Raw genomic sequence first — 101,154 nt, forward strand, 5'->3', positions numbered from 1 at the left:
GTTTCTGACCATTTTTTTGGGGAGATTTGGGTGAGTTTCTGGCCATTTTTAGGGGGAGATTTGGGTGAGTTTCTGACCATTTTTTTGGGGAGATTTGGGTGAGTTTCTGGCCATTTTTTTGGGGAGATTTGGGTGAGTTTCTGACCATTTTTGGGGGGAGATTTGGGTGAGTTTCTGGCCATGTTTTTGGGGAGATTTGGGAGAGTTTCTGGCCATTTTTGGCTGATTTTGTATCATTTTTGGGTCAGTTTTGGGGGGGGTTTTTTGCATTTTTAGGTCAGGTTTTGGGCCAATTTGGAGTTAGTTTTTGAGGTGATTTGGGCCAGTTTTGTGTCAGTTCTGGATCAATTTTTGGAGTGAATTGGATCAGTTTCTGGTCAGTTTTTGGGGAGATTTGGGTGAGTTCTGGGTCATTTTTGGTGAGATTTGAATCAGTTTCTGGTAGTTTTTGGGGAGGCTTGGGTGAGTTCTGGGTCTCTCCTGATTGTAATTTTTTCAGGTTCGTCTCCTGTTTTTAATTTTATTAGTCCCCTCTCCTGATTTTAATTTTTTAGGCTCCTGTCCTGATTTTAATTTTTTCAGGCTCCTCTCCTGATTTTTATTGTGTTAGTCCCCTGTCCTGATTGTAATTTTTTTAGGCTCCTCTCCTGATTTTAATTTTTTCAGGCTCCCCTCCTGATTGTAATTTTTTTAGGCTCCTCTCCTGATTTTAATTTTTTAAGGCTCCTCTCCTGGTTTTTATTGTATTAGTCCCCTGTCCTGATTTTAATTTTTTCAGGCTCCTCTCCTGATTTTAATTTTTTCAGGCTCCTCTTCTGATTGTAATTTTATCAGGCTCCTATCCTGATTTTAATTTTTTTAAGGCTCTTGTCCTGATTTTAATTTTTTTAAGGCTCTTGTCCTGATTTTAATTTTTTGAAGGCTCTTGTCCTGATTTTAATTTTTTGAAGGCTCTTGTTCTGATTTTAATTTTTTGAAGGCTCTTGTCCTGATTGTAATTTTTTGAAGGCTCTTCTCCTGATTTTAATTCTCTTGGTCTCTTGTCCTGATTTTAATTTTTTTAAGGCTCTTCTCCTAAATTTAATTTTTTAAATGCTCTTGTCCTGATTTTAATATTTTGAAGGCTCTTGTCCTGATTTGAATTCTCTTGGGCTCTTCTCCTGATCTAATTTTTTAAAGGCTCTTGTCCTGATTTTAATTCTCTTAGGTTCTTCTCCTGATTTTAATTCTCTTGGGCTCTCCTCCTGATTTTTATATTTTTAGGCTCTTCTCCTGATTTTCATTTTTTTAGGCTCTTCCCCTGATTTTCATTTTTTTTTTAGGCTCTTCTCCTGATTTTAATTCTCTTAGGAGAAGAGCCTAGAGAATTAAAACCAGGAGAAGAGCCTAATTACACAAGTAAATTTTCAAACCACCAGCAATCACAAGCCAATTATCCGATTTCCCAAAAGAACTACACAAACAAATACGGTTATAAAACAAAAAAAAAAATGCCATAAGTAAAAAATCGCATAGCAACAGTGCCCCCTGGTGACAGAGAAAAAGAATTGCACATATATTTGAGATGAAATACTGCCACCTGCTGACGGAAAACAGGAACTGCATTGAAAAAATTTTGAACAGCGCATGCGCAGTCGTTGGCAAAACGCCGGCGATCACGTGGTAAGTAAGGGCAGGCAGGAGAGGGACCGGCGACGCATGCGCAGTGGCTCTCGTGCCGGTGCAGCGCTCCCTGCTCGAGTTAAGGGCCGGTTCCGGCGGCAGGGCGGGACTCGCGGTCTCCCGTCTGTCCCGGGGTGTGCGGGGGGGGAAAAACGTGAAGATTTCTTGGGGTGAAAGCGCAGAAATTAGCGAGGAGGGACGCTAATTTGGGTAAACTCGGTCACCAGAAGTAGTGAGCGACCGGAAGTCCTCCAAGGCCCCGGCCCGGAAGTCCGCCAAGCCCATAGTAAAGATGGCGCCGCCAGGACCGGAACGACCACACTAAAGATGGCGGCCCCGGCCCGGAAGTTCGCCAAGCCCACAGTAAAGATGGCGCCGCCAGGACCGGAACGACCACACTAAAGATGGCGGCCCCGGCCCGGAAGTTCGCCAAGCCCACAGTAAAGATGGCGCCGCCAGGACCGGAACGACCACACTAAAGATGGCGGCCCCGGCCCGGAAGTTCGCCAAGCCCACAGTAAAGATGGCGCCGCCAGGACCGGAACGACCACACTAAAGATGGCGGCGAGAGGCTTCCGCCGCGACCCGGACCCCCACCCCGCGCCCGCAGCGCCGTCTCGCCGCGCTGCTTCCCGCTGCGGGGACAGGGCGGGGCGCTCGGCGGCGCCGGGCGCGGGCGGCAGGTTCGTGGGCGGCGGCAGGCACCGGCGCCGGCAGCCCCCGTCTCGGGGCCGCGGCGCGCGAGGACCGCATGGCGCGCACGTCGCGCCGCCCTCTCGCCCCGCTCCGCTCCCGCTCCCGCCCCTGCCCCCGCTTCTGCCCCGCTCGCTCCCGCCGTGCCCTGGAGATGCTATCGGGGCTGCGCCGCCGCCTTCCCCCCCCGGAAGCGACCCACGGCGGCAGATTCGACGGAGATCGACCCCGGGGTAAGCTGGGCGCGTCCAAAGGCGCCGCGGGTCTCGCCAAGGAGGGGGGGGGGGGGGGGAGGCGCGCGGCTGCAGTACCGCTCCCGGCCGTGTCCGCCAGGCGGCGACTGTGAGGCAGGGCCCGGCGCTCGGCGGCGCTCTTGCAAGCGACGCCCCTGGCAAAGCGGCGCTGCTTGGGCACTGCCGGCCTTCCCCCGGAGTGCCCGGGCTGGCCCAGCACCTGGCCGAACCTCTTAGGGAAGAGGCAAGGAACAACTGCGCTTCTTCTGCCCTTTCTTTAGCCCGGGACTGGAACACAGACAAAATCAAGGGGCTCTTGGACCTGGGCAGGCTCCGAGCAGTTTTCAGCCTTCCTTAGCAGGGCATTCTCACCCTCCGAAAAGCTGAAAGGCTTTAACAGCTGGACACGCGCCTGCAGCTGTGCAGATTAATGTAGTTTCTTTTAGGAAATGAAGGGGAAGTTTTCCTGTTGGGAGCCTAAATACCGAGTCTATTCTGCTTTTTCAATCAGGTGACGAAGCTTAGGGAAGAAAAGACCAAAGGCCTCGAGGTGAGTACATTCTACCGAGTTCTGCTTTTCTGGCATCGGTTTGGGAAAATCACGTGAAATTCTAAAAAGCTTCTCTCCGTGTTTTCTAGTTGTTTTTTCAGCCTTGCTCTAAGTTTCATGTAGAAAAGGGCATAGAATTATTAGAACAGACAAACTAGACTTCCTCGGGAGAGATGGAAGAAAAGTCTGCTGATTCCAGTTCTGCTTTTCTTGTCTTCCCTTCGACTGTCGTTTTCTCTCCCCTGCTGTTCAAATAGGCTGCAGTTAATTGCTCTGCTGAAGAGTTTGCTGTCCTAAGTGTCTGTCAAATTGATGCCTTCAACTCAAGACAGCACCTGCTCCTTAGTTACAAAAAGTTCCTCACAGGAAATGTTCAGGCGTGCCCATAAATCTCCTCGCTGTTTGTTTGGGAGAACAGGCTTTTCTCGTCTGTAACAGAACAGTCGTGTCATCTGCTCTGGAATGCTGGTGGCAATCTAGTCAGAAGAGGACCCCGTGCTTCACTAATTTTCCCTTTTTGTTGTTGGGGGTGACTTCTTCCCAGGCATGTTATTCTTGACCCCCCGGGGCAAACGGAGGTGTCAGCGTCAGGAGCCATCCTAACTGAGGCCCTGGGAGGTCAGTGCTTTTTGTGGGACTGGACGGTGAAGCTGTCTGTGGGAATGACCTGGCTATGGCTCAGGGTAGTCCTAATTAAGGTGTCTTTTACTCCGTGTTCCCAGGCTGCCTCTTTCCCTTCGGTCGCCGTGGGTGTGCCGGACGCCTCTGGCAGGACTAACCCTGTGGCTTTTATGTCCAGCGTGCTGTGCTGTGTGTGCCTGCAGGTAAGAAAAGCTGGGAGTGCAGTCCCTCTGCTTTGGTTGCTGTGTCTCTTTGGGAGTGATTTTGGAGGGGAATCCCAGAGCGATTTGGTTTGAAGGGGACCTTCAAAGGCCAGCCTGTCTTCCGTGGGCAGGGACACCTTCCACTGTCCCCGGTTGCTGCGAGTCCCGTCCAGCCTGGCCTGGAACACTTGCAGGGATCCAGGGGCAGCCTCGGGTTCCCTGTGCAGTGTGCTCTAATAGCTCTCCACTGGCATCGTGAAAAATGTTGTCAGCGTGTTTTGTTGGATGACGGTAAGCAGGACCTGGGTGAAAAGGACATTCTCTGAGGTGCTGGGAGAAGGAGGACTCGTGCGGGCACCTGCAGAGACAGCGGGAACGGGAGCGTGCTGCGGAGGAGGGAAATTCCAGGGGGTGGGTGCCGAGAAATTTGTCCTTCCCTCGCCCTGTGCTCTGCACTTAGCAGTGGGTCAAGTGCAGAAGTTTCCTGGGGACCCTGGGAAATGATGCCGGGTCTGCCAAGAAAAGTGGGGCCAAAGGAGCAGGACCTGGGTCTGCCAGCGTGGGAGAAACAAGGGACGGGTCATCCTCTGCCTCCAGGAGGGAGGGCAGCAGGAAAGGCCACGGACTAAAGCACTGAAGTGCCGTTCCCCAGGGAGCCCCTGCCCAGACCTGAACTTGCTTCTGCACTTGCTGTCCCTTTCCCAGCGGAGCCGAAGCGTCGGGTGCCGCTGCCGGGGGGATGGAGCTGCCAAGGACAAGCTGGGAGGGTGTTTGCGAGGGAAGGGGGTAGAAGGAGCTCTTGATGTGCTTTTTTTACTTCTTCATCCCACAGAATTGCCACGAGAGGAAATACTTCAGAGGGGCTTCCCTCCAGATAAGCCCTGAAGATGCCAGGAGGTTTCAGCCGGGAGGAAAGGAGCTGTGGAAGAAAAGCAGCCTAAAAACAGCCAGTGGGGATCATCAGGTTTTCCAGCCAAGAAGAACAAGGAGAGAGATGAGGGAATCGGGTTCCAATTCCTAATGCTTTGGTGGGTGCAGGAATGATTTCTGTGTGTTTTCCAGTCCCTTTGGATTCCTGAGATGATTTTAAAATGATGGCTTTAGCAATCAACTAAATCGCAGATGTTGTTTTTGAGAGGAAATGATGCCAAAGAAATGCAGAGTTTTGGGTCAGTTTTTGGGATGACTTGGGTCAGTTTTTGGGGTCAGTTTTGGGTCAGCTTTTGGGGTGATTTGGGTCGGTTTTGGGTCAATTTTGGGGAGCACTGGGTGTTACTGAGGGTTGTTGGGGAGCACTGGGAGAGAAAATGGAAAATAAAGAGAATAAAAAATAAACGAAATAAAAAAGGATATATAAAAAACAAAAGAAATCTCAAAAACAAATAAATGAACAAAAAACCCCTTTATATTTGCTTGTACAAGAAGAAGATTGTTCTTCCACTCAACCAGGTTTTGAGAGGACAAATTAATTGTTTCTCTGACAACACTATCCATTGGAGGCTGTTAATGATCCCATAGTCTGTGCTAAAGGTTTTAGCTGATTGTGTTTGTCATCAGCTTTTACTAAAGAAAAAGCAAGCCTTCTCAGCTGCGTGGATATTACAGGAACGAAATGATTCCATTCATGTAGATAATGATAAGAGCCAAAACAAAAATATTGTAAGTGTCCTGTGTGGAACAACATACAGAATTTCAAAAGGGATTGTAGTGGTCCCATATACAGAACTAACATACTTCCTGTTCCTTATTTGCTGATCAGGTCATATTTATCTGCCTGTCAGGACTGTTGGAGCACTGGATGGAGAGCAGGTCATATGAAGAGGATTACGGAGTAAAAGGCAGCTTGTACTTAAGTGCAGGGTAAGTATAAATATTTATATATATTGGCACAGTGCTTGGCCTTAATGCTTAAAATCCTTTGGAGAGCTGTCTGCATATTTACTGTATTAATGATCAATGCAAGGCTGTGTTGGGAAAGGTCTTCCATTTGGAAGTCAGTAGTTGAGACTGTCTTGCCTATGAAAAAGAGGGAGAATTTTCGTTAGAGGATGTAGGATTCTGGCTGGTAATAGTCTTAATTCAAGGTATTTTTAGAGAATTGATTTAATACAAGCAGAACAAATGGCCAGAAGTGTAATGAGAGACAAGTTGAAATTAGAAAGTAGATGTGCATTTTGAATGTATTGTCATAGCAACTGATTAAATTCTCCCTCTCTTGCTGTTCTGGGGACCTTTTAAATGTGCTTTGGCTAAATAAAAAGTATTAGACTATTTCAGAGCCAAAAGGTCAGTTCTTGTTGTCTCTTTTGCACTTTAATTCTAGTACACTGATACTTGCTAACCACTTAAAACCCTAGATGCAGAATGAGAACTTGGGTTATTAACAATAAACAAGTAAACAGCAGAAAGACTTGACCTTTCTTTTGAATTACCCTACAGTGATAAAAAATACCAAACAAACCTCCTTCCCCAAAGAAACACCCCCCAAAATACCTCAACAACTCACCAAACAGAAAATCACCGACAACCAAAAAGCAGAAGTAACAAACATGAACAGCAAGTGGAGGAAGAGTTTGAAAGCGGGCTGGACAGAAGCAGAAGTGTTACTGCCCACTCTTAGGCCACTGTGCTGATTAAATGGCTGTTGTTAGGTTTAGATTAATAGTTTGTTGTTGTTGGGTTTTTCGGTGGTGTTGATTTTTTTGTTGTCGTTGTGGGGGATTGTTTGTTTGTTTGTTTTTATTTTGGTTTTTTTTCTGTATTAAAAATCTGGCTCAGTTACTCTCTAGTTCTGGTGTGTTTTCTTTTCCAGGTGGTTGGTGTTTCTGCAGTGTTTGGCACAGGACTGGGTGAGTTTTTTACCCAGCTTTCTAAAGCTGTAGATGAATAGGAGAGGTAAGGGGATAACTTCTGGTCTGCGACCCAGTGACCACTTCCTGAAGGTCCTGATTCATGAGTCTGCTCCTTTGATTTGGAGGAGTGTACAGTTGCCATAGCCAAGGTAGCTTAGGGTGTCCAGTATCAGCATAAAAAGCAGCAGTAAAAAGGAACAATTCAGAGATGAATTTTTGTGCTGTTCCGTGAAAAAGTAAAAGCTATCTGTGCCAGCAAGTCTGTGAAGTAATTTTTTTCTTGTAATTCCATACCAAGTTTTGAATTGTTGCTGTTTTAATGAAGTATGTTCATTGATTTTGCATCCATTGGTTTCAGAATCCAAATCTGGGGAAAAAAGTACTGTTAGTCTTTCTGAAATGTCTCTCAAACATGAAAGCCTAGAGAAAACTTTTTTTTTTGAGTAAAACGAAGCCTCCAGGATGATCCTTCTGCAATACAAATCATGTGTTTTTCAGACTGAATGCACTCCCTTTGTTCACCTTTTCAGAGAGTATCGGCCAGAATACGAGCGCCTGAGAAGAACACTGGTAAGTGTTTTTAGCTGTTTTACACCTGAACAGTGTGTCTTGGGTCACTTTTATGCACACAATTGCCTTTATGTTGAGAGGGTCTAACATTTCATTTACTAGTCGTACTCACTGTGGGAAAACTCCTGTCCTGAAGGAGTCCACCATTTGCCTTTTTTTTCCTAGATGTGGTGGAGCATATCTTTACAAAAATAAAGATTTTGTAAAACAGATGTTGCTCACTGGTTTAGTGCTAATATTTGAGCTAATTGTGTGAAAATTATTGGGAAATAAGATTGTGTCTTCCATTCAGATGGATAGAGAGTTCTTAAAAATAAATTTCCAAAGGGATTTGTTGAGACTATCCCTGTATCTTCCTGCACCAGTGAAGAGCACTAGTTTGACTTAGTAAGAAAGACTGAATTGCAGTGCCAAAATCAGTAGCTCTGCTCACCTTGAGTTCTGGCTGTCCAAAGGACAGTTCTCTGCAGGCACAGCTACACAGAGTTTGGCTTCCCGGTGCTGCTTAAAATCCCACCTAGATGTCCTAGAAAATGTCCTAGAATCCCACCTGACTGGAGGTTGCTTTCCATGCTTAGTCAGAAGTTCTGTGTAACCTGAGTTGAAATGTAAGACCTGCATAGTGACTTCTGCTCTCTGACTTGGGGACAGGCTGCTGGGTTTGGGTGAGGTTTCTCTTCTCCTGATGTTTTAAATGTTCTCAGAATCCACATGGAAATCTTTGTCTACGGGAGAAAGCTCAAAATAAGCAAAAGAGAGAGCAGCTGGAACACTTGTGGAAGGACATGGGCAGCGTGTGTGTGCAGGGCAGCACACTGGCAGGTACCTCCCCAGGAGGATAAAGGTTACTGCAGAAGTTTTCTGAAGAGTTTGCCTTGTGAAGTAGTACAGTGCTTCTTTATCCTCACAGCAGACGTGTGAAAGCAGCTCCATGTTAGAGGAGTGGGGCTTTAGTTCCTGTGGGATTGGTCACACTCAGCTCTTCTGTGTCAGTCACAGGTTTGGAAGAAACCCCACTGTGTAGCTAAAGCAGTGGACCTACTAGAAATAATGCAATACTTTAGAAAAGGCGAAACAGTCAGATCAGAATGTGAGAAAGCTCTGCTGTTGGCTGCACTGTTCCTTAGATGAGGCGAGTAGGTGCTGATGGAGTCTGTCCTGTGTCTGGGATCCACAAGCAGCTTTCTGTCCCCTTAGAGCAGGTGTTCATTGCTGGGTTTCTGTGCAGACAGAAACCTTACCTTTAGCAAGCTGGTTTGTGTACAGCCGTTTCTGTTCCCTTCAAGGACCTGATGCTTCTGCAATGGGTCCCTCTGAGCTAATACTAACACGAGGAACTCTCGATGAAGAGCAAGAAGAGAGGGAGAGTGACACTGATGGCATTGACCATGAAGGTAAGGGAATGAGGTCTAAAAGCTGCCTCTCAAGAAATCCCCTCTGTATTTCATGACCTGGATGGACTGTAAGGAGAGCCTAGAAAACAAGCAAACATTCAGTCACCTGACGTGTCAGAATGTGTAGCAGAAGCTCAGCTGCAATGGTCAGTGCAGGGATATCACTCTGTAACCTTTGTGAAAGTTCAATTGTAAATTTTCTATTCAAGTAATTAATAGGTGTATAACACACATAAACCAGAGAACTCGTTAGGCTTGGGGCATGCAGTGACCTCTGAACCTGATTGATGCACAGATGTGTCCATCATCTTTTTGGCCTTACAGTTTCTGCCCCTGGCTCTCTTCCCTTTTCCTGTGACTGTGGTCTTGGAGCAATCTTCTAAGTTGTTACAGTGTGATTTTTCTCTTCTATAGCTCACAGACTTAATCTTCATTCTTCCCCTGTTCCACTGATGGGTAGGATCACTTATTTCCTTTGCCCTGTAATGTAGTTGAAGATGGAATAGACTTTCTATGTTGATTTGGCTATCCTGATTCTAGCTTTTTTTCAGAAGCACAAGTAGAACAAGTACTGAAATAGCGCTGAACTTCAGCAGCAGCAGGGACTGCGCAGGAGAAGGAGGGTGGGCAGCGGGCCTGGGGCGGGCAGGGGGATGGGGGTGGGGGCGGGCACTTAAAAGATTTCGGCCAGGGAGCTGATCTCAGCCAGCACCCAGTCGGGGCAGTTTAAGTCCCCGTAGAAGCAGAACTGCTGCGTGGGGAGAGGCGGTCAGAGGCGCACTGCCGCTCTGCGTCCTCCCCGCTCCCCGCCGCCGACTCCCGGCCCACCACGTCGCCGCTGCTCCCCGGTCCCCCATGCCGCACAGTCCGCCTTCGCGACCCGGAACCGCCCCGTGTGCCGGTGGGGGGCTCCCCGAGGGGCTCTGCAGGGGCCTTGGGGCCGGGCCCCCGGGGGTGCAGCCCGACCAAGGGGCGGGGCAGGGGACGGGGTCCCGGGGGCGGGACCCGGGGCGGCCACGGACCCGCGGGAAGGGCCCCTCCGACACGGCCCTCGTCCCTCCGCCCGACCACCCGAGCACCTCCCGCCACCCGGGGCCGCGGCCCCGCGGGCTCCAAGCCCCGCCAATCCGGGCCCGAGGCAGCGTCTGGCCCGCCAATCCCGGCCCGCCTTTCTCGGCGCCGTCCAATCACAGCCCGCCTTTTCAATCCGGCCGCGGTCCCGCAAGCTCTGCCCGCTCAGCCGCGGCGCAGCCCCTCCGCGCGGCACCGTCTCCCCGTTCCCCACAGGCGCTGCTGGGACCACGGAAGGGCGGTGGGAGCTCCGCGGTCACGTCCCGTCCGGGAGCTCTCCCAGGAGAAGGGGAGGGAGGCGGGGAGCGGGCGGGAGGGGCTCCGGGAGCGGGGCCTGCGGGGCCAGCGGCGTTCTCGGGAACGGGCGGGCGGGGATTGGCGGGGCTGGCACGGGGGGGCGGGGCTATGCGGGCCGCGGTCTATAAATAGCGGGGGAGGGGGCGCGGGGGGGGCAGTTCGGCGGCGGAGGTGGAAGCGGCGGCGGAGGTGGAAGCGGCGGCGGAGGTGGAAGCGGCGGCGCAGGTGGAAGCGGCGCTGGAGCGGCGGGAGCCGGGGCGAGATCGGCGGTGAGCTGGGGCGGGACTCCCGCGGCTGCCGCTCCAGGCACGTGGCCTGTCTTGGGCAGAGGGGCCGCTCTCTCCGGGAGGTTGTGGCTCCCGACGTGCAGGTCCGATCCCGGCCCGCCACTCCCAGCCCGCTTTTCTCCGCTCCGTCCAATCGTAGCCCGCCCTTTCAATGAGGCCGCGGTCCCGTAAGCTGTGCCCGCTCAGCCGCGTCGCGGCGCCGCCCCCCTTCCTCACGTTCCCCTCAGGCGCTGTAGATGCCGGCGCCTTTGCTTCCGGAGCCGCGCCTGCGCTGCCGCAGCCCCCGACAGGCCCTGTTGGGACCAGGGAGGGCGGGTGGCACAGCTCCGCGCTCACGTCCCGTCTGGGAGTTCTTCCGGGAGGCGGGGAGGGGGCGGGAGCGACGGCGGCCCTTTCAATGGGGCCGCGGTCGAACAAGCTCTGCCCGCTCAGCCGCGGCGCGGAGCCCCCCCCTCTCCACCTCGCCCCCCGCGTTCCCCTCAGGCGCCGCTCTCGGCGCCTTTGCTTCGGGATCCGGCGGAGCCGCGCCTGCGCTGCCGCGGCACCCGCAGGCGCTGTTGGAAGGGCGGGCGGGAGGTCCGCGGTCCCGTCCCGTCCCGTAGTTCTCCCGGGAGAAGGGGAGGGAGGCGGGCAGCGGGCGGGAGCGGAGCAGCCCCTGGGAGCGGGGCCTGAGGGGACAGCGGCGTTCTTGGGGACGGGCAGGGCGGGAACGGGCAGGCGGGGATTGGCGGGGCCGGACGCTGCCGGACGCTGGGATTGGCTGGGCTGGCACGAGGGGGGCGGGGCTGTGCGGGCCGCGGCTATAAAGGGCGTGGGCGGGGGGCGCTGGGGGCAGTTCGGCGGCGGGGCTGGGGCGGCGCTGGAGCGGCGGGAGCGGCCCGGGAGCGGCGCGGCCGCTGGGCCGAGGAGCGGCGGTGAGCCAGGGTGGGACCCTCGCGGCTGCCGCTCCAGGGAGCGGTGGGGAGCCATGGGGCAGCACCCCCTCGGCTGCCGATCCAGGGGGAGCCGGGGTCGGTCCCCCACAGCTGCCGAGGCAGGGCGTTGGGCAGGCGGTGTCCCGGGCAGCTGTGCCGGCCAGCTTTGGTCAGTGCTCAGTGGGGGAGCGACCCGTGCTCAGGGGTGCTCCCCCGAACCAGAAGGACTAGGATGCAGCCTCTCAGTGCGGCTGGTATTGAAAGTATTATTACAAAGAAAAGTAATAAAAGATGTTTCATTCTATTATAATTTTATTTTACTTTTATTTTCATCTTTGACTACTTGATTGTTTATTCTATTGTTTTGTTGCTCTTCCCGTTGGGATGGGTGGGACAGCTCCTAGAGATATTTAAGTGAACGACAAAGACTGATTTGTGACCTTGTCAACAGCCCCGGGCTGCAGAGACACCCAGGAGAAGATTTAGGCAGAGGCAGCAGAAAGCTGAGGCAGAGGCAGCAGAAAGCTGAGGCAGAGGCAGCAGAAAGCTGAGGCAGAACCTGGAGCTGAGGCAGCAGAACTGGTGGAGACATAAAGACGGTAGGACTGTGGGCAGAACAAGAGTGGGGCTGGCTTAGGGAGCATGGACCTGGCATAAATACTGCAGGGATGGAGCTGGGATAAAAATAGTCAGGCCTGGCCTGGAATGTGGGCTTGAGAGCTGGGGTGGAAAACTCAGACCTTTAACAAAAGAAAGATGCTAGGATTGGAATGTGCGGCAGCTTTACCAGGAGGTGACAGCAGGGCTGGCAGAGAAATAAAGGTTGTGGGTCTGGGTATGGGATAGGGAGAGTGGTGCTCGGAAAGGGACTGTGGAGTACGGAGAGGGACTGAGGCACTGCAGCAGATATCACTGTAGGATTGAGACAGGGACTGGCACCGTCGCTGAAACATCTGTGTGTCTGTGGAATAGGCATTGATGGGTGGAAACGTGCACTAAGGGGAAAGAGCTGAAATCAGTCTAGGGCAGGGATCTGGACTTTAGAGTTGGGATCGGGTTTCTGGGGCTGGAGGAGCACCTGGGGAACTGGGATTGGGAATGTGAAGTTGGAGCTGGAAAATCCCAGAGCTGGAGCCAAGCTGAAGATCCTGCAGCGAGAACCTGGAGCAGCTTCCCGTGGCGGCGCTGGCAAGATGCAGAGCTACTGCTGAGAGAGCAGAGCTGGCAGTGCAATAAAGCTTGTGGGTCTCGAGCTGAAATCACTGAGGGGCTGGGGTAGGGCTGGGTTCTGGGCTCGGGACTGTAACACCTGGGCAGGAATCAGTGTGGGGCAGAGATAGGGCCTGTGGCACCGTCGCTGAAATCCCTGTGTGTCTGTGGAATTGGGATTATAATTGGGAATGTGGAGTGAGAGGCTGGGGCTGAAATCAGTATAGGGCTGGGACTGAGAGTTTGCAGTTGGGCTAGGAGTTCTGGGGTAAGAGGAGTAGCTGGGGGAGTGGGATTGGGAGTGTGAGGGTGGAGCTGGAAAATCCCAGAGCTGGAGCCAAGCTGAAGATCCTGCAGCGAGAACCTGGAGCAGCTTCCCGTGGCGGCGCTGGCAAGATGCAGAGCTACTGCTGAGAGAGCAGAGCTGGCAGTGCAATAAAGCTTGTGGGTCTCGAGCTGAAATCACTGAGGGGCTGGGGTAGGGACAGGGTTTGGGCTTGGGACTGTAACACTTGGGGCAGGAATGACAGCAATCCCTGTGAGATAGGGCCTGTGGCACTGTCGCTGAAATCTGTGTGTGTTTGGACTCGGGATTCTAATTGGGAATGTGGAGTGAGAGGCTGGGGCTGAAATCCATATAGGGCTGGGATTGCGTCTCTGGAGCTGGGAGGGTGTCTGGAGCTCAGATGAGGACTGTGGCAGCGTCACTGAAATCCCTGTGTGTCTGTGGAATAAGGATTGATGAGCAGGAACGTGGGCTGGGTGGGTAGGGCTGAAATGAGTCTAGAGCTGGGGTTTTGACTTTGGAGTTGGGCTAGGAGTTCTGGGGTAGGAGGAGTACCTGGTGGACGGGAATTGGGAGGGTGAGGAATTGGGAAGTGGGAGACTGGGATTGGAATGTGAGGGTGGAGCTGGAAAGTGGCAGAGCTGGAGCCAAGCTGAAGATCCTGCAGCGAGAACCTGGAGCAGCTTCCCGTGGCGGCGCTGGCAAGATGCAGAGCTACTGCTGAGAGAGCAGAGCTGGCAGTGCAATAAAGCTTGTGGGTCTCGAGCTGAAATCACTGAGGGGCTGGGATAGGGACAGGGTTTGGGCTTGGGACTGTAACACTTGGGGCAGGAATGACAGCAATCCCTGTGAGATAGGGCCTGTGGCACTGTCGCTGAAATCTGTGTGTGTTTGGACTCGGGATTCTAATTGGGAATGTGGAGTGAGAGGCTGTGGCTGAAATCCATATAGGGCTGGGATTGCGTCTCTGGAGCTGGGAGGGTGTCTGGAGCTCAGATGAGGACTGTGGCAGCGTCACTGAAATCCCTGTGTGTCTGTGGAATTGGGATTATAATTGGGAATGTGGAGTGAGAGGCTGGGGCTGAAATCAGTATAGGGCTGGGACTGAGAGTTTGCAGTTGGGCTAGGAGTTCTGGGGTAAGAGGAGTAGCTGGGGGAGTGGGATTGGGAGTGTGAGGGTGGAGCTGGAAAATCCCAGAGCTGGAGCCAAGCTGAAGATCCTGCAGCGAGAACCTGGAGCAGCTTCCCGTGGCGGCGCTGGCAAGATGCAGAGCTACTGCTGAGAGAGCAGAGCTGGCAGTGCAATAAAGCTTGTGGGTCTCGAGCTGAAATCACTGAGGGGCTGGGATAGGGACAGGGTTTGGGCTTGGGACTGTAACACTTGGGGCAGGAATGACAGCAATCCCTGTGAGATAGGGCCTGTGGCACTGTCGCTGAAATCTGTGTGTGTTTGGACTCGGGATTCTAATTGGGAATGTGGAGTGAGAGGCTGGGGCTGAAATCCATATAGGGCTGGGATTGCGTCTCTGGAGCTGGGAGGGTGTCTGGAGCTCAGATGACGACTGTGGCAGCGTCACTGAAATCCCTGTGTGTCTGTGGAATTGGGATTATAATTGGGAATGTGGAGTGAGAGGCTGGGGCTGAAATCAGTATAGGGCTGGGATTGAGAGTTTGCAGTTGGGCTAGGAGTTCTGGGGTAAGAGGAGTAGCTGGGGGAGTGGGATTGGGAGTGTGAGGGTGGAGCTGGAAAATCCCAGAGCTGGAGCCAAGCTGAAGATCCTGCAGCGAGAACCTGGAGCAGCTTCCCGTGGCGGCGCTGGCAAGATGCAGAGCTACTGCTGAGAGAGCAGAGCTGGCAGTGCAATAAAGCTTGTGGGTCTCGAGCTGAAATCACTGAGGGGCTGGGGTAGGGACAGGGTTTGGGCTTGGGACTGTAACACTTGGGGCAGGAATGACAGCAATCCCTGTGAGATAGGGCCTGTGGCACTGTCGCTGAAATCTGTGTGTGTTTGGACTCGGGATTCTAATTGGGAATGTGGAGTGAGAGGCTGGGGCTGAAATCCATATAGGGCTGGGATTGCGTCTCTGGAGCTGGGAGGGTGTCTGGAGCTCAGATGAGGACTGTGGCAGCGTCACTGAAATCCCTGTGTGTCTGTGGAATAAGGATTGATGAGCAGGAACGTGGGCTGGGTGGGTAGGGCTGAAATGAGTCTAGAGCTGGGGTTTTGACTTTGGAGTTGGGCTAGGAGTTCTGGGGTAGGAGGAGTACCTGGTGGACGGGAATTGGGAGGGTGAGGAATTGGGAAGTGGGAGACTGGGATTGGAATGTGAGGGTGGAGCTGGAAAGTGGCAGAGCTGGAGCCAAGCTGAAGATCCTGCAGCGAGAACCTGGAGCAGCTTCCCGTGGCGGCGCTGGCAAGATGCAGAGCTACTGCTGAGAGAGCAGAGCTGGCAGTGCAATAAAGCTTGTGGGTCTCGAGCTGAAATCACTGAGGGGCTGGGATAGGGACAGGGTTTGGGCTTGGGACTGTAACACTTGGGGCAGGAATGACAGCAATCCCTGTGAGATAGGGCCTGTGGCACTGTCGCTGAAATCTGTGTGTGTTTGGACTCGGGATTCTAATTGGGAATGTGGAGTGAGAGGCTGTGGCTGAAATCCATATAGGGCTGGGATTGCGTCTCTGGAGCTGGGAGGGTGTCTGGAGCTCAGATGAGGACTGTGGCAGCGTCACTGAAATCCCTGTGTGTCTGTGGAATTGGGATTATAATTGGGAATGTGGAGTGAGAGGCTGGGGCTGAAATCAGTATAGGGCTGGGACTGAGAGTTTGCAGTTGGGCTAGGAGTTCTGGGGTAAGAGGAGTAGCTGGGGGAGTGGGATTGGGAGTGTGAGGGTGGAGCTGGAAAATCCCAGAGCTGGAGCCAAGCTGAAGATCCTGCAGCGAGAACCTGGAGCAGCTTCCCGTGGCGGCGCTGGCAAGATGCAGAGCTACTGCTGAGAGAGCAGAGCTGGCAGTGCAATAAAGCTTGTGGGTCTCGAGCTGAAATCACTGAGGGGCTGGGATAGGGACAGGGTTTGGGCTTGGGACTGTAACACTTGGGGCAGGAATGACAGCAATCCCTGTGAGATAGGGCCTGTGGCACTGTCGCTGAAATCTGTGTGTGTTTGGACTCGGGATTCTAATTGGGAATGTGGAGTGAGAGGCTGGGGCTGAAATCCATATAGGGCTGGGATTGCGTCTCTGGAGCTGGGAGGGTGTCTGGAGCTCAGATGACGACTGTGGCAGCGTCACTGAAATCCCTGTGTGTCTGTGGAATTGGGATTATAATTGGGAATGTGGAGTGAGAGGCTGGGGCTGAAATCAGTATAGGGCTGGGATTGAGAGTTTGCAGTTGGGCTAGGAGTTCTGGGGTAAGAGGAGTAGCTGGGGGAGTGGGATTGGGAGTGTGAGGGTGGAGCTGGAAAATCCCAGAGCTGGAGCCAAGCTGAAGATCCTGCAGCGAGAACCTGGAGCAGCTTCCCGTGGCGGCGCTGGCAAGATGCAGAGCTACTGCTGAGAGAGCAGAGCTGGCAGTGCAATAAAGCTTGTGGGTCTCGAGCTGAAATCACTGAGGGGCTGGGATAGGGACAGGGTTTGGGCTTGGGACTGTAACACTTGGGGCAGGAATGACAGCAATCCCTGTGAGATAGGGCCTGTGGCACTGTCGCTGAAATCTGTGTGTGTTTGGACTCGGGATTCTAATTGGGAATGTGGAGTGAGAGGCTGGGGCTGAAATCCATATAGGGCTGGGATTGCGTCTCTGGAGCTGGGAGGGTGTCTGGAGCTCAGATGAGGACTGTGGCAGCGTCACTGAAATCCCTGTGTGTCTGTGGAATAAGGATTGATGAGCAGGAACGTGGGCTGGGTGGGTAGGGCTGAAATGAGTCTAGAGCTGGGGTTTTGACTTTGGAGTTGGGCTAGGAGTTCTGGGGTAGGAGGAGTACCTGGTGGACGGGAATTGGGAGGGTGAGGAATTGGGAAGTGGGAGACTGGGATTGGAATGTGAGGTGGGAGCTGGAAAGTGGCAGAGCTGGAGCCAAGCTGAAGATCCTGCAGCGAGAACCTGGAGCAGCTTCCCGTGGCGGCGCTGGCAAGATGCAGAGCTACTGCTGAGAGAGCAGAGCTGGCAGTGCAATAAAGCTTGTGGGTCTCGAGCTGAAATCACTGAGGGGCTGGGGTAGGGCTGGGTTCTGGGCTCGGGACTGTAACACCTGGGCAGGAATCAGTGTGGGGCAGAGATAGGGCCTGTGGCACCGTCGCTGAAATCCCTGTGTGTCTGTGGAATTGGGATTCTAATTGGGAATGTGGAGTGAGAGGCTGGGGCTGAAATCAGTATAGGGCTGGGATTGAGAGTTTGCAGTTGGGCTAGGAGTTCTGGGGTAAGAGGAGTAGCTGGGGGAGTGGGATTGGGAGTGTGAGGGTGGAGCTGGAAAATCCCAGAGCTGGAGCCAAGCTGAAGATCCTGCAGCGAGAACCTGGAGCAGCTTCCCGTGGCGGCGCTGGCAAGATGCAGAGCTACTGCTGAGAGAGCAGAGCTGGCAGTGCAATAAAGCTTGTGGGTCTCGAGCTGAAATCACTGAGGGGCTGGGATAGGGACAGGGTTTGGGCTTGGGACTGTAACACTTGGGGCAGGAATGACAGCAATCCCTGTGAGATAGGGCCTGTGGCACTGTCGCTGAAATCTGTGTGTGTTTGGACTCAGGATTCTAATTGGGAATGTGGAGTGAGAGGCTGGGGCTGAAATCCATATAGGGCTGGGATTGCGTCTCTGGAGCTGGGAGGGTGTCTGGAGCTCAGATGAGGACTGTGGCAGCGTCACTGAAATCCCTGTGTGTCTGTGGAATAAGGATTGATGAGCAGGAACGTGGGCTGGGTGGGTAGGGCTGAAATGAGTCTAGAGCTGGGGTTTTGACTTTGGAGTTGGGCTAGGAGTTCTGGGGTAGGAGGAGTACCTGGTGGACGGGAATTGGGAGGGTGAGGAATTGGGAAGTGGGAGACTGGGATTGGAATGTGAGGTGGGAGCTGGAAAGTGGCAGAGCTGGAGCCAAGCTGAAGATCCTGCAGCGAGAACCTGGAGCAGCTTCCCGTGGCGGCGCTGGCAAGATGCAGAGCTACTGCTGAGAGAGCAGAGCTGGCAGTGCAATAAAGCTTGTGGGTCTCGAGCTGAAATCACTGAGGGGCTGGGGTAGGGCTGGGTTCTGGGCTCGGGACTGTAACATCTGGGCAGGAATCAGTGTGGGGCGGAGATAGGGCCTGTGGCACCGTCGCTGAAATCCCTGTGTGTCTGTGGAATTGGGATTCTAATTGGGAATGTGGAGTGAGAGGCTGGGGCTGAAATCAGTATAGGGCTGGGATTGAGAGTTTGCAGTTGGGCTAGGAGTTCTGGGGTAAGAGGAGTAGCTGGGGGAGTGGGATTGGGAGTGTGAGGGTGGAGCTGGAAAATCCCAGAGCTGGAGCCAAGCTGAAGATCCTGCAGCGAGAACCTGGAGCAGCTTCCCGTGGCGGCGCTGGCAAGATGCAGAGCTACTGCTGAGAGAGCAGAGCTGGCAGTGCAATAAAGCTTGTGGGTCTCGAGCTGAAATCACTGAGGGGCTGGGGTAGGGCTGGGTTCTGGGCTCGGGACTGTAACACTTGGGGCAGGAATGACAGCAATCCCTGTGAGATAGGGCCTGTGGCACTGTCGCTGAAATCTGTGTGTGTTTGGACTCGGGATTCTAATTGGGAATGTGGAGTGAGAGGCTGGGGCTGAAATCCATATAGGGCTGGGATTGCGTCTCTGGAGCTGGGAGGGTGTCTGGAGCTCAGATGAGGACTGTGGCAGTGTCACTGAAATCCCTGTGTGTCTGTGGAATAAGGATTGATGAGCAGGAACGTGGGCTGGGTGGGTAGGGCTGAAATGAGTCTAGAGCTGGGGTTTTGACTTTGGAGTTGGGCTAGGAGTTCTGGGGTAGGAGGAGTACCTGGTGGACGGGAATTGGGAGGGTGAGGAATTGGGAAGTGGGAGACTGGGATTGGAATGTGAGGTGGGAGCTGGAAAGTGGCAGAGCTGGAGCCAAGCTGAAGATCCTGCAGCGAGAACCTGGAGCAGCTTCCCGTGGCGGCGCTGGCAAGATGCAGAGCTACTGCTGAGAGAGCAGAGCTGGCAGTGCAATAAAGCTTGTGGGTCTCGAGCTGAAATCACTGAGGGGCTGGGGTAGGGCTGGGTTCTGGGCTCGGGACTGTAACACCTGGGCAGGAATCAGTGTGGGGCAGAGATAGGGCCTGTGGCACCGTCGCTGAAATCCCTGTGTGTCTGTGGAATTGGGATTCTAATTGGGAATGTGGAGTGAGAGGCTGGGGCTGAAATCAGTATAGGGCTGGGATTGAGAGTTTGCAGTTGGGCTAGGAGTTATGGGGTAAGAGGAGTAGCTGGGGGAGTGGGATTGGGAGTGTGAGGGTGGAGCTGGAAAATCCCAGAGCTGGAGCCAAGCTGAAGATCCTGCAGCGAGAACCTGGAGCAGCTTCCCGTGGCGGCGCTGGCAAGATGCAGAGCTACTGCTGAGAGAGCAGAGCTGGCAGTGCAATAAAGCTTGTGGGTCTCGAGCTGAAATCACTGAGGGGCTGGGATAGGGACAGGGTTTGGGCTTGGGACTGTAACACTTGGGGCAGGAATGACAGCAATCCCTGTGAGATAGGGCCTGTGGCACTGTCGCTGAAATCTGTGTGTGTTTGGACTCGGGATTCTAATTGGGAATGTGGAGTGAGAGGCTGTGGCTGAAATCCATATAGGGCTGGGATTGCGTCTCTGGAGCTGGGAGGGTGTCTGGAGCTCAGATGAGGACTGTGGCAGCGTCCCTGAAATCCCTGTGTGTCTGTGGAATAAGGATTGATGAGCAGGAACGTGGGCTGGGTGGGTAGGGCTGAAATGAGTCTAGAGCTGGGGTTTTGACTTTGGAGTTGGGCTAGGAGTTCTGGGGTAGGAGGAGTACCTGGTGGACGGGAATTGGGAGGGTGAGGAATTGGGAAGTGGGAGACTGGGATTGGAATGTGAGGGTGGAGCTGGAAAGTGGCAGAGCTGGAGCCAAGCTGAAGATCCTGCAGCGAGAACCTGGAGCAGCTTCCCGTGGCGGCGCTGGCAAGATGCAGAGCTACTGCTGAGAGAGCAGAGCTGGCAGTGCAATAAAGCTTGTGGGTCTCGAGCTGAAATCACTGAGGGGCTGGGGTAGGGCTGGGTTCTGGGCTCGGGACTGTAACACCTGGGCAGGAATCAGTGTGGGGCGGAGATAGGGCCTGTGGCACCGTCGCTGAAATCCCTGTGTGTCTGTGGAATTGGGATTCTAATTGGGAATGTGGAGTGAGAGGCTGGGGCTGAAATCAGTATAGGGCTGGGATTGAGAGTTTGCAGTTGGGCTAGGAGTTCTGGGGTAAGAGGAGTAGCTGGGGGAGTGGGATTGGGAGTGTGAGGGTGGAGCTGGAAAATCCCAGAGCTGGAGCCAAGCTGAAGATCCTGCAGCGAGAACCTGGAGCAGCTTCCCGTGGCGGCGCTGGCAAGATGCAGAGCTACTGCTGAGAGAGCAGAGCTGGCAGTGCAATAAAGCTTGTGGGTCTCGAGCTGAAATCACTGAGGGGCTGGGGTAGGGCTGGGTTCTGGGCTCGGGACTGTAACATCTGGGCAGGAATCAGTGTGGGGCGGAGATAGGGCCTGTGGCACCGTCGCTGAAATCCCTGTGTGTCTGTGGAATTGGGATTATAATTGGGAATGTGGAGTGAGAGGCTGGGGCTGAAATCAGTATAGGGCTGGGATTGAGAGTTTGCAGTTGGGCTAGGAGTTATGGGGTAAGAGGAGTAGCTGGGGGAGTGGGATTGGGAGTGTGAGGGTGGAGCTGGAAAATCCCAGAGCTGGAGCCAAGCTGAAGATCCTGCAGCGAGAACCTGGAGCAGCTTCCCGTGGCGGCGCTGGCAAGATGCAGAGCTACTGCTGAGAGAGCAGAGCTGGCAGTGCAATAAAGCTTGTGGGTCTCGAGCTGAAATCACTGAGGGGCTGGGATAGGGACAGGGTTTGGGCTTGGGACTGTAACACTTGGGGCAGGAATGACAGCAATCCCTGTGAGATAGGGCCTGTGGCACTGTCGCTGAAATCTGTGTGTGTTTGGACTCGGGATTCTAATTGGGAATGTGGAGTGAGAGGCTGGGGCTGAAATCCATATAGGGCTGGGATTGCGTCTCTGGAGCTGGGAGGGTGTCTGGAGCTCAGATGAGGACTGTGGCAGCGTCACTGAAATCCCTGTGTGTCTGTGGAATAAGGATTGATGAGCAGGAACGTGGGCTGGGTGGGTAGGGCTGAAATGAGTCTAGAGCTGGGGTTTTGACTTTGGAGTTGGGCTAGGAGTTCTGGGGTAGGAGGAGTACCTGGTGGACGGGAATTGGGAGGGTGAGGAATTGGGAAGTGGGAGACTGGGATTGGAATGTGAGGGTGGAGCTGGAAAGTGGCAGAGCTGGAGCCAAGCTGAAGATCCTGCAGCGAGAACCTGGAGCAGCTTCCCGTGGCGGCGCTGGCAAGATGCAGAGCTACTGCTGAGAGAGCAGAGCTGGCAGTGCAATAAAGCTTGTGGGTCTCGAGCTGAAATCACTGAGGGGCTGGGGTAGGGCTGGGTTCTGGGCTCGGGACTGTAACACCTGGGCAGGAATCAGTGTGGGGCAGAGATAGGGGCTGTGGCACCATCGCTGAAATCCCTGTGTGTCTGTGGAATTGGGATTCTAATTGGGAATGTGGAGTGAGAGGCTGGGGCTGAAATCAGTATAGGGCTGGGATTGAGAGTTTGCAGTTGGGCTAGGAGTTCTGGGGTAAGAGGAGTAGCTGGGGGAGTGGGATTGGGAGTGTGAGGGTGGAGCTGGAAAATCCCAGAGCTGGAGCCAAGCTGAAGATCCTGCAGCGAGAACCTGGAGCAGCTTCCCGTGGCGGCGCTGGCAAGATGCAGAGCTACTGCTGAGAGAGCAGAGCTGGCAGTGCAATAAAGCTTGTGGGTCTCGAGCTGAAATCACTGAGGGGCTGGGATAGGGACAGGGTTTGGGCTTGGGACTGTAACACTTGGGGCAGGAATGACAGCAATCCCTGTGAGATAGGGCCTGTGGCACTGTCGCTGAAATCTGTGTGTGTTTGGACTCGGGATTCTAATTGGGAATGTGGAGTGAGAGGCTGGGGCTGAAATCCATATAGGGCTGGGATTGCGTCTCTGGAGCTGGGAGGGTGTCTGGAGCTCAGATGAGGACTGTGGCAGCGTCACTGAAATCCCTGTGTGTCTGTGGAATAAGGATTGATGAGCAGGAACGTGGGCTGGGTGGGTAGGGCTGAAATGAGTCTAGAGCTGGGGTTTTGACTTTGGAGTTGGGCTAGGAGTTCTGGGGTAGGAGGAGTACCTGGTGGACGGGAATTGGGAGGGTGAGGAATTGGGAAGTGGGAGACTGGGATTGGAATGTGAGGTGGGAGCTGGAAAGTGGCAGAGCTGGAGCCAAGCTGAAGATCCTGCAGCGAGAACCTGGAGCAGCTTCCCGTGGCGGCGCTGGCAAGATGCAGAGCTACTGCTGAGAGAGCAGAGCTGGCAGTGCAATAAAGCTTGTGGGTCTCGAGCTGAAATCACTGAGGGGCTGGGGTAGGGCTGGGTTCTGGGCTCGGGACTGTAACATCTGGGCAGGAATCAGTGTGGGGCGGAGATAGGGCCTGTGGCACCGTCGCTGAAATCCCTGTGTGTCTGTGGAATTGGGATTCTAATTGGGAATGTGGAGTGAGAGGCTGGGGCTGAAATCAGTATAGGGCTGGGATTGAGAGTTTGCAGTTGGGCTAGGAGTTCTGGGGTAAGAGGAGTAGCTGGGGGAGTGGGATTGGGAGTGTGAGGGTGGAGCTGGAAAATCCCAGAGCTGGAGCCAAGCTGAAGATCCTGCAGCGAGAACCTGGAGCAGCTTCCCGTGGCGGCGCTGGCAAGATGCAGAGCTACTGCTGAGAGAGCAGAGCTGGCAGTGCAATAAAGCTTGTGGGTCTCGAGCTGAAATCACTGAGGGGCTGGGGTAGGGCTGGGTTCTGGGCTCGGGACTGTAACACTTGGGGCAGGAATGACAGCAATCCCTGTGAGATAGGGCCTGTGGCACTGTCGCTGAAATCTGTGTGTGTTTGGACTCGGGATTCTAATTGGGAATGTGGAGTGAGAGGCTGGGGCTGAAATCCATATAGGGCTGGGATTGCGTCTCTGGAGCTGGGAGGGTGTCTGGAGCTCAGATGAGGACTGTGGCAGTGTCACTGAAATCCCTGTGTGTCTGTGGAATAAGGATTGATGAGCAGGAACGTGGGCTGGGTGGGTAGGGCTGAAATGAGTCTAGAGCTGGGGTTTTGACTTTGGAGTTGGGCTAGGAGTTCTGGGGTAGGAGGAGTACCTGGTGGACGGGAATTGGGAGGGTGAGGAATTGGGAAGTGGGAGACTGGGATTGGAATGTGAGGTGGGAGCTGGAAAGTGGCAGAGCTGGAGCCAAGCTGAAGATCCTGCAGCGAGAACCTGGAGCAGCTTCCCGTGGCGGCGCTGGCAAGATGCAGAGCTACTGCTGAGAGAGCAGAGCTGGCAGTGCAATAAAGCTTGTGGGTCTCGAGCTGAAATCACTGAGGGGCTGGGGTAGGGCTGGGTTCTGGGCTCGGGACTGTAACACCTGGGCAGGAATCAGTGTGGGGCAGAGATAGGGCCTGTGGCACCGTCGCTGAAATCCCTGTGTGTCTGTGGAATTGGGATTCTAATTGGGAATGTGGAGTGAGAGGCTGGGGCTGAAATCAGTATAGGGCTGGGATTGAGAGTTTGCAGTTGGGCTAGGAGTTATGGGGTAAGAGGAGTAGCTGGGGGAGTGGGATTGGGAGTGTGAGGGTGGAGCTGGAAAATCCCAGAGCTGGAGCCAAGCTGAAGATCCTGCAGCGAGAACCTGGAGCAGCTTCCCGTGGCGGCGCTGGCAAGATGCAGAGCTACTGCTGAGAGAGCAGAGCTGGCAGTGCAATAAAGCTTGTGGGTCTCGAGCTGAAATCACTGAGGGGCTGGGATAGGGACAGGGTTTGGGCTTGGGACTGTAACACTTGGGGCAGGAATGACAGCAATCCCTGTGAGATAGGGCCTGTGGCACTGTCGCTGAAATCTGTGTGTGTTTGGACTCAGGATTCTAATTGGGAATGTGGAGTGAGAGGCTGTGGCTGAAATCCATATAGGGCTGGGATTGCGTCTCTGGAGCTGGGAGGGTGTCTGGAGCTCAGATGAGGACTGTGGCAGCGTCCCTGAAATCCCTGTGTGTCTGTGGAATAAGGATTGATGAGCAGGAACGTGGGCTGGGTGGGTAGGGCTGAAATGAGTCTAGAGCTGGGGTTTTGACTTTGGAGTTGGGCTAGGAGTTCTGGGGTAGGAGGAGTACCTGGTGGACGGGAATTGGGAGGGTGAGGAATTGGGAAGTGGGAGACTGGGATTGGAATGTGAGGGTGGAGCTGGAAAGTGGCAGAGCTGGAGCCAAGCTGAAGATCCTGCAGCGAGAACCTGGAGCAGCTTCCCGTGGCGGCGCTGGCAAGATGCAGAGCTACTGCTGAGAGAGCAGAGCTGGCAGTGCAATAAAGCTTGTGGGTCTCGAGCTGAAATCACTGAGGGGCTGGGGTAGGGCTGGGTTCTGGGCTCGGGACTGTAACACCTGGGCAGGAATCAGTGTGGGGCGGAGATAGGGCCTGTGGCACCGTCGCTGAAATCCCTGTGTGTCTGTGGAATTGGGATTCTAATTGGGAATGTGGAGTGAGAGGCTGGGGCTGAAATCAGTATAGGGCTGGGATTGAGAGTTTGCAGTTGGGCTAGGAGTTCTGGGGTAAGAGGAGTAGCTGGGGGAGTGGGATTGGGAGTGTGAGGGTGGAGCTGGAAAATCCCAGAGCTGGAGCCAAGCTGAAGATCCTGCAGCGAGAACCTGGAGCAGCTTCCCGTGGCGGCGCTGGCAAGATGCAGAGCTACTGCTGAGAGAGCAGAGCTGGCAGTGCAATAAAGCTTGTGGGTCTCGAGCTGAAATCACTGAGGGGCTGGGGTAGGGCTGGGTTCTGGGCTCGGGACTGTAACATCTGGGCAGGAATCAGTGTGGGGCGGAGATAGGGCCTGTGGCACCGTCGCTGAAATCCCTGTGTGTCTGTGGAATTGGGATTATAATTGGGAATGTGGAGTGAGAGGCTGGGGCTGAAATCAGTATAGGGCTGGGATTGAGAGTTTGCAGTTGGGCTAGGAGTTATGGGGTAAGAGGAGTAGCTGGGGGAGTGGGATTGGGAGTGTGAGGGTGGAGCTGGAAAATCCCAGAGCTGGAGCCAAGCTGAAGATCCTGCAGCGAGAACCTGGAGCAGCTTCCCGTGGCGGCGCTGGCAAGATGCAGAGCTACTGCTGAGAGAGCAGAGCTGGCAGTGCAATAAAGCTTGTGGGTCTCGAGCTGAAATCACTGAGGGGCTGGGATAGGGACAGGGTTTGGGCTTGGGACTGTAACACTTGGGGCAGGAATGACAGCAATCCCTGTGAGATAGGGCCTGTGGCACTGTCGCTGAAATCTGTGTGTGTTTGGACTCGGGATTCTAATTGGGAATGTGGAGTGAGAGGCTGGGGCTGAAATCCATATAGGGCTGGGATTGCGTCTCTGGAGCTGGGAGGGTGTCTGGAGCTCAGATGAGGACTGTGGCAGCGTCACTGAAATCCCTGTGTGTCTGTGGAATAAGGATTGATGAGCAGGAACGTGGGCTGGGTGGGTAGGGCTGAAATGAGTCTAGAGCTGGGGTTTTGACTTTGGAGTTGGGCTAGGAGTTCTGGGGTAGGAGGAGTACCTGGTGGACGGGAATTGGGAGGGTGAGGAATTGGGAAGTGGGAGACTGGGATTGGAATGTGAGGTGGGAGCTGGAAAGTGGCAGAGCTGGAGCCAAGCTGAAGATCCTGCAGCGAGAACCTGGAGCAGCTTCCCGTGGCGGCGCTGGCAAGATGCAGAGCTACTGCTGAGAGAGCAGAGCTGGCAGTGCAATAAAGCTTGTGGGTCTCGAGCTGAAATCACTGAGGGGCTGGGGTAGGGCTGGGTTCTGGGCTCGGGACTGTAACACCTGGGCAGGAATCAGTGTGGGGCAGAGATAGGGCCTGTGGCACCGTCGCTGAAATCCCTGTGTGTCTGTGGAATTGGGATTATAATTGGGAATGTGGAGTGAGAGGCTGGGGCTGAAATCAGTATAGGGCTGGGATTGAGAGTTTGCAGTTGGGCTAGGAGTTATGGGGTAAGAGGAGTAGCTGGGGGAGTGGGATTGGGAGTGTGAGGGTGGAGCTGGAAAATCCCAGAGCTGGAGCCAAGCTGAAGATCCTGCAGCGAGAACCTGGAGCAGCTTCCCGTGGCGGCGCTGGCAAGATGCAGAGCTACTGCTGAGAGAGCAGAGCTGGCAGTGCAATAAAGCTTGTGGGTCTCGAGCTGAAATCACTGAGGGGCTGGGGTAGGGCTGGGTTCTGGGCTCGGGACTGTAACACCTGGGCAGGAATCAGTGTGGGGCAGAGATAGGGCCTGTGGCACCGTCGCTGAAATCCCTGTGTGTCTGTGGAATTGGGATTCTAATTGGGAATGTGGAGTGAGAGGCTGGGGCTGAAATCAGTATAGGGCTGGGATTGAGAGTTTGCAGTTGGGCTAGGAGTAATGGGGTAAGAGGAGTAGCTGGGGGAGTGGGATTGGGAGTGTGAGGGTGGAGCTGGAAAATCCCAGAGCTGGAGCCAAGCTGAAGATCCTGCAGCGAGAACCTGGAGCAGCTTCCCGTGGCGGCGCTGGCAAGATGCAGAGCTACTGCTGAGAGAGCAGAGCTGGCAGTGCAATAAAGCTTGTGGGTCTCGAGCTGAAATCACTGAGGGGCTGGGATAGGGACAGGGTTTGGGCTTGGGACTGTAACACTTGGGGCAGGAATGACAGCAATCCCTGTGAGATAGGGCCTGTGGCACTGTCGCTGAAATCTGTGTGTGTTTGGACTCGGGATTCTAATTGGGAATGTGGAGTGAGAGGCTGGGGCTGAAATCCATATAGGGCTGGGATTGCGTCTCTGGAGCTGGGAGGGTGTCTGGAGCTCAGATGAGGACTGTGGCAGCGTCACTGAAATCCCTGTGTGTCTGTGGAATAAGGATTGATGGGCAGGAACGTGGGCTGGGTGGGTAGGGCTGAAATGAGTCTAGAGCTGGGGTTTTGACTTTGGAGTTGGGCTAGGAGTTCTGGGGTAGGAGGAGTACCTGGTGGACGGGAATTGGGAGGGTGAGGAATTGGGAAGTGGGAGACTGGGATTGGAATGTGAGGTGGGAGCTGGAAAGTGGCAGAGCTGGAGCCAAGCTGAAGATCCTGCAGCGAGAACCTGGAGCAGCTTCCCGTGGCGGCGCTGGCAAGATGCAGAGCTACTGCTGAGAGAGCAGAGCTGGCAGTGCAATAAAGCTTGTGGGTCTCGAGCTGAAATCACTGAGGGGCTGGGATAGGGATGGGTTCTGGGCTTGGGACTGTAACACTTGGGGCAGGAATGACAGCAATCCCTGTGAGATAGGGCCTGTGGCACTGTCGCTGAAATCTGTGTGTCTGTGGAATTGGGATTATAATTGGGAATGTGGAGTGAGAGGCTGGGGCTGAAATCCATATAGGGCTGGGATTGCGTCTCTGGAGCTGGGAGGGTGTCTGGAGCTCAGATGAGGACTGTGGCAGCGTCACTGAAATCCCTGTGTGTCTGTGGAATAAGGATTGATGAGCAGGAACGTGGGCTGGGTGGGTAGGGCTGAAATGAGTCTAGAGCTGGGGTTTTGACTTTGGAGTTGGGCTAGGAGTTCTGGGGTAGGAGGAGTACCTGGTGGACGGGAATTGGGAGGGTGAGGAATTGGGAAGTGGGAGACTGGGATTGGAATGTGAGGGTGGAGCTGGAAAGTGGCAGAGCTGGAGCCAAGCTGAAGATCCTGCAGCGAGAACCTGGAGCAGCTTCCCGTGGCGGCGCTGGCAAGATGCAGAGCTACTGCTGAGAGAGCAGAGCTGGCAGTGCAATAAAGCTTGTGGGTCTCGAGCTGAAATCACTGAGGGGCTGGGGTAGGGCTGGGTTCTGGGCTCGGGACTGTAACACCTGGGCAGGAATCAGTGTGGGGCGGAGATAGGGCCTGTGGCACCGTCGCTGAAATCCCTGTGTGTCTGTGGAATTGGGATTCTAATTGGGAATGTGGAGTGAGAGGCTGGGGCTGAAATCAGTATAGGGCTGGGATTGAGAGTTTGCAGTTGGGCTAGGAGTTCTGGGGTAAGAGGAGTAGCTGGGGGAGTGGGATTGGGAGTGTGAGGGTGGAGCTGGAAAATCCCAGAGCTGGAGCCAAGCTGAAGATCCTGCAGCGAGAACCTGGAGCAGCTTCCCGTGGCGGCGCTGGCAAGATGCAGAGCTACTGCTGAGAGAGCAGAGCTGGCAGTGCAATAAAGCTTGTGGGTCTCGAGCTGAAATCACTGAGGGGCTGGGGTAGGGCTGGGTTCTGGGCTCGGGACTGTAACATCTGGGCAGGAATCAGTGTGGGGCGGAGATAGGGCCTGTGGCACCGTCGCTGAAATCCCTGTGTGTCTGTGGAATTGGGATTATAATTGGGAATGTGGAGTGAGAGGCTGGGGCTGAAATCAGTATAGGGCTGGGATTGAGAGTTTGCAGTTGGGCTAGGAGTTCTGGGGTAAGAGGAGTAGCTGGGGGAGTGGGATTGGGAGTGTGAGGGTGGAGCTGGAAAATCCCAGAGCTGGAGCCAAGCTGAAGATCCTGCAGCGAGAACCTGGAGCAGCTTCCCGTGGCGGCGCTGGCAAGATGCAGAGCTACTGCTGAGAGAGCAGAGCTGGCAGTGCAATAAAGCTTGTGGGTCTCGAGCTGAAATCACTGAGGGGCTGGGGTAGGGCTGGGTTCTGGGCTCGGGACTGTAACACTTGGGGCAGGAATGACAGCAATCCCTGTGAGATAGGGCCTGTGGCACTGTCGCTGAAATCTGTGTGTGTTTGGACTCGGGATTCTAATTGGGAATGTGGAGTGAGAGGCTGGGGCTGAAATCCATATAGGGCTGGGATTGCGTCTCTGGAGCTGGGAGGGTGTCTGGAGCTCAGATGAGGACTGTGGCAGTGTCACTGAAATCCCTGTGTGTCTGTGGAATAAGGATTGATGAGCAGGAACGTGGGCTGGGTGGGTAGGGCTGAAATGAGTCTAGAGCTGGGGTTTTGACTTTGGAGTTGGGCTAGGAGTTCTGGGGTAGGAGGAGTACCTGGTGGACGGGAATTGGGAGGGTGAGGAATTGGGAAGTGGGAGACTGGGATTGGAATGTGAGGTGGGAGCTGGAAAGTGGCAGAGCTGGAGCCAAGCTGAAGATCCTGCAGCGAGAACCTGGAGCAGCTTCCCGTGGCGGCGCTGGCAAGATGCAGAGCTACTGCTGAGAGAGCAGAGCTGGCAGTGCAATAAAGCTTGTGGGTCTCGAGCTGAAATCACTGAGGGGCTGGGGTAGGGCTGGGTTCTGGGCTCGGGACTGTAACACCTGGGCAGGAATCAGTGTGGGGCAGAGATAGGGCCTGTGGCACCGTCGCTGAAATCCCTGTGTGTCTGTGGAATTGGGATTCTAATTGGGAATGTGGAGTGAGAGGCTGGGGCTGAAATCAGTATAGGGCTGGGATTGAGAGTTTGCAGTTGGGCTAGGAGTAATGGGGTAAGAGGAGTAGCTGGGGGAGTGGGATTGGGAGTGTGAGGGTGGAGCTGGAAAATCCCAGAGCTGGAGCCAAGCTGAAGATCCTGCAGCGAGAACCTGGAGCAGCTTCCCGTGGCGGCGCTGGCAAGATGCAGAGCTACTGCTGAGAGAGCAGAGCTGGCAGTGCAATAAAGCTTGTGGGTCTCGAGCTGAAATCACTGAGGGGCTGGGATAGGGACAGGGTTTGGGCTTGGGACTGTAACACTTGGGGCAGGAATGACAGCAATCCCTGTGAGATAGGGCCTGTGGCACTGTCGCTGAAATCTGTGTGTGTTTGGACTCGGGATTCTAATTGGGAATGTGGAGTGAGAGGCTGGGGCTGAAATCCATATAGGGCTGGGATTGCGTCTCTGGAGCTGGGAGGGTGTCTGGAGCTCAGATGAGGACTGTGGCAGCGTCACTGAAATCCCTGTGTGTCTGTGGAATTGGGATTATAATTGGGAATGTGGAGTGAGAGGCTGGGGCTGAAATCAGTATAGGGCTGGGATTGAGAGTTTGCAGTTGGGCTAGGAGTTCTGGGGTAAGAGGAGTAGCTGGGGGAGTGGGATTGGGAGTGTGAGGGTGGAGCTGGAAAATCCCAGAGCTGGAGCCAAGCTGAAGATCCTGCAGCGAGAACCTGGAGCAGCTTCCCGTGGCGGCGCTGGCAAGATGCAGAGCTACTGCTGAGAGAGCAGAGCTGGCAGTGCAATAAAGCTTGTGGGTCTCGAGCTGAAATCACTGAGGGGCTGGGATAGGGACAGGGTTTGGGCTTGGGACTGTAACACTTGGGGCAGGAATGACAGCAATCCCTGTGAGATAGGGCCTGTGGCACTGTCGCTGAAATCTGTGTGTGTTTGGACTCGGGATTCTAATTGGGAATGTGGAGTGAGAGGCTGGGGCTGAAATCCATATAGGGCTGGGATTGCGTCTCTGGAGCTGGGAGGGTGTCTGGAGCTCAGATGAGGACTGTGGCAGCGTCACTGAAATCCCTGTGTGTCTGTGGAATAAGGATTGATGAGCAGGAACGTGGGCTGGGTGGGTAGGGCTGAAATGAGTCTAGAGCTGGGGTTTTGACTTTGGAGTTGGGCTAGGAGTTCTGGGGTAGGAGGAGTACCTGGTGGACGGGAATTGGGAGGGTGAGGAATTGGGAAGTGGGAGACTGGGATTGGAATGTGAGGGTGGAGCTGGAAAGTGGCAGAGCTGGAGCCAAGCTGAAGATCCTGCAGCGAGAACCTGGAGCAGCTTCCCGTGGCGGCGCTGGCAAGATGCAGAGCTACTGCTGAGAGAGCAGAGCTGGCAGTGCAATAAAGCTTGTGGGTCTCGAGCTGAAATCACTGAGGGGCTGGGGTAGGGCTGGGTTCTGGGCTCGGGACTGTAACACCTGGGCAGGAATCAGTGTGGGGCAGAGATAGGGGCTGTGGCACCATCGCTGAAATCCCTGTGTGTCTGTGGAATTGGGATTCTAATTGGGAATGTGGAGTGAGAGGCTGGGGCTGAAATCAGTATAGGGCTGGGATTGAGAGTTTGCAGTTGGGCTAGGAGTTCTGGGGTAAGAGGAGTAGCTGGGGGAGTGGGATTGGGAGTGTGAGGGTGGAGCTGGAAAATCCCAGAGCTGGAGCCAAGCTGAAGATCCTGCAGCGAGAACCTGGAGCAGCTTCCCGTGGCGGCGCTGGCAAGATGCAGAGCTACTGCTGAGAGAGCAGAGCTGGCAGTGCAATAAAGCTTGTGGGTCTCGAGCTGAAATCACTGAGGGGCTGGGGTAGGGCTGGGTTCTGGGCTCGGGACTGTAACACTTGGGGCAGGAATGACAGCAATCCCTGTGAGATAGGGCCTGTGGCACTGTCGCTGAAATCTGTGTGTGTTTGGACTCGGGATTCTAATTGGGAATGTGGAGTGAGAGGCTGGGGCTGAAATCCATATAGGGCTGGGATTGCGTCTCTGGAGCTGGGAGGGTGTCTGGAGCTCAGATGAGGACTGTGGCAGCGTCACTGAAATCCCTGTGTGTCTGTGGAATAAGGATTGATGAGCAGGAACGTGGGCTGGGTGGGTAGGGCTGAAATGAGTCTAGAGCTGGGGTTTTGACTTTGGAGTTGGGCTAGGAGTTCTGGGGTAGGAGGAGTACCTGGTGGACGGGAATTGGGAGGGTGAGGAATTGGGAAGTGGGAGACTGGGATTGGAATGTGAGGTGGGAGCTGGAAAGTGGCAGAGCTGGAGCCAAGCTGAAGATCCTGCAGCGAGAACCTGGAGCAGCTTCCCGTGGCGGCGCTGGCAAGATGCAGAGCTACTGCTGAGAGAGCAGAGCTGGCAGTGCAATAAAGCTTGTGGGTCTCGAGCTGAAATCACTGAGGGGCTGGGGTAGGGCTGGGTTCTGGGCTCGGGACTGTAACACCTGGGCAGGAATCAGTGTGGGGCAGAGATAGGGCCTGTGGCACCGTCGCTGAAATCCCTGTGTGTCTGTGGAATTGGGATTCTAATTGGGAATGTGGAGTGAGAGGCTGGGGCTGAAATCAGTATAGGGCTGGGATTGAGAGTTTGCAGTTGGGCTAGGAGTTATGGGGTAAGAGGAGTAGCTGGGGGAGTGGGATTGGGAGTGTGAGGGTGGAGCTGGAAAATCCCAGAGCTGGAGCCAAGCTGAAGATCCTGCAGCGAGAACCTGGAGCAGCTTCCCGTGGCGGCGCTGGCAAGATGCAGAGCTACTGCTGAGAGAGCAGAGCTGGCAGTGCAATAAAGCTTGTGGGTCTCGAGCTGAAATCACTGAGGGGCTGGGGTAGGGCTGGGTTCTGGGCTCGGGACTGTAACACCTGGGCAGGAATCAGTGTGGGGCAGAGATAGGGCCTGTGGCACCGTCGCTGAAATCCCTGTGTGTCTGTGGAATTGGGATTATAATTGGGAATGTGGAGTGAGAGGCTGGGGCTGAAATCAGTATAGGGCTGGGATTGAGAGTTTGCAGTTGGGCTAGGAGTAATGGGGTAAGAGGAGTAGCTGGGGGAGTGGGATTGGGAGTGTGAGGGTGGAGCTGGAAAATCCCAGAGCTGGAGCCAAGCTGAAGATCCTGCAGCGAGAACCTGGAGCAGCTTCCCGTGGCGGCGCTGGCAAGATGCAGAGCTACTGCTGAGAGAGCAGAGCTGGCAGTGCAATAAAGCTTGTGGGTCTCGAGCTGAAATCACTGAGGGGCTGGGGTAGGGACAGGGTTTGGGCTTGGGACTGTAACACTTGGGGCAGGAATGACAGCAATCCCTGTGAGATAGGGCCTGTGGCACTGTCGCTGAAATCTGTGTGTGTTTGGACTCGGGATTCTAATTGGGAATGTGGAGTGAGAGGCTGGGGCTGAAATCCATATAGGGCTGGGATTGCGTCTCTGGAGCTGGGAGGGTGTCTGGAGCTCAGATGAGGACTGTGGCAGCGTCACTGAAATCCCTGTGTGTCTGTGGAATAAGGATTGATGGGCAGGAACGTGGGCTGGGTGGGTAGGGCTGAAATGAGTCTAGAGCTGGGGTTTTGACTTTGGAGTTGGGCTAGGAGTTCTGGGGTAGGAGGAGTACCTGGTGGACGGGAATTGGGAGGGTGAGGAATTGGGAAGTGGGAGACTGGGATTGGAATGTGAGGTGGGAGCTGGAAAGTGGCAGAGCTGGAGCCAAGCTGAAGATCCTGCAGCGAGAACCTGGAGCAGCTTCCCGTGGCGGCGCTGGCAAGATGCAGAGCTACTGCTGAGAGAGCAGAGCTGGCAGTGCAATAAAGCTTGTGGGTCTCGAGCTGAAATCACTGAGGGGCTGGGATAGGGATGGGTTCTGGGCTTGGGACTGTAACACTTGGGGCAGGAATGACAGCAATCCCTGTGAGATAGGGCCTGTGGCACTGTCGCTGAAATCTGTGTGTCTGTGGAATTGGGATTATAATTGGGAATGTGGAGTGAGAGGCTGGGGCTGAAATCCATATAGGGCTGGGATTGCGTCTCTGGAGCTGGGAGGGTGTCTGGAGCTCAGATGAGGACTGTGGCAGCGTCACTGAAATCCCTGTGTGTCTGTGGAATAAGGATTGATGAGCAGGAACGTGGGCTGGGTGGGTAGGGCTGAAATGAGTCTAGAGCTGGGGTTTTGACTTTGGAGTTGGGCTAGGAGTTCTGGGGTAGGAGGAGTACCTGGTGGACGGGAATTGGGAGGGTGAGGAATTGGGAAGTGGGAGACTGGGATTGGAATGTGAGGGTGGAGCTGGAAAGTGGCAGAGCTGGAGCCAAGCTGAAGATCCTGCAGCGAGAACCTGGAGCAGCTTCCCGTGGCGGCGCTGGCAAGATGCAGAGCTACTGCTGAGAGAGCAGAGCTGGCAGTGCAATAAAGCTTGTGGGTCTCGAGCTGAAATCACTGAGGGGCTGGGGTAGGGCTGGGTTCTGGGCTCGGGACTGTAACACCTGGGCAGGAATCAGTGTGGGGCGGAGATAGGGCCTGTGGCACCGTCGCTGAAATCCCTGTGTGTCTGTGGAATTGGGATTCTAATTGGGAATGTGGAGTGAGAGGCTGGGGCTGAAATCAGTATAGGGCTGGGATTGAGAGTTTGCAGTTGGGCTAGGAGTTCTGGGGTAAGAGGAGTAGCTGGGGGAGTGGGATTGGGAGTGTGAGGGTGGAGCTGGAAAATCCCAGAGCTGGAGCCAAGCTGAAGATCCTGCAGCGAGAACCTGGAGCAGCTTCCCGTGGCGGCGCTGGCAAGATGCAGAGCTACTGCTGAGAGAGCAGAGCTGGCAGTGCAATAAAGCTTGTGGGTCTCGAGCTGAAATCACTGAGGGGCTGGGGTAGGGCTGGGTTCTGGGCTCGGGACTGTAACATCTGGGCAGGAATCAGTGTGGGGCGGAGATAGGGCCTGTGGCACCGTCGCTGAAATCCCTGTGTGTCTGTGGAATTGGGATTATAATTGGGAATGTGGAGTGAGAGGCTGGGGCTGAAATCAGTATAGGGCTGGGATTGAGAGTTTGCAGTTGGGCTAGGAGTTCTGGGGTAAGAGGAGTAGCTGGGGGAGTGGGATTGGGAGTGTGAGGGTGGAGCTGGAAAATCCCAGAGCTGGAGCCAAGCTGAAGATCCTGCAGCGAGAACCTGGAGCAGCTTCCCGTGGCGGCGCTGGCAAGATGCAGAGCTACTGCTGAGAGAGCAGAGCTGGCAGTGCAATAAAGCTTGTGGGTCTCGAGCTGAAATCACTGAGGGGCTGGGGTAGGGCTGGGTTCTGGGCTCGGGACTGTAACACTTGGGGCAGGAATGACAGCAATCCCTGTGAGATAGGGCCTGTGGCACTGTCGCTGAAATCTGTGTGTGTTTGGACTCGGGATTCTAATTGGGAATGTGGAGTGAGAGGCTGGGGCTGAAATCCATATAGGGCTGGGATTGCGTCTCTGGAGCTGGGAGGGTGTCTGGAGCTCAGATGAGGACTGTGGCAGTGTCACTGAAATCCCTGTGTGTCTGTGGAATAAGGATTGATGAGCAGGAACGTGGGCTGGGTGGGTAGGGCTGAAATGAGTCTAGAGCTGGGGTTTTGACTTTGGAGTTGGGCTAGGAGTTCTGGGGTAGGAGGAGTACCTGGTGGACGGGAATTGGGAGGGTGAGGAATTGGGAAGTGGGAGACTGGGATTGGAATGTGAGGTGGGAGCTGGAAAGTGGCAGAGCTGGAGCCAAGCTGAAGATCCTGCAGCGAGAACCTGGAGCAGCTTCCCGTGGCGGCGCTGGCAAGATGCAGAGCTACTGCTGAGAGAGCAGAGCTGGCAGTGCAATAAAGCTTGTGGGTCTCGAGCTGAAATCACTGAGGGGCTGGGGTAGGGCTGGGTTCTGGGCTCGGGACTGTAACACCTGGGCAGGAATCAGTGTGGGGCAGAGATAGGGCCTGTGGCACCGTCGCTGAAATCCCTGTGTGTCTGTGGAATTGGGATTATAATTGGGAATGTGGAGTGAGAGGCTGGGGCTGAAATCAGTATAGGGCTGGGATTGAGAGTTTGCAGTTGGGCTAGGAGTAATGGGGTAAGAGGAGTAGCTGGGGGAGTGGGATTGGGAGTGTGAGGGTGGAGCTGGAAAATCCCAGAGCTGGAGCCAAGCTGAAGATCCTGCAGCGAGAACCTGGAGCAGCTTCCCGTGGCGGCGCTGGCAAGATGCAGAGCTACTGCTGAGAGAGCAGAGCTGGCAGTGCAATAAAGCTTGTGGGTCTCGAGCTGAAATCACTGAGGGGCTGGGATAGGGACAGGGTTTGGGCTTGGGACTGTAACACTTGGGGCAGGAATGACAGCAATCCCTGTGAGATAGGGCCTGTGGCACTGTCGCTGAAATCTGTGTGTGTTTGGACTCGGGATTCTAATTGGGAATGTGGAGTGAGAGGCTGGGGCTGAAATCCATATAGGGCTGGGATTGCGTCTCTGGAGCTGGGAGGGTGTCTGGAGCTCAGATGAGGACTGTGGCAGCGTCACTGAAATCCCTGTGTGTCTGTGGAATAAGGATTGATGGGCAGGAACGTGGGCTGGGTGGGTAGGGCTGAAATGAGTCTAGAGCTGGGGTTTTGACTTTGGAGTTGGGCTAGGAGTTCTGGGGTAGGAGGAGTACCTGGTGGACGGGAATTGGGAGGGTGAGGAATTGGGAAGTGGGAGACTGGGATTGGAATGTGAGGTGGGAGCTGGAAAGTGGCAGAGCTGGAGCCAAGCTGAAGATCCTGCAGCGAGAACCTGGAGCAGCTTCCCGTGGCGGTGCTGGCAAGATGCAGAGCTACTGCTGAGAGAGCAGAGCTGGCAGTGCAATAAAGCTTGTGGGTCTCGAGCTGAAATCACTGAGGGGCTGGGGTAGGGCTGGGTTCTGGGCTCGGGACTGTAACACCTGGGCAGGAATCAGTGTGGGGCGGAGATAGGGCCTGTGGCACCGTCGCTGAAATCCCTGTGTGTCTGTGGAATTGGGATTCTAATTGGGAATGTGGAGTGAGAGGCTGGGGCTGAAATCAGTATAGGGCTGGGATTGAGAGTTTGCAGTTGGGCTAGGAGTAATGGGGTAAGAGGAGTAGCTGGGGGAGTGGGATTGGGAGTGTGAGGGTGGAGCTGGAAAATCCCAGAGCTGGAGCCAAGCTGAAGATCCTGCAGTGAGAACCTGGAGCAGCTTCCCGTGGCGGCGCTGGCAAGATGCAGAGCTACTGCTGAGAGAGCAGAGCTGGCAGTGCAATAAAGCTTGTGGGTCTCGAGCTGAAATCACTGAGGGGCTGGGATAGGGATGGGTTCTGGGCTTGGGACTGTAACACTTGGGGCAGGAATGACAGCAATCCCTGTGAGATAGGGCCTGTGGCACTGTCGCTGAAATCTGTGTGTCTGTGGAATTGGGATTATAATTGGGAATGTGGAGTGAGAGGCTGGGGCTGAAATACATATAGGGCTGGGATTGCGTCTCTGGAGCTGGGAGGGTGTCTGGAGCTCAGATGAGGACTGTGGCAGCGTCACTGAAATCCCTGTGTGTCTGTGGAATAAGGATTGATGAGCAGGAACGTGGGCTGGGTGGGTAGGGCTGAAATGAGTCTAGAGCTGGGGTTTTGACTTTGGAGTTGGGCTAGGAGTTCTGGGGTAGGAGGAGTACCTGGTGGACGGGAATTGGGAGGGTGAGGAATTGGGAAGTGGGAGACTGGGATTGGAATGTGAGGGTGGAGCTGGAAAGTGGCAGAGCTGGAGCCAAGCTGAAGATCCTGCAGCGAGAACCTGGAGCAGCTTCCCGTGGCGGCGCTGGCAAGATGCAGAGCTACTGCTGAGAGAGCAGAGCTGGCAGTGCAATAAAGCTTGTGGGTCTCGAGCTGAAATCACTGAGGGGCTGGGATAGGGCTGGGTTCTGGGCTTGGGACTGTAACACTTGGGGCAGTAATTATATCAAGTAGTGTGAGATAGGGCCTGTGGCACTGTCGCTGAAATCTCTGTGTGTTTGGAATTGGGATTCTAATTGGGAATGTGGAGTGAGAGTCTGGGGCTGAAATCAGTGTAGGGCTGGGACTGAGAGTTTGGAGTTGCGCTAGGAGTTATGGGGCAGGAGGAGTAGCTGGGGAGTGGGATTGGGCGTGTGAGGGTGGAGCTGGAAAGTGGCAGAGCTGGAGCCAAGCTGAAAATCCTGCAGTGAGAACCTGGAGCAGCTTCCCGTGGCGGCGCTGGCAAGATGCAGAGCTACTGCTGAGAGAGCAGAGCTGGCAGTGCAATAAAGCTTGTGGGTCTTGAGCTGAAATCACGGGGGGCTGGGGTAGATATTGAGGCTAGAATATGAACTGGATGCTTTGGTCAGGGACTGTTTTTTTTTAGTAGAAATTACTGTGGGTTTAGGATTGTATTTTTGGAGCACTCTAGGGAGTCTCTTATTTCTGTTGCAAGCCACTGTAGAGAACTGGGAGTACTGGGTAGAGTCAGCTGTTCTATGGAGAAGGCCCAGGTGTTAACAATGAGAAGGCCCAGGTGTTAACAATGAGGGGGAGGAGGGACCAGGGCTGGGGCTGAGTCCCCTTGGCTGTTGTTCAGGCTCAGGAGCTGGAGCTGGACTTCTTAGATGGCGACTCAGGTGAGTCTGTTTCAATTTCAGCTTTCCAGTCCCCTCCCACTGTCCCCAGTCTCTCCTCAGTCCATCCCAGTTTCTCCTAAGTGTCCCAAACCCCAGCCCAGTTCAGCGAGTGCCATCCCCGTTCCTTCCCCAGTGCCTCCACTCCTTCCCAGTTGCCCCCAGTGCACCCCAGTCCCATCCCACTCCGTCTCCAGTACCCTCAGTCCCATTTCAATCCATCCCTAGTACCCTCAGTCCCAACCCAGCTCCCTGCACAGTTCCTTCCAGAACCTCCCCAGTGCTCCCAGTCCTTCCAAATTTGCCTCAAACCCATTGCAGTCCCTCCCCAGTGCCCCCAGTCCAATCCCAGTCTACCCTAGTGCCATTCCAAGTGCCACCAATCCCATCCCCATCCCTCCCCACTGCCCCCAGTCCCTCCCAGTGCATCCCACTCCCTCCCCAGAACATCTCAGTCCCATCCCAGTCCCTCCCCAGTGCATCTCAGCCCATCCCTGTGCCTGTAGTCCCACTGTCCCCAATCCCTCCCCTATGGCCCCTGTCCCATCCCAGTTCCCCCAGTCCCTCCCCTGAGAATCCCATACCAGTGGATGGCAGTGCAGTGCCCCCACTCCCAGTCCAGTCCCCCAAGCCCCTCTCCATTGCCCTCAGTCCCATCCCCATCCCTCCGCACTGCCCCCAGTCCCTCCCAGTGCATCCCAGTCCTTTTCCCCGATGCAAGATACACTGGGGGCATGAAATCCCAGGGCAGCTGCACTGAGGTTCTACAATTCAGTTGTTCTAAATTAGGTCATTTTCTTAGTGAGCAATTTGAGTTGTTTGACAGCGCGGACTGCAGAAGGATTTTTCGGTAAACTGATTGTTTTTTAGTTTATTTTAAAGCTCTCTTAAAAACTCCACACCGGTGTGCGTTCGCTGCACCTGCCGTGGGGGCTGCAGGGAGAAGCAGCTGGAGGCGTTTGCTCTCTGCTCGTTCACCACCTTCCCCTCGGTTCCCTGGGACTCCAGGGAATCCCAGCTCCCCTTGGCTTCTCCGGGGGCCTCGCGGCAGGGTTTCGAAGTGTGGCCCTGAGATTTTCTGGCCTTGGAACTGATGGCTGTTTCGGGGCACGTCTCACCGGGCAGTCTGTCTTTTAACGCTTGCGGGGGCAGGAGAATTGCGGCGCAAGAAAGCAAAGGAAGCCCAGAGCCTGGAGTAGGCAGGCCCGGGCCTCTGGCGAGCCCAGGCCTTGCTGCTCGGTGCCGATTGTGCCCGGGGCTTGTTCCTCACCGTTCGGTTCCAAATGAGAGGGGAGCAAGAGGCAGAACAGCTGCTGCTGCTGCTGCTGCTGCTGCTGGGGCTGAACTGTCTGCGGTGCCCGGGGTCCGGGCAGGACTTGGCCCCGATGCCTGCATTGCTCTGCAGCGGCCAGGGAGGGGTCCCAAAAGTCATCCCCCCGCCTGCTGTGCTGCACAGCAGGGGCTGGCTGGGCCGGTTCCCGGCCGGGGGAGCCCGGGGGAGGCCATGCTGGGGCTGAGGGGCTGCTGCTCTCTGGGCCTCTCGGGGTTTGCCTTGGAATCCCAAAGCCTGGGCCTGCACGGGGGAGAGGAGGCAAAGGTGACTGTAAATTGGTCTGTTGTGGAGTGTTTTGGGGCCGAGTTAATGCTCTTGGCTTGTTGTGTGTCAGTTCCCAGCCTCGGTCAGGGCTTCCCAGGGAGCGTTGCTGCCGCCGCCGCCGCCGGGAGAGAGAAGTCCTTTGGGAAGCCGGGATAAAAACAGCAACTCTGTGAATTGCTCAGCTTTTCCTAGGGAAGGGCAGGTTTTAGGGAAGAAAGGCCCGTCCTCGCGAAAGGCGCCGCGGGTCTCGCAAGGGGGGGGCGCGGCTGCAGTGCCGTTCCCGGCCGTGTCCGCCAGGCGGCGACCGCGAGGCAGCGCCCGGCGGTCGGGGCGGGCCGGGAAGCGGCGCCTGCGCAGAGCGAGGCGTGGGCCGGGAAGCGGCGCCTGCGCAGAGCGAGGCGTTGGCCGGGCCGGGCCTGAAGCGCTCGGGGCCGCCGGGCAGGGCAGTGGCGGCGACCGGCCGGGGCGGGGGGTGCGGGGTAAGAGCAGGTTTTAGGGAAGAAACGCCTGTGGTGAGTAATCAGAAGAGAAGGGTGAAAGCCAAGGGCCTTTGACTTCCCCGGTGCACTTAATTTTCTTGTTCTCCTCTCTTTCAGGACAGGGAAAATCGTTGACTTGGGTCCAGCAATGCCGAATGTGTTGGGGTGTGAGCAGCCAAAGGCAACAGGCTCCAGCCCCACCGACCGGCGCTGGGGGCACCTGGTGCAGCCCGTGGGGTGAGGTAAGTCAGAGGGACACGTTTCTCTCCTCCTGCCTGTTGGCATTTGCTCCCTGGGCACTGGCTCTGTTTCCACTGCAGGTTGGTCCTTGCCGTGCTGGGAAGGGTGGAGAGGAAGGGGTGAAGGGCTGGGTGAGCGTGGGGTCCCCGAGCTGTGGGGTTGGGCTGTGTTGAGAGGGGCAGGTGGGTCCCCGCTGGTGAGCCCGAGCCTTGGCTTGGGGGTTCAGGAGCCCGGGGAGCCGAGCTGGGGGCTGTTTGCAGCTCTGCCAGGGCTGGGGCTGACACAGTGCTGGGGGAGAGCCTGGAGCTGGGCTGGGCCGGGGGACAGACGCAGGGGAGCTGGGGGAGGGTTTGGGACTCCCTGGGGGAAAAGGAGGGATGGATGGGCTGGATGGAGCCACAGGCACGTGCTCGTGGGAACACACTTATCCAGGGTGCTGGGATCCGGGTCAAACTCCAGTTCCCCTCGTGTCCAGGGATGCAGGGTCTGAGGGATTGGATTTCCCTGGGGGTTTGCAGGAGATCAGGAATGAGAGGAAACATGGTGCCAGAGCAGGCTGTGCTTGCCTCTGAGGACAGAGAGCCTGTGGGCTGAGGTGAGATTGCTGTGAGTGTTGGGATGAGCATTCCAGCGAACAGGGAGCTTGGAATTCCAGGTGCTGATGGAACCATCACCTTAGGTGTGTTTAGTTTGTGTCTGTGGGAGCTGGGATTCGGGCTGGAGAGCTGTTGCTGGGAACAAAGGGTGGAGAAAACCTGCTCCACGCATGTGTAAGGAAGGATGGAGTAGCAGAGAAGGGGAGTATTTCCATACAGTATCAATATTCTCCATGTGGGATGGAGCAGCAATGGGGGTGGTTGGGTTTGGCCTGGGCCGGTCAGGATCTGCCATAAACAACCCCCCAGACCCCGAACCCTCACTGGACATGTCCAGCCCCTCAGCAGAAACCCAAGTTGTTCATTTGTTACAGAGGAAAAATGATTGGTAATTGCTTCTGATCTGTGGAGAATTCCCTTTGGAATGGTCAAACAGAGAGCGTATCAAGGCAGGCAGAGCATTTCTTTTGGCTCTTTTTTTCTTCTGGTTTGTCATTTTCTCTTTGGCTTCAATGCATTTTGTGTGCTCCTGTTCAGGAAGCAGCGTATTTTTACCTGAAATTCAGGGTGGTTTTGTTTGTTTGTTTAGGATTTTTTTCTTTCCCAGTTGAATCAGGCCTAGTCCAGTGTTGTCCTACAGGACTGCTTTGGTGCTGGGTCAGAGAGAGAGAAGGGGAATGACTTTTCATTCTCTTCCAAGCACAAGTGGAAGGTTGTCTTGTCCCTCCCCAAAGCACTGCAGGCACATGGGAGTAGCTCAGTGCTGGCCCAGTTCTCTGAGAAACACCCGTGGGGGAGAGGTTTAAGTCTTAATGACAACGCTCTGGTCTCTTGATGGCAAAGACTGGGTCCTCCAGTCCCAGCCTGATGAGGGAGAACAGGAACCTCTGTTCTTCATGGCAAACCTTCTGTTACTCCTTGTGCAGTCTTTTCTTTCCGTTGTACGTGTTACTGTCCAGAATCTCTCCGAGGAAAGCTGTTACAAATTTAGAGGTAGGACTGGAATTTGGGGCTGTTCCCTACAAACTCCTGCAAAGCCTGAAGGACCGGGCTGATGACTGCTCTTAACAAAGGTGGTTTATTAATATTCCGTCAGATTTCCCTCAGCTCTGGGCAGGACAGGCAAGGGTTAGGGTGGGGAATTGTGCAAGCAAGACTTGTTATTTCTCCTGCGTGTGTGTCAGTTTGGCAGGGCTGGGAGAAGGAGGACTCGTGCGGGCACCTCCAGAGACAGCGGGAACGGGAGCGTGCTGCGGAGGAGGGAAATTCCAGGGGGTGGGTGCCGAGAAATTTGTCCTTCCCTCGCCCTGTGCTCTGCACTTAGCAGTGGGTCAAGTGCAGAAGTTTCCTGGGGACCCTGGGAAATGATGCCGGGTCTGCCAAGAAAAGTGGGGCCAAAGGAGCAGGACCTGGGTCTGCCAGCGTGGGAGAAACAAGGGACGGGTCATCCTCTGCCTCCAGGAGGGAGGGCAGCAGGAAAGGCCACGGACTAAAGCACTGAAGTGCCGTTCCCCAGGGAGCCCCTGCCCAGACCTGAACTTGCTTCTGCACTTGCTGTCCCTTTCCCAGCGGAGCCGAAGCGTCGGGTGCGGCTGCCGGGGGGATGGAGCTGCCAAGGACAAGCTGGGAGGGTGTTTGCGAGGGAAGGGGGTAGAAGGAGCTCTTGATGTGCTTTTTTTACTTCTTCATCCCACAGAATTGCCACGAGAGGAAATACTTCAGAGGGGCTTCCCTCCAGATAAGGCCTGAAGATGCCAGGAGGTTTCAGCCGGGAGGAAAGGAGCTGTGGAAGAAAAGCAGCCTAAAAACAGCCAGTGGGGATCATCAGGTTTTCCAGCCAAGAAGAACAAGGAGAGAGATGAGGGAATCGGGTTCCAATTCCTAATGCTTTGGTGGGTGCAGGAATGATTTCTGTGTGTTTTCCAGTCCCTTTGGATTCCTGAGATGATTTTAAAATGATGGCTTTAGCAATCAACTAAATCGCAGATGTTGTTTTTGAGAGGAAATGATGCCAAAGAAATGCAGAGTTTTGGGTCAGTTTTTGGGATGATTTGGGTCAGTTTTTGGGGTCAGTTTGGGGTCATTGTTTGGGGTGATTTGGGTCAGCTTTTGGGATGATTGGGGTCAGTTTTGGGTCAGCTTTTGGGATGATTGGGGTCAGGTTTTGGGGTCAGTTTTGGGTCAGCTTTTGGGGTGATTTGGGTCGGTTTTGGGTCAATTTTTGGGGAGCACTGGGTGTTACTGGGGGTTGTTGAGGAGCACTGGGTGTTACTGGGGTGTACTGGGGAGCACTGGGTGTTACTGAGGGTTGTTGGGGAGCACTGGGTGTTACTGGGGAGCACTGGGAGAGAAAATGAAAAATAAAGAGAATAAAAAATAAACGAAGTAAAGAAGGAAATATAAAAAAGAAAATTTAAAAAAAAGGCAAAAAAACTAAAAAGGAAATAAAATGAAAATGAAATAAAAGAGAGAAAAAAAAAAAAGAAACCCCTTCTTGGGCACCCCGTTTCCTCTCCTCCCCCCCCCCCGAACCGTAAATTGCGGGGTCATCACCCCTAAAATGTGAGAAGGGGACCCCGAAATGTGGGTGAGGGAACCCCAGGGAGCCGGAAAAGTGGAGGGGGAGCCGCAGTAAGAAAGCGAAGCCGGGCGGTCGGGCGGCGGGGTGGGGGGGGGGGCGCATGCGCAGTCGTTGGCAAGACGCCGGCGATCACGTGGTAAGTAAGGGCAGGCAGGAGAGGGACCGGCGACGCATGCGCAGTGGCTCTCGTGCCGGTGCAGCGCGCCCTGCTCGAGTTAAGGGCCGGTTCCGGCGGCAGGGCGGGACTCGCGGCCTCCCGTCTGTCCCGGGGTTTGCGGGGGGGGAATAACGTGAATTTCTCCTGATTTTAATTCTCTTGGGCTCTTGTCCTCATTTTAATTTTTTTAAGGCTCTTGTCCTGATTTTAATATTTTTAAGGCTCTTCTCCTAAATTTAATTTTTTTAAGGCTCTTGTCCTGATTTTAATATTTTGAAGGCTCTTGTCCTGATTTTAATTCTCTTGGTTCAAACCATTTCCTAATAAGTCAGTTTTAATGAAGTGTTAAAAGGAGAACTTAAATAAGGGTAATTTCTGATGGAGAATAATGGGAAGAAGTGGTTTAAGTTAACTAAACATGTTTTATATCAGTCCATGGTTATTTAATTGAGCATTGTTTGGAATTTTTCTTTTTGCATTGTTCCTGGTGTGCTTTTCTCTATCTAAGGGATGTTTGGAGGTCATTTTGGTTGGTTGAAGGTTTTTAATGTCAGTGCTGGATTGGGGTGGACAGTCATTGTAACATGATTTAGAGTTGGATGCATTTTATTCTGTGTGCCCTGTTTGATGTCTCGTGTTCAGCGAGTGACTGGTCAGAGTTTGGCCCAAGCCTTTGTTTTTCAGGTGAAAAAGCCGAAGGGGGAATTGTAGTTGCAGCTTTGCCCTTGAGCTGCAGCTGGAGCCTGGCCAAAGAACAAGGCAAAGCTCCCTGGGGAAGGAAGGGGGAGCCAGAGAAGAAAAGCAGCTGCAGCCAGAAAGGTGGGTTTGGGCGGGAGAAGAGGGGCTGTGACCCAGCAAGGGGCTCTGGAGGGCTCTGGGGTCCCTGTAATGGCTCTGGGGTCCCTGTAATGGCTCTGGGGTCCCTGTAATGGCTCTGGGGTCTCTATAGGGGCTCTGGGGTCTCTATAGGGGCTCTGGGGTCTCTATAGGGGCTCTGGGGTCTCTATAGGGGCTCTGGAGGGCTCTGGGGTCCCTATAATGGCTCTGGGGTCTCTGTAGGGACTCTGGGGTTTCTATCGTGGCTCTGGGGTCTCTGTAGGGGCTCTGGGGTCCCTATAATGGCTCTGGGGTCCCTGTAATGGCTCTGTGGTCCCTCTCCTGGTTCTGGGGTCCCTCTCCTGGCTCGGGGTCCCTCTCCTGGCTCGGGGTCCCTCTCCTGGCTCGGGGTCCCTCTCCCTGCCGGCACAGGAGCTGCTGCCGCCCCAGCAAGAGGCAGAGGAGTCGCTGCCCAGAAGCAAGAACTCACTGAGAGCTGAACTGGGGCCGTGTGGGCAGGGCCAGAGGGGAGCAAAGGAAGGGATTTGTTGCTAAGAAAAGAAATAAAGTTTGGGTCATATTTTGGGGAGATTTGTGTCAGTTTCTGATCATTTTTGGGGGTGATTGGGCTGACTTGGGTCATTTTTTGGGGATATTTGGGTGAGTCTTGGTGTCAGTGTTTTGGGGTTTTGGGGTCAGTTTCTGGTCATATCTGGGGCTGATTTTGTATCATTTTGGGTCAGTTTTGGGGGGGGGGGTTTGCATTTTTAGGTCAGGTTTTGGGCCAATTTGGAGTTAGTTTTTGAGGTGATTTGGGCCAGTTTTGGGTCAGTTCTGGATCAATTTTTGAGGTGAATTGGATCAGTTTTTGTGTCTTTTTTGGGGAGATTTGAATCAGTTTCTAGTCATTTTTTGGGGAGATTTGGGTGAGTTCTGGGTCATTTTTGGGGAGATTTGAATCAGTTTCTGGTAGTTTTTTGGGGAGACTTGGGTGAGTTCTGGGTCTCTCCTGATTTTAATTTTTTCAGGCTCCCCTCCTGATTTTAATTTTTTCAGGCTCCCCTCCTGATTTTAATTTTTTCAGGCTCCCCTCCTGTTTTTAATTTTTTTAAGCTCCTCTCCTGATTTTTATTGTATTAGTCCCCTGTCCTGATTTTAATTTTTTCAGGCTCCTCTTCTGATTTTAATTTTTTCAGGCTCTTTTCCTGTTTTTAATATTTTTAGGCTCCTCTTCTGATTGTAATTCTTTTAGGCTCGTCTCCTGATTTTTAGATTTTTAGTCTCCTCTCCTGATTTTTATTCTCCCACCCGCCCTTCCCCGGCCCCAGCAGCGCTGTCAGTTGTTGTCACTGAGGAGTCAAACTATGCTTTAAATAATGAGCCCCTGGCCTGATGGCCCAGTGTCAAGGCAAAAGGTGGAATGCTCTCTGAGTGTTGAGATGTAACAAGGGCTAATCCTTTTTGCAGTGGGATGGAGCCTGGAAAGTGCACAGAGCTGAGCCCAGGGATTGAAAGGGACCAAGCAAGGGAGGTGAAGAAAGAAGGAAGAAGGGAAGTGAGGCAGCAGGCAAGCAGCACCAAGTTGCTGTGTAAGCAGGTGAGTTGTGTTGAGGTTCCTCAGGCAGGCACTGAGGACTTGGAGGGCTCCAGACAGAGCAGACCTGGGAAGGCCCTCGGTGAAGCCCCTCAGAAACCTGAAGCCCCTGGGCCTTTTGGGGAGCCTGAGCTATTGCAGCCCTGGGGATGGCTTTGGTTTCCTTCTCTCCTCAGAGTAAAACTCTGTGGGGGAGTCTGTGATCTCCCTGACTTTTGTGTCATAACTGAAACTTGGAAGGAAGTTGACCTTGTGTAGTTTCCCAACTGACTTGGCCGGGTTGAACCAGCAGTGCCAGATTGTTGTAGTGTGCAGGGTGTTGTTTGTGTCTGAGCAGTTTGGGGTTGATTTGCCAAGGGAGGCCGTGGAATGTTATGGTGTTTTTGTCCCAATATTTGGAGGCAGTGCCCTGGATGAGTTGATTTCTGCCTCACTCCCTGATATCTGAGTTAGGAGATGTACCAAGAACTGGGAGTTTTTGCAGTGGGATGTTCCCTAGAAAGTGCATGGAGCTGAGCCAAGGAACTTAAAGGGACTAAGCAAGCAAAGTCAAGAAAGAATGAAGAGGGGAACTGAGGCAGCAGCCAAGCAGCATCAGGCTCCTCTACAACCAGGTGAGTTGTCTTGAAGTTGATAAGGTGGTCACTGAGAACTTTGGGGGCTGCAGGCACAGGTGACCACCAGAGACCCCCGATGGAGCCCCTCAGAGACCTTATAAGGGTTTGTGTAGATGGGAACAGGTGTTGGGAGTGTCCTGAATGTGCAACAGGAATGCAGGGAAGGAAAATGAGCCCTCCTGTAATGCTGACCCCTCCCATCAGCTGCAGTGGAGACCCCTCCGTGTGCCCTTTGGGAGCGGATTGCCAGGACCCCCGTGGGGCTGGGATCATGGCAGGGTGTTGTAAGCAAGGAATGCCTGGCTTCTAAAAGTCACCAGCTGAGTCTTAAAGGCTCCTTTGAAGAGCTGAGTTCAGGCAGGCAAATTGCCCCCCAGGAGGGACTCTGTGCCTGCTCTCCCGTGGCTCCAAGGGATCTCTGGCCCTTCACGCCGGCACCGAGATTTTCTCGGGAAGGGCCTCAGATCTCCGGACCAGTCTGGGACACAGGCAAGATCCCCCTGCAGTTTAGGACCAAATTGGCCCCCTGGAGGGACAGTGCTGTTGGTGCCCCCCGGGTTGGGGCACTGTAGCAAGGAACTTGCCATACACAGTATGGAAAAAGTCCTGTCAGAGATGGACTGGTGAGGAAAACAGCTCAAACCCTATGGAAACAGAAGCTTTTACTGTAGTTTGAACATGTCTCAACATGTTTGTGTATTTTCTGCAGTGTCACTGTCTCCCTCTTCCCAACACCCCCCTGTGAAGCTATTGTCTTCCACACAAGGTGTCCCATTGGTTCCCTGTTAACCCCTTCCTATTGGCTGTTGACCCCTTACCTGATGGTTTCTTTTGTGTGACCCTGAACTTGTGATTGGTCCCCTTTGACCCTCCTAAAAGCCTTATAAACCCCAACCCCACAATAAACTCTCTCTTTCGTCCGTCCCTCCCAGGTGGTCTGTGTGTGCTCCTTGCGGGGTCACCGGGCCACGTGCAGGGGTGGGAGGAAGGGCATTCACCTCGCAGGTAATGGGGCAAGCAGCATAAGGCCTGGAGGTTTCCCCCAATATCCCCAATCCGCCGTAATTGGTGCACCGTGGTGAGGCCAAGATTGTTTGAACTCTTCTGTGAAGATTATAGCAGTCCTAACGCACAAACGGGAGTAGTTTGTGTAGCAACGGCGGATCCGGAGTCTAAGCAGCAAAAGTACTAGCAGGCTGCATCACCACAAGAGAGCATCCTGTTTTGAGTACTTCAACCTTCCTGACGACATTCAGGTAAGGAGCAGACCCGGCATATTCCCTTATATAAAGAAACAAACAAAAAGAAAAAAAAAAAACAAAAATGGGAGCATCCCTCACTAAGACAGAAAAAGAGAACTATAAGCATTTGAAACATTTATTAAGTTGTAACAAAAAATCCTTAAAAAGCCTTTCCAAAGTTATGGTTAAAACTGACTTTAAACTTCCTTTCTGTCTGACGACTAAAGACTGGGAATTACTAGGCAGACAGATTTGGATAGCTGCAAATTCCAACGATAAAGCAGCAATACATGCCAACATAGCTTGGACTCATATCGTAACTATTCTTGAAATGCAAGAAAAAGATTCTGAGTCCCAACGAGAAAGCAGCACAGCTTCCCTCCGTGGTCTAAGAGAGGGTGGGAGATCGAAATCGCCGCGGGAAGCAGGGGAGGAGGGAAACGGAGATCACGACCGACAGCCCTGGGCAGGCACCCCCTCTTACCCCCCCCCATCGCGGTCAGCACATGGCGGAGCCGCGCCCCCGGTCCCTGATACAGCAGGAGGCTTTGGAACTGGCCAGCCTCAGCCCCCTGCGCAGATGGGACCCGGAGCGGCAACCCCCATCCCGGGCATTAACATCGGGGCGGCCCCTGCCCCGTCCCGGGCTCCTCCGCCGTGGCCGCCGGTGCAGCAAGGGGAGGAGAAGCCGCCCGCGGTTAGCTCCAACGGGATCCCTCCTCGCCCCCCTCCCCCTCTCCCCCCGAGAGCAAGCGAAACCATCCCGCCGCTCCCAAACCCCGACTTCCCTCAGCCGCAACCCCCGACAACTATCACCGCATGGTCAAACAAAGGAGGCGGAGAGTTCCCAACTTTCAACCACGCCGGACCAGCAGCGAGATTTCCTGCCTTCCCTACGGATGCCCAGCAGGACAGGATGACGTCATCGGGACCTCGTCCGTGCCCGGCCCCGGGGACGAGACAACCCCTGCCCTGCAGCTCCAACTCTGCTCCGCTTCTTCCCACATCATGCTGCAACATGCAAAGAAACCCGCAACTAACAGACAGTGTTTCCCCCACTTCTTACAGCGTGAATCCAGCGGTGATAGACTCAGCAACACTGAACTCACAATCCTTAAAAGCATTTAACCAATTTTCTCCCAATAATCCATTTTCAAATATGTCAAATAATTTTAACAATTCTGTTTTCCCTTCTAACCCTTTTGTTTCTTCCACAGGAACCGACCAGACCAATGATTGTAATGATATAGATGATGTTGATACACCTGTTAATGATGTAAATTTATTGCAGGCATATCCAGTGTTCTATAATCCAGGTTCAGCCCCAGTGTGGGACCCCTTATCCATACCCCTTCTCAAGGATGCAAAAAAAGCGGTAACAACTTATGGGTTGAACTCAGCTTATGCAATGGGAATTCTGTCATCTATATTCTCTGGTTTTATACTAACCCCAAATGATTTAAAAGATATCATGAGAGCTTTACTAACTAAAGTACAAGTATCATTGTTTTTAGATGAATGGCAAGCCTTAATTAGAAAATATGCTCATGAAACTAGCTCTACTACACGTAGACCTATAAAAACTACCATACAAATGCTTTTTGGTGAAGGTCCTTATTCTGCAAATACAGATCAGGCCAGAATTCCAAAACAAGACTTAATTGCTACTAAAAATATGGCATTTTTGGCACTGCAATCAGTAGCTGAAGCTTCTGAAACAACTCCACCTTTCAATAATATAGTTCAAAGGCCTGATGAATCTTTTATTGACTTTGCAGAACGGTTAAAAGGATCTATAGAAAAACAAATAAAGGTGAAAGAAGCACAAGATGCTCTGTTCTTGAAGCTAGCTATCTCCAATTCAAATGCACAGTGTCAGCAAATACTTAGAAACCTTCGGGACCCTACCCCCATGGATATGGTAAAGGCTTGCAAAGATATTAGTCCTAATGACAAATTAGCAGATAGCCTGGTCCAAGCTCTGGCATCTGTGTCAAGCCAATTAGTTGAAGCTAATACACAATTGGGCAATCAGATTGCTGAGGCAACTCAGCAGATGGTAGAAAAAATGACCGAAGTTTTAGCAGCTGCCCTAGACCACTCCAAAATAATATGCCATAATTGCAAACGTGCAGGTCATATAAAAGCTAACTGCCCACAAGTTCAAAGCCCCAATTCTCAAAAGAAAACCATTCGTCCAGGCCTTTGCCCCAGATGTAAAAAAGAGGTACATTGGGCTGTACATTGTCGATCTCTATTTGACAAACACGGAAACCCACTATCACCCAGACCTTCTCACAAAACACAGAATTCGGGAAACGGCTTGACGAGCGCTTAGAGCAGCGCGTAGACATAAAAAGCTCTAATCCACCTCCTCCAACAATTCCTAATTGGGTAATGCTCTCTGGCCAAAATGTTTGGCTAAACCTGGCACAATCACTAAATACTGACTCTATCTGTCTCTCTACCTTAGATCCCTCTCACCCTTTTAAGACCTGTCTGGTAGGAATCCCCTGGACACCCAGCGAATGGGGTAATTTTTGAAATCAGTATATCCCCTGGTGTGATGACCACGATCAGTTCAAGAATCCATTCTTGGACTGTCTCACAAGACCAGCAAAAACTTCACATGACAGGCAGACATTTAGCTATCAGTGGCAGAGACCTGAGGAATTAGAAATCTTGGGGAGTATTGTTTCTCCTCTCTGTTTTTACTTCATTCACAACAAATATGTTGCCCCTCCTGAATTAATTAATGTCACCTCTTATGGACCTTATTCCAATTTCAGTTTCTGGTGCAAGGAAGAGGTTCCTTACCAGATACATGCCACCCCTGATTCGGTTATTCTTCCAAAAGGAGTCTTTTTAATTTGTGGACTTAGAGTCTGGAATATGATTCCCAGATTAGCTGCTGGAGGCCCCTGCACATTTGGAAAATTAACACTGTACAATCCAGCTACCCTTATGAAATCTTTACCTGTAAGGCCTCCCAAAAATCGTGCAAAAAGAAACAGTGACCTCCAAAGCACCTCACCCTTCTCACATCATAGAGTGCGCAGGCAATTCCAAGGTTTGCACCCACATCTTAATTTCTATCCACCACAACAAAAATCCCTTTCTCCACCTAAAGCAGTGCAGGTCCCTGTAGCTGCAGCACCCCCACATCCAGCTGAAGAACATCCTTTAGCAAAATTACAGTCCCTGAGTGAATTCACAGCAGAATGCAACTCCAACATGCATTTTTGGTCAGACACTGCAAACATTATCAGTGGTATACTTCCAATTGTCAGCTCCACAAAAGCCTTAACTCTCCTTACCAGAATGGGATGTTGGCTAGCAAAAGAAGCTAATGCTACAAGTGCTGCCCTTGATGATCTCTTACAAGATACCCAAACCAATAAGAAAGCTTTGTTACAAAATCGTGCTGCAATAGATTTTCTCCTTCTAGTAAATGGCCATGGGTGTCAAGAGTTTGAAGGCCTCGGCTGCCTCAACTTCTCTGATCACTCCTAATCTATCCACTCTCAGATTAATCAGCTTAAGTCCTTAGTTCATGAAATCAAGCGAGCTGATCCTCTGACCTTTGATGATTTTTTCAGCTGGTTGCCCTTCAAAGGCCTCTCTTCCACTATTAAGAAAATTATTGTAGTTATCGTACTAGTACTTTCCGTAGTGTTTCTCTTTATGTGTGTCTTTCCATGTTTCCTTAGTTGTGCCAGAACTTCTCAATCATTAAAAGCATATCCAGCTTTAAAAGACAAAAAAGGAGGAGATGTAGCAAGGAACTTGCCATACACAGTATGGAAAAAGTCCTGTCAGAGATGGACTGGTGAGGAAAACAGCTCAAACCCTATGGAAACAGAAGCTTTTACTGTAGTTTGAACATGTCTCAACATGTTTGTGTATTTTCTGCAGTGTCACTGTCTCCCTCTTCCCAACACCCCCCTGTGAAGCTATTGTCTTCCACACAAGGTGTCCCATTGGTTCCCTGTTAACCCCTTCCTATTGGCTGTTGACCCCTTACCTGATGGTTTCTTTTGTGTGACCCTGAACTTGTGATTGGTCCCCTTTGACCCTCCTAAAAGCCTTATAAACCCCAACCCCACAATAAACTCTCTCTTTCGTCCGTCCCTCCCAGGTGGTCTGTGTGTGCTCCTTGCGGGGTCACCGGGCCACGTGCAGGGGTGGGAGGAAGGGCATTCACCTCGCAGGTAATGGGGCAAGCAGCATAAGGCCTGGAGGTTTCCCCCAATATCCCCAATCCGCCGTAGGGCACCCCGAGGACTCCAGCGCGCACCGAAAGGATTATTCGGGGAGATCCTCGGGGTGCCCGGCCCTGGGGAGCTCAAAGCAAGGTCCCTGCCATGGATTCAGGCATTGCTGAGAGTATCCCAGGGGTCCCTGTCCCTGCTAGACAGGGAGCTCTCTAATGGGCTGTAATTGGGTTCTAAAAGTGGTGCTCCAAGTGCCAAAGAAGTGTGGGATTGGGATTAAGAAATGAGCAGTGAGGGTGCAATTGGCTGTTTTCTCTGGAATGTGACTGTGAGAGCTGCAGGAGTGCCAGGTGTGTGTTCCAGTCCCCAGCATTTGGTTTGCACATGTCCTGCTCAGACACAGGTCCAACTTGCTCAGTCCTTAACCCAAGAGAGGGAGAATTATGGACTGGCAGTGTTAAGGTGATTGGTGTGACAGGGGTCAAACTGGGAAAACATTGGGGAATTCCTCAGTTGGTCTGTTTGCCAAACTAACCCAAACCTGTGCTAGGAAGAGATGGACTGGGGTCTCTGATCTCCTGGGCAGTTGTTTTGCATGACCCTGGGAGCCTCTGGGATTAGACTGGCCTGGGCAGACAGGGAGCAGTTTGTCCTGTGGAGCTGGGCTGGGTTTGTTGAGGATGCCTTGGGAGGCAGGGCTGGAGAGGCTCCTCTGTTGGCTGTAGTGGTGGAAGGTTGTAGCAGCAGGGCTGGAGCCTTCGCCCTCCTGCTCCCCCCGTGAGCCCCGACGGGCCCGTGCCCTTGGCAATGGAGGGCCCCCCATTGCTGAGTCAGCGGTTCCGGGGGCCAGGAGGGATGGGATCAGGATGCCGAGCTCCGCCCAGGGCCAGGGCTGCCAGTGTTCAACCATGGAGGGAACTGAAAGCACAGGGAGATGGAGGCCAAGCTGCAGCACAGGGATGGGTGAGAAAAGACCCTAGTCCTCAGGTGGAGCTTTGAATTCCCTGGAAAAATGGATCCTGTCAGATGGATCAGGCCCTTGTGGGTGCTGGAGCAGAGGCCTCTGTCATTTATGGTCACCCTGAAAGGTTGCAAGGACAGCAAGTTCTGACTGCAGGATGAGGTGGCAAACAAAGTGAAGTGGTCCAGAGAAAAGCTGAGGCTAAAATTGGCCCTGTGCCAGAGCAGCCTCGTGCAGTGCTTGTTGCTGTCCCTGAGTGTCCCATTGCAGTGGACATTTCCAAGGGTGCCTTGTGCTGGGGAGCACTGGGGCAGTTCCCTTTCCCTGGGCAGGGCAGGCAGGGCACGTTTCCCCCCTCGAGGGTGGCTCCACAGTCCCCCCCTGTGCCCTGGGAGCGTGGCAGAACACCTGGACCCACTGTCCTTGTCAGAGAGGGCACAAGGGATGGTTGGATGGGGGAGGGAATGGCTCAGGGAGTACAAGCACCATTACAATGAGTAGGGCAGCACCTGGAAAGGAAGGGGGGCGTTAATCCAGACAAAATCCAAGCACCTGCTCAACCTGTGATATTTTTAGGAACTCAGTGGTGCTGTGGTCCCCAGGAAGTATTGCCCAGGACTAGGCAGGAGACTTCAGGCTCTGTCACCCCCAGAGCAAGTGTCCAGGGGCAGGCAGTGGGGAGGCAGCTCTGTTGTTGAGGATGGGGTTATTTTCTCTGCTTTATTTTGTCTCCAGAGATGTTCTTCCCATTAATCCAAACTGACTCCATCTCCTAACTCTCTGAAGAGGTTTTCTGCTTTTTGTGGGAGGGTAAGGTTTGGGTTCTAACTATAGAAGAGCCAACAAAATAAAGGCTTTGTGGCAAACAAATGGTGTCTCCCAAACTCTTTGTACTTCAAATAGATGCCTTTATTCTTAGTTTTTTCTTATTGGTATACCCTGTCTACAGTTATTTATTTTGGCTTCTCTTTTTTATTTGTTACAGAGTTGATGTGACTGACTTCTTTTTGAAATGCAGCAGTGCTCTCAAGGATATTTCCCCCCCACTCCTGGGCTTGTGCAGGGCTGTTGAGTCCGTGTGTGCCACTGTTCTTGTCCCAGGGGGACCGAGTGACATTTGGAACCAAACCTGGGGACTTGAACTCTAGGAATGTTTCTGTGTCTTTGAATTTTAAATTGCACATGAAGCAGAAATATGTTTGTGTTTTCCAGGTTATATTGTCATGAAAATAGAAATGCATCATTGGATCTTACTCCTCTGAGGGCAAACCACCAGACTGATCATTTCTTAGTCCATCAGACCCAGTGCCAGGAACTCAGAGGGCTGTTTGTGTGCAAATGTGCTGAGTGGTGGTGGCCCCCGTGAGACTGTGACCAGCTGGAAATGTGTGTGTGTGTGTGTGCAGAGCTGGGCTGGATCCCTTGGGATTTGGCTCCCAGATCCCCCCCAGCCTTCAGGAAAACCAGAGGCCACCGAACCCTGAGGGAAGGGAGTCCCATTTGCAGAAGGGTTTGTAGATTGGGGAAAAGCTCTCCAGAACAAAGCCTGTGTTCCAAACCCCTTCAGGCCAAAGTCAAGGAGCACAAACCCTGGAGTCATCAAGTTATGAAGTTTGGTTCAAACCATTTCCTAATAAGTCAGTTTTAATGAAGTGTTAAAAGGAGAACTTAAATAAGGGTAATTTCTGATGGAGAATAATGGGAAGAAGTGGTTTAAGTTCCCTAAACATGTTTTATATCAGTCCATGGTTATTTAATTGAGCATTGTTTGGAATTTTTCTTTTTGCATTCGTTCCTGGTGTGCTTTTCTCTATCTAAGGGATGTTTGGAGGTCTTTTTGATTGCTTGAAGGTTTTTAATGTCAGTGCTGGATTGGGGTGGACAGTCATTGTAACATGATTTAGAGTTGGATGCATTTTATTCTGTGTGCCCTGTTTGATGTCTCGTGTTCAGCGAGTGACTGGTCAGAGTTTGGCCCAAGCCTTTGTTTTTCAGGTGAAAAACCCGAAGGGGGAATTGTAGTTGCAGCTTTGCCCTTGAGCTGCAGCTGGAGCCTGGCCAAAGAACAAGGCAAAGCTCCCTGGGGAAGGAAGGGGGAGCCAGAGAAGAAAAGCAGCTGCAGCCAGAAAGGTGGGTTTGGGCGGGAGAAGAGGGGCTGTGACCCAGCAAGGGGCTCTGGAGGGCTCTGGGGTCCCTGTAATGGCTCTGGGGTCTCTATAGGGGCTCTGGGGTCTCTATAGGGGCTCTGGAGGGCTCTGGGGTCCCTATAATGGCTCTGGGGTCTCTGTAGGGACTCTGGGGTTTCTATCGTGGCTCTGGGGTCCCTATAATGGCTCTGGGGTCTCTGTAGGGACTCTGGGGTTTCTATCGTGGCTCTGGGGTCCCTATAATGGCTCTGGGGTCTCTGTAGGGGCTCTGGGGTCCCTCTCCTGGCTCGGGGTCCCTCTCGTGGCTCGGGGTCCCTCTCGTGGCTCGGGGTCCCTCTCCTGGCTCGGGGTCCCTCTCCCTGCCGGCACAGGAGCTGCTGCCGCCCCAGCAAGAGGCAGAGGAGTCGCTGCCCAGAAGCAAGAACTCACTGAGAGCTGAACTGGGGCCGTGTGGGCAGGGCCAGAGGGGAGCAAAGGAAGGGATTTGTTGCTAAGAAAAGAAATAAAGTTTGGGTCATATTTTGGGGAGATTTGTGTCAGTTTCTGATCATTTTTGGGGGTTATTTTTAGTGAGTTTCTGGTCATTTTTGGGGGAGATTTGGGTCAGTTTCTGGTCATTTTTCGGGATGATTTGGGTGAGTTTTGGGTTTATTTTTGTGGTAATTTTGGGTCAGTTTCTGGTCATTTTTTGGGGTGATTGGGCTGACTTTTGGGTCATTTTTTTGGGGAGATTTGGGTGAGTCTTGGTGTCAGTGTTTTGGGGTTTTGAGGTCAGTTTCTGGTCATATCTGGGGCTGATTTTGTATCATTTTGGGTCAGTTTTGGGGGGGGTTTTTTGCATTTTTAGGTCAGGTTTTGGGCCAATTTGGAGTTAGTTTTTGAGGTGATTTGGGCCAGTTTTGGGTCAGTTCTGGATCAATTTTTGGAGTGAATTGGATCAGTTTTTGTGTCACTTTTTGGGGAGATTTGGGTGAGTTCTGGGTCATTTTTGGGGAGATTTGAATCAGTTTCTGGTAGTTTTTTGGGGAGACTTGGGTGAGTTCTGGGTCTCTCCTGATTGTAATTCCTTCAGGCTCCTCTCCTGATTTTAATTTTTTTAGGCTCTTCTCCTCATTTTAATTTTTTAGGCTCCTCTCCTGATTTTAATTTTTTTAGTCCCCTATCCTGATTTTAATTTTTTTAGTCCCCTCTCCTGATTTTAATTTTTTTAGTCCCCTCTCCTGATTTTAATTTTTTTAGTCCCCTCTCCTGATTTTAATTTTTTCAGGCTCCTCTCCTGATTTTAATTTTTTTAGGCTCCTCTCCTGATTTTTATTGTATTAGTCCCGTGTCCTGATTTTAATTTTTTCAGGCTCCTCTCCTGTTTTTAATTTTTTTAGGCTCTTCTCCTGATTGTAATTTTTTTAGGCTCTTCTCTTGATTTTAATTCTCTTAGGTTCTTCTCCTGATTTTAATTCTCTTGGGCTCTCCTCCTGATTTTTATATTTTTAGACTCTTCTCCTGATTTTCATTTTTTTTAGGCTCTTCCCCTGATTTTCATTTTTTTTTTAGGCTCTTCTCCTGATTTTAATTCTCTTAGGAGAAGAGCCTAGAGAATTAAAACCAGGAGAAGAGCCTAATTACACAAGTAAATTTTCAAACCACCAGCAATCACAAGCCAATTATCCGATTTCCCAAAAGAACTACACGAACAAATACGGTTATAAAACAAAAAAAAAATGCCATAAGTAAAAAATCGCATAGCAACAGTGCCCCCTGGTGACAGAGAAAAAGAATTGCACATATATTTGAGATGAAATACTGCCACCTGCTGACGGAAAACAGGAACTGCATTGAAAAAATTTTGAACAGCGCATGCGCAGTCGTTGGCAAAACGCCGGCGATCACGTGGTAAGTAAGGGCAGGCAGGAGAGGGACCGGCGACGCATGCGCAGTGGCTCTCGTGCCGGTGCAGCGCTCCCTGCTCGAGTTAAGGGCCGGTTCCGGCGGCAGGGCGGGACTCGCGGCCTCCCGTCTGTCCCGGGGTGTGCGGGGGGGGAATAACGTGAAGATTTCTTGGGGTGAAAGCGCAGAAATTAGCGAGGAGGGACGCTAATTTGGGTAAACTCGGTCACCGGAAGTAGTGAGCGACCGGAAGTCCTCCAAGGCCCCGGCCCGGAAGTCCGCCAAGCCCATAGCAAAGATGGCGCCACCAGGACCGGAACGACCACACTAAAGATGGCGGCCCCGGCCCGGAAGTTCGCCAAGCCCACAGTAAAGATGGCGCCGCCAGGACCGGAACGACCACACTAAAGATGGCGGCGAGAGGCTTCCGCCGCGACCCGGACCCCCACCCCGCGCCCGCAGCGCCGTCTCGCCGCGCTGCTTCCCGCTGCGGGGACAGGGCGGGGCGCTCGGCGGCGCCGGGCGCGGGCGGCAGGTTCGTGGGCGGCGGCAGGCACCGGCGCCGGCAGCCCCCGTCTCGGGGCCGCGGCGCGCGAGGACCGCATGGCGCGCACGTCGCGCCGCCCTCTCGCCCCGCTCCGCTCCCGCTCCCGCCCCTGCCCCCGCTTCTGCCCCGCTCGCTCCCGCCGTGCCCTGGAGATGCTATCGGGGCTGCGCCGCCGCCTTCCCCCCCCGGAAGCGACCCACGGCGGCAGATTCGACGGAGATCGACCCCGGGGTAAGCTGGGCGCGTCCAAAGGCGCCGCGGGTCTCGCCAAGGAGGGGGGGGGGGGGGGGGAGGCGCGCGGCTGCAGTACCGCTCCCGGCCGTGTCCGCCAGGCGGCGACTGTGAGGCAGGGCCCGGCGCTCGGCGGCGCTCTTGCAAGCGACGCCCCTGGCAAAGCGGCGCTGCTTGGGCACTGCCGGCCTTCCCCCGGAGTGCCCGGGCTGGCCCAGCACCTGGCCGAACCTCTTAGGGAAGAGGCAAGGAACAACTGCGCTTCTTCTGCCCTTTCTTTAGCCCGGGACTGGAACACAGACAAAATCAAGGGGCTCTTGGACCTGGGCAGGCTCCGAGCAGTTTTCAGCCTTCCTTAGCAGGGCATTCTCACCCTCCGAAAAGCTGAAAGGCTTTAACAGCTGGACACGCGCCTGCAGCTGTGCAGATTAATGTAGTTTCTTTTAGGAAATGAAGGGGAAGTTTTCCTGTTGGGAGCCTAAATACCGAGTCTACTCTGCTTTTTCAATCAGGTGACGAAGCTTAGGGAAGAAAAGACCAAAGGCCTCGAGGTGAGTACATTCTACCGAGTTCTGCTTTTCTGGCATCGGTTTGGGAAAATCACGTGAAATTCTAAAAAGCTTCTCTCCGTGTTTTCTAGTTGTTTTTTCAGCCTTGCTCTAAGTTTCATGTAGAAAAGGGCATAGAATTATTAGAACAGACAAACTAGACTTCCTCGGGAGAGATGGAAGAAAAGTCTGCTGATTCCAGTTCTGCTTTTCTTGTCTTCCCTTCGACTGTCGTTTTCTCTCCCCTGCTGTTCAAATAGGCTGCAGTTAATTGCTCTGCTGAAGAGTTTGCTGTCCTAAGTGTCTGTCAAATTGATGCCTTCAACTCAAGACAGCACCTGCTCCTTAGTTACAAAAAGTTCCTCACAGGAAATGTTCAGGCGTGCCCATAAATCTCCTCGCTGTTTGTTTGGGAGAACAGGCTTTTCTCGTCTGTAACAGAACAGTCGTGTCATCTGCTCTGGAATGCTGGTGGCAATCTAGTCAGAAGAGGACCCCGTGCTTCACTAATTTTCCCTTTTTGTTGTTGGGGGTGACTTCTTCCCAGGCATGTTATTCTTGACCCCCCGGGGCAAACGGAGGTGTCAGCGTCAGGAGCCATCCTAACTGAGGCCCTGGGAGGTCAGTGCTTTTTGTGGGACTGGACGGTGAAGCTGTCTGTGGGAATGACCTGGCTATGGCTCAGTGTAGTCCTAATTAAGGTGTCTTTTACTCCGTGTTCCCAGGCTGCCTCTTTCCCTTCGGTCGCCGTGGGACGCCTCTGGCAGGACTAACCCTGTGGCTTTTATGTCCAACGTGCTGTGCTGTGTGTGCCTGCAGGTAAGAAAAGCTGGGAGTGCAGTCCCTCTGCTTTGGTTGCTGTGTCTCTTTGGGAGTGATTTTGGAGGGGAATCCCAGAGCGATTTGGTTTGAAGGGGACCTTCAAAGGCCAGCCTGTCTTCCGTGGGCAGGGACACCTTCCACTGTCCCCGGTTGCTGCGAGTCCCGTCCAGCCTGGCCTGGAACACTTGCAGGGATGGGGCAGGCTCAGCTTCCCTGTGCAGTGTGCTCTGATATCTCTCCACTGGCATCCTGAAAAATTTTGTCAGCACGTTTTGTGTGACAATGGTAAGCGGGACCTGGGTGAAAATTGGGGTTCTCTGAGGTGCAGAGGGAAAGAATTCTCCTTTGAAGTCCAATGTAATTCAGTTTTGCACGAGTCTTGTCTGACTTATGTTTGAATTGCTTTCTATTCTAGGCAGTTCTTTTAAATTAAACTTTTGTGTCTCCCCCCCAGTATCTTGTACAAGACAAAGCTACCTTTCCTCGTGGGAACGGACTGGCCGGGCTTTGGCAATCTGGCCCCTCGAAAGACTAAGTGACCTCTTCCAACAGGGGAAGACTTTCTGGCAAGCGGTGCCAGGAAGAACTGGAGTTTCTGGAGAATAAAAGCTGGAAGCGTGCCCCTGAAAATCCCCAGCCCTGGGTGGTCAGTGGTCTGACTTGCACGGACCGGTGGCCTTGGCCAGGAGCGGTCCTGCGGGAAGCGCCTTTGCCCAGGCTGTAATTTTAATTTCCCTTGGATGCTTGGCAAAGCCCCTCTGGGTGAGCCCCAGTGCCTGGCAGGAGCAGAGCGGGCTTCCAGGGAGGTATTCACCTGGTCAGCGTCAGGAACCATCCTACCTGAGGCCTCGGTGAGTGCTTTTTGGACGACTGGACGGTGAAGCTGTCTGTGGGAATGACCTGGCTATGGCTCAGGGTAGTCCTAATTAAGGTGTCTTTTACTCCGTGTTCCCAGGCTCCCTCTTTCCCTTCGGTCGCCGTGGGTGTGCCGGACGCCTCTGGCAGGACTAACCCTGTGGCTTTTATGTCCAACGTGCTGTGCTGTGTGTGCCTGCAGGTAAGAAAAGCTGGGAGTGCAGTCCCTCTGCTTTGGTTGCTGTGTCTCTTTGGGAGTGATTTTGGAGGGGAATCCCAGAGCGATTTGGTTTGAAGGGGACCTTCAAAGGCCAGCCTGTCTTCCGTGGGCAGGGACACCTTCCACTGTCCCCGGTTGCTGCGAGTCCCGTCCAGCCTGGCCTGGAACACTTGCAGGGATGGGGCAGGCTCAGCTTCCCTGTGCAGTGTGCTCTAATAGCTCTCCACTGGCATCGTGAAAAATGTTGTCAGCGTGTTTTGTTGGACGACGGTAAGCAGGACCTGGGTGAAAAGGACATTCTCTGAGGTGCTGGGAGAAGGAGGACTCGTGCGGGCACCTCCAGAGACAGCGGGAACGGGAGCGTGCTGCGGAGGAGGGAAATTCCAGGGGGTGGGTGCCGAGAAATTTGGCCTTCCCTCGCCCTGTGCTCTGCACTTAGCAGTGGGTCAAGTGCAGAAGTTTCCTGGGGACCCTGGGAAATGATGCCGGGTCTGCCAAGAAAAGTGGGGCCAAAGGAGCAGGACCTGGGTCTGCCAGCGTGGGAGAAACAAGGGACGGGTCATCCTCTGCCTCCAGGAGGGAGGGCAGCAGGAAAGGCCACGGACTAAAGCACTGAAGTGCCGTTCCCCAGGGAGCCCCTGCCCAGACCTGAACTTGCTTCTGCACTTGCTGTCCCTTTCCCAGCGGAGCCGAAGCGTCGGGTGCCGCTGCCGGGGGGATGGAGCTGCCAAGGACAAGCTGGGAGGGTGTTTGCGAGGGAAGGGGGTAGAAGGAGCTCTTGATGTGCTTTTTTTACTTCTTCATCCCACAGAATTGCCACGAGAGGAAATACTTCAGAGGGGCTTCCCTCCAGATAAGGCCTGAAGATGCCAGGAGGTTTCAGCCGGGAGGAAAGGAGCTGTGGAAGAAAAGCAGCCTAAAAACAGCCAGTGGGGATCATCAGGTTTTCCAGCCAAGAAGAACAAGGAGAGAGATGAGGGAATCGGGTTCCAATTCCTAATGCTTTGGTGGGTGCAGGAATGATTTCTGTGTGTTTTCCAGTCCCTTTGGATTCCTGGGATGATTTTAAAATGATGGCTTTAGCAATCAACTAAATCGCAGATGTTGTTTTTGAGAGGAAATGATGCCAAAGAAATGCAGAGTTTTGGGTCAGTTTTGGGGATGATTTGGGTCAGTTTTTGGGGTCAGTTTGGGGTCATTGTTTGGGGTGATTTGGGTCAGCTTTTGGGATGATTGGGGTCAGTTTTGGGTCAGCTTTTGGGATGATTGGGGTCAGGTTTTGGGGTCAGTTTTGGGTCAGCTTTTGGGGTGATTTGGGTCGGTTTTGGGTCAATTTTTGGGGAGCACTGGGTGTTACTGGGGGTTGTTGAGGAGCACTGGGTGTTACTGGGGTGTACTGGGGAGCACTGGGTGTTACTGAGGGTTGTTGGGGAGCACTGGGTGTTACTGGGGAGCACTGGGAGAGAAAATGAAAAATAAAGAGAATAAAAAATAAACGAAGTAAAGAAGGAAATATAAAAAAGAAAATTTAAAAAAAAAGGCAAAAAAACTAAAAAGGAAATAAAATGAAAATGAAATAAGAGAGAAAAAAAAAAAAAAGAAACCCCTTCTTGGGCACCCCGTTTCCTCTCCTCCCCCCCCCCCCCCGAACCGTAAATTGCGGGGTCATCACCCCTAAAATGTGAGAAGGGGACCCCGAAATGTGGGTGAGGGAACCCCAGGGAGCCGGAAAAGTGGAGGGGGAGCCGCAGTAAGAAAGCGAAGCCGGGCGGTCGGGCGGCGGGGTGGGGGGGGGGGGGCGCATGCGCAGTCGTTGGCAAGACGCCGGCGATCACGTGGTAAGTAAGGGCAGGCAGGAGAGGGACCGGCGACGCATGCGCAGTGGCTCTCGTGCCGGTGCAGCGCGCCCTGCTCGAGTTAAGGGCCGGTTCCGGCGGCAGGGCGGGACTCGCGGCCTCCCGTCTGTCCCGGGGTGTGCGGGGGGGGAATAACGTGAATTTCTCCTGATTTTAATTCTCTTGGGCTCTTGTCCTCATTTTAATTTTTTTAAGGCTCTTGTCCTGATTTTAATTCTCTTGGTTCAAACCATTTCCTAATAAGTCAGTTTTAATGAAGTGTTTTCCAGTCCCTTTGGATTCCTGAGATGATTTTAAAATGATGGCTTTAGCAATCAACTAAATCGCAGATGTTGTTTTTGAGAGGAAATGATGCCAAAGAAATGCAGAGAGAGAGCATGGAATCATCCTGGGATCCTGGAGTGGTTTGGGTTGGAAAGGATCTCAGGGATCATCTCCTTCCACCCCCTGCCACAGGCAGGGACACCTTCTAATAGACCTCCAGCCTGGCCTTGGCCACTTGCAGGGATGGGGCAGCCACAACTTCTCTGTGCCAGGCCACCTCCCCACCCTCCCAGGGAAGAATGTCTCCCTTCTGTGCAATCTTTCCCTTTCTTCTCTGCAGGAAGTGGGCTGGGACAAGGGAATTGGCTCCCACGAGGCCGAGGATCAGAGCGGGCTGTGCACAGGGGACAACTTCCACTTCCGAACGGGGAAGGGCCCCTTCGTGCCCACCCCTGGCAAACTGGGACAGAGTAACATCTGCCTGCAGCTGGCTGGAGTTCCCGTTGGCTCTGGGCTTTCAGCCCGCCGGGGCTGCGGCGGGAGCCGCGCGGAGGGAACGGGGGCCGGGGCCGCGCCGAGGGCCGGGGCCGGGCTGAGCGGGCGGGGCGGGGCCGCAGGGCCAGGCGGGCTGGGATTGGGCGGAGGCGCTCGAGTGCTGATTGGGCAGCGCTGCCGGCCCGCGGTATAAAGGGCCGGCGGGGCAGGTGGGGGCGGTTGTGTGTGGGGGCTGAGGGTGTGGCCCCGCTGCTGCCCGGGCTGCGGAGGGGAGAGCGCCTTGGCCGCTGGGTTTGTGCACCGGGGCAGCCGGGGGCGTTTAGGGGCGCCTTGTGCTGGGCGGCGGGGCCCGGGTAAGCCCCTTACCTGCCGGGTGCCCCCGGGGAGAGCCGTGGCATGGCTGTGGGTCCTGTGCTCTCTGGGTGTCTGAGGGTTTGCTTTGGGATCCCAAACCCTTTCCCCGTGCAGGGTTATGAGGCAAAGACTGCTTTAACTTGGTTTTTTGGTGCTGCGTTAATGCTTTTTGCTCGTTCTGTGTCCATTTGCAGCCTCGCTCGTGGTTTCCCCTGGTGTGGAGGCGAGTTGTGCTTCCTGCTGGGAGAGAGAACGGCCTTGGGAAGCTGCTCCATGAGCCACAGCTGTGCCGAGCCCGGCAGTCTGTCCAGGTAAGAGCAGGGCTTCTACTGCCCGTGAGGAGCTGGGTTTGCTGTTGGAAGATAGAATGTGCCTATGCCTTTAAATGCAAGGACAGGCAGAAGCCGGGAGGGACCCTGAGCAGGTTTGGTGGCACGACAGCAGTTTGAAAAGACCTTGACTGTGGGAGAAATGTCCAGGAAAACGATTCCTTTTTTGCAGGGAGGCAGTTTGCGAGGACAGGGGGGTTGCTGTGCTCTCTAGCAAAACTACTGACCTTGGGATGTCTAGGGTGGGGAGATGTTGGCCACGTGTGGGCTGGAGCAAAGGTGTGTGGATGCCTGTGTGTGACAGCCGTGGGTGTGCAGGAAGGGGGGTTCTGGTGCCATTGGAGCTGCCAGGGAGCCAAAAGGGGCACGGTTGTCTGAAAAAGGCAAAAAGTCTCAGTCTCTGTTGACACGTGTACCAAAGGAGATGCAAATTTTCCCTTTCTCGTTGCAGACTTCGCAAAGCTCCCCAGGAAAGGAAGCTTTATATTCCTCCCCAGCTTTATGCTAAAGGTTTCCTTCCTCCTGTCTCAGCACCCTTTCTGCTGTTGGGAGAGCACGAGGTGGATGGAGAGGATCCCCAGGCATCTGCAGGCACAAGGGACTCATACAACTGCGATTTTCCTCCAGCCCTCGTGAAAGGGACTTCCAGGATACTCTTGGGAATGTACCAGCTCTCCTGCTGGAGCTTTTCTATGGAATATTTGAACACAAAGGGTAAAACTAAAGTCAGGTCTGTTCTGGAGTATGTTACACTTGTGCAAAACTCCGTTCTTCTGTTTATTTTCTGTTCTGGAAAGAACAGTCTGGGGTTCCTGGGCACTTCCTATTGAGTGATTCCATGAAAATAATTTTGTACTGAAAGGGGAAAGGAGCTGTCTGTGGGAGGTCAGGTGTCCATGATAAAAGCTTTATGCTTTTCAGTCAGATAAGCCTTAAAATATCTCACAGTGTATAGGAATGCCTGGCTTCTAAAAGTCACCAGCTGAGTCTTAGAGGCTCCTTTGAAGAGCTGAGTTCAGGCAGGCAAATTGCCCCCCAGGAGGGACTCTGTGCCTGCTCTCCCGTGGCTCCAAGGGATCTCTGGCCCTTCACGCCGGCACCGAGATTTTCTCGGGAAGGGCCTCAGATCCCCGGACCAGTCTGGGACACAGGCAAGATCCCCCTGCATTTTGGGACCAAATTGGCCCCCTGGAGGGACAGTGCTGTTGGTGCCCCCCGGGTTGGGGCACCCCGAGGACTCCAGCGCGCACCGAAAGGATTATTCGGGGAGATCCTCGGGGTGCCCGGCCCTGGGGAGCTCAAAGCAAGGTCCCTGCCATGGATTCAGGCATTGCTGAGAGTATCCCAGGGGTCCCTGTCCCTGCTAGACAGGGAGCTCTCTAATGGGCTGTAATTGGGTTCTAAAAGTGGTGCTCCAAGTGCCAAAGAAGTGTGGGATTGGGATTAAGAAATGAGCAGTGAGGGTGCAATTGGCTGTTTTCTCTGGAATGTGACTGTGAGAGCTGCAGGAGTGCCAGGTGTGTGTTCCAGTCCCCAGCATTTGGTTTGCACATGTCCTGCTCAGACACAAGTACAATTTCCTCAGTCCTGAACACAGCAGAATGAGAATTATGGACTGGCAGTGTTAAGGTGATTGGTGTGACAGGGGTCAAACTGGGAAAACATTGGGGAATTCCTCAGTTTGTGTTTTTGCCAAACTCACCCAAACCTCTGCTAGGAAGTGATGGGCTGGAAAAGTTGAGGCAGAAATGGAATTGAAAACTGGGGCTCTTGACACTGTAATTGCTGAAACTAAATGTGTCCAAGCAGCAGCTCTTGTTGTGCAGGGAATAACTCCTGTCAGCAGCAAGGCCCTGACTGAAGTGGCAGCTGCAGTTGTTCCTGTGGTGTGGGCCAGTGGAGCTGCAGGAGAGTGGAAGAGGGCAGAACCTGTAGGTATTACCCCTGATGTGGGATCTCTATGGGTAAGGCCAACCCAGTATCCTTTAAAATCAGAATGCCAGACTGGATTGGTTGCAGGAACAGCTAAATTGGCTCCTCCTGGTTTGCTTGTAGGACGTGAATGCAAGAACCTGCCAAGAAAACCAGTGGACAAGATGATTGATTAGTGCAGGACCTGAGAGAAGCACCTTGAATGACAACCTGGAGGAGTTTCCAGTATTGGATTTAAAAGATGGCCTTTGCATCTCCTTGAGCAAGGAAAGCCAAGAAAGCTTTGCTTTTGCAGGAGAAAATGGGGCAAGCAGGCAGGAAGAAGAGAAGCCCCGTGACTCCTCCCTGAGCCCCAGACAGCCCATGAACTGCCTTGCTGGGAATGGTGGGACGGGCTGGACTCTGCATTGCTCCCTCGGGATGTGTGGTAAGACTGTTATGGCGACTTTTTGAATAGATGGTGCAAGGGCAGCCTTTAAGCAGCTGAAGCATTCCCTGAGGAGAGCTCTGGGTCTGCCAGATGTGTCAGAACTGTTGGAAGCATCTTTGGTGGGGAGGGCAAACAAAGGCCAAGGTGTGCAGTGACCCCCCTGAGAAGGGACTTTCAGTTAATGGCATCCCTGATGGTGAACTTTGTGGGCTGTTCCCCCTGTAGGGCAGGTGATAGTCCCAGCTCCAGTTATGGGAAAAATGGTTAAAAGGGAGCCCCAAAAGCTGGAAGTCCTCCTGGAGGCTCCTGGCAAAGAGAGTTTGCTGCGTTCCCCCTGACAGAAGGACAGTGGTAGCTTTTGAGTGCTGGTAGATCCTTTTAATAGATAGCCTTGAGTGTGTCCTTGTTGCACCAGTAGGACTTATCAAAGTCCCCATATTCCAGGAGATAGACACATTGAAGTTTAAAATATTCTTCCTAATCCTTTGTTGGCTTGAGGCTCTCCCCTCAGGAACTGCAGGAACTCCTGGTGCCGCCTGGGCCGATGGATTGGACGCCCCAGCCCCTCCGTTCCTGCCCGGCCACTGGGGCCGTGTCCAGTGGTGGCACTGCCAGCCCTGCAGGTGAAGTGGGAAGGGCCTTTGCAGGTCTGGTGGGTCACATTTATAGCAGGTAAAGTTGCAGTAAAAGGACCTGGGGTCTGTTATTCTTGAGTTCAGAAAGCTCCTTTTGATTGGTGAGCAGGACAAAGTGGATCCTTAAGAGTTCCCATCCGTGTTTGTGTCTCAGCCTGTGTTAGGATTCAGGGCTGTAGCTGTTGTTGTCACTGAGGAGTCAAACTATGCTTTAAATAATGAGACCCTGGCCTGATGGCCCAGTGTCAAGGCAAAAGGTGGAATGCTCTCTGAGTGTTGAGATGTAACAAGGGCTAATCCTTTTTGCAGTGGGATGGAGCCTGGAAAGTGCACAGAGCTGAGCCCAGGGATTGAAAGGGACCAAGCAAGGGAGGTGAAGAAAGAAGGAAGAAGGGAAGTGAGGCAGCAGGCAAGCAGCACCAAGTTGCTGTGTAAGCAGGTGAGTTGTGTTGAGGTTCCTCAGGCAGGCACTGAGGACTTGGAGGGCTCCAGACAGAGCAGACCTGGGAAGGCCCTCGGTGAAGCCCCTCAGAAACCTGAAACCCCTGGGCCTTTTGGGGAGCCTGAGCTATTGCAGCCCTGGGGATGGCTTTGGTTTCCTTCTCTCCTCAGAGTAAAACTCTGTGGGGGAGTCTGTGATCTCCCTGACTTTTGTGTCATAACTGAAACTTGGAAGGAAGTTGACCTTGTGTAGTTTCCCAACTGACTTGGCCGGGTTGAACCAGCAGTGCCAGATTGTTGTAGTGTGCAGGGTGTTGTTTGTGTCTGAGCAGTTTGGGGTTGATTTGCCAAGGGGAGCCATGGAATGTTATGGTGTTTTTGTCCCAATATTTGGAGGCAGTGCCCTGGATGAGTTGATTTCTGCCTCACTCCCTGATATCTGAGTTAGGAGATGTACCAAGAACTGGTAGTTTTTGCAGTGGGATGTTCCCTAGAAAGTGCATGGAGCTGAGCCAAGGAACTTAAAGGGACTGAGCAAGCAAAGTCAAGAAAGAATGAAGAAGGGAACTGAGGCAGCAGCCAAGCAGCACCAAGCTCCTCTACAACCAGGTGAGTTGTCTTGAAGTTGATAAGGTGGTCACTGAGAACTTTGGGGTCTGCAGGCACAGGTGACCACCAGAGACCCCCAATGGAGCCCCTCAGAGAACTTATAAGGGTTTGTGTAGATGGGAACAGGTGTTGGGAGTGTCCTGAATGTGCAACAGGAATGCAGGGAAGGAAAATGAACCCTCCTGTCATGCTGACCCCTCCCATCAGCTGCAGTGGAGACCCCTCCGTGTGCCCTTTGGGAGCGGATTGCCAGGACCCCCGTGGGGCTGGGATCATGGCAGGGTGTTGTAAGCAAGGAATGCCTGGCTTCTAAAAGTCACCAGCTGAGTCTTAGAGGCTCCTTTGAAGAGCTGAGTTCAGGCAGCAGAATTGCCCCCCAGGAGGGACTCTGTGCCTGCTCTCCCGTGGCTCCAAGGGATCTCTGGCCCTTCACGCCGGCACCGAGATTTTCTCGGGAAGGGCCTCAGATCTCCGGACCAGTCTGGGACACAGGCAAGATCCCCCTGCATTTTGGGACCAAATTGGCCCCTGGAGGGACAGTGCTGTTGGTGCCCCCCGGGTTGGGGCACCCCGAGGACTCCAGCGCGCACCGAAAGGATTATTCGGGGAGATCCTCGGGGTGCCCGGCCCTGGGGAGCTCAAAGCAAGGTCCCTGCCATGGATTCAGGCATTGCTGAGAGTATCCCAGGGGTCCCTGTCCCTGCTAGACAGGGAGCTCTCTAATGGGCTGTAATTGGGTTCTAAAAGTGGTGCTCCAAGTGCCAAAGAAGTGTGGGATTGGGATTAAGAAATGAGCAGTGAGGGTGCAATTGGCTGTTTTCTCTGGAATGTGACTGTGAGAGCTGCAGGAGTGCCAGGTGTGTGTTCCAGTCCCCAGCATTTGGTTTGCACATGTCCTGCTCAGACACAAGTACAATTTCCTCAGTCCTGAACACAGCAGAATGAGAATTATGGACTGGCAGTGTTAAGGTGATTGGTGTGACAGGGGTCAAACTGGGAAAACATTGGGGAATTCCTCAGTTTGTGTTTTTGCCAAACTCACCCAAACCTCTGCTAGGAAGTGATGGGCTGGAAAAGTTGAGGCAGAAATGGAATTGAAAACTGGGGCTCTTGACACTGTAATTGCTGAAACTAAATGTGTCCAAGCAGCAGCTCTTGTTGTGCAGGGAATAACTCCTGTCAGCAGCAAGGCCCTGACTGAAGTGGCAGCTGCAGTTGTTCCTGTGGTGTGGGCCAGTGGAGCTGCAGGAGAGTGGAAGAGGGCAGAACCTGTAGGTATTACCCCTGATGTGGGATCTCTATGGGTAAGGCCAACCCAGTATCCTTTAAAATCAGAATGCCAGACTGGATTGGTTGCAGGAACAGCTAAATTGGCTCCTCCTGGTTTGCTTGTAGGACGTGAATGCAAGAACCTGCCAAGAAAACCAGTGGACAAGATGATTGATTAGTGCAGGACCTGAGAGAAGCACCTTGAATGACAACCTGGAGGAGTTTCCAGTATTGGATTTAAAAGATGGCCTTTGCATCTCCTTGAGCAAGGAAAGCCAAGAAAGCTTTGCTTTTGCAGGAGAAAATGGGGCAAGCAGGCAGGAAGAAGAGAAGCCCCGTGACTCCTCCCTGAGCCCCAGACAGCCCATGAACTGCCTTGCTGGGAATGGTGGGACGGGCTGGACTCTGCATTGCTCCCTCGGGATGTGTGGTAAGACTGTTATGGCGACTTTTTGAATAGATGGTGCAAGGGCAGCCTTTAAGCAGCTGAAGCATTCCCTGAGGAGAGCTCTGGGTCTGCCAGATGTGTCAGAACTGTTGGAAGCATCTTTGGTGGGGAGGGCAAACAAAGGCCAAGGTGTGCAGTGACCCCCCTGAGAAGGGACTTTCAGTTAATGGCATCCCTGATGGTGAACTTTGTGGGCTGTTCCCCCTGTAGGGCAGGTGATAGTCCCAGCTCCAGTTATGGGAAAAATGGTTAAAAGGGAGCCCCAAAAGCTGGAAGTCCTCCTGGAGGCTCCTGGCAAAGAGAGTTTGCTGCGTTCCCCCTGACAGAAGGACAGTGATAGCTTTTGAGTGCTGGTAGATCCTTTTAATAGATAGCCTTGAGTGTGTCCTTGTTGCACCAGTAGGACTTATCAAAGTCCCCATATTCCAGGAGATAGACACATTGAAGTTTAAAATATTCTTCCTAATCCTTTGTTGGCTTGAGGCTCTCCCCTCAGGAACTGCAGGAACTCCTGGTGCCGCCTGGGCCGATGGATTGGACGCCCCAGCCCCTCCGTTCCTGCCCAGCCACTGGGGCCGTGTCCAGTGGTGGCACTGCCAGCCCTGCAGGTGAAGTGGGAAGGCCCTTTGCAGGTCTGGTGGGTCACATTTATAGCAGGTAAAGTTGCAGTAAAAGGACCTGGGGTCTGTTATTCTTGAGTTCAGAAAGCTCCTTTTGATTGGTGAGCAGGACAAAGTGGATCCTTAAGAGTTCCCATCCGTGTTTGTGTCTCAGCCTGTGTTAGGATTCAGGGCTGTAGCTGTTGTTGTCACTGAGGAGTCAAACTATGCTTTAAATAATGAGACCCTGGCCTGATGGCCCAGTGTCAAGGCAAAAGGTGGAATGCTCTCTGAGTGTTGAGATGTAACAAGGGCTAATCCTTTTTGCAGTGGGATGGAGCCTGGAAAGTGCACAGAGCTGAGCCCAGGGATTGAAAGGGACCAAGCAAGGGAGGTGAAGAAAGAAGGAAGAAGGGAAGTGAGGCAGCAGGCAAGCAGCACCAAGTTGCTGTGTAAGCAGGTGAGTTGTGTTGAGGTTCCTCAGGCAGGCACTGAGGACTTGGAGGGCTCCAGACAGAGCAGACCTGGGAAGGCCCTCGGTGAAGCCCCTCAGAAACCTGAAGCCCCTGGGCCTTTTGGGGAGCCTGAGCTATTGCAGCCCTGGGGATGGCTTTGGTTTCCTTCTCTCCTCAGAGTAAAACTCTGTGGGGGAGTCTGTGATCTCCCTGACTTTTGTGTCATAACTGAAACTTGGAAGGAAGTTGACCTTGTGTAGTTTCCCAACTGACTTGGCCGGGTTGAACCAGCAGTGCCAGATTGTTGTAGTGTGCAGGGTGTTGTTTGTGTCTGAGCAGTTTGGGGTTGATTTGCCAAGGGGAGCCATGGAATGTTATGGTGTTTTTGTCCCAATATTTGGAGGCAGTGCCCTGGATGAGTTGATTTCTGCCTCACTCCCTGATATCTGAGTTAGGAGATGTACCAAGAACTGGTAGTTTTTGCAGTGGGATGTTCCCTAGAAAGTGCATGGAGCTGAGCCAAGGAACTTAAAGGGACTGAGCAAGCAAAGTCAAGAAAGAATGAAGAAGGGAACTGAGGCAGCAGCCAAGCAGCACCAAGCTCCTCTACAACCAGGTGAGTTGTCTTGAAGTTGATAAGGTGGTCACTGAGAACTTTGGGGTCTGCAGGCACAGGTGACCACCAGAGACCCCCAATGGAGCCCCTCAGAGAACTTATAAGGGTTTGTGTAGATGGGAACAGGTGTTGGGAGTGTCCTGAATGTGCAACAGGAATGCAGGGAAGGAAAATGAACCCTCCTGTCATGCTGACCCCTCCCATCAGCTGCAGTGGAGACCCCTCCGTGTGCCCTTTGGGAGCGGATTGCCAGGACCCCCGTGGGGCTGGGATCATGGCAGGGTGTTGTAAGCAAGGAATGCCTGGCTTCTAAAAGTCACCAGCTGAGTCTTAGAGGCTCCTTTGAAGAGCTGAGTTCAGGCAGCAGAATTGCCCCCCAGGAGGGACTCTGTGCCTGCTCTCCCGTGGCTCCAAGGGATCTCTGGCCCTTCACGCCGGCACCGAGATTTTCTCGGGAAGGGCCTCAGATCTCCGGACCAGTCTGGGACACAGGCAAGATCCCCCTGCATTTTGGGACCAAATTGGCCCCTGGAGGGACAGTGCTGTTGGTGCCCCCCGGGTTGGGGCACCCCGAGGACTCCAGCGCGCACCGAAAGGATTATTCGGGGAGATCCTCGGGGTGCCCGGCCCTGGGGAGCTCAAAGCAAGGTCCCTGCCATGGATTCAGGCATTGCTGAGAGTATCCCAGGGGTCCCTGTCCCTGCTAGACAGGGAGCTCTCTAATGGGCTGTAATTGGGTTCTAAAAGTGGTGCTCCAAGTGCCAAAGAAGTGTGGGATTGGGATTAAGAAATGAGCAGTGAGGGTGCAATTGGCTGTTTTCTCTGGAATGTGACTGTGAGAGCTGCAGGAGTGCCAGGTGTGTGTTCCAGTCCCCAGCATTTGGTTTGCACATGTCCTGCTCAGACACAAGTACAATTTCCTCAGTCCTGAACACAGCAGAATGAGAATTATGGACTGGCAGTGTTAAGGTGATTGGTGTGACAGGGGTCAAACTGGGAAAACATTGGGGAATTCCTCAGTTTGTGTTTTTGCCAAACTCACCCAAACCTCTGCTAGGAAGTGATGGGCTGGAAAAGTTGAGGCAGAAATGGAATTGAAAACTGGGGCTCTTGACACTGTAATTGCTGAAACTAAATGTGTCCAAGCAGCAGCTCTTGTTGTGCAGGGAATAACTCCTGTCAGCAGCAAGGCCCTGACTGAAGTGGCAGCTGCAGTTGTTCCTGTGGTGTGGGCCAGTGGAGCTGCAGGAGAGTGGAAGAGGGCAGAACCTGTAGGTATTACCCCTGATGTGGGATCTCTATGGGTAAGGCCAACCCAGTATCCTTTAAAATCAGAATGCCAGACTGGATTGGTTGCAGGAACAGCTAAATTGGCTCCTCCTGGTTTGCTTGTAGGACGTGAATGCAAGAACCTGCCAAGAAAACCAGTGGACAAGATGATTGATTAGTGCAGGACCTGAGAGAAGCACCTTGAATGACAACCTGGAGGAGTTTCCAGTATTGGATTTAAAAGATGGCCTTTGCATCTCCTTGAGCAAGGAAAGCCAAGAAAGCTTTGCTTTTGCAGGAGAAAATGGGGCAAGCAGGCAGGAAGAAGAGAAGCCCCGTGACTCCTCCCTGAGCCCCAGACAGCCCATGAACTGCCTTGCTGGGAATGGTGGGACGGGCTGGACTCTGCATTGCTCCCTCGGGATGTGTGGTAAGACTGTTATGGCGACTTTTTGAATAGATGGTGCAAGGGCAGCCTTTAAGCAGCTGAAGCATTCCCTGAGGAGAGCTCTGGGTCTGCCAGATGTGTCAGAACTGTTGGAAGCATCTTTGGTGGGGAGGGCAAACAAAGGCCAAGGTGTGCAGTGACCCCCCTGAGAAGGGACTTTCAGTTAATGGCATCCCTGATGGTGAACTTTGTGGGCTGTTCCCCCTGTAGGGCAGGTGATAGTCCCAGCTCCAGTTATGGGAAAAATGGTTAAAAGGGAGCCCCAAAAGCTGGAAGTCCTCCTGGAGGCTCCTGGCAAAGAGAGTTTGCTGCGTTCCCCCTGACAGAAGGACAGTGGTAGCTTTTGAGTGCTGGTAGATCCTTTTAATAGATAGCCTTGAGTGTGTCCTTGTTGCACCAGTAGGACTTATCAAAGTCCCCATATTCCAGGAGATAGACACATTGAAGTTTAAAATATTCTTCCTAATCCTTTGTTGGCTTGAGGCTCTCCCCTCAGGAACTGCAGGAACTCCTGGTGCCGCCTGGGCCGATGGATTGGACGCCCCAGCCCCTCCGTTCCTGCCCAGCCACTGGGGCCGTGTCCAGTGGTGGCACTGCCAGCCCTGCAGGTGAAGTGGGAAGGCCCTTTGCAGGTCTGGTGGGTCACATTTATAGCAGGTAAAGTTGCAGTAAAAGGACGTGGGGTCTGTTATTCTTGAGTTCAGAAAGCTCCTTTTGATTGGTGAGCAGGACAAAGTGGATCCTTAAGAGTTCCCATCCGTGTTTGTGTCTCAGCCTGTGTTAGGATTCAGGGCTGTAGCTGTTGTTGTCACTGAGGAGTCAAACTGTGCTTTAAATAATGAGACCCTGGCCTGATGGCCCAGTGTTAAGAAAAAAGGGGGAATGCTCTCTGAGTGTTGAGATGTAACAAGGGCTAATCCTTTTTGCAGTGGGATGGAGCCTGGAAAGTGCACAGAGCTGAGCCCAGGGATTGAAAGGGACCAAGCAAGGGAGGTGAAGAAAGAAGGAAGAAGGGAAGTGAGGCAGCAGGCAAGCAGCACCAAGTTGCTGTGTAAGCAGGTGAGTTGTGTTGAGGTTCCTCAGGCAGGCACTGAGGACTTGGAGGGCTCCAGACAGAGCAGACCTGGGAAGGCCCTCGGTGAAGCCCCTTGGAAACCTTCTAAGGGTAGTTGTGTATGGTGATAAGTGTTGGGAAATGTCCTGAATGTGGAACAGGAATGCAGGGAAGGAAAATGAGCCCTCCTGTAATGCTGACCCCTCCCATCAGCTGCAGTGGAGACCCCTCCGTGTGCCCTTTGGGAGCGGATTGCCAGGACCCCCGTGGGGCTGGGATCATGGCAGGGTGTTGTAAGCAAGGAATGCCTGGCTTCTAAAAGTCACCAGCTGAGTCTTAGAGGCTCCTTTGAAGAGCTGATTTCAGGCAGGCAAATTGCCCCCCAGGAGGGACTCTGTGCCTGCTCTCCCGTGGCTCCAAGGGATCTCTGGCCCTTCACGCCGGCACCGAGATTTTCTCGGGAAGGGCCTCAGATCTCCGGACCAGTCTGGGACACAGGCAAGATCCCCCTGCAGTTTAGGACCAAATTGGCCCCCTGGAGGGACAGTGCTGTTGGTGCCCCCCGGGTTGGGGCACCCCGAGGACTCCAGCGCGCACCGAAAGGATTATTCGGGGAGATCCTCGGGGTGCCCGGCCCTGGGGAGCTCAAAGCAAGGTCCCTGCCATGGATTCAGGCATTGCTGAGAGTATCCCAGGGGTCCCTGTCCCTGCTAGACAGGGAGCTCTCTAATGGGCTGTAATTGGGTTCTAAAAGCGGTGCTCCAAGTGCCAAAGAAGTGTGGGATTGGGATTAAGAAATGAGCAGTGAGGGTGCAATTGGCTGTTTTCTCTGGAATGTGACTGTGAGAGCTGCAGGAGTGCCAGGTGTGTGTTCCAGTCCCCAGCATTTGGTTTGCACATGTCCTGCTCAGACACAGGTCCAACTTGCTCAGTCCTTAACCCAAGAGAGGGAGAATTATGGACTGGCAGTGTTAAGGTGATTGGTGTGACAGGGGTCAAACTGGGAAAACATTGGGGAATTCCTCAGTTGGTCTGTTTGCCAAACTAACCCAAACCTGTGCTAGGAAGAGATGGACTGGGGTCTCTGATCTCCTGGGCAGTTGTTTTGCATGACCCTGGGAGCCTCTGGGATTAGACTGGCCTGGGCAGACAGGGAGCAGTTTGTCCTGTGGAGCTGGGCTGGGTTTGTTGAGGATGCCTTGGGAGGCAGGGCTGGAGAGGCTCCTCTGTTGGCTGTAGTGGTGGAAGGTTGTAGCAGCAGGGCTGGAGCCTTCGCCCTCCTGCTCCCCCCGTGAGCCCCGACGGGCCCGTGCCCTTGGCAATGGAGGGCCCCCCATTGCTGAGTCAGCGGTTCCGGGGGCCAGGAGGGATGGGATCAGGATGCCGAGCTCCGCCCAGGGCCAGGGCTGCCAGTGTTCAACCATGGAGGGAACTGAAAGCACAGTGAGATGGAGGCCAAGCTGCAGCACAGGGATGGGTGAGAAAAGACCCTAGTCCTCAGGTGGAGCTTTGAATTCCCTGGAAAAATGGATCCTGTCAGATGGATCAGGCCCTTGTGGGTGCTGGAGCAGAGGCCTCTCTCATTTTTGGTCACCCTGAAAGGTTGCAAGGACAGCAAGTTCTGACTGCAGGATGAGGTGGCAAACAAAGTGAAGTGGTCCAGAGAAAAGCTGAGGCTAAAATTGGCCCTGTGCCAGAGCAGCCTCGTGCAGTGCTTGTTGCTGTCCCTGAGTGTCCCATTGCAGTGGACATTTCCAAGGGTGCCTTGTGCTGGGGAGCACTGGGGCAGTTCCCTTTCCCTGGGCAGGGCAGGCAGGGCACGTTTCCCCCCTCGAGGGTGGCTCCACAGTCCCCCCCTGTGCCCTGGGAGCGTGGCAGAACACCTGGACCCACTGTCCTTGTCAGAGAGGGCACAAGGGATGGTTGGATGGGGGAGGGAATGGCTCAGGGAGTACAAGCACCATTACAATGAGTAGGGCAGCACCTGGAAAGGAAGAAGGGGAGTTAATCCAGACAAAATCCAAGCACCTGCCCAACCTGTGATATTTTTAGGAACTCAGTGGTGCTGTGGTCCCCAGGAAGTATTGCCCAGGACTAGGCAGGAGACTTCAGGCTCTGTCACCCCCAGAGCAAGTGTCCAGGGGCAGGCAGTGGGGAGGCAGCTCTGTTGTTGAGGATGGGGTTATTTTCTCTGCTTTATTTTGTCTCCAGAGATGTTCTTCCCATTAATCCAAACTGACTCCATCTCCTAACTCTCTGAAGAGGTTTTCTGCTTTTTGTGGGAGGGTAAGGTTTGGGTTCTAACTATAGAAGAGCCAACAAAATAAAGGCTTTGTGGCAAACAAATGGTGTCTCCCAAACTCTTTGTACTTCAAATAGATGCCTTTATTCTTAGTTTTTTCTTATTGGTATTCTCAAGGTACTTGATACCCTGTCTACAGTTATTTATTTTGGCTTCTCTTTTTTATTTGTTACAGAGTTGATGTGACTGACTTCTTTTTGAAATGCAGCAGTGCTCTCAAGGATATTTCCCCCCCACTCCTGGGCTTGTGCAGGGCTGTTGAGTCCGTGTGTGCCACTGTTCTTGTCCCAGGGGGACCGAGTGACATTTGGAACCAAACCTGGGGACTTGAACTCTAGGAATGTTTCTGTGTCTTTGAATTTTAAATTGCACATGAAGCAGAAATATGTTTGTGTTTTCCAGGTTATATTGTCATGAAAATAGAAATGCATCATTGGATCTTACTCCTCTGAGGGCAAACCACCAGACTGATCATTTCTTAGTCCATCAGACCCAGTGCCAGGAACTCAGAGGGGTGTTTGTGTGCAAATGTGCTGAGTGGTGGTGGCCCCCGTGAGACTGTGACCAGCTGGAAATGTGTGTGTGTGTGTGTGCAGAGCTGGGCTGGATCCCTTGGGATTTGGCTCCCAGATCCCCCCCAGCCTTCAGGAAAACCAGAGGCCACCGAACCCTGAGGGAAGGGAGTCCCATTTGCAGAAGGGTTTGTAGATTGGGGAAAAGCTCTCCAGAACAAAGCCTGTGTTCCAAACCCCTTCAGGCCAAAGTCAAGGAGCACAAACCCTGGAGTCATCAAGTTATGAAGTTTGGTTCAAACCATTTCCTAATAAGTCAGTTTTAATGAAGTGTTAAAAGGAGAACTTAAATAAGGGTAATTTCTGATGGAGAATAATGGGAAGAAGTGGTTTAAGTTCCCTAAACATGTTTTATATCAGTCCATGGTTATTTAATTGAGCATTGTTTGGAATTTTTCTTTTTGCATTCGTTCCTGGTGTGCTTTTCTCTATCTAAGGGATGTTTGGAGGTCTTTTTGATTGCTTGAAGGTTTTTAATGTCAGTGCTGGATTGGGGTGGACAGTCATTGTAACATGATTTAGAGTTGGATGCATTTTATCCTGTGTGCCCTCTTTGATGTCTCGTGTTCAGCGAGTGACTGGTCAGAGTTTGGCCCAAGCCTTTGTTTTTCAGGTGAAAAACCCGAAGGGGGAATTGTAGTTGCAGCTTTGCCCTTGAGCTGCAGCTGGAGCCTGGCCAAAGAACAAGGCAAAGCTCCCTGGGGAAGGAAGGGGGAGCCAGAGAAGAAAAGCAGCTGCAGCCAGAAAGGTGGGTTTGGGCGGGAGAAGAGGGGCTGTGACCCAGCAAGGGGCTCTGGAGGGCTCTGGGGTCCCTGTAATGGCTCTGGGGTCTCTATAGGGGCTCTGGGGTCTCTATAGGGGCTCTGGAGGGCTCTGGGGTCCCTATAATGGCTCTGGGGTCTCTGTAGGGACTCTGGGGTTTCTATCGTGGCTCTGGGGTCCCTATAATGGCTCTGGGGTCTCTGTAGGGACTCTGGGGTTTCTATCGTGGCTCTGGGGTCCCTATAATGGCTCTGGGGTCTCTGTAGGGGCTCTGGGGTCCCTCTCGTGGCTCGGGGTCCCTCTCGTGGCTCGGGGTCCCTCTCGTGGCTCGGGGTCCCTCTCCTGGCTCGGGGTCCCTCTCGTGGCTCGGGGTCCCTCTCGTGGCTCGGGGTCCCTCTCGTGGCTCGGGGTCCCTCTCCTGGCTCGGGGTCCCTCTCCCTGCCGGCACAGGAGCTGCTGCCGCCCCAGCAAGAGGCAGAGGAGTCGCTGCCCAGAAGCAAGAACTCACTGAGAGCTGAACTGGGGCCGTGTGGGCAGGGCCAGAGGGGAGCAAAGGAAGGGATTTGTTGCTAAGAAAAGAAATAAAGTTTGGGTCATTTGTTGGGGAGATTTGTGTCAGTTTCTGATCATTTTTGGGGGTTATTTTTAGTGAGTTTCTGGTCATTTTTGGGGGAGATTTGGGTCAGTTTCTGGTCATTTTTCGGGATGATTTGGGTGAGTTTTGGGTTTATTTTTGTGGTAATTTTGGGTCAGTTTCTGGTCATTTTTTGGGGTGATTGGGCTGACTTTTGGGTCATTTTTTTGGGGAGATTTGGGTGAGTCTTGGTGTCAGTGTTTTGGGGTTTTGGGGTCAGTTTCTGGTCATATCTGGGGCTGATTTTGTATCATTTTGGGTCAGTTTTGGGGGGGGTTTTTTGCATTTTTAGGTCAGGTTTTGGGCCAATTTGGAGTTAGTTTTTGAGGTGATTTGGGCCAGTTTTGGGTCAGTTCTGGATCAATTTTTGGAGTGAATTGGATCAGTTTTTGTGTCACTTTTTGGGGAGATTTGGGTGAGTTCTGGGTCATTTTTGGGGAGATTTGAATCAGTTTCTGGTAGTTTTTTGGGGAGACTTGGGTGAGTTCTGGGTCTCTCCTGATTGTAATTCCTTCAGGCTCCTCTCCTGATTTTAATTTTTTTAGGCTCTTCTCCTCATTTTAATTTTTTAGGCTCCTCTCCTGATTTTAATTTTTTTAGTCCCCTCTCCTGATTTTAATTTTTTTAGTCCCCTCTCCTGATTTTAATTTTTTTAGTCCCCTCTCCTGATTTTAATTTTTTCAGGCTCCTCTCCTGATTTTAATTTTTTTAGGCTCCTCTCCTGATTTTAATTTTTTTAGGCTCCTCTCCTGATTTTTATTGTATTAGTCCCGTGTCCTGATTTTAATTTTTTCAGGCTCCTCTCCTGTTTTTAATTTTTTTAGGCTCTTCTCCTGATTGTAATTTTTTTAGGCTCTTCTCTTGATTTTAATTCTCTTAGGTTCTTCTCCTGATTTTAATTCTCTTGGGCTCTCCTCCTGATTTTTATATTTTTAGACTCTTCTCCTGATTTTCATTTTTTTTAGGCTCTTCCCCTGATTTTCATTTTTTTTTTAGGCTCTTCTCCTGATTTTAATTCTCTTAGGAGAAGAGCCTAGAGAATTAAAACCAGGAGAAGAGCCTAATTACACAAGTAAATTTTCAAACCACCAGCAATCACAAGCCAATTATCCGATTTCCCAAAAGAACTACACGAACAAATACGGTTATAAAACAAAAAAAAAATGCCATAAGTAAAAAATCGCATAGCAACAGTGCCCCCTGGTGACAGAGAAAAAGAATTGCACATATATTTGAGATGAAATACTGCCACCTGCTGACGGAAAACAGGAACTGCATTGAAAAAATTTTGAACAGCGCATGCGCAGTCGTTGGCAAAATGCCGGCGATCACGTGGTAAGTAAGGGCAGGCAGGAGAGGGACCGGCGACGCATGCGCAGTGGCTCTCGTGCCGGTGCAGCGCTCCCTGCTCGAGTTAAGGGCCGGTTCCGGCGGCAGGGCGGGACTCGCGGCCTCCCGTCTGTCCCGGGGTGTGCGGGGGGGGGAATAACGTGAAGATTTCTTGGGGTGAAAGCGCAGAAATTAGCGAGGAGGGACGCTAATTTGGGTTAGGGTTAGGAGTTTCGGTCACCGGAAGTAGTGAGCGACCGGAAGTCCTCCAAGGCCCCGGCCCGGAAGTCCGCCAAGCCCATAGCAAAGATGGCGCCACCAGGACCGGAACGACCACACTAAAGATGGCGGCCCCGGCCCGGAAGTTCGCCAAGCCCACAGTAAAGATGGCGCCGCCAGGACCGGAACGACCACACTAAAGATGGCGGCCCCGGCCCGGAAGTTCGCCAAGCCCACAGTAAAGATGGCGCCGCCAGGACCGGAACGACCACACTAAAGATGGCGGCGAGAGGCTTCCGCCGCGACCCGGACCCCCACCCCGCGCCCGCAGCGCCGTCTCGCCGCGCTGCTTCCCGCTGCGGGGACAGGGCGGGGCGCTCGGCGGCGCCGGGCGCGGGCGGCAGGTTCGTGGGCGGCGGCAGGCACCGGCGCCGGCAGCCCCCGTCTCGGGGCCGCGGCGCGCGAGGACCGCATGGCGCGCACGTCGCGCCGCCCTCTCGCCCCGCTCCGCTCCCGCTCCCGCCCCTGCCCCCGCTTCTGCCCCGCTCGCTCCCGCCGTGCCCTGGAGATGCTATCGGGGCTGCGCCGCCGCCTTCCCCCCCCGGAAGCGACCCACGGCGGCAGATTCGACGGAGATCGACCCCGGGGTAAGCTGGGCGCGTCCAAAGGCGCCGCGGGTCTCGCCAAGGAGGGGAGGGGGGGGGGGAGGCGCGCGGCTGCAGTACCGCTCCCGGCCGTGTCCGCCAGGCGGCGACTGTGAGGCAGGGCCCGGCGCTCGGCGGCGCTCTTGCAAGCGACGCCCCTGGCAAAGCGGCGCTGCTTGGGCACTGCCGGCCTTCCCCCGGAGTGCCCGGGCTGGCCCAGCACCTGGCCGAACCTCTTAGGGAAGAGGCAAGGAACAACTGCGCTTCTTCTGCCCTTTCTTTAGCCCGGGACTGGAACACAGACAAAATCAAGGGGCTCTTGGACCTGGGCAGGCTCCGAGCAGTTTTCAGCCTTCCTTAGCAGGGCATTCTCACCCTCCGAAAAGCTGAAAGGCTTTAACAGCTGGACACGCGCCTGCAGCTGTGCAGATTAATGTAGTTTCTTTTAGGAAATGAAGGGGAAGTTTTCCTGTTGGGAGCCTAAATACCGAGTCTACTCTGCTTTTTCAATCAGGTGACGAAGCTTAGGGAAGAAAAGACCAAAGGCCTCGAGGTGAGTACATTCTACCGAGTTCTGCTTTTCTGGCATCGGTTTGGGAAAATCACGTGAAATTCTAAAAAGCTTCTCTCCGTGTTTTCTAGTTGTTTTTTCAGCCTTGCTCTAAGTTTCATGTAGAAAAGGGCATAGAATTATTAGAACAGACAAACTAGACTTCCTCGGGAGAGATGGAAGAAAAGTCTGCTGATTCCAGTTCTGCTTTTCTTGTCTTCCCTTCGACTGTCGTTTTCTCTCCCCTGCTGTTCAAATAGGCTGCAGTTAATTGCTCTGCTGAAGAGTTTGCTGTCCTAAGTGTCTGTCAAATTGATGCCTTCAACTCAAGACAGCACCTGCTCCTTAGTTACAAAAAGTTCCTCACAGGAAATGTTCAGGCGTGCCCATAAATCTCCTCGCTGTTTGTTTGGGAGAACAGGCTTTTCTCGTCTGTAACAGAACAGTCGTGTCATCTGCTCTGGAATGCTGGTGGCAATCTAGTCAGAAGAGGACCCCGTGCTTCACTAATTTTCCCTTTTTGTTGTTGGGGGTGACTTCTTCCCAGGCATGTTATTCTTGACCCCCCGGGGCAAACGGAGGTGTCAGCGTCAGGAGCCATCCTAACTGAGGCCCTGGGAGGTCAGTGCTTTTTGTGGGACTGGACGGTGAAGCTGTCTGTGGGAATGACCTGGCTATGGCTCAGGGTAGTCCTAATTAAGGTGTCTTTTACTCCGTGTTCCCAGGCTGCCTCTTTCCCTTCGGTCGCCGTGGGACGCCTCTGGCAGGACTAACCCTGTGGCTTTTATGTCCAACGTGCTGTGCTGTGTGTGCCTGCAGGTAAGAAAAGCTGGGAGTGCAGTCCCTCTGCTTTGGTTGCTGTGTCTCTTTGGGAGTGATTTTGGAGGGGAATCCCAGAGCGATTTGGTTTGAAGGGGACCTTCAAAGGCCAGCCTGTCTTCCGTGGGCAGGGACACCTTCCGCTGTCCCCGGTTGCTGCGAGTCCCGTCCAGCCTGGCCTGGAACACTTGCAGGGATGGGGCAGGCTCAGCTTCCCTGTGCAGTGTGCTCTGATATCTCTCCACTGGCATCCTGAAAAATTTTGTCAGCACGTTTTGTGTGACAATGGTAAGCGGGACCTGGGTGAAAATTGGGGTTCTCGGAGGTGCAGAGGGAAAGAATTCTCCTTTGAAGTCCAATGTAATTCAGTTTTGCACGAGTCTTGTCTGACTTATGTTTGAATTGCTTTCTATTCTAGGCAGTTCTTTTAAATTAAACTTTTGTGTCTCCCCCCCAGTATCTTGTACAAGACAAAGCTACCTTTCCTCGTGGGAACGGACTGGCCGGGCTTTGGCAATCTGGCCCCTCGAAAGACTAAGTGACCTCTTCCAACAGGGGAAGACTTTCTGGCAAGCGGTGCCAGGAAGAACTGGAGTTTCTGGAGAATAAAAGCTGGAAGCGTGCCCCTGAAAATCCCCAGCCCTGGGTGGTCAGTGGTCTGACTTGCACGGACCGGTGGCCTTGGCCAGGAGCGGTCCTGCGGGAAGCGCCTTTGCCCAGGCTGTAATTTTAATTTCCCTTGGATGCTTGGCAAAGCCCCTCTGGGTGAGCCCCAGTGCCTGGCAGGAGCAGAGCGGGCTTCCAGGGAGGTATTCACCTGGTCAGCGTCAGGAACCATCCTACCTGAGGCCTCGGTGAGTGCTTTTTGGACGACTGGACGGTGAAGCTGTCTGTGGGAATGACCTGGCTATGGCTCAGGGTAGTCCTAATTAAGGTGTCTTTTACTCCGTGTTCCCAGGCTGCCTCTTTCCCTTCGGTCGCCGTGGGTGTGCCGGACGCCTCTGGCAGGACTAACCCTGTGGCTTTTATGTCCAACGTGCTGTGCTGTGTGTGCCTGCAGGTAAGAAAAGCTGGGAGTGCAGTCCCTCTGCTTTGGTTGCTGTGTCTCTTTGGGAGTGATTTTGGAGGGGAATCCCAGAGCGATTTGGTTTGAAGGGGACCTTCAAAGGCCAGCCTGTCTTCCGTGGGCAGGGACACCTTCCGCTGTCCCCGGTTGCTGCGAGTCCCGTCCAGCCTGGCCTGGAACACTTGCAGGGATGGGGCAGGCTCAGCTTCCCTGTGCAGTGTGCTCTGATATCTCTCCACTGGCATCGTGAAAAATGTTGTCAGCGTGTTTTGTTGGACGACGGTAAGCAGGACCTGGGTGAAAAGGACATTCTCTGAGGTGCTGGGAGAAGGAGGACTCGTGCGGGCACCTCCAGAGACAGCGGGAACGGGAGCGTGCTGCGGAGGAGGGAAATTCCAGGGGGTGGGTGCCGAGAAATTTGGCCTTCCCTCGCCCTGTGCTCTGCACTTAGCAGTGGGTCAAGTGCAGAAGTTTCCTGGGGACCCTGGGAAATGATGCCGGGTCTGCCAAGAAAAGTGGGGCCAAAGGAGCAGGACCTGGGTCTGCCAGCGTGGGAGAAACAAGGGACGGGTCATCCTCTGCCTCCAGGAGGGAGGGCAGCAGGAAAGGCCACGGACTAAAGCACTGAAGTGCCGTTCCCCAGGGAGCCCCTGCCCAGACCTGAACTTGCTTCTGCACTTGCTGTCCCTTTCCCAGCGGAGCCGAAGCGTCGGGTGCCGCTGCCGGGGGGATGGAGCTGCCAAGGACAAGCTGGGAGGGTGTTTGCGAGGGAAGGGGGTAGAAGGAGCTCTTGATGTGCTTTTTTTACTTCTTCATCCCACAGAATTGCCACGAGAGGAAATACTTCAGAGGGGCTTCCCTCCAGATAAGGCCTGAAGATGCCAGGAGGTTTCAGCCGGGAGGAAAGGAGCTGTGGAAGAAAAGCAGCCTAAAAACAGCCAGTGGGGATCATCAGGTTTTCCAGCCAAGAAGAACAAGGAGAGAGATGAGGGAATCGGGTTCCAATTCCTAATGCTTTGGTGGGTGCAGGAATGATTTCTGTGTGTTTTCCAGTCCCTTTGGATTCCTGGGATGATTTTAAAATGATGGCTTTAGCAATCAACTAAATCGCAGATGTTGTTTTTGAGAGGAAATGATGCCAAAGAAATGCAGAGTTTTGGGTCAGTTTTGGGGATGATTTGGGTCAGTTTTTGGGGTCAGTTTGGGGTCATTGTTTGGGGTGATTTGGGTCAGCTTTTGGGATGATTGGGGTCAGTTTTGGGTCAGCTTTTGGGATGATTGGGGTCAGGTTTTGGGGTCAGTTTTGGGTCAGCTTTTGGGGTGATTTGGGTCGGTTTTGGGTCAATTTTTGGGGAGCACTGGGTGTTACTGGGGGTTGTTGAGGAGCACTGGGTGTTACTGGGGTGTACTGGGGAGCACTGGGTGTTACTGAGGGTTGTTGGGGAGCACTGGGTGTTACTGGGGAGCACTGGGAGAGAAAATGAAAAATAAAGAGAATAAAAAATAAACGAAGTAAAGAAGGAAATATAAAAAAGAAAATTTAAAAAAAAAGGCAAAAAAACTAAAAAGGAAATAAAATGAAAATGAAATAAGAGAGAAAAAAAAAAAAAAGAAACCCCTTCTTGGGCACCCCGTTTCCTCTCCTCCCCCCCCCCCCGAACCGTAAATTGCGGGGTCATCACCCCTAAAATGTGAGAAGGGGACCCCGAAATGTGGGTGAGGGAACCCCAGGGAGCCGGAAAAGTGGAGGGGGAGCCGCAGTAAGAAAGCGAAGCCGGGCGGTCGGGCGGCGGGGTGGGGGGGGGGCGCATGCGCAGTCGTTGGCAAGACGCCGGCGATCACGTGGTAAGTAAGGGCAGGCAGGAGAGGGACCGGCGACGCATGCGCAGTGGCTCTCGTGCCGGTGCAGCGCGCCCTGCTCGAGTTAAGGGCCGGTTCCGGCGGCAGGGCGGGACTCGCGGCCTCCCGTCTGTCCCGGGGTGTGCGGGGGGGGAATAACGTGAATTTCTCCTGATTTTAATTCTCTTGGGCTCTTGTCCTCATTTTAATTTTTTTAAGGCTCTTGTCCTGATTTTAATTCTCTTGGTTCAAACCATTTCCTAATAAGTCAGTTTTAATGAAGTGTTTTCCAGTCCCTTTGGATTCCTGAGATGATTTTAAAATGATGGCTTTAGCAATCAACTAAATCGCAGATGTTGTTTTTGAGAGGAAATGATGCCAAAGAAATGCAGAGAGAGAGCATGGAATCATCCTGGGATCCTGGAGTGGTTTGGGTTGGAAAGGATCTCAGGGATCATCTCCTTCCACCCCCTGCCACAGGCAGGGACACCTTCTAATAGACCTCCAGCCTGGCCTTGGCCACTTGCAGGGATGGGGCAGCCACAACTTCTCTGTGCCAGGCCACCTCCCCACCCTCCCAGGGAAGAATGTCTCCCTTCTGTGCAATCTTTCCCTTTCTTCTCTGCAGGAAGTGGGCTGGGACAAGGGAATTGGCTCCCACGAGGCCGAGGATCAGAGCGGGCTGTGCACAGGGGACAACTTCCACTTCCGAACGGGGAAGGGCCCCTTCGTGCCCACCCCTGGCAAACTGGGACAGAGTAACATCTGCCTGCAGCTGGCTGGAGTTCCCGTTGGCTCTGGGCTTTCAGCCCGCCGGGGCTGCGGCGGGAGCCGCGCGGAGGGAACGGGGGCCGGGGCCGCGCCGAGGGCCGGGGCCGGGCTGAGCGGGCGGGGCGGGGCCGCAGGGCCAGGCGGGCTGGGATTGGGCGGAGGCGCTCGAGTGCTGATTGGGCAGCGCTGCCAGCCCGCGGTATAAAGGGCCGGCGGGGCAGGTGGGGGCGGTTGTGTGTGGGGGCTGAGGGTGTGGCCCCGCTGCTGCCCGGGCTGCGGAGGGGAGAGCGCCTTGGCCGCTGGGTTTGTGCACCGGGGCAGCCGGGGGCGTTTAGGGGCGCCTTGTGCTGGGCGGCGGGGCCCGGGTAAGCCCCTTACCTGCCGGGTGACCCCGTGGGGAGCCGTGGCATGGCTGTGGGTCCTGTGCTCTCTGGGTGTCTGAGGGTTTGCTTTGGGATCCCAAACCCTTTCCCCGTGCAGGGTTATGAGGCAAAGACTGCTTTAACTTGGTTTTTTGGTGCTGCGTTAATGCTTTTTGCTCGTTCTGTGTCCATTTGCAGCCTCGCTCGTGGTTTCCCCTGGTGTGGAGGCGAGTTGTGCTTCCTGCTGGGAGAGAGAACGGCCTTGGGAAGCTGCTCCATGAGCCACAGCTGTGCCGAGCCCGGCAGTCTGTCCAGGTAAGAGCAGGGCTTCTACTGCCCGTGAGGAGCTGGGTTTGCTGTTGGAAGATAGAATGTGCCTATGCCTTTAAATGCAAGGACAGGCAGAAGCCGGGAGGGACCCTGAGCAGGTTTGGTGGCACGACAGCAGTTTGAAAAGACCTTGACTGTGGGAGAAATGTCCAGGAAAACGATTCCTTTTTTGCAGGGAGGCAGTTTGCGAGGACAGGGGGGTTGCTGTGCTCTCTAGCAAAACTACTGCCCTTGGGATGTCCAGGGTGGGGAGATGTTGGCCACGTGTGGGCTGGAGCAAAGGTGTGTGGGTGCCTGTGTGTGACAGCCGTGGGTGTGCAGGAAGGGGGGTTCTGGTGCCATTGGAGCTGCCAGGGAGCCAAAAGGGGCACGGTTGTCTGAAAAAGGCAAAAAGTCTCAGTCTCTGTTGACACGTGTACCAAAGGAGATGCAAATTTTCCCTTTCTCGTTGCAGACTTCGCAAAGCTCCCCAGGAAAGGAAGCTTTATATTCCTCCCCAGCTTTATGCTAAAGGTTTCCTTCCTCCTGTCTCAGCACCCTTTCTGCTGTTGGGAGAGCACGAGGTGGATGGAGAGGATCCCCAGGCATCTGCAGGCACAAGGGACTCATACAACTGCGATTTTCCTCCAGCCCTCGTGAAAGGGACTTCCAGGATACTCTTGGGAATGTACCAGCTCTCCTGCTGGAGCTTTTCTATGGAATATTTGAACACAAAGGGTAAAACTAAAGTCAGGTCTGTTCTGGAGTATGTTACACTTGTGCAAAACTCCGTTCTTCTGTTTATTTTCTGTTCTGGAAAGAACAGTCTGGGGTTCCTGGGCACTTCCTATTGAGTGATTCCATGAAAATAATTTTGTACTGAAAGGGGAAAGGAGCTGTCTGTGGGAGGTCAGGTGTCCATGATAAAAGCTTTATGCTTTTCAGTCAGATAAGCCTTAAAATATCTCACAGTGTATAGGAATGCCTGGCTTCTAAAAGTCACCAGCTGAGTCTTAGAGGCTCCTTTGAAGAGCTGTTTTCAGGCAGGCAAATTGCCCCCCAGGAGGGACTCTGTGCCTGCTCTCCCGTGGCTCCAAGGGATCTCTGGCCCTTCACGCCGGCACCGAGATTTTCTCGGGAAGGGCCTCAGATCCCCGGACCAGTCTGGGACACAGGCAAGATCCCCCTGCATTTTGGGACCAAATTGGCCCCCTGGAGGGACAGTGCTGTTGGTGCCCCCCGGGTTGGGGCACCCCGAGGACTCCAGCGCGCACCGAAAGGATTATTCGGGGAGATCCTCGGGGTGCCCGGCCCTGGGGAGCTCAAAGCAAGGTCCCTGCCATGGATTCAGGCATTGCTGAGAGTATCCCAGGGGTCCCTGTCCCTGCTAGACAGGGAGCTCTCTAATGGGCTGTAATTGGGTTCTAAAAGCGGTGCTCCAAGTGCCAAACAAGTGTGGGATTGGGATTAAGAAATGAGCAGTGAGGGTGCAGTTGGCTGTTTTCTCTGGAATGTGACTGTGAGAGCTGCAGGAGTGCCAGGTGTGTGTTCCAGTCCCCAGCATTTGGTTTGCACATGTCCTGCTCAGACACAAGTACAATTTCCTCAGTCCTGAACACAGCAGAATGAGAATTATGGACTGGCAGTGTTAAGGTGATTGGTGTGACAGGGGTCAAACTGGGAAAACATTGGGGAATTCCTCAGTTTGTGTTTTTGCCAAACTCACCCAAACCTCTGCTAGGAAGTGATGGGCTGGAAAAGTTGAGGCAGAAATGGAATTGAAAACTGGGGCTCTTGACACTGTAATTGCTGAAACTAAATGTGTCCAAGCAGCAGCTCTTGTTGTGCAGGGAATAACTCCTGTCAGCAGCAAGGCCCTGACTGAAGTGGCAGCTGCAGTTGTTCCTGTGGTGTGGGCCAGTGGAGCTGCAGGAGAGTGGAAGAGGGCAGAACCTGTAGGTATTACCCCTGATGTGGGATCTCTATGGGTAAGGCCAACCCAGTATCCTTTAAAATCAGAATGCCAGACTGGATTGGTTGCAGGAACAGCTAAATTGGCTCCTCCTGGTTTGCTTGTAGGACGTGAATGCAAGAACCTGCCAAGAAAACCAGTGGACAAGATGATTGATTAGTGCAGGACCTGAGAGAAGCACCTTGAATGACAACCTGGAGGAGTTTCCAGTATTGGATTTAAAAGATGGCCTTTGCATCTCCTTGAGCAAGGAAAGCCAAGAAAGCTTTGCTTTTGCAGGAGAAAATGGGGCAAGCAGGCAGGAAGAAGAGAAGCCCCGTGACTCCTCCCTGAGCCCCAGACAGCCCATGAACTGCCTTGCTGGGAATGGTGGGACGGGCTGGACTCTGCATTGCTCCCTCGGGATGTGTGGTAAGACTGTTATGGCGACTTTTTGAATAGATGGTGCAAGGGCAGCCTTTAAGCAGCTGAAGCATTCCCTGAGGAGAGCTCTGGGTCTGCCAGATGTGTCAGAACTGTTGGAAGCATCTTTGGTGGGGAGGGCAAACAAAGGCCAAGGTGTGCAGTGACCCCCCTGAGAAGGGACTTTCAGTTAATGGCATCCCTGATGGTGAACTTTGTGGGCTGTTCCCCCTGTAGGGCAGGTGATAGTCCCAGCTCCAGTTATGGGAAAAATGGTTAAAAGGGAGCCCCAAAAGCTGGAAGTCCTCCTGGAGGCTCCTGGCAAAGAGAGTTTGCTGCGTTCCCCCTGACAGAAGGACAGTGATAGCTTTTGAGTGCTGGTAGATCCTTTTAATAGATAGCCTTGAGTGTGTCCTTGTTGCACCAGTAGGACTTATCAAAGTCCCCATATTCCAGGAGATAGACACATTGAAGTTTAAAATATTCTTCCTAATCCTTTGTTGGCTTGAGGCTCTCCCCTCAGGAACTGCAGGAACTCCTGGTGCCGCCTGGGCCGATGGATTGGACGCCCCAGCCCCTCCGTTCCTGCCCGGCCACTGGGGCCGTGTCCAGTGGTGGCACTGCCAGCCCTGCAGGTGAAGTGGGAAGGGCCTTTGCAGGTCTGGTGGGTCACATTTATAGCAGGTAAAGTTGCAGTAAAAGGACCTGGGGTCTGTTATTCTTGAGTTCAGAAAGCTCCTTTTGATTGGTGAGCAGGACAAAGTGGATCCTTAAGAGTTCCCATCCGTGTTTGTGTCTCAGCCTGTGTTAGGATTCAGGGCTGTAGCTGTTGTTGTCACTGAGGAGTCAAACTGTGCTTTAAATAATGAGACCCTGGCCTGATGGCCCAGTGTCAAGGCAAAAGGTGGAATGCTCTCTGAGTGTTGAGATGTAACAAGGGCTCATCCTTTTTGCAGTGGGATGGAGCCTGGAAAGTGCACAGAGCTGAGCCCAGGGATTGAAAGGGACCAAGCAAGGGAGGTGAAGAAAGAAGGAAGAAGGGAAGTGAGGCAGCAGGCAAGCAGCACCAAGTTGCTGTGTAAGCAGGTGAGTTGTGTTGAGGTTCCTCAGGCAGGCACTGAGGACTTGGAGGGCTCCAGACAGAGCAGACCTGGGAAGGCCCTCGGTGAAGCCCCTCAGAAACCTGAAGCCCCTGGGCCTTTTGGGGAGCCTGAGCTATTGCAGCCCTGGGGATGGCTTTGGTTTCCTTCTCTCCTCAGAGTAAAACTCTGTGGGGGAGTCTGTGATCTCCCTGACTTTTGTGTCATAACTGAAACTTGGAAGGAAGTTGACCTTGTGTAGTTTCCCAACTGACTTGGCCGGGTTGAACCAGCAGTGCCAGATTGTTGTAGTGTGCAGGGTGTTGTTTGTGTCTGAGCAGTTTGGGGTTGATTTGCCAAGGGGAGCCATGGAATGTTATGGTGTTTTTGTCCCAATATTTGGAGGCAGTGCCCTGGATGAGTTGATTTCTGCCTCACTCCCTGATATCTGAGTTAGGAGATGTACCAAGAACTGGTAGTTTTTGCAGTGGGATGTTCCCTAGAAAGTGCATGGAGCTGAGCCAAGGAACTTAAAGGGACTGAGCAAGCAAAGTCAAGAAAGAATGAAGAAGGGAACTGAGGCAGCAGCCAAGCAGCACCAAGCTCCTCTACAACCAGGTGAGTTGTCTTGAAGTTGATAAGGTGGTCACTGAGAACTTTGGGGTCTGCAGGCACAGGTGACCACCAGAGACCCCCAATGGAGCCCCTCAGAGAACTTATAAGGGTTTGTGTAGATGGGAACAGGTGTTGGGAGTGTCCTGAATGTGCAACAGGAATGCAGGGAAGGAAAATGAACCCTCCTGTCATGCTGACCCCTCCCATCAGCTGCAGTGGAGACCCCTCCGTGTGCCCTTTGGGAGCGGATTGCCAGGACCCCCGTGGGGCTGGGATCATGGCAGGGTGTTGTAAGCAAGGAATGCCTGGCTTCTAAAAGTCACCAGCTGAGTCTTAGAGGCTCCTTTGAAGAGCTGAGTTCAGGCAGCAGAATTGCCCCCCAGGAGGGACTCTGTGCCTGCTCTCCCGTGGCTCCAAGGGATCTCTGGCCCTTCACGCCGGCACCGAGATTTTCTCGGGAAGGGCCTCAGATCTCCGGACCAGTCTGGGACACAGGCAAGATCCCCCTGCATTTTGGGACCAAATTGGCCCCTGGAGGGACAGTGCTGTTGGTGCCCCCCGGGTTGGGGCACCCCGAGGACTCCAGCGCGCACCGAAAGGATTATTCGGGGAGATCCTCGGGGTGCCCGGCCCTGGGGAGCTCAAAGCAAGGTCCCTGCCATGGATTCAGGCATTGCTGAGAGTATCCCAGGGGTCCCTGTCCCTGCTAGACAGGGAGCTCTCTAATGGGCTGTAATTGGGTTCTAAAAGCGGTGCTCCAAGTGCCAAAGAAGTGTGGGATTGGGATTAAGAAATGAGCAGTGAGGGTGCAATTGGCTGTTTTCTCTGGAATGTGACTGTGAGAGCTGCAGGAGTGCCAGGTGTGTGTTCCAGTCCCCAGCATTTGGTTTGCACATGTCCTGCTCAGACACAAGTACAATTTCCTCAGTCCTGAACACAGCAGAATGAGAATTATGGACTGGCAGTGTTAAGGTGATTGGTGTGACAGGGGTCAAACTGGGAAAACATTGGGGAATTCCTCAGTTTGTGTTTTTGCCAAACTCACCCAAACCTCTGCTAGGAAGTGATGGGCTGGAAAAGTTGAGGCAGAAATGGAATTGAAAACTGGGGCTCTTGACACTGTAATTGCTGAAACTAAATGTGTCCAAGCAGCAGCTCTTGTTGTGCAGGGAATAACTCCTGTCAGCAGCAAGGCCCTGACTGAAGTGGCAGCTGCAGTTGTTCCTGTGGTGTGGGCCAGTGGAGCTGCAGGAGAGTGGAAGAGGGCAGAACCTGTAGGTATTACCCCTGATGTGGGATCTCTATGGGTAAGGCCAACCCAGTATCCTTTAAAATCAGAATGCCAGACTGGATTGGTTGCAGGAACAGCTAAATTGGCTCCTCCTGGTTTGCTTGTAGGACGTGAATGCAAGAACCTGCCAAGAAAACCAGTGGACAAGATGATTGATTAGTGCAGGACCTGAGAGAAGCACCTTGAATGACAACCTGGAGGAGTTTCCAGTATTGGATTTAAAAGATGGCCTTTGCATCTCCTTGAGCAAGGAAAGCCAAGAAAGCTTTGCTTTTGCAGGAGAAAATGGGGCAAGCAGGCAGGAAGAAGAGAAGCCCCGTGACTCCTCCCTGAGCCCCAGACAGCCCATGAACTGCCTTGCTGGGAATGGTGGGACGGGCTGGACTCTGCATTGCTCCCTCGGGATGTGTGGTAAGACTGTTATGGCGACTTTTTGAATAGATGGTGCAAGGGCAGCCTTTAAGCAGCTGAAGCATTCCCTGAGGAGAGCTCTGGGTCTGCCAGATGTGTCAGAACTGTTGGAAGCATCTTTGGTGGGGAGGGCAAACAAAGGCCAAGGTGTGCAGTGACCCCCCTGAGAAGGGACTTTCAGTTAATGGCATCCCTGATGGTGAACTTTGTGGGCTGTTCCCCCTGTAGGGCAGGTGATAGTCCCAGCTCCAGTTATGGGAAAAATGGTTAAAAGGGAGCCCCAAAAGCTGGAAGTCCTCCTGGAGGCTCCTGGCAAAGAGAGTTTGCTGCGTTCCCCCTGACAGAAGGACAGTGATAGCTTTTGAGTGCTGGTAGATCCTTTTAATAGATAGCCTTGAGTGTGTCCTTGTTGCACCAGTAGGACTTATCAAAGTCCCCATATTCCAGGAGATAGACACATTGAAGTTTAAAATATTCTTCCTAATCCTTTGTTGGCTTGAGGCTCTCCCCTCAGGAACTGCAGGAACTCCTGGTGCCGCCTGGGCCGATGGATTGGACGCCCCAGCCCCTCCGTTCCTGCCCGGCCACTGGGGCCGTGTCCAGTGGTGGCACTGCCAGCCCTGCAGGTGAAGTGGGAAGGGCCTTTGCAGGTCTGGTGGGTCACATTTATAGCAGGTAAAGTTGCAGTAAAAGGACCTGGGGTCTGTTATTCTTGAGTTCAGAAAGCTCCTTTTGATTGGTGAGCAGGACAAAGTGGATCCTTAAGAGTTCCCATCCGTGTTTGTGTCTCAGCCTGTGTTAGGATTCAGGGCTGTAGCTGTTGTTGTCACTGAGGAGTCAAACTGTGCTTTAAATAATGAGACCCTGGCCTGATGGCCCAGTGTTAAGAAAAAAGGGGGAATGCTCTCTGAGTGTTGAGATGTAACAAGGGCTAATCCTTTTTGCAGTGGGATGGAGCCTGGAAAGTGCACAGAGCTGAGCCCAGGGATTGAAAGGGACCAAGCAAGGGAGGTGAAGAAAGAAGGAAGAAGGGAAGTGAGGCAGCAGGCAAGCAGCACCAAGTTGCTGTGTAAGCAGGTGAGTTGTGTTGAGGTTCCTCAGGCAGGCACTGAGGACTTGGAGGGCTCCAGACAGAGCAGACCTGGGAAGGCCCTCGGTGAAGCCCCTTGGAAACCTTCTAAGGGTAGTTGTGTATGGTGATAAGTGTTGGGAAATGTCCTGAATGTGGAACAGGAATGCAGGGAAGGAAAATGAGCCCTCCTGTAATGCTGACCCCTCCCATCAGCTGCAGTGGAGACCCCTCCGTGTGCCCTTTGGGAGCGGATTGCCAGGACCCCCGTGGGGCTGGGATCATGGCAGGGTGTTGTAAGCAAGGAATGCCTGGCTTCTAAAAGTCACCAGCTGAGTCTTAGAGGCTCCTTTGAAGAGCTGTTTTCAGGCAGGCAAATTGCCCCCCAGGAGGGACTCTGTGCCTGCTCTCCCGTGGCTCCAAGGGATCTCTGGCCCTTCACGCCGGCACCGAGATTTTCTCGGGAAGGGCCTCAGATCTCCGGACCAGTCTGGGACACAGGCAAGATCCCCCTGCAGTTTAGGACCAAATTGGCCCCCTGGAGGGACAGTGCTGTTGGTGCCCCCCGGGTTGGGGCACCCCGAGGACTCCAGCGCGCACCGAAAGGATTATTCGGGGAGATCCTCGGGGTGCCCGGCCCTGGGGAGCTCAAAGCAAGGTCCCTGCCATGGATTCAGGCATTGCTGAGAGTATCCCAGGGGTCCCTGTCCCTGCTAGACAGGGAGCTCTCTAATGGGCTGTAATTGGGTTCTAAAAGCGGTGCTCCAAGTGCCAAACAAGTGTGGGATTGGGATTAAGAAATGAGCAGTGAGGGTGCAATTGGCTGTTTTCTCTGGAATGTGACTGTGAGAGCTGCAGGAGTGCCAGGTGTGTGTTCCAGTCCCCAGCATTTGGTTTGCACATGTCCTGCTCAGACACAGGTCCAACTTGCTCAGTCCTTAACCCAAGAGAGGGAGAATTATGGACTGGCAGTGTTAAGGTGATTGGTGTGACAGGGGTCAAACTGGGAAAACATTGGGGAATTCCTCAGTTGGTCTGTTTGCCAAACTAACCCAAACCTGTGCTAGGAAGAGATGGACTGGGGTCTCTGATCTCCTGGGCAGTTGTTTTGCATGACCCTGGGAGCCTCTGGGATTAGACTGGCCTGGGCAGACAGGGAGCAGTTTGTCCTGTGGAGCTGGGCTGGGTTTGTTGAGGATGCCTTGGGAGGCAGGGCTGGAGAGGCTCCTCTGTTGGCTGTAGTGGTGGAAGGTTGTAGCAGCAGGGCTGGAGCCTTCGCCCTCCTGCTCCCCCCGTGAGCCCCGACGGGCCCGTGCCCTTGGCAATGGAGGGCCCCCCATTGCTGAGTCAGCGGTTCCGGGGGCCAGGAGGGATGGGATCAGGATGCCGAGCTCCGCCCAGGGCCAGGGCTGCCAGTGTTCAACCATGGAGGGAACTGAAAGCACAGTGAGATGGAGGCCAAGCTGCAGCACAGGGATGGGTGAGAAAAGACCCTAGTCCTCAGGTGGAGCTTTGAATTCCCTGGAAAAATGGATCCTGTCAGATGGATCAGGCCCTTGTGGGTGCTGGAGCAGAGGCCTCTCTCATTTTTGGTCACCCTGAAAGGTTGCAAGGACAGCAAGTTCTGACTGCAGGATGAGGTGGCAAACAAAGTGAAGTGGTCCAGAGAAAAGCTGAGGCTAAAATTGGCCCTGTGCCAGAGCAGCCTCGTGCAGTGCTTGTTGCTGTCCCTGAGTGTCCCATTGCAGTGGACATTTCCAAGGGTGCCTTGTGCTGGGGAGCACTGGGGCAGTTCCCTTTCCCTGGGCAGGGCAGGCAGGGCACGTTTCCCCCCTCGAGGGTGGCTCCACAGTCCCCCCCTGTGCCCTGGGAGCGTGGCAGAACACCTGGACCCACTGTCCTTGTCAGAGAGGGCACAAGGGATGGTTGGATGGGGGAGGGAATGGCTCAGGGAGTACAAGCACCATTACAATGAGTAGGGCAGCACCTGGAAAGGAAGAAGGGGAGTTAATCCAGACAAAATCCAAGCACCTGCCCAACCTGTGATATTTTTAGGAACTCAGTGGTGCTGTGGTCCCCAGGAAGTATTGCCCAGGACTAGGCAGGAGACTTCAGGCTCTGTCACCCCCAGAGCAAGTGTCCAGGGGCAGGCAGTGGGGAGGCAGCTCTGTTGTTGAGGATGGGGTTATTTTCTCTGCTTTATTTTGTCTCCAGAGATGTTCTTCCCATTAATCCAAACTGACTCCATCTCCTAACTCTCTGAAGAGGTTTTCTGCTTTTTGTGGGAGGGTAAGGTTTGGGTTCTAACTATAGAAGAGCCAACAAAATAAAGGCTTTGTGGCAAACAAATGGTGTCTCCCAAACTCTTTGTACTTCAAATAGATGCCTTTATTCTTAGTTTTTTCTTATTGGTATTCTCAAGGTACTTGATACCCTGTCTACAGTTATTTATTTTGACTTCTCTTTTTTATTTGTTACAGAGTTGATGTGACTGACTTCTTTTTGAAATGCAGCAGTGCTCTCAAGGATATTTCCCCCCCACTCCTGGGCTTGTGCAGGGCTGTTGAGTCCGTGTGTGCCACTGTTCTTGTCCCAGGGGGACCGAGTGACATTTGGAACCAAACCTGGGGACTTGAACTCTAGGAATGTTTCTGTGTCTTTGAATTTTAAATTGCACATGAAGCAGAAATATGTTTGTGTTTTCCAGGTTATATTGTCATGAAAATAGAAATGCATCATTGGATCTTACTCCTCTGAGGGCAAACCACCAGACTGATCATTTCTTAGTCCATCAGACCCAGTGCCAGGAACTCAGAGGGGTGTTTGTGTGCAAATGTGCTGAGTGGTGGTGGCCCCCGTGAGACTGTGACCAGCTGGAAATGTGTGTGTGTGTGTGTGCAGAGCTGGGCTGGATCCCTTGGGATTTGGCTCCCAGATCCCCCCCAGCCTTCAGGAAAACCAGAGGCCACCGAACCCTGAGGGAAGGGAGTCCCATTTGCAGAAGGGTTTGTAGATTGGGGAAAAGCTCTCCAGAACAAAGCCTGTGTTCCAAACCCCTTCAGGCCAAAGTCAAGGAGCACAAACCCTGGAGTCATCAAGTTATGAAGTTTGGTTCAAACCATTTCCTAATAAGTCAGTTTTAATGAAGTGTTAAAAGGAGAACTTAAATAAGGGTAATTTCTGATGGAGAATAATGGGAAGAAGTGGTTTAAGTTCCCTAAACATGTTTTATATCAGTCCATGGTTATTTAATTGAGCATTGTTTGGAATTTTTCTTTTTGCATTCGTTCCTGGTGTGCTTTTCTCTATCTAAGGGATGTTTGGAGGTCTTTTTGATTGCTTGAAGGTTTTTAATGTCAGTGCTGGATTGGGGTGGACAGTCATTGTAACATGATTTAGAGTTGGATGCATTTTATCCTGTGTGCCCTCTTTGATGTCTCGTGTTCAGCGAGTGACTGGTCAGAGTTTGGCCCAAGCCTTTGTTTTTCAGGTGAAAAACCCGAAGGGGGAATTGTAGTTGCAGCTTTGCCCTTGAGCTGCAGCTGGAGCCTGGCCAAAGAACAAGGCAAAGCTCCCTGGGGAAGGAAGGGGGAGCCAGAGAAGAAAAGCAGCTGCAGCCAGAAAGGTGGGTTTGGGCGGGAGAAGAGGGGCTGTGACCCAGCAAGGGGCTCTGGAGGGCTCTGGGGTCCCTGTAATGGCTCTGGGGTCTCTATAGGGGCTCTGGGGTCTCTATAGGGGCTCTGGAGGGCTCTGGGGTCCCTATAATGGCTCTGGGGTCTCTGTAGGGACTCTGGGGTTTCTATCGTGGCTCTGGGGTCCCTATAATGGCTCTGGGGTCTCTGTAGGGACTCTGGGGTTTCTATCGTGGCTCTGGGGTCCCTATAATGGCTCTGGGGTCTCTGTAGGGGCTCTGGGGTCCCTCTCCTGGCTCGGGGTCCCTCTCGTGGCTCGGGGTCCCTCTCCTGGCTCGGGGTCCCTCTCGTGGCTCGGGGTCCCTCTCGTGGCTCGGGGTCCCTCTCGTGGCTCGGGGTCCCTCTCCTGGCTCGGGGTCCCTCTCCCTGCCGGCACAGGAGCTGCTGCCGCCCCAGCAAGAGGCAGAGGAGTCGCTGCCCAGAAGCAAGAACTCACTGAGAGCTGAACTGGGGCCGTGTGGGCAGGGCCAGAGGGGAGCAAAGGAAGGGATTTGTTGCTAAGAAAAGAAATAAAGTTTGGGTCATTTGTTGGGGAGATTTGTGTCAGTTTCTGATCATTTTTGGGGGTTATTTTTAGTGAGTTTCTGGTCATTTTTGGGGGAGATTTGGGTCAGTTTCTGGTCATTTTTCGGGATGATTTGGGTGAGTTTTGGGTTTATTTTTGTGGTAATTTTGGGTCAGTTTCTGGTCATTTTTTGGGGTGATTGGGCTGACTTTTGGGTCATTTTTTTGGGGAGATTTGGGTGAGTCTTGGTGTCAGTGTTTTGGGGTTTTGGGGTCAGTTTCTGGTCATATCTGGGGCTGATTTTGTATCATTTTGGGTCAGTTTTGGGGGGGGTTTTTTGCATTTTTAGGTCAGGTTTTGGGCCAATTTGGAGTTAGTTTTTGAGGTGATTTGGGCCAGTTTTGGGTCAGTTCTGGATCAATTTTTGGAGTGAATTGGATCAGTTTTTGTGTCACTTTTTGGGGAGATTTGGGTGAGTTCTGGGTCATTTTTGGGGAGATTTGAATCAGTTTCTGGTAGTTTTTTGGGGAGACTTGGGTGAGTTCTGGGTCTCTCCTGATTGTAATTCCTTCAGGCTCCTCTCCTGATTTTAATTTTTTTAGGCTCTTCTCCTCATTTTAATTTTTTAGGCTCCTCTCCTGATTTTAATTTTTTTAGTCCCCTCTCCTGATTTTAATTTTTTTAGTCCCCTCTCCTGATTTTAATTTTTTTAGTCCCCTCTCCTGATTTTAATTTTTTCAGGCTCCTCTCCTGATTTTAATTTTTTTAGGCTCCTCTCCTGATTTTAATTTTTTTAGGCTCCTCTCCTGATTTTTATTGTATTAGTCCCGTGTCCTGATTTTAATTTTTTCAGGCTCCTCTCCTGTTTTTAATTTTTTTAGGCTCTTCTCCTGATTGTAATTTTTTTAGGCTCTTCTCTTGATTTTAATTCTCTTAGGTTCTTCTCCTGATTTTAATTCTCTTGGGCTCTCCTCCTGATTTTTATATTTTTAGACTCTTCTCCTGATTTTCATTTTTTTTAGGCTCTTCCCCTGATTTTCATTTTTTTTTTAGGCTCTTCTCCTGATTTTAATTCTCTTAGGAGAAGAGCCTAGAGAATTAAAACCAGGAGAAGAGCCTAATTACACAAGTAAATTTTCAAACCACCAGCAATCACAAGCCAATTATCCGATTTCCCAAAAGAACTACACGAACAAATACGGTTATAAAACAAAAAAAAAATGCCATAAGTAAAAAATCGCATAGCAACAGTGCCCCCTGGTGACAGAGAAAAAGAATTGCACATATATTTGAGATGAAATACTGCCACCTGCTGACGGAAAACAGGAACTGCATTGAAAAAATTTTGAACAGCGCATGCGCAGTCGTTGGCAAAATGCCGGCGATCACGTGGTAAGTAAGGGCAGGCAGGAGAGGGACCGGCGACGCATGCGCAGTGGCTCTCGTGCCGGTGCAGCGCTCCCTGCTCGAGTTAAGGGCCGGTTCCGGCGGCAGGGCGGGACTCGCGGCCTCCCGTCTGTCCCGGGGTGTGCGGGGGGGGGAATAACGTGAAGATTTCTTGGGGTGAAAGCGCAGAAATTAGCGAGGAGGGACGCTAATTTGGGTTAGGGTTAGGAGTTTCGGTCACCGGAAGTAGTGAGCGACCGGAAGTCCTCCAAGGCCCCGGCCCGGAAGTCCGCCAAGCCCATAGCAAAGATGGCGCCACCAGGACCGGAACGACCACACTAAAGATGGCGGCCCCGGCCCGGAAGTTCGCCAAGCCCACAGTAAAGATGGCGCCGCCAGGACCGGAACGACCACACTAAAGATGGCGGCCCCGGCCCGGAAGTTCGCCAAGCCCACAGTAAAGATGGCGCCGCCAGGACCGGAACGACCACACTAAAGATGGCGGCGAGAGGCTTCCGCCGCGACCCGGACCCCCACCCCGCGCCCGCAGCGCCGTCTCGCCGCGCTGCTTCCCGCTGCGGGGACAGGGCGGGGCGCTCGGCGGCGCCGGGCGCGGGCGGCAGGTTCGTGGGCGGCGGCAGGCACCGGCGCCGGCAGCCCCCGTCTCGGGGCCGCGGCGCGCGAGGACCGCATGGCGCGCACGTCGCGCCGCCCTCTCGCCCCGCTCCGCTCCCGCTCCCGCCCCTGCCCCCGCTTCTGCCCCGCTCGCTCCCGCCGTGCCCTGGAGATGCTATCGGGGCTGCGCCGCCGCCTTCCCCCCCCGGAAGCGACCCACGGCGGCAGATTCGACGGAGATCGACCCCGGGGTAAGCTGGGCGCGTCCAAAGGCGCCGCGGGTCTCGCCAAGGAGGGGAGGGGGGGGGGGAGGCGCGCGGCTGCAGTACCGCTCCCGGCCGTGTCCGCCAGGCGGCGACTGTGAGGCAGGGCCCGGCGCTCGGCGGCGCTCTTGCAAGCGACGCCCCTGGCAAAGCGGCGCTGCTTGGGCACTGCCGGCCTTCCCCCGGAGTGCCCGGGCTGGCCCAGCACCTGGCCGAACCTCTTAGGGAAGAGGCAAGGAACAACTGCGCTTCTTCTGCCCTTTCTTTAGCCCGGGACTGGAACACAGACAAAATCAAGGGGCTCTTGGACCTGTGCAGGCTCCGAGCAGTTTTCAGCCTTCCTTAGCAGGGCATTCTCACCCTCCGAAAAGCTGAAAGGCTTTAACAGCTGGACACGCGCCTGCAGCTGTGCAGATTAATGTAGTTTCTTTTAGGAAATGAAGGGGAAGTTTTCCTGTTGGGAGCCTAAATACCGAGTCTACTCTGCTTTTTCAATCAGGTGACGAAGCTTAGGGAAGAAAAGACCAAAGGCCTCGAGGTGAGTACATTCTACCGAGTTCTGCTTTTCTGGCATCGGTTTGGGAAAATCACGTGAAATTCTAAAAAGCTTCTCTCCGTGTTTTCTAGTTGTTTTTTCAGCCTTGCTCTAAGTTTCATGTAGAAAAGGGCATAGAATTATTAGAACAGACAAACTAGACTTCCTCGGGAGAGATGGAAGAAAAGTCTGCTGATTCCAGTTCTGCTTTTCTTGTCTTCCCTTCGACTGTCGTTTTCTCTCCCCTGCTGTTCAAATAGGCTGCAGTTAATTGCTCTGCTGAAGAGTTTGCTGTCCTAAGTGTCTGTCAAATTGATGCCTTCAACTCAAGACAGCACCTGCTCCTTAGTTACAAAAAGTTCCTCACAGGAAATGTTCAGGCGTGCCCATAAATCTCCTCGCTGTTTGTTTGGGAGAACAGGCTTTTCTCGTCTGTAACAGAACAGTCGTGTCATCTGCTCTGGAATGCTGGTGGCAATCTAGTCAGAAGAGGACCCCGTGCTTCACTAATTTTCCCTTTTTGTTGTTGGGGGTGACTTCTTCCCAGGCATGTTATTCTTGACCCCCCGGGGCAAACGGAGGTGTCAGCGTCAGGAGCCATCCTAACTGAGGCCCTGGGAGGTCAGTGCTTTTTGTGGGACTGGACGGTGAAGCTGTCTGTGGGAATGACCTGGCTATGGCTCAGGGTAGTCCTAATTAAGGTGTCTTTTACTCCGTGTTCCCAGGCTGCCTCTTTCCCTTCGGTCGCCGTGGGACGCCTCTGGCAGGACTAACCCTGTGGCTTTTATGTCCAACGTGCTGTGCTGTGTGTGCCTGCAGGTAAGAAAAGCTGGGAGTGCAGTCCCTCTGCTTTGGTTGCTGTGTCTCTTTGGGAGTGATTTTGGAGGGGAATCCCAGAGCGATTTGGTTTGAAGGGGACCTTCAAAGGCCAGCCTGTCTTCCGTGGGCAGGGACACCTTCCACTGTCCCCGGTTGCTGCGAGTCCCGTCCAGCCTGGCCTGGAACACTTGCAGGGATGGGGCAGGCTCAGCTTCCCTGTGCAGTGTGCTCTGATATCTCTCCACTGGCATCCTGAAAAATTTTGTCAGCACGTTTTGTGTGACAATGGTAAGCGGGACCTGGGTGAAAATTGGGGTTCTCTGAGGTGCAGAGGGAAAGAAT

General features: G+C 53.4%; 4 protein-coding genes and 1 long non-coding RNA gene across 12 annotated transcripts; all 5 read left to right on the top strand.

The window, feature by feature from the left end:
- Window positions 1–1,869: 1,869 nt before the first annotated feature.
- On the top strand, window positions 1,870–9,290 carry LOC127464715 (GPN-loop GTPase 1-like). Of its 4 annotated transcripts, none has more exons than XM_051775184.1 (9): window positions 1,870–2,588; window positions 3,100–3,138; window positions 3,228–3,756; window positions 3,861–3,962; window positions 5,722–5,822; window positions 6,775–6,811; window positions 7,313–7,384; window positions 8,089–8,206; window positions 8,671–9,290. In XM_051775184.1, the coding sequence occupies exons 4-9, from the start codon at window positions 3,930–3,932 to the stop codon at window positions 8,832–8,834; spliced, it is 525 nt and encodes a 174-aa protein (XP_051631144.1). In that variant the 5' UTR covers window positions 1,870–2,588; window positions 3,100–3,138; window positions 3,228–3,756; window positions 3,861–3,929; the 3' UTR covers window positions 8,835–9,290. The 4 variants fall into 4 exon arrangements, with proteins under 4 accessions (XP_051631144.1, XP_051631147.1, XP_051631148.1 ...); XM_051775187.1 differs by having other exon boundaries at window positions 3,683–3,756; XM_051775188.1 differs by lacking the exon at window positions 3,228–3,756.
- A 178-nt stretch (window positions 9,291–9,468) lies between these two features.
- On the top strand, window positions 9,469–12,303 carry LOC127464712 (spidroin-1-like). 2 transcript variants are annotated; one of them, XM_051775181.1, is made up of 3 exons: window positions 9,469–10,335; window positions 10,372–11,347; window positions 11,799–12,303. In XM_051775181.1, exons 2-3 carry the CDS (start codon window positions 10,585–10,587, stop codon window positions 11,831–11,833), a joined length of 798 nt encoding a protein of 265 aa, XP_051631141.1. In that variant the 5' UTR covers window positions 9,469–10,335; window positions 10,372–10,584; the 3' UTR covers window positions 11,834–12,303. The 2 variants fall into 2 exon arrangements, with proteins under 2 accessions (XP_051631141.1, XP_051631140.1); XM_051775180.1 differs by having other exon boundaries at window positions 10,372–12,303.
- Window positions 12,304–38,969: 26,666 nt separating this feature from the next.
- Window positions 38,970–77,392, top strand: LOC127464713 (uncharacterized). Of its 4 annotated transcripts, XM_051775182.1 has the most exons (8): window positions 38,970–40,239; window positions 40,324–40,448; window positions 42,227–42,317; window positions 61,289–63,757; window positions 64,227–64,489; window positions 72,777–72,908; window positions 73,423–73,534; window positions 76,458–77,392. In XM_051775182.1, the coding sequence occupies exons 4-8, from the start codon at window positions 63,489–63,491 to the stop codon at window positions 76,618–76,620; spliced, it is 939 nt and encodes a 312-aa protein (XP_051631142.1). In that variant the 5' UTR covers window positions 38,970–40,239; window positions 40,324–40,448; window positions 42,227–42,317; window positions 61,289–63,488; the 3' UTR covers window positions 76,621–77,392. The 4 variants fall into 4 exon arrangements, 1 of the variants encoding a protein (XP_051631142.1); XR_007901534.1 differs by lacking the exons at window positions 61,289–63,757; window positions 64,227–64,489; window positions 72,777–72,908; window positions 73,423–73,534; window positions 76,458–77,392 and adding exons at window positions 42,739–42,934; window positions 44,465–44,599; window positions 55,634–55,733 and having other exon boundaries at window positions 39,080–40,239; XR_007901533.1 differs by lacking the exons at window positions 61,289–63,757; window positions 64,227–64,489; window positions 72,777–72,908; window positions 73,423–73,534; window positions 76,458–77,392 and adding exons at window positions 42,739–42,934; window positions 44,465–44,742 and having other exon boundaries at window positions 39,670–40,239.
- A 2,421-nt stretch (window positions 77,393–79,813) lies between these two features.
- LOC127464721 (uncharacterized) lies at window positions 79,814–83,694 on the top strand. Its single transcript, XR_007901544.1, has 7 exons — window positions 79,814–80,445; window positions 80,957–80,995; window positions 81,540–81,613; window positions 81,718–81,811; window positions 82,269–82,665; window positions 82,770–82,871; window positions 83,168–83,694. It is a non-coding gene; the product is annotated as an uncharacterized LOC127464721 (long non-coding RNA).
- A 1,793-nt stretch (window positions 83,695–85,487) lies between these two features.
- LOC127464716 (uncharacterized) lies at window positions 85,488–89,478 on the top strand. The gene is made up of 5 exons (XM_051775190.1): window positions 85,488–85,708; window positions 86,048–86,164; window positions 86,634–86,896; window positions 88,410–88,541; window positions 89,043–89,478. Exons 2-5 carry the CDS (start codon window positions 86,127–86,129, stop codon window positions 89,255–89,257), a joined length of 648 nt encoding a protein of 215 aa, XP_051631150.1. The 5' UTR covers window positions 85,488–85,708; window positions 86,048–86,126; the 3' UTR covers window positions 89,258–89,478.
- Window positions 89,479–101,154: the final 11,676 nt, after the last annotated feature.

The sequence above is a fragment of the Manacus candei genome, unplaced genomic scaffold (genome assembly GCF_025592945.1).
Source record: "Manacus candei isolate 608988 ecotype Guabito, Panama unplaced genomic scaffold, ASM2559294v1 h1tg000262l, whole genome shotgun sequence".
NCBI classification, from domain to species: domain Eukaryota; kingdom Metazoa; phylum Chordata; class Aves; order Passeriformes; family Pipridae; genus Manacus; species Manacus candei.

Bases quoted from the DNA above. Each gene is read 5' to 3' on its own strand.
- LOC127464715 (XM_051775184.1), top strand. From the start codon at position 3,930: ATGTCCAGCGTGCTGTGCTGTGTGTGCCTGCAG. The intron at 3,963-5,721 runs GTAAGAAAAGCT...TTTGCTGATCAG, and splicing joins TGTGCTGTGTGTGCCTGCAG to GTCATATTTATCTGCCTGTC. The intron at 5,823-6,774 runs GTAAGTATAAAT...TTTCTTTTCCAG, and splicing joins AGCTTGTACTTAAGTGCAGG to GTGGTTGGTGTTTCTGCAGT.
- LOC127464712 (XM_051775180.1), top strand. From the start codon at position 10,585: ATGAGGCCGCGGTCCCGTAAGCTGTGCCCGCTCAGCCGCGTCGCGGCG.
- LOC127464713 (XM_051775182.1), top strand. From the start codon at position 63,489: ATGGCTGTGGGTCCTGTGCTCTCTGGGTGTCTGAGGGTTTGCTTTGGG. The intron at 63,758-64,226 runs GTAAGAGCAGGG...TTCTCGTTGCAG, and splicing joins GAGCCCGGCAGTCTGTCCAG to ACTTCGCAAAGCTCCCCAGG. The intron at 73,535-76,457 runs GTGAAGTGGGAA...TATTTGTTACAG, and splicing joins TGGCACTGCCAGCCCTGCAG to AGTTGATGTGACTGACTTCT.
- LOC127464716 (XM_051775190.1), top strand. From the start codon at position 86,127: ATGAGCCACAGCTGTGCCGAGCCCGGCAGTCTGTCCAG. The intron at 86,165-86,633 runs GTAAGAGCAGGG...TTCTCGTTGCAG, and splicing joins GAGCCCGGCAGTCTGTCCAG to ACTTCGCAAAGCTCCCCAGG. The intron at 86,897-88,409 runs GTAAAACTAAAG...TTGCTTTTGCAG, and splicing joins GGAATATTTGAACACAAAGG to GAGAAAATGGGGCAAGCAGG.